The sequence below is a fragment of the Bos javanicus genome, chromosome 13 (genome assembly GCF_032452875.1).
Source record: "Bos javanicus breed banteng chromosome 13, ARS-OSU_banteng_1.0, whole genome shotgun sequence".
In the NCBI taxonomy this organism is placed as follows: domain Eukaryota; kingdom Metazoa; phylum Chordata; class Mammalia; order Artiodactyla; family Bovidae; genus Bos; species Bos javanicus.
In genome coordinates, this window is record NC_083880.1 from 72690067 (window position 1) to 72792816 (window position 102750).

At 47.4% G+C, this 102750-nt stretch overlaps 2 protein-coding genes across 9 annotated transcripts; both read left to right on the forward strand.

Moving 5' to 3' along the window:
• Positions 1 to 16923: 16923 nt before the first annotated feature.
• R3HDML (R3H domain containing like) lies at positions 16924 to 28581 on the forward strand. Of its 5 annotated transcripts, none has more exons than XM_061437666.1 (6): positions 16924 to 17780; positions 18302 to 18611; positions 21683 to 21801; positions 21907 to 22039; positions 24106 to 24221; positions 27347 to 28581. In XM_061437666.1, the coding sequence occupies exons 2-6, from the start codon at positions 18354 to 18356 to the stop codon at positions 27477 to 27479; spliced, it is 759 nt and encodes a 252-aa protein (XP_061293650.1). In that variant the 5' UTR covers positions 16924 to 17780; positions 18302 to 18353; the 3' UTR covers positions 27480 to 28581. The 5 variants fall into 5 exon arrangements, 4 of the variants coding, with proteins under 4 accessions (XP_061293650.1, XP_061293649.1, XP_061293648.1 ...); XM_061437665.1 differs by having other exon boundaries at positions 16927 to 17251; XM_061437664.1 differs by having other exon boundaries at positions 16935 to 17737.
• A 7461-nt stretch (positions 28582 to 36042) lies between these two features.
• On the forward strand, positions 36043 to 102538 carry HNF4A (hepatocyte nuclear factor 4 alpha). Of its 4 annotated transcripts, none has more exons than XM_061437670.1 (10): positions 36043 to 36196; positions 77227 to 77401; positions 78469 to 78563; positions 84791 to 84897; positions 85784 to 85939; positions 89825 to 89912; positions 90795 to 90950; positions 93779 to 94015; positions 98118 to 98270; positions 99337 to 102538. In XM_061437670.1, the coding sequence occupies exons 1-10, from the start codon at positions 36148 to 36150 to the stop codon at positions 99477 to 99479; spliced, it is 1359 nt and encodes a 452-aa protein (XP_061293654.1). In that variant the 5' UTR covers positions 36043 to 36147; the 3' UTR covers positions 99480 to 102538. The 4 variants fall into 4 exon arrangements, with proteins under 4 accessions (XP_061293654.1, XP_061293655.1, XP_061293652.1 ...); XM_061437671.1 differs by having other exon boundaries at positions 98118 to 98240; XM_061437668.1 differs by lacking the exon at positions 36043 to 36196 and adding an exon at positions 72766 to 73033.
• The last annotated feature ends 212 nt before the right edge of the window (positions 102539 to 102750 follow it).

Here is a 102750-nt window from a genome sequence, read left to right on the forward strand (position 1 = left end):
AGCATCATTTAGTCTCTCTCTTGGTAGCTCTTCTTCCATAGAGCCTTAGTTTTCTCACCTGCAAAATAGGAAGAGGACAGATCTACCTCTTTCCTAAGAGTTAGTTATGAACTCGAGGTTCCTTATGGTGGTCCAGATGCAGGGATGTGAGAAAATGAAATAACTGCTTGAAATTGTTATATTTACATTTTAAAATACTTTATTTTCCCTTTTAAAACAACTGCGTATTTGTATTGAGTGAAAATGCTGGACCCTGGGAGTTAATGGCAATCCAATGAACATGTTAATGAGTCAGTCACTCTTTTAACACAGAGTTAAACCGTTTCATGGGCAGAGGAGTCTAGAGGGCCACAGTCCATGGGTCGCAAAAGAGTCAGACACGACTTAGCAACTAAACAACAGCAAAACCCTCTCATCCCCTGTCATGGCTGGGTATCTGATTCAGAGTTTCCCAAACTCAAAGCATTTCTTTGCTACTGTATTAGTTTCCTAGGGCTGCCATAACAAATTACTACAATGTATTGGCTTAAACAAACAGATATTTATTCTCTGACAATTCTAGAGGCCAGAAATCTGCAATCAACCTGCTGACAGGACCACCTCCCAAGCAGAAATATCCATGGAATAATAGATTCTGTGTTCCAGTTATATTTCTTCTATGACAAAAATAATGTTTCTGTTGAAATATTCATTATCTCTATGGGCTTCCCTGTTGGCTCAAATGGTAAAGAATCTGCCTGCAATCCAGGAGATCTGGGTTCCATCCCTGGGTTAGGAAGATCCCCTAGAGAAGGGAATGGCAACCCACTCCAATATTCTTGCCTGGAAAATTCTATGAACAGAGGAGCCTAGCGTGCTGTAGTCCAGGGGGTCACAAAGACTTGGACACAACTCACCGACTGACACTTTTTTCTGTCTGCTTAAAATAATCCTCTCTCCCTAAACCAAGGGTAGCTACTGCACTTTGGGGAACACCTGTCTGATTTATGCCTATAATAGACTGATATTTAAAATCTCTCATGCAGAGAGTCAATAAAATAATAAAAGTATTAATTCCTTAAAATTATCTCAAGATGATCTGCCATCTGTAAACTGCATTGATCTGATAATAGTTTTTATATATCAAGATATCTCCGGGTCTTTAAAAAACTAGATTTAAGAAAGCAAATGTGGGACTTCCTTGGTGGTCCAATGGTTAAGAATCCACCTTCCAATGCAGGGCACATGGGTTCAGTCTCTGGTCTGGGAACTAAGATCCCACATGCCCCGAAGTAACGAAGTCCCATGCCACAACTAGAGAGAAGTCCTCGCGCTGCAATGAAAGATCCCCAAGTGCCATAGCTAAGACCCAACATGGGCCTAAAGTGAATAAATACTTTCGTGAAAAAGCAGATGTTTATATTTCCAGTAGTCATGGATGGATGTGAGAGAAGGTTGAACGTCAAAAAACTGATGCTTTCAAACTGTGGTGCTAGAGAAGACTCTTGAGAGTCCCTTGGACAGCAAGGAGATCAAACCAGTCAATTCTAAAGGAAATCAACCCTGGATTTCAGGATTGAGTCAATATTCATTGGAAAGATGGATGCTGATGCTGAAGCCCCAGTACTTTGGCCACCTGATGCGAAGAGCCGACTCACTGGAAAAGACCCTGATGCTGGGAAAGATTGAGGGCATGAGGAGAAGGGGACGACAGAGGATGAGATGGTTGGACAGCATCACCGACTTGATGGACATGAGTTTGAGCAAACTCTGAGAGATAGTGAAGGACAGGGAAGCCTGGCGTGCTGCAGTTCATGGGGTTGCAAAAAGTTGGAGACGACTTGGCAACAGAACAACAACAGTAGTGATTATACAGTCACTAATTTGGCTTTTCATAATTGGGGATGAAAACCACACAGCCGGAAAGATGTTAATTGTGAAGGCAGCTTGTAAATAGTATCTGAAACTCTCTCTGTCTCCTGCAGATTGTCAGTTGCTCAATTATTGTCACTTTCTAGAGCAAGCTGCATGGTGGTTAGAAACAGAGAGGTACACTGGACATTATAAGCTAAGTGGTCCCTCCTGGTGAAAATCCAGATGTTGATCCCCCATCCCAGGAGAAAGGGAAAGGGTTCTTCTGGATGAGAAAAACTAGACATTACCCAGAGGAACTAGCAAAAAATTTACCTCCTGTAAATGTCAGGATTTGTATTCCTCTAGAAAGGAAATGGGTTTGTTCCAATTGAGACTTTGCAGCTTCATCCCTGAAGATTTTCAAAGACAGGGTTAAACCCAGACCTGAAAAATGGTAGGTCTCTAGAGAATTTTTCTTGTTTCGGTTAAACTTCAACCTACATTGAGAAATACATATTCACGTTGTAAGTCCAGCTGTGTGCCTGTGAGAACAAACTGTTAAATTTTCAGGACTTTTGCAAGTTGATTGTTAAAGCCACCATTAAAAATCACAATGTATATATGAACAATTAAATGCAGAATAAATATTCAGAAGTCATCATTCCCTAATTATTTTACTCTATTTGACTATTATCTATGCCCCTCGGGTTGCTTATATCTCTTGTATGTTACGGTGCAAATTCACCAACTGTGTGTTTGTCAGCATCAATTTTAACTTGAAACCAGCTCTGGTGGGAGTATTTACATTAAGAGAAATGGCAAGTACTGTAAATCAGGGCTTTATTTGGTTTACTGAGTGTTTATTGATTGTCTGCACTGAGATGAAACTCCATTTGTCAAAACATGGTTAAACTGAAACATGAGGTTGGCTGTGGAGACAAGAGACCAGTAAATTAAACATCAATGAAGGCATTCTAGAAGAAGCAATTCACTATATGGGATTCAAAGTGAAGAGTGTTTGCATATTTTATTATTTTAAAACTATGTGCTACATTCTTTATATTAAGAGAAATGTATTATACTTTTATGTATGTACAAACTTCCCCAGTGGCTCAGCAGTAAAGAATCTGCCCACAAGGCAGGTGATGCAGGAGACGCGGGTTTGATCCCTGGGTGGGGAAGATCTCCTGGAAGAGGGCATGGCAACCCACTCCAGTATTCCTGCCTGGAGAATCCCCACGGACAGAGGAGCCTGGTGGGCTGCAGTCCATGGGGGTCACAAAGAATTGGACATGACTGAAGCGATTAAGCTCGACAGCACAACACAGTACTTACACATTTTCCCTTAGAGAGAGAGTTGTTAAACATTTATCAACAAATCACTGGTTGTGATCCAGTACACACATATGTAGCATAAGTGACTATGTTTGTTAATAAGCATATAGACATAGCTGTAAATATAGCTTCATGACAGTTCATGACAGAGTTTGCCTCTACTGTGTGAGGCACTCCGATAGTTTCTATTCAATTATAAATTGAATTTTTAAAACATGCTGGTCATGACCCACTCACTAATAGGTGTGGACCTGTAATTTGAGAAACGTTTCCCTAGAAGATTCTAAGGCATTGGAGGACCATGCCCTACCCTTCCCCAGCAGGAGGGGATAGAAAACCACAAACATCAAGGCTTTGCCCTGCCTGAGACTGAGTGGTATCACCTAATTTGCTGGGTTTCAGTCCTTCATTTATTTATTAAAGAATAAATAAATATTTGTTTGAATTATATGGCCTCTGACCTCAAGCAACTTCACCTAGTGAAGGTGGTCATCATTAATTTATTCAGCAAACCAACACTTATGAACTATTTGCCATGCACCAAGCACTGGGCTGGATGTTAAGATCTCTGATGTTTTGGATGGACGAGTGTCCTTAATAACTATAGATTCATCTCTTTAAAAACAACATTTTTCAAGCCTGAGCCAAGATGAAGCTGGGCCATCTTGTCAAAACCAGAAAGTGAGGAAGCCATAACCTACCAAGGACTGCTAAGGTCATTTCAGGAGGACACAGAAGCCAATTAGAAAAGCTCCCACAGGCCAAAGATGGGACAACTTGAGCCTAAATAAAAGTATTAACTGCAATGGATGGAAACACACACATTTGTTTAGTAGCTTTTTTTCTGGTTGTGCTGTGAGGCATGTGGAATCTTAGTTCCCTGACCAGGGATCGAACCTGGAACCTGCACCCTCTACACTGGAAGCATGAAGTCATAACCACTGAACCTTCAGGGATGTCCCAGAGGTTCATAGTGTACTTTAAAAGTAGTAGCTACCAAAAAAAAAAAAAAAAAAAGTAATGGCTACCTTTGGAGAAATCAGCTCTCATTATTTTGACAGCTATTAAATAAAGGGAAATAATCAAGCATTTTTCCTGCCACTCTTACGGGAATAAAGTCACTGAATAACCAGGGAGACAGTGAATTTCTTGTTAAAGAAATATCTCAGCGAGTAAATGAAGGAACAGCAGAATCAGACATGAATGTTTAAAATGTTCATTTGAAATATTGGTGAGCCAGATTCATTCTTTTTAAAAAGTCAGTTTGCGGATATTCATAAAAAAGTTTAATACATACTTAAAAGCACTTTCAACTAAATCTCTACAAATCCATCTCATAAGGTTTCAAAATTTAAAATCAGATTATTATAATTGTGACTTTTGCTCAGAATTTTATATTTTAGGTTTCTTGCTGTCAGATTTTACAAGCACATGGCTTCATGTTTACTATAGAAATGGAGAACTAGAATCAAAAATATGTCTGCTACCAAAAAAGTAGCTTTTTCTTGCTGAATGCAAAATGCAATTTCGTAAGTAATCTCCACATGTACATCACTTGCTGCAAGAGTTTGGAGATTATAGAATTTATCTTGGCGTCTAAGTCTCCCTTGGACAGTGTGGTCTTTGACTTTTTTGAAAATCACATTTATTTGTCTTTTTATTTTGATGGCAGTTTGTGTTCTTTGAAAAATATAAAGTTACTAAATCTGTGAATGGTTGTGTGGAATCTTCTGAGGCTATGACTAGGCTTTCATGTTCAGCCAGGCTGAACATGAATATATGTACACTAAAGATTAAATAAAAGGAAATGTGGGGACTTCCCTGATGGTCCAGTGGTTAAGAATCTGCCTGCCAGTGCAGGGGACACAGGTTCGATCCCTGGTCCAAGAAGATTCCACATTCAGCGGAGCAACTAAGTCTGTGTACCATGACTACTGAGTCTTCGCTCTAGAGCCGGAGGGTCACCACTACTGAGCCGATGTGCTGCAACTTCTGAAGCCTGAGGTCTGCAATAAGAGAAGCCATCGAAGTGAGAAGCCCAGGCAATCTAGCTAGAGAGTAGCCTGGCTCTCCACAACTAGAGAAAGCCCTCATGCAGCAACGAAGACCCAGCACAACCAAAAAAGAGAAAGTGTGGGACCTTCCTGGTGGTACAGTGGTTAAGACTCCATACTCCCAACGCAGGGGGCCCAGGTTCACTCTCTGGTCAGGGAACTAGATCCCACGTGCCGAAACTAAGCAGAGAAGGCAATGGCACCCTACTCCAGCACTCTTGTCTGGGAAATCCGGTGGATGGAGGAGCCTGGTAGGTTGCAGTCCATGGGGTCGCTACAAGTCAGACATGACTGAGCGACTTCACTTTCACTTTTCACTTTCACACATTGGAGAAGGACATGGCAACCCACTCCAGTGTTCTTGCCTGGAGAATCCCAGGGACGGGGGAGCCTATGGGGTCGCACAGAGTCGGACACGACTGTAGTGATTCAGCAGCAGCAGCAGCAGCCGAAACTAAGAGTTCATGGGCAGCAATGAAAGACCTGCATGCCGTAACCAAGATCTGGCATGGCCAAATAAATAAATAAATGTAAGCTTTGATTGCCTTCCTCTACAGAATTTTTCTTCTTTATAACCATATTACATTATAATGCCACAGACTCATAAAGTTAAATTCTACTGGGGTAGAATAACAACAAAAAGTGAGTGTTTCCACTGGAAAAGAGACTTTATTTTGACAATGATCTTGGTCAGTTTTAAAAGTAAATTGTCCTGTATCACTTGATTTAATGCAAAAAGCAGGAGGTTTTTATGGATTAGGAGCATCATCAAAGAGTCTTTTTAAAATGTACTTTATAAAAAATGTATTTTATAATTTACTTAATTATTTTCTGTCTTTTCTACTTGCTTATCAGCCCTAGAAGGTAGGGAGCATTGCTTATTTTGTTCACTAATGCATCCCAAGCATTAAAACCATATCTGGCACTTACTAAGCACTCAAAAAATTTTATTTTGTTACACAAATTAAAGAATAATTATTAATATGTGGATGTAAAGGAAATTATTTTAAAATTTAAATTGTTTCCTTATAAACAGAAGAGAAACAGCAGAAAGTAATAATTATGAATTTTTAATTTTTTTTTTTTTTTACTAATAAGAGTTCCCAAGTTGATAAATCGCTGTGAGAGAGGTTTCTGGTCCATTAAGGCTTGAAAGATGTAGTGAAAAAATGAGAAGGGGTTAAGTAGAGGATGCTCGGGGGCATGAGGAGAAGACCCTGTAGAGTCAGGGAAGGGTCAGGAAAGAATTCTTAGAAGAGAGGATTTCTGTCCAAGCTGGGGTTGGAAGGACTGGCCAGAGGGTGGCCAGAGGAACAGTGGGAAGCAGTCATTCCAGGAAGAGCAACCAGCAGGTGCTTTTTTGCTGGCTGGTGTGCCCGAAATAATTCATTCCTGGTGTGGCAGGGAGGGCAGTAGACAGCCCAATAATTCTCCCAGCGGGCAGCCCTCTGTCCACAGCTCCTGGCCAGAGGGCAGAAGTATTCCTCCCCAGCAGCCAGCCCTTTCCTTCTCTGCAATGCCTCCCTCATTCTGAACCTCTGGCCACCTCTCTTTCTGGCTGGAGGGGACGGCTAGCTGCTCCCTTGGATGAGGCAGCTGAGCAAAGCCAGCAGCTGCCAGAGGCCAGGCTGCCTGACTGCCAAACCGGGAGGGGGTTGGATCCACTGGCTGCGCCCTCAGCCCACACATGCCCAGCCTCTGGGACTGCTTGGGAACAGGGTCAGGAGAGCTGGCACCACAGGGCAGGGATCTGGCTTTGCTCATCTTCCAGCCACAGCGAGAGAGGCAGGAGGGCTGGCCAGCAGCCCCAGCAGCCTTGAGTATGTGCCTGCTTTCTCTCTGGCCACTGCATCCTGCAGACCCCAGGACCCTCCTCTCTGAAATAGTCACGGGGCTGAGGCTTGGAAAGTGTTAGTCGCTCAGTCATGTCCAACTCTTTGCAACCCCATGGATGGTAGCCCACCAGGCTCCTCTGTCCATGGGATTCTCCAGGCAAGAACACTGGAGTGGTTGCCATTTCCTTCTCCAGGGGATCAACCCAGGGATTGAACCTGAGTCTCCTGCATTGGCAGGAGGGTTCGTTCCTATCTGAACCACCAGGGAATCCCAGGTTTTGGAAGGAGGGGTTTTTGATTGGTTTGATTTAGTTTGGTTTTTTATTTGTTTTTGCCTGAAAGAGCATTGGTAAAAAGAAAGGCAAGGAAATGACTATGTCAGTGTCAGTATAGCAGTTACCTGTAGGACCGAGAGAGGCCACTGTTCCTCTGGCCACCCTCTGGCCAGTCCTTCCAACCCCAGCTTGGACAGAGGGTTTTGGGGGTGTAGACAGAGTTCTGGTTCCTTACCTTGGGAGAGTCACAGAGATATTTGCTTTAAAAATATTCATTTAACTATATGTTTATATTTTTATAAATCTTACATATTTGTTATATTTCACACTTTAAGAAATGGTATTAAAAAAAAAAAAAAAAGGGAACACCACACTGGGAATAAGATGCCTAGGTTCTGAGAAGAATGAGTTTTTTGACATTTTTTTTCCTCCAGTCTTCCCATCCAAAGTACAGCATAGAATTCAGATGTACCTACGTCATATTTTAATGCCTCAATTCTTAAAGTTGAGTTAAACATGAATTAAATTGTCTCCTTTACTAGTTTAAACATTTAGCTAGTTGTTTTATTTTTGTTTTTTATGGAAGTGACATTGATTTATAACATACTGAGCCTTAACCAAGTGCCAGGCACGGTGCTAAGTGCTTTACTGTTCTTAACGCTCTTCCTTCACATGACAGGTAGGTACTGTGATCACTCTAGTCTACAGATGGAAGCACCAAGGCCCAGAGAGGCTAAGTAACTTAGCCAAGGTCACACAGCTAGCAGTGCTGAAGAGCTGGGATTCAAACTAGGGTCAGTGTGCTCAAGGGGCAGAGCTTAACCTCTGGCCCGTACTGCCTCCCAGATCTGACCTTACCTGACTGCTAAAATGACAGCCACATAGTCACTTACAGTTGGTAGAGTTTAGAGGTCATGGTGGTCCAGTGGCTGAGACTCCCTGCTTCCAATACAGGGGACCTGGGTTCGTCCCTGTTCAGAGAACTAGATCCCACCCACCTCAAGGAAGACCAGGTGCAGCCAAATAAAGAAATATATTTTTTTTAAGAATACAGTCAGACAGACATGGGTTCAAATCTAAACTCACATGAAAAATGAGGACGGTATTCAGCCAACTTTGTTGCCAGGACAAGTAAATGAAAACTTATTTGCCAGGTATGAGGTACACAGTAGGCACACAATAAATGATCACCTCTAAAATTAAGATGCTCACCGCGTAGGAAATAGACAAGGCCAAGTGTCGCTGTCCGCATTTATCAGATGGGAGATCCGGCTCAGTTCCGGTACCACCGAGGGGTGAGGAGTCCCAGAGGGTCCACTGGTCCCTTACCGGCCCCGCCCAGTAGAACTCTCCGGGTCTGGCGTCTGATGTGGCCGCCTGGCACCCGCCCCGCTCCGCAGGAATGTGGGGCGCGAGTGCTGGTGGCGAGGAGGGGGCGCTGACGCTGAGGCTTTTCCGCTCCAGCTGCGCGGACGGGCGACACAGCAAATTCCGCGGCCACACCTGGCCGTGCAGCTGTCCAGGCTGGGCCGGGAGGAGGATTCCCCAGTCCTCCGGCCGCAGGCCCCCGAGGGCACGGCCTTGACCCCTGGCGATCATGGGCGGGAGGGGTTGGGGGGCGGGGGGAACGCCGAACACTCCCGCTGGGTTAAACGCGCTGGACCAGCCCCATTCTCCAGCTACTCCTCTTCACCTGGCCTTTATGGAAGGAGGCTAGTCCTCTCTGACACCGGGGAAGATGAGGGGCTCCCCGGTCGAGCCCCTGAAAACACCCTGCTCAGAATGCTGACTCGGAGGAGGAGGATAGAGGACCCCTCAGGGGCACCCCTCTGGTTTCAGGATTCTGGGTTTCCCTGGGAAGTCAGATCCTAAGAGATCATAGTGGGATGACGTGCTCCCATTTCCCCGAAACCTAAGCCATCCTCTCCTCTCCCTGTGTCCCCCCAACCCCTGTCCCCAGTGGGGCACCAGGACTGGGCACAGGGCAAAGCCAAGGTGAAACTGAGGTCCTCAGTTCTGCAGCCGGGGTGGCATTCAAGGCCTCCCAACAGCACAAGTAGTCTCTGTTCACCTCTGCCCCCATCTCTGGGCCACCTCGTACCCTTCTGTCCCCTCTGTGTGCATGCCTGCTAAGTCGCTTCAGTCATGTGCAACTCTTTGCGACCCCATGGACTATAGCCCGCCAGGCTCCTCTGTCCATGGAATTCTCCAGGCAAGAATACTGGAGTGGGTTGCTACGCCCTCCAGAGGATTTTCCCAGCCCAGGGACCGAACCTGTGTCTCTTCTGTCTCCTGCATTAGCAGGCAGGTTCTTTACCACTAGTGCCCCCTCTAATCCTCCCTAACCCGCCTTTTCTCAGTTCCTCAAATGCACCAAACGCCCTGCAGCCTCACAGCCTTTGCCCATGCTCTCCTCCTTGGTGTACCCCTATGTCCCAGGCTCACCCTCGCCTCATTTTTCATTTTTCTATTGTCTGCTCAATCACCACATATTACTAAGATTATGACTAAGGGAGTGTCTTTGAGAATTCCTGGGCCACGGCTCTCCTACACGAAGTTCAGAATCCACTTGCCAATTTCCTCCAATAACTTTGTTGGAATTTCCATTAGGATTGTAGCAAATTTAATCTGGTGAGAACTGACAACACCTATGAGTCTACTATAATGACGTGTTGTGAGTCATCGAGGATACAGAGACAAACCATGCAACTCCTTCCCTCAATAAGCTTTTTTTACTCCTGGTCTTCCTTTCTATTTTATTTCATCTCATGAGAGAAGATCTTACTGGGCCCATTTTGCAGATCAGAAAACTGAGGCTCAGAGAAATTGCATGACCTGCCCTAGGTCCTGCGGGGAGGAAGTGGTGGAGCCAAGACCCCCACCCAGTCTGTCTGACTCACAAATCTGCCCAAGCCAATTTGGTCTATGGGTTTGGTTCGTGTGTGTCTCTGTGTGTATAAAAGTAAGGTGTGTTTTCACACACACCCAAAGTTGAAAACCATCTATTTAAAGATGGATGTGCTGTGAGGTTGAGTGGGAGTGCAGGTATGTCTGCTCTGTTGGGCTGTGACTTCTCTTTGTGTGGATGGTGGGGTCTTTGGCTATGTGTATAAAGTGTTGGGGGTTTTGGTGGGTGTACTGGGAAGGATATGTCTGTGTATTGGGTAGGAAGTGTGTGTTGGGAAGACAAAATTGGGTTACTTCTGTTGGTATGTGTGTGTGTTTTCTTATATTAGATTTTAATTTGATACTTGTTGAAAGAACTCTTTGAAATTAAACAAAGGCTTTTCAAACCGTCTATAACTCAGTTTTTATTTAAGGTGTAACTTGTGTGTATGCTCAGTTGCTCAGTCCTGTCTGACTCTTCACAACCCCATGGACTGTAGCCCACCAGGCTCCTCTGTCCATGGAATTTTCCAGGCAAGAATACTGGAGTGGGTTACCATTTCCTTCTCCAGGGCTTCTTCCCGACCCAGGGATCAAACCTGCGTCTCCTGCATTGGCAGGTGGATTCTTTATGACTGCGCCATCTGGGAAGACTAAGGTATAATTTACGGTATTCAGATCTTAAGTGTACAGCTGGATGAATTTTTATATACACGCCATCAAGCTTCCTGGGGCTGGGGAAAGAGAGTGAGCTGGGGCTGCTCTCTTTCTGCGGTTTCTCTTGCTGCAGAGCAAGACTCTAAAATGTGCAGGCTTCAGTAGCTGCATCTCAGGGTAGAGCACGGGCTGAGTTGCTCTGTGGCAAGTGGGATCTTCCAAGACCAGGGACTGAACCCATGTCCCCCTGCATTGGCAGGCAGATTCTTAACCACTGGACCACCAGGGAAGTCTTCTAGTTTTGCCCATTCTTAAGCATCTTGTCAATGGAGTCACGTGGTGTTTGCTTGGGCAGGTTAATAGCTAACACTGAACAAACTTGCTTTGTGTGTTGACAATTCCTGTATCTCACTGAATTTATCATAATAGCCAAATAATGTAGTGCCTGTTTATTGTTCCCATTATACAGATGAGGAAGCTGAAACTCAGAGACTTGCCTCGGGTCACCCAGACCAAGGTCACTCATCTGTGGTCACAGCTCTGGTCCTTGCAACTCCTAAACCATCCTGCCTCCCTCTGGGTAACTCACCGAAGAGGTGACATGACTTATGAGAGAACAGAAGACCTGGGAGCCCAGAGGTGCTTCTGGGTGTGCTTTATTTCTTTTCCGAGAAGTCAGTGTTTCTGAATCTGTCGTCAGATCTTCCCAACACCCCCTACTGCTGTGTAGGGTACCACCTGCCACTGGCAGCCCAGCCACAGCAGGGCTGCAGAGACACACCAACCACAAGGGTTGAGTTCTGGCTCCCAGAGTTACTTGCTGTATGACTATGAGGAAGCTACCTCCTTTTTTGAACCTCACATCCTCAACTGCTGAAAGAAGGCTAAAATCCTCATGCAGGGTTAGGACAGTAACAGACGGAAGATGTCATTGTATAAATTACCACTGCTGTTATTTTTTTTAAAGATTTTGTACTGAAAAATAAAACATAAGTACAGAAAGTCACATAAAACCAATGTGGGACCCAATAGAGTGAACCTCTTGTAACCCCCAGTCAGATCAAGAAATAGGAGCCTCTTAAATGTCCCACCTCAATTACAGCTTGACTTCTATAATATTTCTTTGTCCGCACTCAAGTTCACATCCCTCAACAGTGGAGTCCATAAAAAATTTGCCCATATAAAATAATGTAGGGACTTCCCTGGTGGTCTGGTTGCTAAGACTCCATGCTCCCAATGCAGGAGGTCCGGGTTTGATCCCTGGTCAGGGAATTAGATCCCATAGGCTGCAACCAAGAGTTCCCATGCCACAAGGAACTTCGAAGATCCCACATGCAGGCAAATAAATCAATAAGAATAAATATTTTAAAAAATGTGTATCTTTTGAGTCTCTATTGATTTCCACCTCCGTCTCTTTCATTTTCTCAGTTGTCTTTTAGAAGAACTTGGAACATTTGACCAAAGAGTTTTGAAGAGTGTGGATCACCATTCCTATTTTTCACATGTGTTTTCCTCCCTCCCAGCTCCCTCTTTCCCTTGTTTGGATTTGGAGTGACACAAATCTGGGTTGAAGTTTTGAGTCTGCCAATTGCTGTGTGTCCTTGGACAAGTCACTCACCCACTCTGAACCTATTTCCTCAACTGGCAAATGAAGGGGTGATCTGGAGGATCTCTAAGGACATTCCAACTTTCTTAGTCTCCTCTCTCAAGCACCAGGCTCCTGTTCCACAGTCTCTTCTTCTTTTTCATCTCTCTTTTAAAATTAAAGTACCGTTGATGTACAATATTATATAAATTCATGGACAATATAGTGATTCACAATTTTTAAAGGTTATACTCCATTTATAGTTTTATATTCCTTGTGTTGTACTACACGGGCTTTTTTCCATTGTGCCCCTGCAATGGGAGTGTGGAGTCTTAACCACTGGACCACCTGGGGAGTCCCTACACAGACTCTTCTTAAAAGCAACTTTATTGTCTGAAAAGAACCCTGGGGTAAGAAACAGAGACCTGGCTCTGGAATCCAGTTTCCACTGGGACTAGCTGTGTGACCTTGGACAAGGTACTTAACCTCTCTGAGTTTCCACTTCTTCGTCTGTTGAATGGAGATTCTGAACCCTAATCCATAAAACTGGAGCAAAACTTGAATGATATCGGACTCTTATAGCACTTAGTGCTTGGCACCTGAAAAAAAAGTGAAAGTGTTAGTCACTCAGTTGTGTCCAACTCTTTGTGACTCCACAGACTGTGGGGCTCCTCTGTCCATAGGATTCTCCAGGCAAAAATATTGGAGTGGGTAGCCATTCCTTTCTCCAGGGGATCTTCCCAACCCAGTGATCGAACCCTGGTCTTCTGCATTGCAGGCAGATTCTTTACCGTCTGAGCCACCAGAGAAGCCCATCTAGTATGTGCTAAATAAATGTTGACTGTTATTGTTGTTGTTATTATTATCATCAGTTATAGCTAACATTTCTTGACTGCTTACTCAGGCCTTGTGTCACGTGTCTCAGTTCATTTAATCCTCACAACAATTCCACAAGGCAGCCTTATTTTATAGGTGAGACATCAAGGCACAAAAGGTTAAGTAACTTGCCCATGGACACACAGCTAGTAAGCCATGAACCCAGGCTGTCTGGATCCAGAGTCAGCAGTGTTAGTCACTGAGATGTACTGCCTCAAATACTACTGCTATCTAGAAGAATCTCCCCTTCACTTGCCCAAGAGAATTCCAGTAGGGGTGAAGATGAAGCAATAGCTGAATCCAGTGTGACAAAATCCAGGGGTGAGTAAAGCTCTTACCCTGAAGTGAGATCCCAGCCCAGGACATTCATCTGGGCCATCTCTGATTATTTCCTGCCTTCACCCCTAACATTTTTATCCACTGGCAACCTGTGTATTCATGTACAGATGGGCAAGTTGGATCATAAAGAAGGCTGAGTGCCAAAGAATCGATGCTTTTGCGTTCTGGTGCTACAGAAGACTCGAAGAGTCCCTTGGACAGAAAGGAGATCAAACCAGTCGATCCTACAGGAAATCAACCCTAAATATTCATCAGAAGGACAGTTGCTGAACAGAAGCTCCAATACTTTGGCCACCTGAAGCAAACAGCCGACTTGTCAGAAAAAAACACCCTGATGCTGAGAAGGATTGAAGGCAAAAGGAGAAAAGGGTGGCAGAGGATGAGATGTTTCAGTGGCGTTACTGACTCATTGAACATGAATTTGAGCAAACTCTGGGAGACGGTGAAGGAAAGAGGAGCCTAGCGTGCTGCAGTCCATGAGGTCACAAAGAGTTAGACATGACTTGGCAATTAAACAACACCAACCTGTCAAAGTGAACCTCGGGACAGGCTTAGTCAACAAGGACAGCAGGCAAGGTCCTACCTGGTGGACTGGCCGCGGGTGTTTTTGTATGTTTGCTACCAGTGTGATTTTCTGGGTTGTTCTGGATGTGTGAACATGTCGGGTAGGAGACAGTGATTTTTTTTTTCTTTTTGCCACACTGCAAGGCACATGGAATCTTAGTTCCCAGACCAGGGATTGAACCTACATCCCCTGCATTGGAAGCACAGTCTTAAGTACTGGACCATCAGGGAAGTCCCAGGAGATGGTGATTTTGTACACATGGTTGGACTTCGAGGCCGTGCCTTCCTCATATGTCTGTCTGTCTGTCTCTCTGGAGAGGCAGTGGGACTAGCCTGGCCCATCCCACCTCTGCCCCCCACCTGCTGTGAGACCCCAGGCCAACGACTCATTTCTGTGTGCCTGTTCCCTCACGTATAGAAAAATGGTTACGATGACAGTAATAATACCAACCTGATAGGGTGGGTCTGAAGATTGGATGGTCTCATCCAGGTCAAGTGCTTGAAATGGCTCTGAGCACTGAGGAAAGAACAAATACCTGCCGCTTCTATGTGTTCACATGATCAAGTGTGTAAAGGGTGGGCTTCTGTGTATTTATGGAAAAGCACCTGAGGGCATCTGACAGCAAGAATTTAAGGGACTGGGGGAACCAGCTGTCTCATATTTTGTGGGAGGAGGGTATCTGTGTGTGTATACATGCATGTGTGTGTGGTGTGTGCACAGTGGATGCGTGTGCATTCTGTAAAATGGGCAAGAATGTTCACTGCCAGAACCCAGTTAGCAAACAAACAGGCCCTAGGACAAGTCACTGAAGCTCTGTGTCCCCATCTGTCTGTGGGCGGGGTTGCTGCCTCAAAGGCAGCTGCAAGGACCAAGTGAGTCATGGATCTAATGCTCTGGACCATTGCAAGTGGCCAGGACATGGGAGAGGTTGGTATTTAGCGCTCAGGGAGAGTGGGGCACACACTCCTGGGTCATCAGTGCCAAAGCTGTTTGTGTTTGCCTCCTCTGCCGCCTGGTATGTCATGGTTCTCAGCTCACTGTAGACAGAAAAGCCCTAAGTCCAGTTGCTCCAATGGCCCGGAGAAGGATAGAGACTTGCCCCAGGACACCCAGCCTACTGGAGGCAGAGAATGGAGCTAGATCGGAGCCAGTGCCTCTTGTCTTTCTGGCGTGATGGGAAAGCCATGTAGAGGTCAGAGTCAGCAGCCCCCAGCCCCCACTGCCTCTGTGTGCCCCGCCTCCCCCAGCATCCAGCAGTCAGCCTGGGCTGGGGGAAGCTGCTCCAGGGGAAAAGGTGTGTGCTTTGGCAACCGGCACTGTCTGGGCCGCCGAGGCTGAGGCTGGGCAGCTGCCTGGGGCGGGAATTCCATGCGTCTCGGGAGGACCGCACTTGGGTAGCCCTGTCCCAATTCCCAGCCCTGCATCGTCACCTGGGCCAGGGCTCAGCTCGGCACCGGAGACTGGGTTCTGCCTGGAACTTCTCAGAAAGGTCTCTGGAAGTGGAGACTGAAGATTACAAGTGCTTCAATTTTGGTTTTTTTAATGGAACACCTTTCTTGTAAATCTGTCCCTTCCCGTTGCAAAGGCATCGCTTTTTATTTGTGAAGAATACAAGGAATCAGAGAAGAGAAAATGAAATTCTTTGTCAACAACAAAGTACAGCAACTCAGAGATCAAAGGAGTTCTGTCAACACACACACACACACACACACATCCTTGAATATTTATGCATTAACACATGCATATGACACAGAAATCATCAGAAGGACGTGCTTGTATGTGTGTGCTTGCACATTCATAACATACAAGCACATGCATACTCATGCAAGTACACACGCAGGTACAGACATCTGCTTGATCATGTACGCATCCATACACCTATATGTGACACACAAGCCCTCACATGTGTGTCTGTGTGTGCTTGTACACCTATAACAAACACACATACTCTCATAAGCACATGCACACACACCTAAAGAGCTCCACTCAGTGCTCCACCAGTTCAATTAGATGTGAATTCATTTAATCCTGGCATCAGTGTTGTAAGGAAAGAACCTTTATTTCTCCCATTTTCCAGATAAAGCACAAATGGTTAAGTAATCTGCCCAAGGACACCAGTTAGTGAGCATAAAAAGGCTTTTTTTTTTTTTTTAAAGAAAGAACAACCAAAAAAAAAAAAAACACCCTCAAACACAAAATAATGGGGATTTGAATCCAGATCCACTGGCTTAATTAATTAGGCTGCATGGTCCTATGTTTGAGGGGCCTCGCAGCAAATATTCTAATATTCTCATCGGGCTTTCCCCCCTATGCATCTATGCTTGGTTTGGTTACAGAAATGACATCCTTGTTACACACTAGCAGGGCCCTCCCTGGGGTCAGACTTGGATGTGAATCCTGGCCCCACAGCAGACAGGCTGGCTTGACTTCGGACTGTTTCTTCACCTCTTTGGAGACTGGTTTTTCATCTAAAATGGGGAGGGATCGTATCTGCTTCTGAGAGCTTGGCTGAGCTTGTATACTCGAGCTCAGCATCCAAGTTCAGCCAGGCTCATTAGATGGGAACCATATGAAAGCTGCCAACTCTGGGGCTGGAGGACTTTGTGGAGAAAAGAGAAAAACACTTTCTGGATGCGAGATGGCCGTAATAGGTGGGGTCTGGAAGGCAGAGAAAAGGCTCGGGATCTGAGGTCTCCTGAGGAGAGGTGGTGTTTCGTCCGGGAATCCCTGCCTTGACCGCACGCCTATCCTGACCGGCAGCTCAGCCCCGGCCCCCTTGCACTTCAGGTGGAACGGCAGAGAGAGGGAGGAGAGAGAAGCCCACGGACTGGCAGGCGGAGCTTCGAGCCTGGCCCGGCTGGAAGGGGAGGGGGCTGGGGGGCTGGGACGTCAGATGCCATCAGCTCTTGGCGGAACGTTTAAGTCGCTGTGCGGCAGGCGGGCTGGGCGTCTGCAGAGGTCCCCTGCCTCCTGGGCCGCCTCCTGCCGCCAGCCTGGGCTACCCATCCTGGGTACGCGCCCCTGGGGAGCCTGCCGCCTTGTCTCCCGGACCCCTCTCTGTGGTTCTCTTCTCAGTATTTCTTTCTTTATCTTGTCTGTTCTTTTCCCCCCTCTTTCTCTCTCTCTGTCTCTCCCATGTTCCTTCTCTTTTTGCCCCAACGTCGTCTCTCTTTCTCTCTGTATCTTTCTACCTTTTTTGTCTCATAGCTCTTTTCTGGATCTTTTTATGTCAGTGATCTTTTTGTCTCCCTCATTTTCTTTTTCTCTGTTTCTCGCTTTTCTTTTTGTCTGCCTCTTTCAGTCTCTTCCTTCTTTCTGTGTCTTGCAAGAGTTTGGGCAAGCTCCGGGAGCTGGTGACGGACAGGGAAGCCTGGCATGCTGCAGTCCGTGGGGTCGCAAAAAGTCGGACACGACTGAGCGACTGAACTGAACTGAACTCCACCCTGAAATTGCAGCAACTTGGGGACGAGAGCGCCCTGGCCGATGCCTCAGGGGAGGTGGGCGCTGCCCCTCTGAGGGCACCGACAGAGCCCGTGTGGAGTGAGATTGGTGCAGAGGGTATCCAGTCTGGGGAGGAGTGGGGTCTGCTTCCTGGGCTGGTGGGATGGAACTCCGGCTTTGAAGTGTTGTCTCACTCCAGGACCTGGTCCGAATTCAGCCACTCTCTGGGCATTTCTTTATTTTTTCTTTCTATCTTTTTAAAAAAATATTTATTTGGCTGCACCAGATCTTAGTTGAGGCACACAGGGTCTTTAGTTGTGGCTTGCAAACTCTTAGTTGTGGCATGTGGGATCTAGTTCCCTGACCAGGGATTGAACCTGGGCCCCCTGCATTGGGATCATGACGTCTTAGCTATTGGACCCCCAGGAAAGTCCCTGTCTGGGCAATTCTTCCCACTGCACCATCCACTCAGTCCATGGGGTGGGAAGGATGGAGTGTTGCTCCCCGCCACCAGAGCTGTGTTGGGAGGTCTGTGTCAAGCTCCCAGCAGTTAGCATCCTCTAGGGTGGGAATGCTGGGGAGCACTCAGGGTTTGGTGCCCTCATGACCGCCCCCTCCAGGCAGCCAGCTCTGACTGCACGAGGCCAGACGTGGGACCCCTTCCAGCCAGCTATGCCCCCGCTGCCCGGCACCGTGGGCCTGGCAGGCCTGCTCTTCTGGGCAGGCCAGACAATGAACGCCTTGATGCCCAACACCACCCTGGCACTGACCCAGACCAAGGGCACAGCTGTGAGGCCCCTGAGTGGCCTGGGGGTGCCTCGGTACCGGCGGAAGCGCCACATCTCTGCCCGGGACATGAGTGCCTTATTGGATTATCACAACCACATCCGGGCCAGCGTGCACCCACCTGCTGCCAACATGGAGTATATGGTGAGTCCTCATGCTCTGCCAGTGCCCTCTCTGGCAAATGCCAGTTGACTCGGTGTTCCCTGGAAGGGCTGAACCACTCACGAGTCTAGCCTTTCTAGCCAGTATTTGGGCCCTGTGAAGTCTGCCCATTTTACAGATGAGAAAACTAAGGCTTTATATAGGTCCTTTCTGCAGGCAGGAGCAGAGGACTGCGATTTATGGCGCATCCTCTGTGCCCCAGGCACTTACACAGAACCCTCTTCCTTCAAGGTGGGATTTATCTGCATTTTCCAAATAAAGAAATCGAGAAGCAGAGAATTAATTCGTTGAAGGTCACCCACTTGGGATTACACCCCAGCTCTGCCAGCTGCTAAAGCTGTTGTCTTAACTAACACAATGCCTTTTCCAAGAATTCTGGCTTCCTGCTGGGGATCCGCAGTGGGTGGGTGGCTGGAGATTTCCCTGCCATTGTCTCTTTGCCCCAGGGGTTTGATGACACTCCCAGTCTGTCCACAAGTCTCTGGGGGTAGAATTGGGAGAGATAGGGATTAGTTTCTGGGGTGGGGGTGGAGGGCACAGGCTGGGGGAGAAACAGCAGCTGACCAGCAAAGGACGCTGGGATGTCTTCCTTCAAAGAGGCAGAATGGGGGATCAGGGGAGAAGGGGGTGTCTCACCCCAGCCCCCTACCAGCCTGACTCCGGAGGGGAGGAGGGAACCTTTTTCATTATCGCAGCCCCTCCCCCAGGACCATTGTCCCAAACTAGCCTGTAGAGATAGGCCTCCAGCTCACCTACAGATTTCTTTAGGGAAAAGGATTGTCAGCCGCCCCCTGTAAGACAGATACCTGCTCCCTTAACTGCCTGCAAACACTTGTACTTTTGCCATGTGTTCATTCACTTATGTAGCATCTCCTGCTTGGAGCTAGGCACCACTGCTAAGCCCTGTGGACACTGCCAAGAACAGGATGGACAAGGTCTTGTCCTTCACAGAGCTTCCATTTCAGTGGGCATGATAAAAAACAAAGATCAACCACAACATTTATGTAGAATACGACATCAGGTACAATAAGGTGTTGGGAGGAGTGGGGATGGGAGCCCAAATGGCAGGCAGCTAAAGGTGGGGGAGCCGTTTATTTGTTCATTAACTGACTCATCCATTGATTAACACAATGGCTGGCACGTAGAAGGCCCTCCAGTTTTCAAACAATGACACATTTACTGAGAACCAGCCCTGTGTGCAAAGCCCTCCCCGCAACAGGTGTTTGATTGTTGCATGTATTGTGGAAGAGAGAGAGCTAGACAGTTCCACCAGGAGGGGCCCTGGGGAGGGTCAGTGAGCGTGGGTTAGAGGTTTGCATGCCCCTACCTCAGCTCACCCCTTTGAAGCATGAAGAAAACATTCCTCTGCTTTCTTTAAGAATGGATGAGTCTCACAACCCCGGGGAGATGTCTGGACCCTTCTTTGGGTGTCCCCATTGCTTCACTAGCTGGCTTCAGCCCACAGGACAGGTATCTGGCTAAATATCCCTTGCTCAAGGATCACTTTCTCTCTATGGCTCCAAAAAAGACCAGGTTCCGTTTCACATTCTCACACCAGCCAACTGTAATGATTGCTTAACGTCTCATTTCCTTGCTAGACTGTGAGTCCTTGTTCAATATTTGCTAAATGACAGATGAAATGAAGGAACAAATAATATCTCAGAATCTCAGGAAGTCAGAGTGGAAGGGAACTAGTATTTTTTTTTTAAGTAAGTGATCCTTTTTTGAGATATAAAACTTGGGGCATTCATAGATGGGAAAATTAAGAAGCCATTACCGAGGAGGAGGAGGGTATTCTCTATGTGCTGATGTAGAATCATCGCTAAGACAAACCTGTCTGGTTAAATGAAAACAGCACGGTGCCAAATAGAATGTCTGGCATCCTGCCATCTGTCAAAAAAATTCACATATATATATATATATATATACACACATACATATGTATATGTTGTTATTCCCTGGTGGCTCAGTTGATAAAAGAGTCTGTCTGCAATTCAGGAGACCCAGGTTCAATCCCTAGGTTGGGAAGATCCCCTGGAGAAGGAAATCGCAACCCACTCCAGTATTCTTGCCTGGAGAATTCCATGGACAGAGGAGCCTGGCGGGCTGCAGTCCATGGGGTCACAAAGAGTCAGACACGACTGAGTGACTAACACTTTAGTTGCTAAGTCATGTCTGACTCTCTTTGCGACCCCATGGGCTGTAGACCACCAGGCTCTGCAGTCCATGGGATTTTCTAGGCAAGAATATTGGAGTGGGTTGCTATTTCCTTCTCCAGGAAGGATTATATGTGTATATATATATAATTATTATCTTTACATAATATATATTTTATTTATATATTAACACAATATGATATGTAATTACATATATTACATACATTATATTATATATAATTACATTTTTTACATATAATCATATATACATTTTATATATATATTATATGCTTATGGGTGTGGAATATTTCTGCAACTGGACACAAGAAACTCACAATGATGGTTACCTCCAGAGTCTGGGTGGCTAGTATAAGATTAGGGACTAGTATAAGACAAAGATGAAAGACTCTCCACTTCTCCTTTCAACAGCTTACATAGTAAATGTGTGCATGTTTTCACTATTAAAAACAAACACATTTTGAATTTTAAAAATTTAATGTTAAACACATTTTCAAATTTTAATAAAAAAAAATCCATTCTCTTCCTATTATCCTGGGCTCAGTCTCTTCTAGGGATAGCTGGGAACTCCCAGGCCAATCCCTGGGACCCCCTCAGAACAGGGAACCCCAAGCTTGAAGTCCAGTGAAGGAAAAAGGGTATCGGGCTAAGAGTCAGAAGGCTAGGTGTGGATCTCAGCTCTCGTGTGGACTTGCTATTGACCTTGAAGTCACAGGCCTTCTCTAAGGCTCAGTTTTCTTATTAATTAAGTGGATTTATTGCAGGGTTCCCAGGAGATGGAGGAGTCATGATACCACTTATATTTGCATTTCTAGATACTACTGAGATGGTGGTGGTTTTCCTCCCACTGGGAACTTCATGACCTTTCTGCTTCCCCAGGTCTGGGACGAGCGGCTGGCCAGGTCGGCTGAGGCCTGGGCCTCCCAGTGCATTTGGGCCCACGGGCCCTCACAGCTGATGAGATACGTAGGCCAGAACCTGTCTGTCCATTCCGGCCGGTGAGTGAGCCCTCCCTTCACCCCGTCACTACACTGCCCTTCTTTCACTCAGCAAGTTCACCGAGCACACGGTCTGAGTTTCTTCCATCGCCTCCACCTTCCCAGGTACCGCTCGGTGGTGGATCTTGTGAAGTCTTGGTCAGAGGAGAAGCGGCATTACTTGTTTCCTGCCCCAAAGGACTGTACCCCGCGCTGCCCCTGGCGCTGCAGTGGCCCTGTCTGCTCTCACTACACCCAGGTACCCTTTGTAGGGATGAAGGGCTGGTGGGAGAAATAGAATGTGGTGGACAGCAGCTCGAAATAAAACACAGGCCTCTACGGACTTGCTCTTACATAATGAGCCTTTTCCTGTATATACCTTGAATTGAACTGAACTGGGTCTTATTTTGAGTGTCTTAGGTCAGTGGACCATATTGTTTGACCCCAAAATGGAGATGTGTGGTCTGACAAGTTCAAGAGTGCCTTTGCTATCAATAGGTCCAAATGTTTCCCAGTATTTTCTAGTTTCCAAGGCTGTGCTGTCTTAAAAAAGAAATGCCAAATAAGATTACCCAAAAATCGTAGTGTATTCAGAGTGCTCATATTGAGATGGTACCACTTATGGTACATAAAAATACAATGCAGTATAGTGTTATAAGAAATAGGACCAATGGTAGGACAAAGGTCTTCTTTTGGAGACCTGCCAATTTCTCTGTGACTCATTTGCAGTAAATGTCAAACACTGAAGAAAATTCTCCTAGGAAATGTGAGGCTTAAGCCAAATGTCCCTCCTGACATCCATGAGATATTATTACCCCCATTTTACCAAAGGAGAAACAAGGCACAGAGCAGTTAAGTGACTTGTCAAAGTCACACAGCTTCTGATATTGAGAAACTGACCCAAGGCTGTTTATCTTCAAAGTTTATGTTCTGGGTTCAGGATGGGAACACGTGTACACCTGTGGCAGATTCATATGGATGTATGGCAAAACCGATACCATATCGTAAAGTAATTAACCTCCAATTAAAATATATAAATTTGTAAAAAAAGAAATAATAAGGTATTTGAATGCTATAGAAATGTGCACTGTAGATAGTAAGCTCTTCTCTCAATTCTATTTCCCAAAGGTAACAGGGTAGTACATTTGCTTCTAGATTTTTTTCCCCATGAATAATATGAAAGGAAAACTGACACTTTCTCCTGGTTTCTTTATGACTAAGCATATCATGGGAGAAGGCAATGGCATCCCACTCCAGTACTCTTGCCTGGAAAATCCTATGGATGGAGGAGCCTGGAAGGCTGCAGTCCATGGGGTCACTGAGGGTCAGACAGGACTGAGCGACTTCACTTTCACTTTTCACTTTCATGCATTGGAGAAGGAAATGGCAACCCACTCCAGTGTTCTTGCCTGCAGAATCCCAGGGACGGAGGAGCCTGGTGGGCTGCCGTCTATGGGATCACACAGAGTCGGACACGACTAGAGGGACTTAGCAGCTGCAGCAAGCATATCATGTACCACAGTTCATGAGAAATAGCAATTTGTATACTGAGATAAACCAGGAACAACAGGTTAGTCTGTTTAGCCTGCATCCTTCCAATATTGAAACCTTGAGTATTTCCCATAAGGCTTTGCAAAAACAATTTCATCTTCGCCTTTTGTGACATGGATACCTAAACACAGGTCCCTTCCTTTGTGGATATGTAATCTTTTGAGAAAGATACTGTTTCGCTTTGTTTTTTTTTTTAATCAGGAACAGATTAATGGAAAACCTGGTAATCTTAGAAATTTTGTATTCATTTCCTTTAAATACTGTGGTTTGTATTTGGCTGGCTGGTCATTTTGAGGCTGGACTTCCTTGTATTTCTTTTCAAGTAAAATTTTTTTCTTTTCTAAAAAAAAAAAGTTTGTGTTCTAATCTCCAACACAACAATGATTTTCAAGCATTGTTCATAAGGGGGGAAAGAAAGAAATCTAATTGAACACTATAGAAAACATTAGCATATATCCTTCTATATGATAAGATTAAATATTAGTTCATAAAACTTTTGTGCAAGAGGAGTAGGTGTGTGTGTGTGTGTGTGTGTGTGTTGGTGCACTGGGTAACAATATAAAACTGTTTTCCCTACTGTTGATTGCAGTAAAAATAAAGTTTGGGAAACATTATATTAATAGTACCGTATGCCTCCATCCTCTCACTTTTGAGACAGTTGCCTCCCCCAGGAAAACCTCAGCTAATGCATCCACCCTGAACTGAGCAAGTGCAGGAACCTTCCAGGCCCAAGTCCTTCTCACAGCCTCCCTTTCCTTTGTCCTCCCTTCTCAGATGGTGTGGGCATCTTCCAATCGGCTGGGCTGTGCCATCCACACCTGTGGCAGCATCCGCGTCTGGGGCAGCACCTGGCGCCAGGCTGTGTACCTGGTCTGCAACTATGCCATTAAGTGAGTGCAGCTTTGAGATCGAGGGGACTCTGGGGCAGGAGGGTGGCTCACAAGGTAGGCAGGATTCTCATAAAAGGAAGACACACAGGACACCTTGTCCTCCTCTGTTCTAAATACACCATACAGTTTGGTACTTTTAGAATTGATCGAGAATCCTTTTTCTTTACCCAAGCTTTACAGTCAATTGGGTGATAGACAGAGGACCAAGGCAGGTGGATAGTAGATAGGCAGTCTCCCTGATGAAGCCAGTAGTGGAGAATGTGTTTTAGCTCTGCCAGCCAAGTGGGCTTGCAAATAGCTCGCTGTTGAATTAAACCTTCACATCCATTAACAAGCAACACTGGACAACCAGAGGCCTCTTCCAAGTATAGTGCTGGCCCCTTTAAGCTTCCCACAAGAAACAGAGCCACCAAGGACATATGCTCCCTGCAGGGAGGCAGATCCCACAGGAAAGAAAGGAAGGATGCAGTGAGCATGCTCAGCTGCTTCTTCCAGACTCCAGTTAGCTAGGTGGGAGAGAGGTCAAGAGAAGTCTTTGAGAGCAGAAAATAGACCTGATTCATTTTTATATCCTTTTACTACAGTGATTTCAAACTGTTGGTTTTTCTTAAAGCAGAACTTTCCCTCAAGTGGTTAAATTAAACAAAAAAGGATGACTTTTATTCCATCATCCCCTGGTGTCTCCACCACCCACATTCCCTGCCCCTAAACTTCCGGGAGCACCTTTTGAAAACTGTGGACTCACAGCATCTGACACAAATCCTGATGCCCACTAGAAGTCTTGGTTGAATGAATGAATGAACGAACCCATACGAAACCAGAAATCCACACTTTTCTAAGCACTTTGGCTGACTTTACTTATTGTTATTCAGCCATCACTTTTGGAGGAAAAAGATTCCATTTCTGCCTACAAAGAGTGTTTGATGTTTGAGACAATAAGGCACTGGAGCTTGAGAGATCACTAACACCACCAGCTAGAGGTGAGATTATTAGGCCGCCACGAGCAAGATCCTGGGGGACTGATTTTAGGCCTTGAGGTGGATGAGGAGGGAGAAAAGAGAACTCTTTGGGTTGGATGGAGAAAAGAGCTGTGGGAAGATCTGGTGTGTAAGCTGGATCTATGTGCCACTAGAGCAGTCTGGAAATTGAAAGTCGCTCAGTCGTGTCCAACTCTTTGCGACCCCATGGACTATGCAGTCCATGGAATTCTCCATACTGGAGTGGGTAGCCTTTCCCTTCTCCAGGGGATCTTCCCAACCCAGGGATCGAACCCAGGTCCCTTGCACTGCAGGCGGATTTTTTTTTTTACCAGCTGAGCTATCAGGGAAGCCAGAGCAGTCTGGAAAGCCTGACCAAAACCGTAGTTGTGATTCATAAGCTAGAAGCCAGCAAACTACAGCCCACAGCCAAAATCCGACCTGCTGCCTATTTCTATAAATAAACTTTTATTGAAACATGACCACGACATTTGTTCACATATCCTCTAGGGCTGCTTTCGTGCAATAAAGACGTTTGGCCCCCAAAGCCTAAAATATTTACTATCTGGCCCTTTACATAAAAAGCTTGCAAACTCCTGCACAGGCAATGGGAAACCACTAAAAGTCCTTGAGCAGGAGAATGATGGGATGAAGGTTTGTTTTGTTTGTTTGGCCACGCCTCGGGGCTTGTGGGATTTTAGTTCCCTGACCAGGAATCAAACACGGCCCCTGGAAATGAAAGCACCAAATCTTAACCACTGGATGGCCAGGGAATCCCTGGTTTGTTCTTTTTTAAAAAACTGCTTAGTTGAGATATAATTCACATACCATACAATTTATCCATTTGAAGTGTACAACTCAATGGGTTTTTGGTGTATCACAGTATTCATTTTTTTCAATCTTGGTAAAAAATATATATATAACATAAATTTGCCATTTTAGCCATTTTTAAGTACTGTGTACTATTTCGTGGCATTAATTGTATTCATAGTGTTGTACAACCATCACCTCTATTTCCAAAATGTTTTCATCATCCCAAAGAGAAAAAACTGTTACCTTTAAGCAATGGCTCCCTATCCGCGCCCCTCCCCAAATCTATTGAGAAGATTAACTTCATAGCAGGTAGGATGGTTTTGGATGACTGTCCATGAAAAATAAATGTACAGCAGAGGCCACAAAGAGGTTTCATGGGCACGTCTCCCATGGTTGAATTACACCCAGTATCTAATTATTATAGTTCTTATTTGCATATCACCTTATAAGTTACAGGGGCTTCCCGCATAGCTCAGTTGGTAAAGAATCTGCCTGCAATGTGGGAGACCTGGGTTCAATTCCTGGATAGGGAAGTTCCCCTGGAGAAGGAAATGGCAAACTACTCCAATATTCTTGCCTGGAGAATCCTATGGACAGAGGAGCCTGGCAGGCTACAGTTCATGGGATCCCAAGAGTCGGATGCAACTTAGTGCTATCTTTCTTTGTAAGTTACAAAGTGTTTTTGCATAATTTTTATGGACACCATTTCATTAACTTATTCAGAGGATAAAATCAAGGCTCAAGAAATGAGGTAGTTTAGGGACTAAACTACCCTGGTGGTCCCTGGGTAAGTGGTTAAGTGGTCCAGTGGTTAAGACTTCATCTTCCAATGCAGTGGGTGTGGGTTTGATCCCTGCTCAGGGTCAAAATACCAAAACATAAAACAGAAGCAATACTGTAATAAGTTCAATAAAGACTTTAAAAATGGCCCACATCAAAAAAAAAAAAAAATCTTTAAAAAAAAAGAAAGAAATGAGATGGTTTATTCTGTCACCAGCTGGCAGAACCAGGATCAGAACTCAGATCTGCTTGTTAGAGAGGGAAGGGAGGGATTTCTTTGGGGAGGTGGCTGGGGTGGGGTGGTTGTGTGGAAGGAATCAAAAAAATTGCACTTCCTGGGGAACTGCTTATCTGCCAAGCCAGGTGCTTGGATATGCTCATTTCTGTGTGGGAAGAATGTCTTCTCTTGGTTTTAGAGATGAAGAAACTGAGGCTTGCAGTTGTGACCTGGTTACAGGGCCAGTCAGCGGCCCTGCTGATATTTGAAAACCCGTGTGAAGGTGGCTCATGTATCTGTTCCCCCCACCCGCCTCCCTGGGCCCTCTTCTCTTCCAGGGGTAACTGGATCGGAGAGGCACCATACAAGACGGGGAGGCCGTGTTCCGCCTGCCCCCCCATCTACCAAGGCAGCTGCAGCAGCAACATGTGCTTCTCGAGACGCAAGTCAAACAAGCTCCTGTGGTTCTGAATTTTCCATGGGCTCTGGCAGGTCTCCGGCTGGGCCTGACGCTCCAAGAGTCCCTTCCCCAAGACAGGGTCAAGGAATACTTTTTTAAGGATGTGAGTTGGGCTCACTTCACCTACCTGAATCTTCCCTCCTGTTTCCATTTCCTAAACGTCCAGCATGTACCCGGAGAAAACAGCCTCCTTGCTTTCCTTCTTACCTGTTACATCTTTTTCTCCTCCGGCCTCCAGGAAAGAGGCCTGCATCCTCAACTGACTCAGTTCTCAGAGAGCCAGGGCCGGAAGAAGCAGTGGCAGCAGCTTTTGGACTCTCAGGCCTCCAACCCGCAAGTGTTTGTGTATCCAATAAACTACCTTCATTCATTCAATAACAGCCAACCAGCTCCTGGGCCGTCTTTGTGGACCAGTGGTCTCCCTCTCTGATTTGGGACCATTTCAGTTGCAAGCTTTTACAAAATAACTGTAGTTAGCTTGTGGACACCCCACCCCCAGTGTACGTTACTGAAGCCATGCAGGGTCCAGGCATCTTTTTCACAGGTGGGCACACTGAGGCTTGGCAAAAGGGCATGACTTACTGAGAGCTGCATGGCTTGTCTGGGAAGGCACCCACGTTGAAGCCCAGGCTCTGAAAGCTCCTTCAGGCTGTTCTAGACACCTCTTTGAATGCTCAGAACTGACAGCCTAAAAGCAAAGCTCAGCTGAGGGAATTCTGTCTTTTAAGGCTTTTTTTTTTTTCCTTTGGCTCTCTCTGTCTCTCTCTCCTTTCTTTATTTCTCCCAGGGAATCTCATTCTCGTTCCCAGAAACCTTTTCCCCTCTCCCCACCCCACCCAGTTATCAAAACACACAAAAGACCTTTTGTCTTTAGAGATAGTAAAATCTCTTCCTCAGACCTTGCCCTCCAGCTGGGGCCCACTCCCTGCCTGGCTGGAGAGAGCTTCATTCAAAGACCCAGATGGAAAACAAGCCCCTTTTCACAGAGTCCCTACATGATCCTGGATGGAATGAGTATTCTTCCCTCTTGGACATTCCCATCTACTCTACAACCTGTACCTGTGTCTCCAATATCGCCTTCCTCCACCCTCAATAAAATTCTTTGAGATCTTGTGCACTGGCTCTTTCTGGTCCCCATCTCAGTCCTCAGGGGGGTCAAATAGGAGAGAAGGAACCGGAGCAGAGGAGATGGGCTGAGGGGAAACCAGCTCAGGAGGAAGGCCGAAAGGGCTTCGTTGATGGTCCAGCGGCTAAGATTCCGAGCTCCCAAGGCAGGGAATCCTGGTTCGATCCCTGGTCAGGGAACTAGATCCTGCATGCTGCAGTGAAGAGCCTGCATACTGCAACCAACACCTGGCACAGCCAAATAAATAAAGAAGACCAGGTGCTAACAGTCCCTCGGCTCCTGCTTTGCACCAAGTACATCAGCGGATCACAGGTGCAGGTGTCTGACTTCTCACTCCACTTTACAACTAAGAAAAATGAGACTTATCAGAAGTGCCCATTTCCAAATGCTAGAGATGCATGAAATAAGAAAAACAAGGACGCGGTTCTGAGTTCATTATTCTCAGATTATATTCTTCCTAATTTTTTTGGAAGGGGGTATATTAAAATGTCCTTTCATGTATCACACAATGGTGATAATGAATGTTAGATTTCCTTAAAAATTATTAATATCCTTATGTGGCAGGTGGGGGAAGGACTTGCCAACCTTTTGTCAAATTCCCAAACTGTTCTGGAACTTTTTTTTTAGATTTAAAAAAGTGTATTTATTTATTTAGCTGCACCAGCTCTTAGCTGTGGCATGTGAGCTCTTTTTTTTTTTTTTCCTTTTTTTGCATGTGAGCTCTTTAGTTGAGTCATGTGGGATCTAGTTCCCTGACCACGAGTCAAACAGAGGCTCCCGGCATTGGAAGTGTAGAATCTTAGCCATTGCACTACCAGGGAAAACCTTGTTTTGGAAATTTAAGTGGCATGTAACCCTCTGGATTCCATGGCATGTATAAGGTCACAGAGCTAGTAAGGAGCAGATATGGGATTTTAATTCAGCTCCCTCCGATCCCATGGCTATGCTCTTCTGAGGTCCCCGATTTGCCTTCCTATGTCCTGAGTTAACAGGATAACCAGGGTAATCACCATTGGCATTTATGAGATGCTGAGGACACTCTTAATCTCATTGAATTATCCTGCTATGTATTGATCTTACTCGCATTTTATAGACATAAAAACTAAGGCCATAGAAGTTGGGTCTGAATATGCTCTGTATGACTCCAACGTCCAGTGTCACTCCCCTGCCTCTCAGCTAAGAAGGGAGAAACCAGGGACTGGACAAAGGTAGAAATGATGAGGGGTTTCCCTGGTGACTCAGTAGGTAAGGAATCCACCTGCAATGCCAGAGACCCAGGTTTGATCCCTAGATCGGGAAGATCCCTCGGAGAAGGAAATGGCTACCCACTCTAGTATTCTTGCCTGGGAAAGCCCACGGATAGAGGAGCCTGGTGGGCTATAGTCCATGTGGTAGCAAAAAGTCAGATATGACTTAGTGACTGAACAATAACAGAGATAATGAAGCATAAAGTCCATTGGGAATTCCAGAAGACCTCCTGGATCCCCCATTTCTGAAACTGTCTCTGAGAAGACCCCAGATCAAAGAAGGAATGAACCCAGTGGGCACGCTTGTGTTTATCAAGCCTTGGCCCCTACAGATGTGGCAGTGAGAACTCCAGTAATGCCCTAGCTTGGCTAAGCCGCTGTTCCAACTGAAGTTGGGAACTTTTTTTTATTGAAGGATAATTGTTTTATAGAATTTTGTTGTTTTCTGTCAAACCTCAACATGAATCAGCCAGAGGTATACATATATCCCTTCCCTTTTAAAACCTCTCTCCCATCTCCCACCCCATCCCACCCCTCTAGATTGATACAGAGCCCCTGTTTGAGTTTCCTGAGCCATACAGCAAATTCCCATTGGCTATCTATTTTACATATGGTAATGTAAGTTTCCGGAGAAGGCAATGGCACCCCACTCCAGTACTCTTGCCTGGAAAATCCATGGGCCGAGGAGCCTGGTAGGCTGCAGTCGGTGGGGTCGCTAAGAGTCAGACACGACCGAACGACTTCACTTTCACTTTTCACTTTCATGCATTGGAGAAGGAAATGGCAACCCACTCCAGTGTCCTTGCCTGGAGAATCCCAGGGACGGAGGAGCCTAGTGGGCTGCCGTCTACGGGGTCGCACAGAGTCTGACACGACTGAAGCGACTTAGCAGCAGCAGCAGCAGCAATGTAAGTTTCCATGTTACTTTTTCCATACATCTCACCCTCTCCTCCCCTCTTGAAGTTGGGAACTTTTGCTGCAAGAAATCTGAAACAGTTCTTAAACCCCCGTAATATTTTATGCTCTTTGAAGATCATTCCCCAGTCTCATCTGATTGCTCATTTGCTCATACATTCACCAGCCAAGAGAGTTAAGAGCCTGGACTCTGAAGCCAGAATGCCTCAGTACAAATTTAACACAAAGTGGCCAAGTGTGCTTGGGTAAGTCAAGATCTTAACGCCTCAGTCTCACCTGTAAATGGGGACATAAATTGTATCTGCCTCATGAGGTCCTTCAAAACATGAAATGAATGAGTACATAGAAAGCATCTGGGAAAGTACCTGGCACTAGTGTAGACAGTTGCTTTAAAAGTTCAATGTCAAGGGACTTCCTTGGTGGTTCAATGCCTAAGATTCCCTGGTCATAATGCAGGGGGCCTCGGTTCGATCCCTGGTCAGGGAACTAGATCCCACATGCCGCAACTAAAGATCAAAGATCCTGCATGCCACAATTAAGACCTGACACAGCCAAATAAATAAATTTATTTAAATAAATAAATATTAAATAAGTAATTTATTTAATAAATAAATAAAATAAATTAATTAATTTAAAAGTTCAATGTCAAAAGGAAGGAGATGTTGTCACTGAGATGGGAAAGTAAACTATGGAGGGAGGTTGTCTTGTTTTTAATAAAAGACATATCATAGCATATTTACAAATTGATAGGATTCTGCCTCTAGAAATTTGACCTACAGATAAATTCCCACATCTGACGCAGGAGACTTGAAGTTTATGAAGACATTCACTGTAGTGACAAAAGCCTGGAGACAACCTAAGTGTCCAGCAATAGAAGACTAGAAAAATCATTTATGGGACATCCACACAGTACATAGCCACTCAAAGAATGAGGTGGGTATGCTGGTGTGGAGACAGCCCTTAGAGACCGAGGAGGTGACAGGAGGGTGTGTTTCACATGTTCCCATGTATTTATGTGCATCTACATGTGTGTATATCCAAATCGGCTTGGGTTGCCATAACAAAATACCATGGACTGGGTGACTCAACCAAGAGAAAAAAGTTTCCCCAGTTCTAGAGGCTGGAAGTGTGAATTCAGGATGCCAGTATAGTTGGATTCCGGTGAGATTTCCCTTCTTGACTTGCAACTACCTTCTCACTGTATCTGCATAGGTAGGAGAAGAGAGGGGCACACTCTCATGTCTCTCCTTTTTTTAAAAAAAAAATTTTTTTGGCCAAGCTGCACAGTGTGTGGGATCTTAGCTCCCCGACCAGGGATCACACCTGCACCCCCTGCTTTGGAAGCACAGAGTCTTAACTACGGGACTGCCAGGGAAGTCCTCTCATGTCTCTTCTTATAAGGACATTAACTCTATTGAATCAGGACCCCACTAGTTTAACCTTAATTACATTCATGAATATTCATTGGAAGGACTGATGCTGAAGCTGAAACTCCAATACTTTGGCCACCTGATGTGAAGAACTGACTCATTGGAAAAGACCCTGATGCTGGGAAAGATTGAAGGTCGGAGGAGAAGGGGCCAACAGAAGATGAGATGGTTGGATCACATCACCTACTCGATGGACATGAGTTTGAGTAAGCTCCGGGAGTTGGTGATGGACAGGGAAGCCTGGCGTGCTGCAGTCCATGGGGTCATAAAGAGTCAGACACAACTGAGCGACTGAACTGAACTCAACTGAACATCCATAAAGGCTTCAAATACAATCACATTGGGGGTTAGATCTTCAACATATGAATTTGGGGGAACACTTTTCTGTGCAGAGCAGTGTCTATGTGTATAATTTCTGGATATATATACAATAATTTGTTTAAAAGTTCAATAGAGGGACTTCCCTGGTAGTCCAGTGGTTATGATTCCACGCTTCCAATGCTGAGGGCCTGGGGTTCAATCCCTGGTCAGGGAACTAGATCCCACATGCCTCACCTAAGACCTAACCCAAACCCAGTGCAGCCAAATACATAATAAAGTGAAGTCGATTAGTTGTGTCTGACTCTTAAAAAAAAAAAAAGTTCAATAGAGTGAGATGTGGGAAGTAAGGTTAGAGAAAAGCTTTTATTTTTCATTATATGCTGTTCATAAAATTTTCATTTTTAACACATGAATGTACTAATGGCTTCACTTATAAAACTAGTGTAAAGCAAACAAAAGGCAAAAGAAAGCTCATATCACCTGCTTAAATTAAAAAAGAGTGACAACAGCTGGGACTTCCCTGGTGGTTCAGTGGTTAAGACTCTGAGCTTCCAGTGCAGGAGCGTGGGTTCAATCCCTGGTCAGGGAACTAAGATCCCACATACCATTTGGGGTGTGGCCAAAATAAATAAATAAATAACCACTGACCGCGACAAATGGTAATAAGGATATGGAGTAAAAAGGGAGCTCACTTACCCTGCTGGTGGTAATGAAAAATGGTATGACCACTATAGACAATAGGTTTGGAATTTCTTATAAATTAAACATATATATATATATATATACATATATATAAAACAACCGGCAATTCTTCTCCTAGAAATTTAACCAAGAGGAATGAAAACATATGTGTAAAAGAAGACTTGTCCATGAATGTACATCACTGCTTAATTCACAGTTGTCTCAAACAGGAGGTAACCCCAAAGCCCATTACTAAGTGACTGGGTGAACAAATTTCAATATGTCTACTCAATGGAATACTACTTAGCAAGAGAAAAGTACCAGGACACAGGTGAAACTCACAAATATACTGAGCAAAAAAGCCAGATACAAGAGTAAATGCCCTTCTGCTGCTGCTGCTAATGTAATGTGACAAAGCAGATCAGCAGTTGCCTGGAGTGGGAGGTGCTGGGGGGATTAATTGCAGAGGAAAAAAAGGGAACTTTAGGGGGTGATGGAAATGTTCTGTGTCTTGATTAAGGTTATAGTTACATAAGAATATACGTTTGTCAAAATCATAAAAGTGTACACCTAAAATTTTATTATATATAGATTATACCTCAATGAAGTTGATTTTTAAAGCCTAAAGAGGGAGAGGTTGAATATAGAAGAGAACTTACATGGTCATGTGGGGCTCCTGGGCAGTGGGAAGCGGGAGGGTGTGGACCCATGTGGATCAGGAGGGAGAGAGGTGAGCAAAGTGCAAATGCAGGTGAATTTTTGCGGGGACTTGAGGCTGGTCTGGGTTGAAGGCTCCTGTTCTCTCTGTGAAGAAGGGAAAGCCTCAGCCTCCTGAGAATGAGATGGACGATTTCCGAGGCGAGAAAAGATCTGAAGTAGAGGTAGAAAATGGAAAAGCCAGGAGAAGAGAAACAGGGTAGAGGTTCCGGGCAGTGTGGAGGGACCCATCGAAGCTTGTGATTATGAATCTCCGGCGGCCCCCAGCTGTCCATCTACGTGATTTTTTATTTTTTCAACAGTGATCAGCGGCTGGTGTGTAAGCATAAAGAAAGCAATATACATGGGCTCATCCAGGGTTGGGTTTTTGTCAGATGGTTAGAAGAAAATGGCCTGAGACAGAAGTAAGAGAGAAACTAAGATGGACTGTGGGCTACAAACTTGACAGGGGGAAATGAAGACGGAAGGTGCCGCAGGGAGGGAGGAAACGGAAGGAAGGAAGGACTGGATACACACCAGTGTCCATCAAGAGGGGATGGGAGGTCCCACTGAGGTGACTGAGTGAGCATACTGGAAAAAAGAGACTGCGGACAGAGAGAAATAGATCAATTAGCTGTTTTATTTATTTATTCAATATTTTCAAAAATTTCTTTATGTATTTATCTACTTGGCTGGGTCAGGTCTTAGTTGTGGCATGCGTGATCATTTTTTACTTGGAGCATGTGACCTCTTAGTTGCTGCATATGGGATCTAGTTCCCTGTCCAGGGATTGAACCCAGGACCCCTGTAATGGGAGAATGGATTTTAGCCACTGGACCTCAATTAGCTATTTTAGAAGTGAAGCAACACGTGAGGTAGGTGTTACTATGGGAAAATGAAATACTGTACCCAAATCCATACAGCAAGATAATGATGATGGAGTTGGGGTTTTCTGATCCTAAGTCCCACGTTTTCCTGCCTCTCATTTGAGAGCCCCCAATATGATGAAGACCTTGAGCTCAGGATCCCAAGTCAAGCTGTGAACCCCAACATTGTAATAAAAGAAATGGGGCTAATCTCTAAAAAGCCAGATGGTAGCCTACTGTGTAGGACAGCTAAGATGTAAGATGGTTCTGCATTCCGAAACCGGAACGCAGATTTGGGCAGGAGATTGCGTTTTGTGAGGCAAAGGAGACCCATGGACCAGTGGAAGGAGCAGGCAGAGTGCCTCTGCCCCACAGGCCTGGAGGCAGACCTATGTTTTCCCGTTCCTCTTAGCATTCACCATCTGTAATAATATCTTTGAATAATATCTTTTAAAAATACATTTATTTAGTTATTATTTATTTGGCTGTGCTGAGTCTTAGTTATGGCATGTGGGCACTGGTTTCCTGATCTGAGACTGAACTCAGACACCTTGCATTGGGAATGTGGCATCTTCACCAATGGACCGCCAGGAAAGTCCCTGAATAGTATATCTTTAACGTTATCTAATTGATGCCCATCTCCTCCGTTAGTCCACAATTCCATGGGCTCAGGGATGATGTCTCTTTGCTCATTTCTATATCACTGGAGTGTAGCGCAGAGCTCAGTATACAGTAGGCACTCAAAAAATATACATTAGATAATGGAGAGATCGTGGGTTGTCATTCTAACTCCTCTTTGTACCAGCTGGGAGACTCCGGGCAAGTAACTTCTTCCTTCGCCTCAATTTCCTCATCCTAAATTTTAATTTAAATGTGGCAATGCCTGTATGTAACTCTCAGCACCCAGTAGGTGCTCAATAAATACACTCCCCCCAGCTTCCTCCTTTTCTCCTCTACCCCTCCCTCCGGCTTCTTGCCACACCCATTGTTTGGAGCCATAAAACCCAACCCAGGTTGGACTCTCACCTCCTCATCCCGTCCTGGTCAGTCCTTTCCCGTAAGTTGGGGGTGAAGGGGCTGGTATCCCCCATATTCTGGCTCCAAGAGCCTCCCAACCCCAAAGGGCAAGACTGGGGCCCTAGTGGACCTCTGGTCTGGCCAGGTTGTCGTTGCCATGGCAACAATGACAGTCCCCAGCCGCAGGTTCCCTAAGTGACTGGTTACTCTTTAACGTATCCACCCACCTTGGGTGATTAGAAGAATCAATAAGATAACCGGGCGGTGGCAGCTGGCTGCACTCACTGCCTTCCTGGTGGACTGGCTCCCGCGGCTGCTGCTGTGTGCCTGGGGCTCCGGCTCCTCCATGCCCCCGGGTCTCCGGCTGGGTGGGCTCCGCCATGGTCAGCGTGAACGCGCCCCTCGGGGCTCCGGTGGAGAGTCCCTATGGTGAGTGGGGTCTGTAGCTGGGGCTTAGGGAAGCCTGGACGTGGTGGGACCACCGTTAAGTTTGGGAGAGCATGGGATGGCCTCCGTGTGTTTCCTAGGGCCCCCAAGACCCTTAAGGGCTTCTCCAGAATGGCAGGAAGCCCCCGGGAGGCGAGTGACCTCTTGACTAAGCTCCTAAACTGAGGCCTGGCGTATCCAAGTGTGGGAAGCGCTCGGAGGGCTCGTGGAAGCCCGGGGAAGGGGATCAGCTCACTTAGCCCGCCCAGAGAGACCGCCTTCCTAGGGATGCATCCCGGAGTAGTTCTGAAATTCCACTAAACGTGGGGCTGAAGCATCGTTCCCACTCTGAATCCCGCAGAGAGGCTTGCGGGGCCTCGGCCTCCGAGCTGGCTTCAGGTCTAGGTGGGATACGACCCAAGGGAAGAGTTGGCTGGACCCGAGGGCCGTCAGCTCTGGATCATTCTGCAAGGGAAAGCCATAGAAAGCGACGCACAGAGCGGGGCACTGGAAAACGAAAACCATCTTTGCTGTAAGTGTGTAACTTAGATGCGGGATAAGGGAAGAGTGTGTCCGCTGACGGTGAAGCGCAGGGGGCTTTGATGTTCGGCATGTAACTCCAAAATTGGAGGTAACCCCAAATGTCGGGCAGTAGCGGATGGGTAAATAAAACATGATGCCTCTTTAGGATGGAATAGTATCTCGTTGTTGAAAAAAAAAAAAAAAAGATTTGTGTACAGATAGGGAAGGACCTTCAAGTGCATTACGTGAAAAAAAAAAAAAAAGTAAGCTGAAGAGCCTATAGCATATGACATTTCTGAGAACAGATATACGCATATGTATGTACCCATACGTGTGTGTTTGCGTAGAAAATTAGCGGAAGGACACAAAGAAACCAAACCGGTAACAGCTTTGTTTCGGAGGAAGGAAGTTCAGGTAAACGTTTGTTTTCACTTTTTTTGCACATTTTGGATTTTCAAAAAGTCGGTGAATTTTATAAGCTGATTCAATCACACTCATGTGCAGAGCTTGGCCTCCGAAAATCCAGTAGATCCTGGCTCTTGTTTCCGTGACTTTACACAAATTGCTCATCATTTCTGGGCCTTGGCTGCCTTCTCTCTGAAGTGGACACAGGGTGTTTTAGGGACAGCCTGCAAGTCTAAAGGAAGGCGAGGGTGTGAACCCTCCCGCTAAGCCCTCAGCTCCTCGCACATCCTAAGGACAGTTAGTGTTACTTGATATCGTCAGGAGCGGAGAGAAGATGGCCTCAAGGAATCAGGGACTGTTCTCTTGACTGGTCCAAGGGAATCTTCGCCCTTTGACCCAGCATCCAGGAGCAGTATAAGATGCAGTGCAAATAGCTGAGGCTGTGGAACCAAAAAAACCGCCTGGAGCCCTATCCTATAGGGCTGTGTGACCTTGGGCAAGTGACTTCCCAATTTTCAATCTATTTCCTCACCTGCAAAATGGAGAGAACAGGACCTATCTCACTGGGGGCTGTGGCTAGAGGAGATTGCATAGCTAAAGGGCTGGGTATGCCTGAGGGGCTTCATCCAAGGTTAAAACACAATTGTGAGATCTGGCTGATCCTGTAGCTGGAGGAAGACTCATCGTCTCCCAATTGGTCAGACAGGGATGGATGGATGGATGGAGGGATGGATGGATGGACGGATGTTCTACTCCTGTTACTGCACTTAATTTTCAAAACATTTGTCTCAGGTAAACAACACTATTATGTCTAAGGATAGAAGAGAAAACTAATGCTTAGGATTGTTTTTAAAAAAATCATCTGACTCTAGACCTGACATCATCCATCTGTACTGACCCCTCTTGGCTCAGCTACAGGTATGGCTGGGCAGAGAAAGGAGGGCTCTCATGTTCATCAACAAGGCAACACTGCTGTCCTGAAAATGACTGGGCATTTGCTGATGTGTGTATTTGTGTGTGTGTGACATTGACCAAAAGACCTTGCTTTTTAGATAAAATAAATCTGGGTTAGATTCTGGATCTGCCTCCCTCCCCCCCTCCTCCCCAAGCTGTGTAACCTACCTTTTTCTGAGTCTCAGACATTTCATTTGTAAAATAAACGAGGGCAGTCTGCTTCCAAGGCTCTGGGAAAGATGCACTTACTGATTTTAAAAACAAAAAAGTACTTTGAATAAAATTCTTTCTTTTGAAATTCTCCATTGGGGATAATAGTCTCTAAAGGTTGCAATCACAAAGGTAAGTTGCTGAGTAAGAAACATTGTTCACGGCAGAGCCTTGGGAGAGGTGATGGAGGGCAAGGTTAGGATCACATGTATGAATGAATATACAAGTGCTTAGAACTGCGCCTGACCCAGAATAAGCATGAAATCTATCCCAAATGCTGTCTCACATTTTTAAACCTTAGTAGGATAAATATAGTCTTTTTTTTTCTTTCTAATTTTATTTATTTATTTTTGGCTATGCTGGGTCTTCTTTGCTGTGTGTGGGCTTTCTCTAGTTGCAGCAAGCAGGGGCTACTCTTCATTGCAATGTGCAATCTTCTCATTGAGGTGGCTTCTTTTGTTGTGGTACACAGGCTTCAGTCATTGCGGCTTAGTTACTCCGAGGTATGTGGAATCTACCTGGACCAAGGGTTGAACCCATGTCCCCGGCATTGGCAAGCGAATTCTTAACCATCGGACCAGCAGGGAAGTCTCAGTAGGAGAGTCTTTAATCGACTGTCTTCGGCGTGGTGGTCCTAAGCAAACTTGACCCTTCCCTGGTCTTGAAACGCATCCATGGCGCACTGGATTCTGTTCTGTAGTTCTCATCACTGATCAAGTAACTGTGCACTGTGGCGTCTTGTCTCCCCAACTAGACTGTAAACTCCATGAGGCCATGGACCTCAGTCCTTTGTTCAGCCTTGCCTGTCTCCCATGGTGACCTGCACAGAATAAGTGCTCAGTAAGTATTCAGTTGGGCTTCCCTGATGGCTCAGCATTTAAGAATCTGCCTGCAATGCAGGAGCCTCAGGAGATATGGGTTCAATCCCTGGGACAGGAAGATCCCTGGAAAAGGGAATGGCAACCCACTCCAGTATTCTTGCCTGGAGAATCCCATGGACAGAGGAGCCTGGAGGCTACAGTCCATGGGGTCACAAAGAGCTGGACAGGACTGAAGCGACTTAGCACTCATGCAGGCACAAGTAATCATTTGTTGGATGAATGAACTAATGGAAATTCCAAGAAATAGCCCTAGGACAATGATCAGCAATGTCAACCAGGTCCATGCTGCTCCCTTCCCTCTTCCCTGCCTTCCTCGCTGTTGGCTTTTGGTTTTTCGTTTGTCCCATTATAGACCTAAGGTGGCTGTCACAGCATCAGAGATCATGTCTGCTTAAGCTGGAAGGGGTCTGTCTGAAGCTGGAAGGGGTTTTTCTCAAAGCCCGATTTTCCCCCAAAGCAAAAATTTCCCGAAAATCTCCCAACAGACTTCCTTAGTTCACAGAAAGCTGGAAAGTGTCTAGTGGAAAGAAATGAGAAAGCCAACACAGGCTTAGACCAACCATGGTCTCTTCTTGGGGTCTGACACAATGCTGCTGCAAACCAAATTGGAGTTCCCTTGTAATGGGTTTCTCAGCTTTGACCCTACTGATATTTTGGCTTGGGTAATTCTTTGTTGTAAAGAGACTGGCTTGTGCACTGTAGGATGTTTAGCAGCTTTCCTGGCTTCAACCCACTAGATGCTAGTAGCATACTGCCCGTCAGTTGTGCCAACCAAAAATGTCTCCTGCCATTTCCAAATGTATCCTGGGCACGTGTAACACCACTGTTACAAGGAAGCAGGAATAGCAGCTGAGTCGGATCTGCCAGAGATGAATGTACTGTGACTCGTGTGCTAGTATTTGTTTTGGGTATCAGCACCTAGCTCAGTGCCAGATTTGGGGCTGCCCTTAGCAACTGTGAGGATAAGATGCCATGTCTCTGTGCTAACCTCGCTCCTGGCTTCATCATTCTCCTACCCTTGTTTTGCTTTCAGCAAGTTTCCTTAATGATTTATTTTGGCCCTTTGGGACTTTGTCATTCTTGAAAGCATCTCAAATCTCCTCGAAGGCCAGGTCTGTATTTGTCTGATCTTCTTGTTATACCCCAGGTTACCACAGGACTGGGGCCCCATGTAGATTATGATAGACATTTACTTAATGAATAAATGAATGAGAAAGTGGATGAATGAATAAATAAATGAATAAATGGATACCTGGATGGGTAGATAGGTAGATGCTTTGATGAACCAATGTGATGGTCTAGTGCATGGACAGATGGATGGATGGGCATGATATGGAGAGACAGATGAATGAATGGGAGAAATGAATACATAACAGGGAATATGGGCAGATGGGCAGGTGGATGGATGGAATAATGAATAGATGTGATGGATGGGTAAATGGGTATGGTGGATGAATGGAAAGAATGGAGAGATATGTGGGTGGATATGGTAAGTAGATGAATAAATAACTAGAAATGTGCATGGATGGATGGATGAAGGAGGTGATGGGTGAGTAGGTAGATGAAAAGATAGACGGGTATATAGATGGACGAGGTGGGCTGTATTGGGATAGCGGTATCTGCAAGTAAAGAGATCGATGGTGACTGTCCACTGGTTCCTTCAGGGCAGTAGTTCCTAGTTCCTTTGACTAATGGCATCAGTCTCAGACTAGATTAGAGGCTGTTGTCAGAGGAGACAACATTTGGTTAAGTGGCTCTCCCACTTAAAGCTGCGTGATGCCAGACACTTCGCCCCCATCTCTGATCATCAATTTCTTCATCAACCAAGTGAATTTTGGTTGTTGTGAAGACTCCATGAGCTCGTGAAGAAGAAAAGGTATCATAAACTATAAAATGCTTTGTCTCCCTGAATGGTTAATGAGCCCAAAGTTGGGTAGAACCCCAGTTGCTGGCTGGCTACAGGACTATATCTGATAACCAGGCATGGCTGTTTCCACCCTTCATTCCCTAAACATAGTCTCCCCTCCCTTCCTGCTTTTTTCCCCATGTTATCTTCCTGTCCCACCTCAATTTGATTTCAGCCCCTCTGATTCAGTGGTTTACAAATCTTCCTGCTTATGGGAAACTTTCTTTTCTTTTTCTTTGCCGTGCATTGCGGCCAGAGGGATCTTAGTTCCCTGACCAGGGATTGAACCCATGCCCCCTGCAGTGGAAGTGTGGAGCCCTAACCACTGGACCACCAGGGAAGCCCCTGGGAAAATTACTTAAGCTGACACCTTGGGGCTCCATTTCAGACCTGGTAAACCAGAATCTCCTGGAAAGAGTTTCAAGAGCCTTTAAATTTTTGTTAAGTCCTTAAGTGATTTTGGGTGTTGGGTCAGCTAGAGTTTGGAAACCATGGCCTTGTTTTGTCCCCTTTTATAAAGAGAAGATATGGATACTCAGAGAGCATTCTGTCTCCATCCAGAAGGCTCTTGCTCACTCGTTCATTCCTTCAACAAACGACTCCTCAGGCTTATGGTATGCAAGGCATTCTGCCCAGCACTGAGGGAATGTAGGAGACTATAAAGTGTGGCTTCAGATCTTGGGGAGTGTCCAGTTTGGGGGTGGTGGTGGTAAACAGATGGACCGGCAGCAATCAAAAACAAAGTGCTGTAACAGGTGTGAATAGGGCACTGTGGGAGCACAAGGGGGCCTAGGAAGAGGGGAAGGGGTCAGAGGCCTCTTGACCCTGGAGGAGGGAGCTGAGATCTGAACTGGAACCTGAAGGTTTAGCGGGAGGAGAGATGCAGGGGGACAGCAGATGTACAGACCCAGAGCCTGGCCATGCACAGCACTGATTTTACCTAACATTTGACTGCAGCTAATTCCACCCTTTCTTCACAGTTATCTTGGGGTTTTTCTGATTGTTTCATGAATTATTATTATTATTATTTTTTTAGTTCTACCAGTTTATTGCTACCAACCCGTCACCCTCCACCTTCATGCACACATGCTCAGTCACGTAACCCCATGGACTGCAGCCAGCCAGGCTCCTCTGTCCATGGGTTTTTCCAGGCAAGAATACTGGAGTGGGTTGCCATTTCCTTCTCCATGAATTATTTTTCTTGTTCCTAAAAAGATTCGGGAATGCATGCTCAGTTATATCCGACTCTTAGTGACTCTGTGGACTGTAGCTCGCCAGGCTCCTCTGTCCATGGAACTCTCTAGGCAAGAATCCTGGAGTGGGTAGCCATTCTCTCCTCCAGGGCATCTTCCCCACCCAGGGATCGAACCCAAGTCTCTCATGTCTCCTGCATTGGCAGGCAGATTCTTTACCACTGTGCCACTTGGGAAGCCCCACATATATAATTCCTAGAGTACAATTCAGTAGTCTTTATTAGACATTACAGATGAGCAGAACAAATCTATTCGTAGTTTAGAGAGAAATGTTCGAGGGGAACACGTGTATACCTGTGGCGGATTCATGTTGATATATGGCAAAACCAATACAATATTGAAAAGTTAAAAAATAAAATAAAAAAGAGGAAAAAAAATAAAAAAAAAAAGAAATGTTCAGACGATTTTTGGAATTTGAATATAAAATATGCCCTTTAAAATCATACAAAACCTTTTTGTTCTGTGATATTAAAAATCCTAAAGTATTTATAAGATGAATTTTATGTATCTAATATTTCATGTTTATTAGAATTATTTCAATATTAAACAGAAAAAAATTAAAAATATATTTTTTTTAATTTTTATAAAAGAAATTACAGACCAGCAGTATCTGTGCTGTTAGGGACACTGAATCTGTTCATACACCCTAGCTGTGCAGGGTACAGTAATTTCAGACCTTTGATGTTCACATAATTAACTGATTTCTTTCATTTTCATTTCTTTTTCTCTGAGTAAACATGTACTATTTAAAAATATGTTTATTGAAGTATATTGTTCACACAGCAAAGAGCATGAATAATAAATCACAAATAGACTAATGAAATTTAACAAGGATGACTACTTTTTTTTAAATGAAGTAAAATAGAACAGAAAACAGCCTAGTGCCTCTCGTGTATAGGAGATTTTGTGTGTGTGAAACTTCTGTTCTTTTCTACATGCTTATGGATATGTGTGTGTGGTTGTGATAATACCAACCATTCATAGATCACATACTAGGGCTTTCCACATATCAACGCCTTATCTTCACAATAACCCTGTGAGGGAGGGGCTTTTACTGTCCTTCCCCTTTTATAGATGAGTAAATGGAGGCACAGAGAGGCTGAGTCACTCGGCGAAAGTGACAGATGCCTTAAGAGGTGACGTTGATTGAGGTTCCAGCCCAGGCAGGCGGACCCCAGAGTCTGTGTTTTGACTACCACCTTTATTGCCACTGTATATAAAGTATGTGATGTAAAATGTGTTACTCAGAGTCATGGTCAAAAGGGTTTAAAGCCACTGGACAGAATGTTCCCAAATGTTCTTTATAGATCTAAAAATAGCATATTTTTTCCTTAAGTGTCCCCACAGGGAACAGGGGCTGATTTTGGGTAGTACATGGACAAACGCTTTTAAATTTTATTAATTTTACCGCATGTTAGAAAAATGTATAACTAACATATTAAAGCACTACTATAAAATATTATTTAAAAGATTAATGTACATCTTCAAAAGAAAGAAAATTATCAAGTAAATAATTATAGATAAACAAAATAGATGTGATGGGCAGATTATAATAAAAATCATAAAAGGAATGAAAATGTTTGGGGCTTTGGGGTGAAATACTGAACTTGGTATCAGAAGGCCTGGATATGGGTCCTGGTCTATTCATTCTCTAGCTCTGGTTTATTTCTTCTCTCTCTTTTTAAAAATTTTTATCTTTTACTGGAGTATAGTTGACTTACAATGTTGTGTTATTTTCAGGTGTAGTACAAAGAAATTCAGTTATATGTGTGTGTATATATATATAAAATAGGATATTATAGAGTATTGAGTAGAATTCCTGTGCTATACAGTAGGGCTTGTTGATTATTTTATCTCACGTATAGTACTTAGGATGGACCAGGCACTGTTTTAAACACTTTATAAAAATTACTTCCTTTAATCCTTACAACCGCCCACTGAGTAGGTACTGTCATCATACCCATTTCTCAGAAGAGGTAACCAAGGCTCAAAGAGGTTAAATAACCTACCCACCCAGACTATCAGAGGCAGAGCTAGGATTCAAATCCGGGCATTACATTAGTAAAGACAACACCAGCTGGTATAATAAACAAAACCAAAATGTCAGATAGAAGAATTTGTCTCTTTCATGCAGGGACCCAGGGTCCTTCCTTGTTTGGAAGATGGATTTTATTTTACCTATCCTACTGTGATAGGTAGAATTTCCTTTGTCATTCTGGCCTCCAGGTCCTCCTCTGAAAAATAAGATTAGTAACGCTGTTTCTGCTTACCTCTCAGGGCAGCTCTGTAATTAGGGGATGGGTCCAAGGGTCTTCTGCAAACTGCAGCCAATTCCAGTGGAATTGTTATTAATGGCCAACATTATTAAGTTGGCCAACACCTACCTTTCAGTGTTATATTATAAAGGTTAACTGAGATATTGCATGTAAAGGCCTTTGTTCATATACGGACTCCATCAGCTGTGGATAGTAGTAATAAGAGGTAGTTGCTCAGTTGCCAAGTCGTGTCCAGCTCTTTGCGACCCTATGGATTGCAGCTTGCCAGGCCTGGCAAATGAAACGATGCGTATTAACTTACCTCCAAACTGGCAAACAGTTTATAGCATCTTTCCTATTAGCAAATTAACCCACAACATCTGGGAGTGAAAAATCAAAAAGTATAGCCACGATATTTAGAAATACAAAGGAAAACACCAGGAGCAGGGAAAACTGAGCTAAAGTTTTTCAGGTTTTTCCATAACATCTTACAGGAAAATCTGAACATTTTGGCCAACCCAATAGTTGCAAGGGGTTGCCCTTGAGCTGTGGGAATCAGGTTCAGGAAAGAGTGGGTGGGTAACTACTGCTATTTATATCAAATACTTTTTTAGAATATTTGATTTTTTTCAATTGTGTACCTATATTGTGTTAATAAATTTTTTGAAATTATTTTAAAATTTAATTTAATTAAAAAAAATTTTTTTTTTGGCTGGACCATGCTGCATGTGAGATCTTTGTTCCCCAACGAGGGTTCAAACTCATGCCACCTGCAGTAGAAGCGTGGAATCTTAACCACTGGACTGCCAGGGAAGTCCCAGAACAATTTTTAAATTAAAGAGGAAAAGGGAATAATTAAACACTATTTCAAACATCCTCAATTGTACTTTAAAATAAGAGTCCTGGGACAGAAAGCCACAGAAGGAAAAGGCAGAGTTAAAGTTAGAAGTTCAAGATCCAATTGCATTTAAAATCTCTGCTGAACACCTTCTAATTGTTTTGTGTCAGGCTGAAAAGAAAAGCTGAGCGCTTTCTCTCACCTAAAGGGCCCCCTAAAAGCCATCTGCCCTGTCGGCCTCTCCTGTCTTCCTCCCTTTTGCTCACTCCACTTCAGCCCCCTTGGGCCCTCCTAGGATCCTTCAATCGTACAAGCACATTCCTGCCCCAGAGCCTTTGTACTTGCTGTTCCTTCTGCCTGGGCTTCCCAGGTGGCTCAGTGGTAAAGAATCCATCTGCCAAACAGGAGTCATGGGTTCGATCCCCAGGTCAGGAAGGTCCCCTGCAGAAGGGAATGGGCAACCCACTCCAGTATTCTTGCCTGAGAAATCCCATGGACAGAGGAGTCTGGTAGGCTCCAGTCCACAGGGTCACAAAGAGTCAGACACGACTTGGTCACTACATGACAACAGCAACAACTGCCAGGAACACCCTTTCTCCAGATCTTCCCCAAATTGATGTCTTCTCCTTGCATTTCTCCCCCTGCCCCCAACCCCGCTGGGCAAGATCTTTGTTGTGACACTTGGACTTTCTCTAGCTACAGCCCATGGGGGCTTCTCTTTTCCTGGCGCACGGGCTTAGTTGCCCTGAGGCATGAGGAATCTTATTTTCCCAACCAAGGATCGAACCCACGTCCCCTATGTTGGAAGGTGGATTCTTAACCACTGGATGGCCAGGGAACTCCCCAAGTTTGGTTTGTAGCTCAATGTCCCCTACTCAGAGTGGCCTTCCTTGACCACCCCCATCTCAGATGGCCCCTCCTCCAGTCATCATTATCAATCTTGTTATCCTCTACAGCCCTGGAATTGTGGATTCACCGCTCTGTTTATCATCTGTCTCCTCCACTACAATGGAAGTTCCATTAAGACAGGGAATCTGGCTGCCTTGCGACGTCCTCAGCATGTAGAACAGCACTTGGCACACAGTAGGCGCTCCATAAATATTTGTGGAATGAGAAGAGTCAGAAGGGGACAGCTGAGTCAGTGTGCTGAGGGGCTGGATGGGCCAGGAAGCTGCAAGCCCCTGCCTGGGCCCGGCCCTGGGTAAACAGTCCCCCGTCCGCCCAGACAGCCGCCTGTTTGACAACTGTCTGCCATCGGGCTGGCCAAGCCAGGGCCGTCACACAGCCAAGGCCCCAGGATTCCCTGGGACAAGTAACAGAGGCAGCCACGCCTCAGGGAGAGCTTGTGTGAAGGAACAGGTCAAAAAGTTACCCAAACAGGCACGAGAAAAGTCAGAGGAGGTGGTGGGACACAGAGCAGTTGGCTCTTCCCTGGGCAGAGCCAGGAGGAGCAGGAGGGAGGCCCTGGCACACCCCGTGGGCAGTTTCCCGGGCAGGGCCTGGCCACCGGAACCCAGTTCTGGTCGTGGCTCTGGTCCTGACTTGCAGAAGGACCTCAGATACTTGCCACCTCTGGGCCTCGGTTTCCTCTCCTGTAAATAAGAGACTGTGGGCTGGTCGGTGGTTTTCAAGCTTCGGAAAAAAAAAAAAAAAGGCAGCGGCATTCTTTCTTTAAGGAAAATCTTACTGGAAGCCAGTTTGCAGGAATCATACACAGGAAGCCTTTGGTTTAAAGTGTGGGGCTGCAGGATGCTGCCTACCTACCCCACGTCCCCTGGCCTTTCAAAGCAGCCCCAGGGTGAAAACCACCAAGTCTCCTTGGTCTCTGAGGTTCACAGCGAGAGTCTTGTCATTAAACCTACCTCCAGGTTCAAGCCTGACATCGGCATCTTAGGTAATCTACTCCACCTTTCTGAGCCTTGGTTTCTTTCTCTAAATCTGGTATCTTAAACAGTACCGCCCTCACAGTATCAATGGTCAGCCCAGAGCCTGGCACCTAGTGAATTCTCAATAGGAAGAGTGAAAAACCAATGTTGATTATTAGCAGAAGTACCAGGAATGACCCAAAGGGCCAGTTCTTTGTCTCTACTGTGTGCTGGGAAAAAATGTAACCCTTCTGAACCTCAGTTTCCTCCTTGTAAAACTTAGCCAAAAGTTAAAAGGAGATAATTTGCATATAATTTGCAATTATAATTTTGTATATACGTAATTACAATTTGTAATTTGTGGTCCACATTCCATTTCTGTTGGACACTGCAGCTCTAGCCCCTCAGTTTCTATTAATACAGCAGCTAACTCATCCTGCCTCTGTTTCCCGCTCTGAATAGACCAGTTCAGGCCAGCTATCCCTGGCTGGGTCTTCTCCCCAGTTCACAGTTTTCCCTGATGTCCTCAACCTCGTTGCTTGCCTGTCGGGGGTGGGGTGGAAGTGGGGGGACCCAGGCTCTAGAACTCAAAACTTGTCTTCTAGAATTCTACACTTGGGAAATCTCATTTCCCAGCCCCCATGGGTATCCATTGTGTTCTCTTTATCAGACTTTCACATAAAACAATAGTCAATTTGAAATTTAATTATACACCCATTCTTCTCTCTCCAGCCTGTGAATTTACCTCCAAATCCTGCGATTTAGTGGGTAGAATTGGGAAGGGGAGAGGATGATTCTTTTCCCCCTCTCCACAGCAATTCATAGTTTTTCTAGAGATAAGGTGGACTGAATACGGGGGAGGGACATGGGGCCTTCTACTGGGAAGGCTCTGCTTTTGTTTTTGGAGGAGATAATATCCTCCCAGGACTCCTCTGAGATGACAGAATTTGAAAGGACTTAGGGGGCCAGGAGGAAAAGGAATCTCACAGTGATGAAGACTCCCTTCCAATGGGGAGGTCTTATTTGTTAGTGGCTGAGAATTTATGCTGCAGACTTAGGAAGACTTGGGTGAGAGCTCTGTAAGCTGTGTGACATTGGACACGTGACTTTACACTCTGACCCTCAATCTCCCCCTCTATAAAATGAGGATAAGAATAGTTCTATTCTAGCACAATGCTTTGGACAAACATTCCATAAATGCTAGCAATCACATACCTTTTGCAAAAGGGCCTATGTTGGTATGTGTAATAGATTTAATTCCTTTTTATTTCACTTCTATGCATTTTTGTAATTCTTCTACCATGAACTTGCTTCAGTTAAATCATAAAAAAGTTAATTGAGCAAAAAGGAATAAAATTGAGTGGAAATGTCATTCTAAGGCTGGGCTCCAATGTGGGGTTTTAGAGCTGGGAACAGGGAAGAGAATCTTAGAGTCTGAACTTCACACACCCTTTACTATTTTAGTAAACTGAGGCCCCAAGACAAAAGGTGATTTGGCAAGTCAGTGGCAGAACAGTGATGCTGAGGATTGGAAGGAAACTGGGAGGTAACTAGGCAGCCTTTCCCAAGGTGAAACCATTCAGACGGGGAGTATTCTATCCTGAGATGTTTGAAAAAGCTCAGAAGCGTTAGTTGCTCAATCATGTCCAACTCTTTGAAACCCACCATGAACTGTAGCCCGCCAGCTTCCTCTGCCCATGGGATTTCCCAAGCAAGAATACTGGCTGCTGCTAAGTCTATTCAGTCGTGTCCAACTCTGTGCGACCCCATAGACGGCAGCCCACCAGGCTCCCCGTCCCTGGGATTCTCCAGGCAAGAACACTGGAGTGGGTTGCCATTTCCTTCTCCAGTGCATGAAAGTGAAAAGTGAAAGTGAAGTCGCTCAGTCGTATCCAACTCTGTGCGACCCCATGGACTGCAGCCTACCAGGCTCCTCTGTCCATGGGATTTTCCAGGCAAGAGTACTGGAGTGGGTTGCCATTGCTTTCTCCGTCTCCTCCCGCTGCTGCTGCTGCTAAGAATACTGGAGTGGGCAACTATTCCCTTCTTCAGGGCATCTCCGAAACCCAGGGATCAAACCTGGGTCTCCTGCATTGCAGGCAGATTCTTTACTGTCTGAAGCACCAGGGCTGGCTCAGAAAGCTGTATAAATTTCAGTATCAGAGAACGTCTCAGAGCCCTTAACACAGGACAGTGAATGCCTTGGGTACTCCAAGAGAAGCCTCCAATGTGTGCATGTTAATTCATCATAGAGCCCCCTTGAAAACATCAACACCCAGAAAGCTCTCTCTGCCTCACCACAGAGACATTTTATAGCTTAATACATTCCTAGATTTAAGAAAAAATATATTGATATTTTAAATATTATGATTTTAACCAGTACATTACTGATTTTTGTTGGTATATAGAAAGACAGTTAATTTTTTTTTTTTTGGCAGTGCCCCATGGCATGTGGGATCTTAGTTCCCCAACCAGGGATTGAACCCAAGCCCCCTATAATGGGAACACAACATCCTGACCACTTGACTGCCAGGGAATTCCCTTGAAATATCGTTAATTTTTTTCACTACCTTTCTCCTTTAAAAAAAATTGTAATATTTCCTAATATTGCAAAAAGGTAGAATAATACTGTGAACATGGATGTACCCATCACTCAGTTTTGTCAAATCCTACATACATGACCATATTTTCATGAGATTCATTTTTTTTGTTGTTTTAATGATATGAACCCCCCTGTCCCCTGCCACCTGTAAGCCTCCTTGAGCCCTTGCTTGTTGAGAGTTGACCCCTGTCAACTTTTGCTGTGCATCATTGCTAGGCATGATTTTTCTTTTTTCTTTTTCTACTTTTGGCCATACTGCTTGGCACACAGGGGATCTTTAGTTCCCTGGCAAGGGATCAAACCCATGCTCCTGTATTGGAAGCATAGCGTCTTCAACCACTGAACTACCAGGGAAGTACCATAGACAAGTTTGAATACTTTTCCTCTACATGGCTACAATACTATATATATATATATATAGCATTATTTTGCCTATCTGGAAAAGTTATTCAAATGCTGTCCATATCCTTCAGCAACTTCCTTTTTTTTCTGGATCTTCCTATCCATCTACAGGCAGCACTGGAGCACTCACTGAAAATGCTGTGAATGAATATCCCAAAGTATATTTATTCCAGTTTTGGATGATGAAGTTTCCAGTTTTTCACTATTTTAAGCAGTGCTACAAAGAGCATCCTTATATGTGTGGGTGAAATTTTCTCTAGGATCATGTGTAGGAGTGAAATTTCTGGATTTCAGGCAATGAGCATCTTTACTTTGATGAGATGTTGATAAACTTGTCAGTCTTGCCCACCAACTACCACTTCGGGTCCGTAGCAGCTAAGAGTTAGTTGCTTTGCATCTTCATCTGCACTTGACTCTGAAAGATGATGGATGGAAAATGAGAATTTGCATTTCCCATATGGCTGGAGAGGGAAAAGTTCCTTTTGCCATTTGAATGTGCCTGTTTCTACCCCTTGCCCATTTTCCTATTGCATTATCTACCTTAACTATTTTAAGGGATTATGAATTCTTGATACAAATGCTTTTTCCAGTTGTATTAGTGGAAACTACCTTTAATCTGTCTGTCGTTCATCTTTTCACACTCTTTAGAGTATCTTTGTTGTACAGAAGTTTACAGTTGTAGTTAATTTTGGCTAAATTATAAATAAAGTCAGTACATTTACTAATCTTTTCCTTTATGCTGTGTGCCTTTTTTTTTTTTTTTGCACTGCCTTGAGATCATTAAGATTTCTGCTATATGTTTTCTATAATTTTTAAATTCATTTCTTATACATAGATCTTTATTCTTTAGATATTGATTTTGTGAGCTATATGAAATAGAGATGCCATTATATTTTTCTTCATATGGATAACCAGTTGGTTCAGACCATTTATTGACCTGGACACCCTTTCTTGACTGCTCTGCAATGGCCACTGCGTTTTAAGCATTAATTTTTTTACATTAAAATTTTTTTTATTTTACAGTGGAGTGTAGCTGATTATCAACGTGCCTTACTTTCAGGTGTACAGCAGAGTGAGTTAGTTATATATCATGTATCTTTTTTAAATTTATTTTTTAATTGGAGAATAATTCCTTTACAAAGTTGTGCTGGTTTCTGCCGTACAATGTATATATCTATTTTTCAAATTCTTTTCCCATTTAGGTTATTGCAGAATACTCAGCAGAGTCACCTGTGCTATGCAGTAGGTCCTTGTTGGTTATACAATGCCATTGTTTTTGTCTTTCATTTTTGAACACACGTAGCTCCTGGCAACCCACTCCAGTGTTCTTGCCTGGAGAATCCCAGGGACTGGGGAGCCTGGTGGGCTGCTGTCTATGGGGTCGCACAGAGTCGGACACGACTGAAGCGACTTAGCAGCAGCAGCAGCTCCATTTCTAGGCTCTCTATACTGCTCCACTTATCTCTAGTAGTCGCTTTCAAACAATGAGAAAAAAGAGATAAGTGAATCTACAATTTTACTAAAACACTTGATTTTTCTTAAAAGTCAAAAAAAGAAATAGTTAAAATTATTTAATAATATTTTATTCACTCCAGTATAGCTAAAATATTATTTCAATTATCTAATCAATAAAACATAATTAATGAGGTATTTTTCTTCTTTGATGTACTAGGTCTTCCAAATACAACCCATATTTTACACGTACAGCATATCTCAATTTGAACTAACCAGATTTCAAATGCTCAGTGGCCGCATGTGGCTAGTGGTTATCATATTGGACAGTGAAGCTCTGGCTTTACGTAGCAGCAGTTCCCAATCTTTTTGGCACTAGCGACCAGTTTCATGGAAGACAATTTTTCCATGGACTTGGGGTGGGGGGATGGTTTCAGGATGATTCAAGCACGTTACAGTTATCGTGAATTTAATTTCTAATCTAGTGCCACTGTTGATCTGACAGGAGGTACTGGTCTTTGGCCTGGAGGTTGTGGACCCCTACACAGAGCATGCTCTCCTCATATTATAATTGTTTTTTAAAAAATGATCTTGTCTATTCTCTTTGCTCATTCATATAAATTTTAAGATGAGACTGAACAGGACAGAACAAAGTTTGGAGACCAATGGCTTATTTGTCTCCACTGGATTTCAATAAAGGCAACTACTATATTTTAAGAGTTTGCAATTGTCCAAGTGCAAGGCTAAAGTTCTTTGTCCTTTTGGCCTTCTAATTGAAATTACATTGAACTTGTTGATTAATTTGGGAAGAATCGACATCTCTGCATAATGAAGCTATTAACCTAAGACAATAAAACTAGTCAGTTATTTTTACCAGCAAAATGGGTTTCTTTGGGAGCAGCAAAGAAGTGCAATTGAGACCTGCAACTATGGCAAACCACGTGGAAGTCTCATAAAACGAAGAAGAAAGTCTTCTATAGAGAAGAAGGGGAACTTGGGATGGGCTGTTATAAACAGTCCATTAGAGGAAAGTGGAAATTGGAAGTATAGTGGCTTTCCATTGGCTGAGTTGTGACAGTTACTCATTGGCTACACTGTTGCGAGGCAAGGAGAAAATCTTTCTTCTCCTGTAGTAAAGTAGTGTCACTTCCTTCCGGAAATGTAAGGTATATCTCTTCCTGTTGGGATCTGTATTATGAGAGTATGTATATGAGAGCTCCCCCTTCTGGCCTTCTGACTTCATTTTAATGAGGTTTCCCTTTACTCATTTTTAAAAATCCTTCTGACCATGATACATTTATACAGGTGTGCTTTTATTTTTTTTAATAAAGTTCAATAATTTTAATGCATAAAGCTCTTTTGTTAGATTAATCCTAGCAATAATTGCTCTTGCTATCATGAATGCTTTTAAAAATTGAAACTTCTCGTTGGTTGATCTTAGTGTATACAAACCAACTGCTTTTGACACACTGAAAATGTATCCAGCAATCGTATTAAATTCTCTTAGTAGATGTTTTAATTTCCTGCTTATTGCATCTCTTGGACTTCTGGTAAAATATCAAACAGAAATAGAGTATTTCAAATAGGGTTTACTTTGTCTATGAGTAGCTGAGCCACAAAATTGCAGTAGTAGAGAATTCCTCAGGTTATGAAAGTCCAGAGGTAGGCAATTTGAGGTTCGTATGGTGGTTCTTCCCCATAGCAGTCCTCAGGAACCCACGTTCCTTTCATCCTTATGAGGTCTTCATCCTCATGGTCCAGAAAGGCTGCCAGAGATCCGACCGCACAGCTATGTTACAGGAAGAAAGATGGAGCAAGAGACAGAGAAGGAAAAGGAGCAAAAGCATGTTTCACGTGTCTCTTTTCCCCATGACTTTACTGGAAGTTCCCACATTACATTTCTGATTATACTTCATCAGCCAGAACATATTCACATAATCTCCCCTAGCTTTAAGGAAAGTTTGAGATAAGTTTTTTTGAGGGGGCACCCCTCTATTCAAATGAAAATTGAAGGTTATGTTACAAAGGAAGACAAGGAGACGGTTTAACACAGGACAGTTAGCTTGCAGCCTCTGCCGCAGTGGACAACCTTATTTTATTCTTGACATTTACAAGGGATACTTTGCCCCTTTGAAGTATATCTGCTTTAGGGTTTTGGTAGGTAAGTTTTACTGTTTTTTTTTAAAGTTTGTTCTAAGTAAGCTAGATGTTTTGCTCGTTTTTTAATCACAATGTTGAATTGTCTTAATTGCTTTTTGGCACCTACTAAGATAATCACTTTTTTTTTTCTCTTTTAGTCTGTTGATTTATTAATATTCTAATGTTAAGCCATTCTTGCATTCCTGGAATTAAACCTAAATTTGTCAGGATGAAATACATATATTTTATACATTGATGAAATTTTTTTAAATTGTGGTAAAATATTTACAACATAAAATTTGCTATTTTGGCCATTTTTCAATGTACAATTCTGAGGCATCAAGTACATTCACATTGTTATACAACCTTTACCACCATCCATCTCTTGAATTTTTCAATCTGTCTCCATTAGAAAATAACTCTCCATACCCCCCTCCCAGTGGGCTTCCTGCATAGCTCGGTTGGTAAAGCATCTGCCTGCAATATGGGAGACCTGGGTTCAATTCTTGGGTTGGGAAGTTCCCCTGGAGAAGGAAATGGCAACCCACTCCAGTATTCTCACCTAGAGAATCCTATGGACAGAGGAGCCTGGCAGATTACAGTTCATGGGACTGCAAGATCCAACCAATCAATCCTAAAGGAAATCAGTCCTGAATATTCATTGGAAGGACTGATGCTGAAGTTGAAGCTCCAGTACTTGGGCCACCTGATATGAAGAACCGACTCACTGGAAAAGACCCTGATGCTGGGAAAGATTAAAGGTGGGAGGAGAAGGGGGACGACAGAGGATGAGATAGTTTGATGGCATCACTGATGCGATGGGCATGAGTTTGAGCAAGCTCCAGGAGTTGGTGATGGACAGGGAAGCCTGGGGTGCTGCAGTCCATGGGGTTGCAAATAGTCAGACACGACTGAGTGACTGAACTGAACTGACCTTCCTCCCCTCAACTCCTAGCAACTGCTATTCTACTCTGTGAATTTGACTACTCAAAGTACCCTTATAAATGGAATTATACAGCATTTGTCTTTTTGTGATTGGCTTACTTCACTTTACAAAGAGTTCTCAGGGTTCATCCATGTTGTAGCATTTATCAGAATTTCCTTCATTTTTAAGGCTGAATAATATTCCATCATACATATAAATTCTGGTTTTCATTGACACTTGTGTGCTTCTGCCTTTGTGTGTGTGTGTGTGTTAGTTTCTCATTCGTGTCCAGCTCTTTGCAACAACCCCATGGACTGTACTTCCCAGGCTCCTCTGTCCATGGAATTCTCCAGGCAAGAATACTGGAGTGGGTTGCCATTGCCTTTCCCAGGAGATCTTCCCAACTCAGGTCTTTTGCATTGCAGCCAGATTATCATTTGAGCCACCAGAGAAGCCTATTGTAAATAGTATTGCTGTGAAATGGTATAAAAATATGTCTTCTAGGCTCTGCTTTCAATTATTTTGGGTATATACCCAGAAGTTGTACTGCTGGATTATATGGTAATTCTATTTTTAATTTTTAAAGGAACTGTTATGGTGATTTCTTTAGTGACTGTGTTATTTTATATTCTCACCAGCAGTGAGTAAGGGTTCCAATTTTTCCACATCCTTAACAATGCTTATTATCTTTTTTTTCCTTATATCCATCGTAATAGGTGTGAAGTGGTATCTTATCTTAGTTTTGATTTGCATTTCACTAATAATTAGAATTCCCAGATGACTCAGCAGGTAAAGAATTCTGCAGTGCACAAGATGCAGGAGATGAGGGCTCAGTCTCTGGATTGGGAAGATCCCCTGGAGGACATAATGGCCACCCACTCTAGTATTCTTGCCTGGATAATCCCATGGACAGAGAAGCGTGGTGGGCTGCAGTCCATGGGGTCACAAAGAGCTGGACACAACTGAGCAAGCAAGCAATGATTAGTGATGTTCAGCATATTTTCATGTGCTTCTTGGTCATTCGTGTATCTTTTTTGGAATAATATCTATTTAAATCCTTTGCCTATTTTAAAATCAAGTTTTGTTGTTGTTGCGCTATAGGAATTCTTTATATATTCTGAATATTAACCTCTTATCAGATTGATTTACAAATATTTTCTCTCATTTCATGGATTGCCTTTTCACTTTCTTAATAATGTCCTTTGGCGCACAAAACTCTTCACTCAATGCAGTCCAGTTTATCTATTTTTTCTTTTGTTACCTGTGCTTTTGGCGTTATCGCCAAGAAATCACTGCTAAATCCAACATCATGACTATTTCTTCCTGTTTTCTTCCAAAAGCACTTAAGTCTTTAACCCATTTTGTGTTAATTCTTTTATATATGTAAACTAAGAATCCAGCTTCATTTTTTTCACATGTGAATATCCAGTTTTTCCAACACGAATTTGGTTTTGATCATAGTTTAAGGCTTTTGCACCTGGGAAATGCTACTTTGATTCAACCTTTGATCCATTGGAAGAATCCTCTCACCATCCTCCCTGACGGTCATTTAGCTTGGGTTCGTCACTTCTAGTGACAGAACACTCACTACTTAATGAAGCAACTTTTCCCCGGGTAGTGCCATTGTATCCAGTAGAAAAATGTTCTTCATTTTAAGCACAAATTTTCCTTCCTGTACGATCCAGCTGTTGGTCCTCACTTGTCCTGTGGAGCTCTAAGAACAGTGAGCATCCTTTTCCAAAGGAAAGTACTTTGTATTCAGTAAATAACACAGTAACGTGGTGGCAACCATGTGCTGGGTTTATGTGGATTATCATATTTATTCCACAAAACCATCTATGAAGAGGTCCTCTTATTGATTCCTTTTTCACAGATGAAACAAATAAGGTTTGAGGAACTTATTTTCACAGCGTAGAACAGTTATGTAAACAGAATCATTAATATTTCAAAAGCGGTAGCCTTGACCACTCTGCTATACTGCCCCTCTCCTCTTCCCCAACAGTCAGCCCAGAACTTTTTTGGTTTTGTTTGTTTTCTTTTTGTTTGGGGGAGTGGGGTTTTGACTGCACCACCCAGCATTCACTCAGGGATCTTAGTTCCCGGGCCAGGGATCCAACCCACTTCCCTGCAGTGGAAGTGCAGAGTCTTAACCACTGAACCACAGGGAAGTCCCAATCCAGAGCTCTTCTGGATAGTCAATTATTGGTTTTCTCACCCTGTCCCATCTTGGGAAAATATTGTGTTTCTATTAAAATTGAAGTCAAACACAACTGTTTGTGTATGGTTGGTGTATACAGAGGGCTTTTTAGCTCATTTCACCAGAGCACTATAGATTCACTAAGGGCATGAGACCAGGTTAGAGGTTTGGGCTGCTGCAGCCAAGCAAAACCACTAGAGCTTTGTCATGTTGCTTGTTGCTAAGAGAGCTCCCTCCCTTCCACACTTTCCAGGTGACAGTTGTGGGGACAAGGTTGACTGTGGTGAAGATGAAAAGATGATAAAAATTTGAGATACTATTGGAGGTGGCAAGAACCGGATTTTCTGATGAGTTGGTAGGAATGGGAGGATTTTGACTTGAATAATTGAGATGGTTCCTCTGCCTTTTCTAAAACCAGCTTGAACATCTGGAAGTTCACGGTTCACATATTGCTGAAGCCTGGCTTGGAGAATTTTGAGCATTTCTTTACTACCGCGTGAGATGAGTGGGATTGTGCAGTAGTTTGAACATTCTTTGGCATTGCCTTTCTTTGGGATTGGAATGAAAACTGACCTTTTCCAGTCCTGTGGCCACTGCTGAGTTTTCCAAATTTGCTGGCATATTGAGTGCAGCACTTTCACAGCATCATCTTTCAGCATTTGAAATAGCTCAACTGGAATTCCATCACCTCCACTAGCTTTGTTCGTAGTGATGCTTCCTAAGGCCCACTTGACTTCACATTCCAGGATGTCTGGCTCTAGGTGAGTGATCACACCATCGTGATTATCTTGGTCGTGAAGATCTTTTTTGTATAGTTCTTCTGTGTATTCTTGCCACCTCTTTTTAATATCTTCTGTTTCTGTTAGGTCCCTACCATTTCTGTCCTTTATAGTGCCCATCTTTTCATGAAATGTTCCCTTAGTATCTCTAATTTTCTTGAAGAGATCTCTAGTCTTTCCCATTCTGTTGTTTTCCTCTATTTCTTTGCATTGATTGCCGAGGAAGGCTTTCTTATCTCTCCTTGCTATTCTTTGGAACTCTGCATTCAAATGCTTAAGATCAAATTGCCAACATCCGCTGGATCATGGAAAAAGCAAGAGAGTTCCAGAAAAACATCTATTTCTGCTTTATTGACTATGCCAAAGCCTTTGACTGTGTGGATCACAAGAAACTGTGGAAAATTCTGAAAGAGACGGGAATACCAGACCACCTGACCTGCCTCTTGAGAAATCTGTATGCAGGTCAGGAAGCAACAGTCAGAACTGGACATGGAACAACAGACTGGTTCCAAATAGCAAAAGGACTACATCAAGGCTGTATATTGTCACCCTGCTTATTTAACTTCTATGCAGAGTACATCATGAGAAACGCTGGGCCAGAAGAAGCACAAGCTGGAATCAAGATTGCAGGGAGAAATATCAACAACCTCAGATATGCAGATGACACCACCCTTATGGGAGAAAGTTGAAGAGGAACTAAAAAGCCTCTTGATGAAAGTGAAAGAAGAGAGTGAAAAAGTTGGCTTAAAGCTCAACATTCAGAAAACGAAGATCATGGCATCTGGTCCCATCACTTCATGAGAAATAGATGGGGAAACAGTGGAAACAGTGTCAGACGTTATTTTGGGGGGCTCTAAAATCACTGCCGATGGTGATTGCAGCCTTGAAATTAAAAGATGCTTACTCCTTGGAAGGAAAATTATGACCAACCTAGATAGCATATTCAAAAGCAGAGACATTACTTTGCCAACAAAGGTCCGTCTAGTCAAGGCTACGGTTTTTCCAGTGGTCATGTATGGATGTGAGAGTTGGACTGTGAAGAAAGCTGAGCACCGAAGAATTGATGCTTTTGAAGTGTGGTGTTGGAGAAGACTCTTGAGAGTCCCTTGGATTGCAAGGAGATCCAACCAGTCCATTCTGAAGGAGATCGGTCCTGGGTGTTCTTTGGAAGGAATGATGCTGAAGCTGAAACTCCAGAACTTTGGCCACCTCATGTGAAGAGTTGACTCATTGGAAAAGACTCTGATGCTGGGAGGAATTGGGGGCAGGAGGAGAAGGGGACGACAGAGGATGAGATGGCTGGATGGCATCACCGACTCGATGGACATGAGTCTGAGTGAACTCCGGGAGTTGGTGATGGACAGAGAGGCCTGGCGTGCTGCAATTCATGGGGTCGCAAAGAGTAGGACACGACTGAGCGACTGAACTGAACTGAACTGAATTGAGTTGGGGAGTGATGGACAATGACAATTAACGAAGGTATTATTATTGTTCTTTTTTAAAGACTGAGGAAGGGGAAGTGAATTGACCTACTTCACAAAGCTAGGAAACATCCAATTCAGGTGTATTTAACTCCAGAGGTCATGCTTTTCCCACTCTCCACATATTAATTTTTATAATGGGGGTAGGATACTTAATGATATATTATCATTAAATATTAAGATAAAGAAATATCCCTGAAAGCAAACATGGGCTTCCACATAGAGCCTGCACAAAGTCTAGGACTTTCATTAAAGGTGCTTGCCTGTTGGGACCGGATGTTGGGAATACAAATTTGGTAGATGGTGTAATGGGAGCGCGAAACCGGCCTTAGGGAACCAGTTTTTAAATACTGCGTTCTGATTGGTGCAGTCACCACGTGCTGGTGTGTGACTGGAGGAAAGTTTGCTTGCCTAGTAAATAGAACCTCAGAGAATTGTGTCCAACTGTCTTTCGCCGAGTTTGGCGAGTCGTAGTCCGTCTGGGCCTGTGATTGGTGGGATTGTAGTACGACCTCGGCTGTGATTGGTGAAGTCCGTGCGTTATTTGAAGTTTCTGTTCGCTAGTTCCTGCGTTGGCCACTAGGAGGAGCCCGGGACACGCAAAGTGCGGCGCTGCGGAGCGTCTGGGCGGCTTCCTCCCGGAGGTCCCCGGCCTCAGCGCCGCGCAGGTTCTACCGTGCGCCCCAAGGGCCACCCTGGGACGGAGGTGGGAGGATGGCGTCAGGGCTCCCCGCTCCGGCCCAGGTGGCCACGCTTCTCTGTACGGCCCGTTGGCCCCGTCCCCTGTCTCTCAGCCCCGCAGAGAACCTTGACTGGCCGAGGGGGTGGGGCTGCGGGTTCGCGAAGGTTTGTGAGGACCCAGATCCAAATTGCAAAATTGAGTCTTGTCAGGTGAGCCCCGGCTACGCTTGTTAGCTCGCCTCAGAGCCCTTCTTCAAGTTTAACAGCCTCCACTTCCTTTATGACCCTCAGAGGGCTTTTCCTAGGTAGCCTCTCACTGGAGCTTAGAATTGTCCCTTGAAGGTCAAGGTCACTAGCTTGGCGATCACCCAGTACACAGATGGCCCCTACCATCCGCAGGCGCTATCCACATTGTGCTGTTTCATTATCTTCACCGCACTTAACTCATGTTTGAAATTCTCTTTTTTATTTACTTCCTCCTGTTTCCACCGCACCTCCCCACCAGGATGTAAGTTCCGTGAAGGAGAAAATAAGGTGGCCAGATTCAGTGTAGAATGCAGTTACGTTTGAAATGGAGGATAAAACAACTGAAGTTTTAAAGTATGAAAAAAAAAAAATATGTATATATATATAAGTATGTCCCCTGTGTTAGTTGGTACATACTTGTACTAAACGAGTTATTCACTGTTCATCTGAAATTCGAATTTAGTTGGGCCTCCTGTGTTTTTATTTGTTAATACAGCAGCCCGGTCGGGGAGGGATCTTAACTGTTCACTGTGTTACCTCTAGCACCACGATAGTGCACACAGAATGCGCTGAATAGATGTCGAATGATTGGATGGGCAAATTTCTTCATTCACTCATCTATTCATCCAACCCATTATATTAACTGCCAGCTGGGTTCTGGGACTCTAAGGGCAAAATGAGACAGAGTCCAATGGAGGAGGCAGACAAATAAACAGTAACCATCGTGTGATTGAACTGTGATGATATAAAGTAATAGGGGCTGTTGGAGCACCAAGGAGAGCCCCAACTTGTCTGAGCCAGCAGGACTGCCTGGAGGAAGATGACCTAGGTGGGACTTGGAGGATGAGGAGGTGAAGAGAGTGGTGTGACAGCTGCTGTGGGTGGAAGGTGTGGTGCATGCAAAGGCCAGAGATAAGTTAGGGGCTATGGGATTCTGAAAGCTGCAATGGCTGAAGTGAGGGAAGAAGTGCAGTGTGGAGGGAGCAGTCAGAAAGAGATGAGAAGGAGACTCAGTCACTGAGCATCAGTACCTACCAGTCAGGTACGACAGTGATTGTACCCATTATATAGATGAGGAAACTGAGGCTAGGAGAGGGGAAATGCCTGGTCTGGGTTTATAGTCTGAGTGGGAAAGGCCTAGCTTCAAGCTCGGGTCTGGCAGATTCTGAAGCCTGATTCTTCTAGAAAAGGCTCAGGGTTAAGGATTATAATTCCAATTGGAGAATGAAGAAACTGAGGCCCAGAAAGGTGACAGGGCTCTCCCTGTGAAGGTGGCTCCATCCAGTTTAATGGGAGAGCGCTGAGACAGTACAGTGAGGGGTATGGAGCAGGACAAGGGAATTCAGGCCGCTGTGTCTCCTGTTTCTGTTTGGGTTGAGTCTCTAGGAATCCTTTACTGAGCCCTTGGCTAATTCCTTGCATGGGTCCTGGGCTGGTCTGCAGTTTCCATGGAGACTGCCTCCATCCATCCCTGAAATCTCATTGTGACCAGTATTAAGAGATTAACTCTGCTCAGCAGCCCTCACAGGGTCTTGGGTGCCAGAGTGGCTGTGGGAGCTCCCTTAAGGATGAAGAGGTTGCCTGCTGTGTGCAACCCCATAACACCAGGAGGAGGATGTCAGACTGGGGCCAGGGCTTCCCCCGGGACCCCTCAGGTATGATCCTGACTTCACATCTACCTGGAGAGGAGGCTGAGATGGTGGGAGAGAGACACAGGGCCAAGGGGAGGAGTATAGATCTTGGAGCACGGTAGAGATGCTGTCGGAGAAGGCAATGGCACCCCACTCCAGTACTCTTGCCTGGAAAATCCATGGACGGAAGAGTCTGGTAGGCTGCAGTCCATGGGGTCACTAAAAGTCAGACACGACTGAATGACTTCACTTTCACTTTTTACTTTCATGTGTTGGAGAAGGAAATGGCAACCCACTCCAGTGTTCTTGTCTGGAGAATCCCAGGGACGGGGGAGCCTGGTGGGCTGCTGTCTATGGGGTCGCACAGAGTTGGACAGGACTGAAGCGTCGTAGCAGCAGCAGCCGAGATGCTATCACCTCAGCCCCCAACCCAGGAAGGCCCAGGGCCTTGACAAGCAGACCCTATTCTGATCAAGGCAAGACCCAAACTCCCTTAACAAGGCAAGGGGAGCCTCACAGAGTCTTTTTTTTTTTTTTTTTCATACCTTGCAGTTTACAGTCATTTTTAATTTTATTTATTTTTCATTTTATTTTTTGGCTGCACCTCGAGGTATGTGGAACCTCTCCAACCAGGGATTGAACTCACAGCCCCTGCAGTGGGGGCCCAGAGCCTTAGCCACTGGACCACTAAAGGAAGTCCACCTCACAGATTCTTTTAGGGATGTTTTAAGGCTATCTGAAGACCAGCTTCCTAATCTGCTTCATTTTGCTTTAGGGAAACTGAGGCACAGAACAGGAAAGTGACTTGTCCAAAGTCAGGCAGTCAGTGAACTAAAGCAGGTCAGGAATCCAGAGGGAGCCCTGAGGTTGCCTAAGCAGAAAACATTTGGTTCAAATGTCATTGCCCCCTCTACCATGAATCCCAGATCCTCCTTCCTGACCTCCAGGCATGATGTCCCCTCAGCCTCCTCTCCCCTGGGCCTGTCCCATCAGCCAGGCTTCCCTTCCCTCCCCACCTCCCCCTGACTCCTGCCCTCCCCTACCACCTGCACAGTCTGAGGCTGCCAGAATGTCCCTGGCAGGCTCCACTCCACTGGAGGGCACGGCCACCAGGCCCTAACTGTCCCATCCAGGGGACATCCCCACACTGGGTCACTATCTGGATGACCTTGGACATTTTTTGTTCCACGCTCCAGCCCCTCTGTGACTTCAGGACCTGGACAAGGTGGGGGGCCGTGAGAACCCGTCCCCATCCCAACTCCTCTTGCCAGGCCTGGGTTGGAGAGATTTAGGCCTGGCTCCAAAGCTGTCTGGGCCAGGCTTCCTGGAAGGCCACACTAGGGCAGGAAAGCAAACACTGACTCTGAAGCCAAGGAGCCATAGGTCAAACGCTCTTGACTCAGCATTGTGAGCCTCAGTTTCCTCACCTGTGAAAGCGGGCAACAACCCTTCCGTCTTCAAAGCTCATTCTCACTTGCTATGGGAGAATCTCCAGGTTATACTAGTAAATGAACAAAGCGAGATGCAGAACAGTTTAAGAGGTGGGAGGTGATATCTTATGATCTTATATGTTAGCTACTGGGAAAGAGAGCGGTGGACTGGTGGACAGGAGGCAGGGCTGGACACAAGTTTCCTCAAGTGCACCGTTAAACAAAATTATGAGTTTATTTATTTATCTGGCTGCACTAAATCTTAGTTGCGGCATGTGGGAGTCTAGTTCTCCCGCTAAGGATCGAACCCGGGTCCTCCACTTTGGGAGCGAGGTGTCTTAGCCACTGGACCACCAGAGAAGTCCCGGCACCTTTTATTTTGTTTTGATTTTTGAGTCATGTGAATGTAGTACCAATTAAAAAAGAAATTTACTTTTTTTTTTGTTAGCAGATTGGGGCAAATATCAAACCGTAAGAACAATCACTCATACTTCAATGACATCTTAGCTAATGTCATATTATTGACAATATGAAGATCCATGATCTAGGACCTGACCCTGAGTCTCTGAATCCGAAAGGCCCTTGAATTTTAAGCCAATTTCATTTTTTCAATAGCAGATTAATAGTCATCAATACCAAGAATCAGGAGCTCCCTACAGGCCCACCACAGTGCCAAAGCACTGTCTGAACAGCATCTTGTTGAATTGGCATTCTGACTTTATGAGGAAGCTATCATGTTCCCATTCGACAGATGGGGAAATGGAGCCTTATTGCAATTGCAACCAGGAGGTTGTAGAACTTGGATACACATCTAGGCTTTTCCAGCTCCAGAATTTTAAGCCCTCCTATGATGGGTGTCAATCTTGGCTGCATATTAGGATCACCTGGAGACTTTAAAAAATACTCAGAGCCAGCACCCACTCACCCCTAGATTCCATCACTGGACATGACAGGACCTGGGCATCAGTATTTTTTAAAGGTTCCAGGTGATTCTAATTCACCATCAGCGTTGAATCTCTGCTTTATGCTAGACAGCTTTTCAAATGGGAAACCAAGGCCCAGGAGGGGAATGACCTTGCCCAAGGTCACATAGTAGCTGCAGACAGAACTACAACAGGGCTTACAATGGATATTTTGTGAAGATAAGTGAGTGGTGCCCCACTCTGGGCAGACAGATCTCCACAGGCAGTTGGCTTGGTAAGTGGAACAAGGTTGGATTTCCACCTCCACTTGCTCCCTTACCCAGAGAACCTTTGTGCAGTGGGCAACCTGTGCAACTGTACACAGCAACTGTGGCCTAAGTCTCAGGGTCCCAAACATTTCAACTCAGCGGCCTCCAGGCAGATCCCCGGAGCCCTTCAGAACAAGGATTTGGGAGACCAGGGGTGGTTCCTGGGATGTGAGTTCATCCCTCACCTGAATACCAGGACCTGCACCCTTCAGACCCAACAAGAGCTGGGCAGGCCCCATCCAACTCCCAAAGTCACTTCTGCAGGTAAAGTCAGGAACATACCGGGGAGGGAGGAACGTACACAGGAGGACAGAAACAGCCGCAGCTCAGAAGTCACAAGCCACCTGGCAGAAGGCAGCCTGTAGGGAGGCCCCTCCCACACAGACCCAAGTCATCCTGCCTTCCTTCCTGACCATTCTCTAGACCACACTCTCTATACTACCTCTTGGGCCTTGCAGACAGCATCTCCCATAATGCCCTGCTTTCCAGCCAGAGTGGCTTCCATGCCCTTTCATCCTCACCCACCATGTTCTCCAATTCTGGAAGTTTCCTCTGCCTAGGAGCCACCTCCTTCAGGAAGCCCTCTCTGACCACTCCAGCCCAGAGATAGGTCTTCTTTCTGCCTCCTTCCAGCCCTCACAATCCATACACACAGCCCACATGTGCCTTGGGATGGAGCTTATTTTATCATCACACTGACCACTTTTAATTGAACATTTATCATCTCCCAGCCCTGGAAGGGCAGGGTGGCTTGGAGATTAGGAGCACAGACTCTGGAGCCAGACTACTTGGGTTGGAATCCCAGCTTCTTAGAAGCTGTGTGAGCTCTGGCACATGATTCAGTCTCTCTGTGCCCTGGGTCTATAAGATGGTGATTAAAGACTTGGCTTTACATTGCAGAGTGGTTGTGAGGATTGATGAGTTATTGTGTGCATGTATGTGTGCTATGGAGAAGGCAATGGCACCCCACTCCAATACTCTTGCCTGGAAAATCCCATGGATGGAGGAGCCTGGTGGGCTGCAGTCCGTGGGGTCGCTAGGAGTCGGACACGACTGAGAGACTTCACTTTCTCTTTTCACTTTCATGCATTGGAGAAGGAAATGGCAACCCACTCCAGTGTTCTTGCCTGGAGAATCCCAGGGACGGGGGAGCCTGGTGTGCTGCCATCTCTGGGGTCACACAGAGTCGGACACGACTGAAGAGACTTAGCATAGCATAGTATAGCATGTGTGCTAAGTTGCTTTGGTCATGTCCAGCTCAGTGTGACCCTATGGACTGCAGCCAGCCATGCTCCTCAGTCCATGGGATTCTCCAGACAAGAATACTGGAGTGGGTTGCCATGCCCTCCTTCAGGGGATCTTTCCAACTCAGGGACTGAACCTGTGTCTCTTCGTCTCCTACATTGGCAGGCAGCTTCTTTACCACTAGAGCCACCTGGGAAGCCTGTTAATATGTGAAAAGCCTGCAAAACAACTTTGTAAACATTGGCCATGGTTATCATTGTGTAGATCCCACTCCATTTCATCCTCACGACAACCTTATGAGTTAGGTACCATTATTCCCAACTTACAGGTGAGAAAACTGAGACTCAAAGAGGTCAAGAGAGTCAGGGCAGGGCTCTGCGTCTTTTTCTATGGCCCGATGCCTTCAGAGAGAGGATGCGGCTGGGGTGGGTTATAACTTTGAACCTCTGGTTTGCAGCTCATGACTGCTTCTCAGAGGGCCCACAGGACTCCTTGCCAGGTGACAACCTCATCCCCACCCTTCCTCCCTGACTCAGAGCTTTCCAGTGGCTCTCAGGCACCACTGTGCTTACAACCAGCCCTGGGAGGGAGGGTAAACAGCAAAGAAGGGCCTTTCAGTGCCATTTTGTTTGCTAACATCCAGGATACATCCCTGAGTACCAGAGAGAGCGCCTGCCTGCCCTAGCCTATCTGGAGACCCTGGATGACTTTCTATTCCTGCACAAGTCACTTCCCCACTCAGCCTCCATCTCCCCATCTGTAAGATGAGGCTGAACCGGTGGTTTTCTGATTCTCATTATTAGCAGCTGGCTGTATTTTGAAATGAAATATTAAGGACCAGTGTCCGTAAGAGGCAGACACGGGGTGAAGTAGGGCCTGGGCATAGACCCCCTTGGCTCCTAGGACATCAGAACCCATCTGAAAGGCCCCAGGCTGCATCCTCTGAAGGGCTCCCCTGGCTCTGACACTGCAGGATTCTAGAATTGCAGCTCAAAGCCGCCACTTCGCATCCCTGTTTGGAAAGCTCTCCCCACGAGCCTGCACTGCCCCGCACCCGACCCACCCCCTCGGCCTCAGCTGCTTTTATCTCTGTTTGGTAACACAGCAAATTTGCTCAGGACCCAGAGCAGGGGAAACAAGCAGACTGTTGACTCTTGAGCAAAAGCTACCCTTTGGAGAGCAAGAGGTGGCTCTGGCTGTGCGTGGGGAGGCTGATGGCCTCTTGCATAACCCAGCAGCCTCCTGCCCACCCAGGCCTTTTGCTTTGCAGGGTTAGGGGTGAGGCAAACCGCAAACTCATGCCCAGTTAATTTTTTAAGGCAAAATCAACAGGCTCAGCAATGATTAGCGAGCAGGTAAGTTGGTCTTAATCATGCTGAGGAGAAGGAGGAAGGAGGCTTCCAGGGGCCCAAGGATGGGGCTTAGTTATCAGTTAACCACATAAATGTTTCCTTCCAAGCCCACTGGCCTTCAGCCCTCAGCTTCCTCCTCTTCCTCTCGGAAATATTGAGTTGACCAAAAAGTTCATTTGGGTTTTTCCATAACATCTGACAGAAAAACCCAAACGAACTTTTCTGCCCACCCGATACTTCATGGCATCCCAGCAAGTGGACATCAGTCCTTAGGTGATCAGACAGCCCACCCTCTGCAGTCCGTAGGAGGCACTGCCAGGGCCCTTGAGGACTGTAGTGAAGCAAAGGGCTCCTCATGGGGCTTGTGGTCTTCTTGTTAAGACTGCGCTCCCCCCACCCCACTGCCTCTGCATGAACTTGAGCATGAGTTCTCCATCCTTAGGGCTCACTGAGGGGTCTTGGGTCTGTGTCCCAGGTTCGACGGCTGTCACTCCCCTGGGGGCCTCAGTTTCTCCATCTGCCAAATGGGTGGATTGGCTGAGACACCCTGTCCAGTCTTGGAGTTCCGTGACTGGCTTAAACCAACATGGCCTGTACTCAGGACAAGGAGAGTGGGATGAGCTGTGGTTTTAGGAGTGTTAGGGGGAGAAAAGAAGCCCGGAACAGGGAGGGGGCCTACCTGGTATCTGCTGTTAGTACCAGCCAGTGACAGATCCCAGCTCCAGGAAGAGGGCTGTCCTCTCAGGTGGGAGGCATGCGTCCCTGTGGGGTGGGCTGGGGCTGCAGGGATGACCTGACAGACCCCAGCTGGTGCCCCAAGACCTCGAGAGCTGCCAAAGGAAGCCGGAAGGCCACACGGGGCCCTGCTGGCTGCCCAGACTGGAGTTTGGTCAGCGTTTGGGGACCTATATTGTGAGAAAGTTAGGACTTTGTCCACAAACTGGAATTTGAAATTTCAAAGGGGCGAAACTGAAGGGCCCTACCCCAGAGTGGAGATGGCTCTTGGCTTCTTTCCCCCACGACTTTTGTTCTCTGTCTTGATAAGTCCCTGGTTCCCTGCACCGCTCCCTGGGTGATGGGTGGGGGAGGAGAGGCTGGAGACGGTGGGGACGTGAGCACCCAGGGGACGTGAAGATGCCTGGTGGCCCTGGGATAGCCGGTGTCTGGAGGATGCCTCTGAACTTGCCTGTTCACCAGGACAGGCTCCTTGGCTTCTCAGACCCCTGAGTGCTCCAGCAGTGACGTGACGACGGAACCACCAGCGCTCAGAAGTCCGAGGTTCTTTCTGGGAGGCAGCAAGGAGTAGGGGAAGCCCTCAAGCTCTGGAGTCAGACTGGGGTTCCAGTTACAGCCCCTCCTCTTACATCAGGTTGGCCTTAAGCAAGAGGCTTCACCTCTTTGAACCTCAGTTGTGTCCACTGCAACGCGGGACAGATCAGCTCAGAAGAGTGGAAGGGTCTTAGCACTGGGCCTAGCGTGGCATCTTCCTGGAAACATAATTGTCATTGAAAAAAAAATGCTGTGGTCCAGAATGGCAGCTCCCTTAACTTCTGTCCACACCATAGGCTTGAGCACTCTGCCCACTGCCCCTCCTCCCCAACCCCTGGCTGCCCAGGGCACTGCTCTCAAAATGCCCCTCTTTCCCCTTCCTGAGGCTCGTGGTTCTCCAACTATGACAAGAAGGAGCAGGACCTCTAAGTGAGCTCTAAGGCCTGTTTTCCCCTGGGATCTGGAACATGTTGAGCTGGGGTCTGACAGCCCCGGGGGGCGGTGCCGAGATAAAGAAGGGCTGCAGAGTTGATGGCAAAGAGGCCAGGGTGAGCTCAGGGCTGGGCCAGCTGTCCCTGGAGTTCTCTTGTGCAGGGGTCCTGATTCCAGCTGACTTTGTAGCCAAGGTCAAGGAGTCAGTCCCAGCAGTCACTGCTATTGCCCTGTATGCCTACACTTGGCCATTTCATGCCCACACCATCCCCCAGGGAAAAGGTACAAGCCGTCTGGTGCCAAAAATAAGGTGGAGAAAGCTGGAACCCGAGGTTGCAGAGTTTGGGAAGTTGGCAGTGCCCGAGTGTTTTGTTTTTGTTTGGCTGTGCCCAGTCTTAGTGGCGGCACGTGAGAGCTTCGATCTTCGGCGTGGCACGGCTGCGGCAGTGCCTGACTTTTGACCCAGCTCTTTCTGATTTCAAGGTCCACGGTTTATCCTTTAGGGATGGGGTGGGGGTGAGGGAAGGACTAAGAACTTTATAGTTATCCCGTCTCATCTTCACAACAAATTTCAAGTTTGGCCCATTTTACAGGAGGAGAAACTGAGGCTTGGAAATAATGACTTGCCCAAGACCACAGGCTTGGTAGATCTTAGAGGTGGCCACTTGTTTATACGAGGGATGTGTATCTAGAAGATATTGTTTGGGATCAGCTAAGGATGGGGTTCCCTGGTAGCTCAGCTGGTAAAGAATCTACCTGCAATGCAGGAGACTCTGGATTGATTTCTGGGTCGAGGAGATCCACTGGAGAAGGGATAGGCTACCCACTCCAGTATTCTTGGGCTTCCCTCGTGGCTCAGCTACTAAAGAATTTGCCTGCAATGCGGGAGACCTGGGTTCAATCCCTGGCTTGGGAAGATCTCCTGGAGAAGGGAATGGCTACCCACTCCAGTATTCTGGCCTGGAGAATTCCATGGGCTGTATAGTCCACGGGGTCACAAAGACTTGGACACGACTGAGTGACTTTCACTTTCACCTTTTCAAGGATGGGGTGAATCGTGTATGTAACAGATTACGCAAATTCCAGTTCATGGGTGCGTGGATTTACTTATGTGGTAGGCCGTGATTGGTGGGACATGGATGGGTGTGACATCGTTCTCTGGAATGTACCTCAGAAGCAGTGGGTCACCTGTGTTGTGTGTTTGGTAAAGCATCCGTGCCCTGTGTGTGAAGTAACTTACAGTGTGCAGGCTGCCCACCTGGGAGTTCTTGCATGTGGCATGGCCGACTCTATTGATTATAGACTTTATTTAATTTAATCTAAGATGCTGCCTATCGAGATCAAAGATTTGTTATTTTTATTACGGATTAAACTTTGACATTCCAGCGATCCCAGCCTACTTTTGGAAATAGTAAACTGCTCCCCTTAGACTGGATGAGACGCCCTGTGTGAAGTTTTTTGAGAGGAGTAGCTGTGTGCGGTCTGTGTCAGAGGTGTCAGACGGGTGACAAGACCCGGAATCAGCCATAGGTAGTCCCTCCCAGGACTGTCCCTCCTTATCCTCCACGTTTATCCCTTAGTTGGGTCTCCTGCCCAAGACTCTTGGAACCAGGCTCAGATGTCCTTGGAGGAACATGGGAGGAGTCCAGCAGAAGCTGAAGTCTTTTCCTTCAGCCCTTTTGGAATCTCTGTCCCTCCTTCCCTCCCTCAAGGTCTTGTACTTATCAACAAACAACTGAGCCGGCATCTTCACCCCACTTTACAGATGGGAAAGTTGAGGCCCTTAGAGAGACATGATCTAAGCAAAGTTATCCGAATAGTGACAGAGCTAGTCCGTAAATCACCAGGCTCTGCCATCAGTGGGATTCTCCAGGCAAGAATACTGGAGTGGGTTGCCATTCCCTTCTCCAGAGGATCTTCCCCACACAGGGATCGAACCCAGGTATCCCACATGGCAGGCAGATTCTTTACCATCTGAGGCACCAGGGAAGCCATAAATCTGGTCTCCTAACGCCAAATCCAGCCTCTCTTCTCCAGAACAATTGCTGCCCCCAACTTCCCACCCTAATTATCTAAGCTCCAGGGGGAAAATGGAGGGAGGAGAACAAGGCTTACACAAGCCCGAAAAAGGGCTTCTAATAGTTGGGAGAATGTGAGGAGGATGCTTCTACACACCCCTCAAACGCAAGCCGCCTCTCCCTCCAATGTGCCCATTCATCGATTCACTCACCTTTCCACTCATTCAGTCCTTTGCTCACTCATCCACCATTTCACTCACTGATTCATTTCAGTCTTTCAGTAATTCACCCGCTCATCAATTCACTCATTCACGTATTAATACCCTGTCTGTAATTCACCCACTCTTTCTTTTTTTTTATATTTATTGATTTAGCTGCATCGCATCTTAGTTGCATCAGCAGGATCTTTTGTGATGGCGCATGGACTCTCTAGTCGTGGCACTCAGGCTCAGTGGTTCAGGCGCAGGCTTAGTTGCTTCGAAGCATGTGGGATTTTAGTGCCCCAAGCGGGGCTTGAGCCTGAGTCTCCTGCTTTGCAAGGTGGATTTTTAACCACTGGACCACCAGGGAAGTCCCTCACCCACTCGTTAATTCACTCCTTCATTAATTCACCCACCCACTCACTCATTAATGCCCTCTTTCACTAATTCACCCACCCTTGCCCTTATTACCAAATCCCTCTGCCCGGCCCTTCCTGCCAACAAAGGAGGACAAGCTCCCAGGCCTCCAGAATCGTAGGTCCTTCTCCCCAGACCTGCACTTTCCCCCTCTCCTCGGGACCTTATCTGCCCAGCTAGATCTGGAGCTCTTGCCCCTGTCTGTGTAGCGGGCAGTGAGGGCTGGAGGGGATGAGAAGAAAAACGTTAGCTGTGAATTGAAGGCCACAAGAAGGGCCCGGTCCCGAACAAAAATGCAGGCCCCTTGTTCAGAATAGCCGAGCACGAAACCAAACACGGGAGCCTGAGAGTGGAGCTCCTTTGCCCGGGTGCCCTGTTCAGGTGGCTTGCCCACGAAGCCCACTCTGGAGGGAGGGGACAGACAAGGCAGATACGAAAGGGAGGCCAAGAGGGTGGGGGTGGAGGGAAATGGACGCTTGCTTGGTGTTTGCCTAACACCAACTCATTTAATACTCGGACCACCCTTTGAAGTTGGTTGTGCATTTTTCTAGAAGAGGAAACTGAGGCTCAGAGAGGAGAATCATTTACCCAGAGTCATGATTAGTAGGTGGTAGGTGCCTGAATGTTAATCCGGGTCTAAGGGGCTATTAAGCCTCCCTTCTTCCCTGAGGGGTGGGGGAGGCACGGGGTGGAGGTGGGGGAGCTGGAGGAGGAGACAAGGGAAGGGGTGATAGAGTGGGTCTGGGCCTGAGCACCTGGGCGCTGCAGGGGCTGGTGGTGCCCAGAGTGGGGTCCTGGGGAGCAGGGGAGGGGACCTAGACAGGAGTCTGGGCCTCTTCCTGCCCCTAGGGAAGGAAGGAAACTGGAAGGGGCCTCCTAGAACGAGGATCTAGAAGACTGGTGTGTGGGGCCTGGGACCATAGCTTCTGACTCATGAGCCATGAGGTGGCGTTATCTCTGCAAGAGCACTGAGGGTCGAGGTCAATGATTTGGGAAGCTCCCGAGTTAGGGCGTCTTGGAGGTGGGCTGTCAGTGTCTGGGGGTGCATGTGAGCGTGTCAGTATCAGCATGACTTGGGGTGACAGTGACTCGTAGGGTGGCTGAGTCAGGGTCCAGTGAGTGCTGAAGAGGCAGCGTGTGTCTGTCGTCTCACAGGGCTGGTGACACGGTATTGGGGTGTTAGGGCCTCCCCCATCTGTTGTAAGAACACCCTGGTGTCAACCAGAAACCAACAGACAGCCAAATCCCTGGGGCCCCGCCCAACCGGTCCACCGAGGGGGGAGCCGATTAACCATTAACCCCCACCCCTCCCCAGCAGAGCCTCCACCCCTGCGCAGAGGCTAGGCCCAGACTCCCGGCAGACCCTCCCAGAGGACGGTTTGAAACGCAGGAAGGCAGAGAGGGCGGCTGGGAGGAGGCGGCGGGAGGGCGGAGGCCGGGGCTCGGCCCAGAGCCTTCGGGGTGGGCATCCTGGGCAGGGCAGGCGGCCGAGGCGGGGAGAGGGAGGATGCGCCTCTCCAAAACCCTCGTCGACATGGACATGGCCGACTACAGTGCCGCGTTGGACCCAGCCTACACCACCCTGGAGTTTGAGAATGTGCAGGTGTTGACGATGGGCAATGGTAGGTGGGGGCAGGTGTGCCCAGGTGTGCTAGGTGGGGGCAGGTGTGCCCAGGTACTGGAGCGAGTCTGCCGCACTGGGTTTGGGGCTGGGGGGAAAGTGGTAGGCGAGCACTGTGGTCCCGTAGGTGAGGGCACAGGTGTTGCCAGGTGAAGTCGATGTGCCCAGGTACAGTGACCAGAAGTCTTCGGGGTGGTGGGGGGGGGGTCTGCCAGGGCCAATCTGCAGCAAAAGTAGGGCCTGGGTGTTCCTACCAGGCCCTTGTGATCCCTGTGACCAAAGCTGTCACTGTGCAGCGTGTCACCAGGAGCGGGGACTTCATGGTGAGTGTCCTCTCGGCGTCCAGCCCCAGTCATTGGGCCCATCATGACCCCTGCTTGAACCCCTTGGGCCGAGGTTCAGAGAGATGGAAAGGTTATGTCCCGTCCCCGGAGACGGTGGATGGAGACATGACTATGTTTCAGGGTGTCTTTGGGACTTTCCTGGGGGAGAAAACGGAGTTCTCAGGGAGGTTTTGCTAATAAGATGGGGATCAGCAGTGTGCATGCGCACGCTCATTGAGTGTGTGTGTGTGTGTATGTGCACACACACACAAGCACATCGGTGCGCACGCACAAGCACACTGGTGTGTGATTGTAACCTCCTGTTGGCATGGGTGCTCGAATTTCCATGTACACACGTGGGCGAGTGGTGGACTTTGTTGCAAATGTATGTCTGCAGGAACCCATGTGCATGTTTGTGTTCACTGGTCTGTGTGTGCACGTGTTCTGCGTCTATTTCTAGTCACATTTCTTCTCTGAGTGGGTCCGTGTTTGTTGTTATCTCTAGGGATATCTGTGTTTATCTTGCTGATGTCCGTAAGTGGCAATGAGTGTGTATACAGTAAGCAGTGCTGAGTGTGTGTCCGTGGACGTTTGCACGTGTGAGCTCTGGACGTGGATTGGTTTGTGTGTCCTGTGTCTCCCGGACGTACGTCCAGTTTGGGCATCCTGTCCCGTGTCCTTGTGTACGTGTGCACATCCCCGTCCTGGGGGGTCAGCTCTCTCCAGCGCTCATGTGATATCCCATTGCCATTCACACACGCGAGTCACCTCAGCAACACGTCCATTTGTCTCAGACCAGATTGCGTTGCCCGTGTGTCTCCCCAGGTTTGTACATCCGCTCCCGTTATCACTGAGAGCACATCTAAAGGGGTGGGGGGAGTTCTCCACAAGGAGGTAGGGGAAGGGAGGAGGCTTGGAAGCCAGGACGCGGGGACCTGACCAGTCGCAGGCCAGCCTCAGAGGAGGGGGGCAGCCCACCTGCCTTCCTTCCACAGCTCTGCAGCTTTAGGCAAGCTCTGTAGCACTTGAGTCAGCTCAGCTCAGCCAGAGAGAGGTATTTGCCCTGCCCATGGTCAGTGGGCATGATCTGTGGTCAGTCTCACCATTTGCTCGCCTCCCCCTGCCATTCACTCACTGTGTGACCTTGGGCATGTCACCTCCCCTCTCCTGGCTCCTTCTGCAAAATGGGCTTAGTCATTCCAGGCCTGCTGGCTTTCAGGAGTGTCCAGGGATCACGTGAGGGAGCTGAGGGGAAAACATGTAGGAAATGGTAAACAAGAAGCTGCTGCCCTCGGCGGTGTGTGTGTGACCCCAGAGAGACAGCGTGTGAGACACCTGACCACCATCTAGCCCTGGACTGCCCCCATCACTCCTTCACAGTGGGCACCTCCAGCTCCCAGGAAGTGTGTGTTCCTGAGGCAGGAGCTAAGCTCCTTACGGGATGTCCTAAAGACAGGACAAATCTAGCTCTGGAGCCAGAAAGATCAGGGCTCAAATTCTGGCGTCCATCCTTCCTACCAGTGTAAACTTGTGAAGCCATTTTCCTCTCTGAGCCTCAGTTGTCTCATCTGTAAAATGGGAATAAATCATAGTGCCTGCCTCCCAGGGCTAACCAGAGGATCCCATGCGATAAGGCACCTGAGGGCTTAGCACTGGTAACTGGTCCTGCGCCCTCTATGAGTCAGGTCAGGAACTCTGAGCATCTTTAAGAAGGGTCTACATTCCCCACTGGAGTTTGAAGTGGGCCAGAAAGTTGGGGCAATGTTTTGCATATGTGCTGGGTTGGTAGCTCGAAGGTTCCAAGCTCCCTACCCACCTCCCATCCCTGATTCAGAGGGAGCAGGGGGTCCTTGTTTATCAGAGGCTCCAGCAGACACCCAACAGGACAGCACTGGCCAGATCAGCACCAGCCTGCATGCCTGGACCATAAATCCGACTCCTCTACTTAGCAGCAGTGTGACGACTCTGGTCAGGTCCTGTCCTTTCTGAACCTTGATGTTCTCACCTGGAGAATGGGCACCATCACCTGACTCTGGGGAGTAGGATGAGCTACTTGGCAGCACCCAGCCTATCCTGCCCAGGATGTGTGAGCCCTTCCCCCAGTCTCCGCCTGAGTTGTGGGGTCAGCTCTCCCGGTGGTTGGAGGAGGCAAGGCTGGAGGAGAAAGGGCACCAATGCAGCTTAACAATTATCCTCATCTCCAGGAATAATTCACCAAGTGGAGGGGGCCGTACTCCTGGGCACCCTCGGAGGCGACGAGATGTTCAGCCAGGACATGACAGAAAGGAGATGTGGCAGTGTGTCCGCTTGTGCACGGAGGCTGGAAATCATCTGCTCCCAGAGTCGTCTTCTGCAGAAAAGTTTTTATTTTACAAACACTGATAAAGTGCTTCTTACCTGCCAAGCACTTCACATATATTGATTCACTGAACCTTCATAACAGCCCTAGAGATTATTATGTGCCCCATTTCACAGGCGGAGAAGGCAATGGCAACCCACTCCCTGGAGAATCCCAGCGACGGGGGAGCCTTGTGGGCTGCCATCTATGGGGTCGCACAGAGTCGGACACGACTGAAGCGACTTAGCAGCAGCAACAGCAGCATTTCACAAGTGAGGAAATGAAGGCGCTGAGAAATACATTAATGTGGCCAAGGTCCATGGCTAAGAAGTGGGCAGGCTCGGATTTAAACTGGGCAGAAGGGCTAGAGAGATTATGCTGTTAACCACAGCACTATAGCCTGTCCAGTGCTTAGCTAGATGTTCCCTAGGAGCCCAAGATCGGATTCAGGGTGAAAACGTGTGTGTGTGTGTGTGTGTGTGTGTGTGTGTGTGTGTGTGTATGACTGTGTGTGGTATGTGTCTGCAAGCATTTTTCTGGGGAGATGGTTCACAGTGTCATCTTCTCTAAGAGGTCTATCCTCGGTGGAAGAGTTGCTTACAAAAACGAGGGTTCAGCTGTGGAAATATAAGATAAAATTGAAAATGACTGAACCAGTCAATCTGCCCTCTTTTGCAATTAGGGAAACTGAAGCCCAGGGGAAACTGAAGCAGGGAAAAGGAACTTGCCCAAGGTCACAGACGACTTAAGAGGCAGCACTAGTCACCGAGACCACAGCCACCTACCTCTTATCCCCCTCCTCACATAGATGCAGCAGTTTTTTTTTTTTTTTTGCCCCACGGTATGTGGGAATCTTACTTCCCTGACCAGGGCTCAAACCCACTCCCCTTGCACTGGAAGTGCATAGTCTTAACCACTGGACCACCAGGGAAGTCCCAATGCAGTAGCTTTTGCTATGGGGTGCCCAGATCCTTGCTGTGATCCTCCCAGGAGGGCAAATGAGCCACTGTCCTTGATGTATGTCTTCCTGTTTCCTTGCAGAATTTGCAAGGCCCCTGAGTAGCAAGCTGAGACTCACCCAGCCTTGGCCACTCTGAGAAATAGGACTTGGTTCTGGAGATGATGGGGGAATATTTGCCCCTCTCATAGCTCCCTCTGCCCAGCTAATCAGGGTCCATAACTGTTGGACGCATCCTAGGAAACAGCCAGTTTCTTCATTCCTTCCCAGAGAAAGCTGAGGCTAGCGATCGCCACCACAGGGAGGAGCAGACCCTTGTTAAACAACTCTACGAAGTCAGTGTCACAACTATCCCTAAGTTACGGATGCGAAATGGGAGTTCCAAAACAGCAAGGAACTTGCCCAAGTTCTTTGAGGGGGGTCAGTAGCACCTGGGTTTAGCTGAGGCTGAAGCCCTGGAAAGATCCCTACAAGGCTCACATCCTTTTCTGAATATAAACCACCAAGAGAGCAGGGCCTCTGAGAGGTGACTTCCTGCCCCTCCTGCGTCCTCACTCTTTGCTTTTCTGGCGCAGACACATCCCCATCAGAGGGTGCCAACCTCAACGCACCCAACAGCCTGGGTGTCAGTGCCCTGTGCGCCATCTGCGGGGACCGGGCCACGGGCAAACACTACGGTGCCTCGAGCTGTGACGGCTGCAAGGGCTTTTTCCGGAGAAGTGTGAGGAAGAACCACATGTACTCCTGCAGGTGAGGAACGTTGATTTCTACATCTGGGAAATGGGTGCCCTTCGGCTGATGTTCCCCTGGGTCTGTCTTCTCCCTGGGTAGGTCTCGGAGCCTTCTGCCCTTCAAGGCCTTCAAGCCTCTAATTTCTTCGCCCTTGCAGATCAGATGGGAGTGTCTATTCTAGACATCCCTTTATTGCACACTTACTATGTGCGGGGAACCATACTAAGTTTTTGCCTGTGTTAACTGCTCCCAGAAGCTCATCGTGATTTTTCCCATTTAGCAAATGGGCACCTCTGAGGCTTAGGATCAAATCTCCTCTGAAACCACAGAGGGTGAGGCCCATCCCCCAACCTGGTGCTTTTTCTGGGGTGGATCGGGGGTTGGCCCCAGGCCTTTCCACCTCTCTCAAGGCCTTGGAGAGTCCTCCTTCAGAAGCATCTCCCCTTCTGGGTAACAACAATAATAAAATAATAGCAGCTGTAGTTACAAGCTCTTACTGTGAACAGACACTGCACTGAGCCCCATTTGGGTAATTATCTCATTTTCACCTGTCAACACCCCTCTGCAGAGGTTACTATTATTATCTCATTTTATAGATGAGGAAGCTGTGGCTTGGAGAGGACTGGGAATTTGCCCAAGGTCACCCAGCTTGAATCAACGGCAAGCCCGGGGTTGCCAGGGCACCACCCAGAACCACGGTGGCGCCTGCCTGCCTCTACTCCATATCCCCCTCCAGAAAGCGGCTTATGTGGACCAAGTACTGAAACTGATTCACAGCCAGTAGCCTGCTCTGGGCTTTTAATAAGATACGTGGGAAATAGCAGTGCCTTCTACTCATAGCTGAGTGATCTGAGGCCACGTGTCCGCTCTCTGAGCCTCAGTTTCCTCATGTTTAGGGGGACAGGGTTGGGCTCTCAGAGAGTCCACAGGGCCTTTCCAGCTCCTGGTTGGTTAGCTGGAGGACTCCTGGGATGAAAGGTTTGAGCAAGGAGCCTGGGGGTCAACCAGATGGCCAGGATCCTAGTTGAGCCCTGGGGGGAGGAGGGCTGTCCTTTCTTCCTCCAACCACCCCAAGCCCTCCCCAGGTTTAGCCGGCAGTGCGTGGTGGACAAAGACAAGAGGAACCAGTGCCGCTACTGCAGGCTCAAGAAGTGCTTCCGGGCTGGCATGAAGAAGGAAGGTGAGCCTCGGGCCCCGCCTTCCGCCCCTGCCCCACCCTCGCCCACAAGCTCCTGACGGCCATTTACAACTGTGGCCACAACTTTATGACTCGGTGACAGGCCCCAGGGTGACTGGCTAATGGCTGAGAGGAGGGAGGGCCTGAAGATCTGACCATAGGGAGGGGCTGGGCTTGGTCTTGAGAAAGATTCCGAGAGATAAGCTCCTACTTTCAGCTACTCGGGTTCCCAGTGCCACCACCCCTGCCTGCCTTCACCACCGCAAGGCAGCCAGTTTGGGTGTTATTTTTTCTTTTTTTAATGTGATTTTATTTTTTCATTTTTTGGCTGCACTCCTCGGCATGTGGAATCTTAGTTCCCTGACCAGGGATTGAACCCACACCCCTTGCAGTGGAGACACAAAGTCTTAACCACTGGACCACCCCGGAAGTCCTTGGGTATTTTTGCTTAATATACTATTTCAAGCATCAGGAAAAACGTAGAGAATGACATGACGAACTTCCATGGCCCCATGACTAGACTCAGCAAATGTGAATGGGTATGGGGCGGGGCTCTATCTCCCATCTTCCTGTTCCAGGGTCAAGTGCCTCAGTTCCTTAGTCTTTGTTCTTGGGTATCAGATGAGGCAGCGTCCTCAGGCTCTAGAGAAAGGGAACAAGGCATCAGACTCGTTCTGGGTGGAGGAGGCTGGGAGTGCTGGGGCACATTTATTAAGGTGTCTCCTGCCACCAGAAGCTGGGCTTTTCCACCTGGCTGGGCTTTCCCACAACTGATAGTTCTTTCATTATCATGACAGCCCTGTGGGGCACTATCATCACCCTAGCTTTTTCATAGACAAGGGAACCGAGGCCCAGAATGGGTCAACAACTTGCCCGAGGCCCCCCCAGTTGGTTGAAGCAAGCTCCGAGGTGTGAACCCCGAGCTTTGGTCTTGAGCTCAATGCAGTTTGGGTGATAACCTCGATGCTGCCTGCTATGCCCTCCGGACTCTAGGAATGTTTGAAAGTTTTCTAGCCCACGCTCAGGAAACAAACATCTTTTAACTGCTTCTCTGAGTAACTTGAGCCCATTTTCAAATCCCTCTGTCTCCTTCTCTGCTCAGTGCACCTTTCCCAGCCCTGAGACTGGCTTCCAGACCTTCACTTCCAGCCCGCAGCTGCGGCACACTAACCAAAACCCTTGGTCTAGTTCTGCACAAACACACACCTGCCCCACCCCACCCCCAGCAGGATCCTGGGACCCAGCCTTCTCCCGGCCAACTGGGAAGAGGGGGAACTTGGCTTTGGCAGTCTACCCTCCCTGACTCTGCCTTTGAGCCCCTGTTTCTCTGCGCGCCTCCTGGGAAATATCCTCTGGGTCTCATCCCTATAGGGCCCTGAGAGTTTATGACCCCTGCTGTGAAACCTGGGCTATGACCCTCAGGAACACACCATGATGGTCACACCACGATTCTCATCTGGACCTCAGTGGTTCTCAAGAGCAAGGAGAACCTTTTTCAAAGGACAGATGCCCCCCATCTCTCCCCCACCCAGTTTTCAATGGGATTGCACCACTCTTACCTTGAACTTGAGCACAACTTTGTCGAATGAGAAATGTTGTGAATGAGGGACTTTCCTGGCTGTCTAGTGATTAAGACTCTGTGCTTCCGCTGCAGGAAGCGAGGGTTCAATCCCTCGTCGGGCAACCACTATCCCGCATTCGACAGGCCCTGGCCACCAAAAAAAGAAAAGAAATAAATAAAAGAAATGTCATGAATGGGAATATGAGGCATGTGTGATCAGCTAGGGGCTTTCCTGGTAGCTCAGCGGTAAAGTATCTGCCTGCAATGCAGAAGATGCAGGAGACCCAGGTTCAATCCCTGGGTTGGGAAGATCCCTTGGAGGAGGGCATGGCAACCTATTCCAGTATGCTTGTTTGGAGAATCCCATGGACAGAGGAGCCTGGCGAGCTTATAGTCCCTGGGATCACAAAGTCGGACATGACTGAGCACACACACGTGAATAGCTAGAGGCAAGGAAAAGATTGAGAGCTACAGTCTAAGAGCCAAACGGTTTAGGGTTCTAAGAGCCAGTGATTCTATCAGCTCGACAGCCTGAAGATTTTATATTTGAGAGAATGAATCTCTTGTGTTAAAATTTCAAGCGTTGTGACAGGCGGGAGGGAGAAAGGTTGGCAGCTCACCTGAGCAGACGGCCACCTTCCTAGGTTGTAGGTAGCCTGTTCCTGCATCTCACTGGTCTTTAGAGATGTCTCTTATTAAACATTCAGAGTCACTTTCATGTGTGTGGCAGATCACACACTTCAGTGAAGTTTCTGCCCCATCTGGGCTTCAGTGTTCACATCTATAAAATCACAGAGGTGGATAATGAACCCTCCTTCCAGCTCTGTGAGTCTTGCTATACGCCCACTGATCTACCTGTGCAAGTACACACTGCCCACCAGGACATGTGTGTTTGTTCCCTGGTCCTCCCACTGGACTGCCACAGAGTCAGCAGGCCCAGGGGAGGGAGAGTCCGCAGCCATTCTACCTTGGCTTAGCCTTGAAAATAGCCAGTAGCTTCTTATCTTGGAGAAGGTGGCATTATGCCAAGAGGAGAGGAGGATCGGCTAATGGCAAGCGTGTGGGGGCTATAGTAAAGGCTGGTAGTTGTTTGCACGCTTGGGTTAACCAGGAGATCCTGACACATGCAGTGGGCTCAGCTGCTTTGAGAACAGGCCAGGGTAGCAAAGTGTCCCACTACCACTGTGGTCAAGTTCTGGGAAGTAAGGGCATGACTAGCTCTTGTTGTTATTGTTCATTTGTTAAGTAATGTCCAACTCCCTGCTACCCCATGGATTGCAACACGCTAGGCTTCCCTGTCCTTCACTATCTCCTGAAGTTTGCTCAAACTCATGTCCATTGAGTTGGTGACGCCGTCCAACCATCTCATCCTCTGTCGTCCCCTTCACCTCCTGCCCTCAGTCTTTCCCAGCATCAGGGTCTCTTCCAATGAATCAGCTCTTCACATCAGGTGGCCAAAGTATTGGAACTTCAGTATCAGTCCTTCCAATGAATATTCAGAGTTGATTTCCTTTAGGATTGACTGGTTTGACTAGCTCTACCTAAGTCTTACAGTCCCAATACCCCTCCTTGGCTTGGCGGGAGGTTCTCAGAGCCAAGAGAGATTCTCGATGGAAGCCCCAGAACTGGGAGAGTTAGGACCAGTTTTTATTTCCCTTCCTCGATGGCCTTAGGAGAATCTAGAAATTAGAACTCCAAAGTTGTCCATGAGGACAAGAAAGCATGGATTGTAAATGTAGCATTCATAGACCAGTCGGTGTATAGGAGGTCATCAAATCTTTCCACTTTACAGATAGGGAAGTTGAGACCAGAGGTGATATGATCGGGTCAAGGGCAGAGGAAGTCAGGACTATACCTCGGGCTCCCCAGAGCTGAGCAGACACCAAATTCCCTGGATGAGAACTAGGACTGATGGCCTTGGGAGGCACCTGGATTTGGTCAAGTCTCTGAAACTTCCTCTCAACCACAGAGAAGGGCTCTGAATCTCAAAGTCTTGTGAGTTTGGCCAGAGGATATTCCATGGTGATCAAGTAGGTTAAAGAACAGAGACTCTGGGAAGAAATCTGGGGGCCAGTGGGCCCAATGGCAGGTCCCAAATTCTTTTCTATAAACCTACACCTACCTGAGCCTGAGCTGTCAGACCCAGGACAAATGTCTGACACCCGGCTTCGAAAATTCAGCCCAGGAATCAGGGCGAGGGATGCAGGAAGTACAAGCTGGCAGTAGGCCAGGGGCCCACGGATGGGCCCTACCTGGGATCCCCGGCCCAGCCCCCCCTCCCCACACCCCCAATCAGGGGTTCTCTCGGAAGACAGGCTCGTCCTCTCCGCCTCTGCCCGGGCCGGTTAATATTCAATAGAAGTTACATTAGGTCCCCGACCCTGCTAATACTGAGCAAACATTTGGAAAACATCATTCCGTGACTGAGCTCGCGCCGGGCACTGATAACGCCGGCCTAACCTTGAGGAGCCCAATCCCCAGCTGCTGACAGCAGCCCTTTTCTTAGGCCCGCCGCCACTTGGCGCCCTGGTGGGTGCGGGCTGGCAGCCGTGGGAGGGGTGTCGCAGGCGGGGTGGGACCTGGGCAGGGGAGCGCTGCTTGGAGTTGGCCCCCCGTCCAGGGTGGTGGGTCTGAGAAGAGGAGTTTCTTACCTTGGGACCTCTGTTACATCCCACTAACTCTGGGTTCCCTTTACACTATCTGTGTTTTTATTTTTTTGGCCATACCACGTGGCTTGTGGGATCTTTAGTTCCCTGACCAGGGATTGAACTTACGCCCCCTGCATTGGAACTGCAGTCTTAGCCACTGGACTTCCAGGAAAGTCCTACACTGGCTGACTTCCCTTCTCTGATTTCAACGTTCCATTGAGAAATGGGGTGTAGATTGCACCCGAGAAGCAAAGCTTGTCTCCTTCTGCACCTTCTTTCGGCCACTCAACGGATATTTATTGAGCACCCACTGCGTGCTAGGCTCTGTTCTAGTTGCTGGGACTATAGCAGTGGATGAAAGGGAAGATATTCTGGCTTTCTGGAGCTTTCTTTCTCTTAGACAGACAGAGAGTGAAGAAAGGACAGAGAACAAGTACCAAGAAGAAAAATAAAACAGGAGAAAGTGACAGAACCTGCAGGAGGGGTATCCCCGTCAGACAGGGTGGTCAGAGAGGGTGTTTCTGAGAGGTGATATTTGTAAGGAGACGCGAGTAAAGGGAGAGGGAGACGCTTAGTTGTGGGGGATGGGGTGTGAGTGGGAGGAGAATTCCAGGCAGTGGGAACAGCAGTGGCGAAAACTTTGATGGAGAGTGGCTGAGTGAGTCCCAGAAATGGCTGGGAGGCAGGTTTGATAGAGAGAGTAAAAGTGAGATGGGGGAGATAGGACCACTGTGAGAAAGGGTGACCTGACTCCAGGTATGATGGGGAGGTCCTGGGTTTCCGCAGTGGAGGGATGTGACCTGAGTCGGGTTTCAGGGGATCCCTTTGTCTTCCGAGAGGTGCACAGACTGCAGGGGTAAGGCTGGAAACAAAGCGGCCAGAGAGGAGGGTCTGAACTCCCCCAGGACCCAGCCCAGAGTGGGAGCTTCAGGTGGGTTTGCACAGATTACTGACAGCATTTGGAGTGTGTGGTGGTGGTGGTGGTGGTGGGGTGGTGAGAGAAAGAGACATATAGCGAGGCCCCCAGGCTGGGAGGAAGAATAAAGCTGCCTGTTCCTGAGATGGGAAAGACCAAGAGGAGCAGGTCTGGGAAAGAAAAGGCTGTAGATGGGGAAAGGCTGTAGATGAGGCCCAGAGAGAGGGTGTGGCCCCCACCAGCACACGGAGACTGAGCGGTGAATCCCACCAGGAACCCAGGTCTCCTGCAGCCTCATCCTCCCTTCTTACAGCTTCAACAAAGGCCTCACAGGTTCCGAGGGCCTGTCAGGGAGGCAGAAGGACCATCCCACATCTTAGGCCAAGGCTGACCCGAGTAGAGATGCAAGGAGGTGTGGGGCCCGGGTGGACAAGAGGCCCCGGATCTCTGAGTTCCTGGGAGGGGAGCCCCGTGGTGGGGCAGGAGGCAGCCAGAGCTTTTGCGAGCTGTCTCTGGGAAGGTCAGCCTAGAGCACATGTGCTTCCTACTGATGACAGACCCCAGGGCAGATGGGGCCTCCAGACCCCCTTGTCCAGGCTTCTGCCTCTGCACTCAGGCATCCCTGGGCCATCTCCATCACTCAGAGCAATTCATTTTGCTTGTCTTATCCACTTGCACCTGGAAAGGAAGGGACCCTTTTCTAAAACACAGCTTGAAAGCCTGTCATCGAGACACATCTCCTGTTCAAAATTCAAGACCCGCCTGAGGCCCTCTGCCAAGTCATCCCAGCCTTGCATGCCTCCCATGACGGGTAGATCACTCCTCAAGCCACCCTGTTGTGTGAGGAGCAGTGCTGGTGCTGGGAAAGTTCTCCCACAAGCTGGGTGAGGAGCCATTGGCCACCATCCCCACACACTGATCTGGGCTCTGTGGCCTGGACACTCTCCCTCCTGTCCCCAGCTCCCACCTCCAAGTGCTTTCCCTTTGTTCCTGGACAGCCCTGCAGGACAGCCCTCCGAGTTCACCTCTCTCCCCTTGTCCTTCAGCCACCCCTCCTGGCATGGGACCCCTCTCCTCCCGCTCACCTCCCTCTGCCTCCTCACAGCTGTACAGAATGAACGGGACCGGATCAGCACTCGCCGGTCCAGCTACGAGGACAGCAGCCTGCCCTCCATCAACGCGCTCCTGCAGGCTGAGGTCCTGTCCCAGCAGGTACCAGGGGAGCCTCCCCCACCCACCTGGGGCCCCCTCCTCCCAAAGAGGAATCTCAGCTCCACCCCTTTCCTTCCCACCCGGGCCTTTAGAGCAGCAGACGGGAGTGCCCTTGAACATCACGAAGGGAAACTGAGTCCAGGGTCACACAGCCCATTTAGTAGCAAAGACTCAGACCCTGGTGGCTCAGACGGTAAAGAATCCGCCTACAGTTCCCTGGGTTCCATCCCTGGGTTGGGAAGATGCCCTGGAGGAGGGGATGGCAACCCACTCCAGTACTCTTGCCTGGAGAATTCCCATGGAGAGAGGAGCCTGGTGGGCTACAGTCCATGGGGTTGCAGACAGTCGAGCACGACTGAGTGACTAAGCGCAGCACAAACCCACTGCTGGCACCTAGCAGCTCTGTGGGGCCCGCATTGTGCAGGCCAAGCAGTCTCTGAGATTGGCTTAGCCCCGAGAGAAAAGAGGAGTGGACACTGTGGCGCACTGGGGCTCAGCCAGCCCCCCTTGCTGTGTGACCTTAGGCGAGTTGACTACCTCTCTGGGCAGTGGTATCTGCACCTTCCGATGAGGATGGGGACTTTTGCCCTGCTTCTCCTCTAGGGCCAATGGGTTTCTTAGGCTTCAGAGGAGCTGGTGGAGGAGGAGGTAGGGGGCAAGCAGCAGATGAAGGCCCAGAGAGAGCCGTCTTCCCCCATAACTGCCTCCTTAGCATCCTCCCTTTCCGGTTTGCCCACAGCTTCCTTCAGAGCTGAGAAGGCACCCACAGTCCAGCTCCTCTTTCCCAGGCAGGGAAGCTCTCTGAGTGGGTGGGGGCTCTGTGCAGGGGACAAAGTATATGGAGGGGAGCCCCAGCCATCCCAGCATTTTCCTTCGTCCCCGCTAGATCACCTCCCCTGTCTCCGGAATCAACGGTGACATTCGGGCGAAGAAGATCGCCAGCATCGCGGATGTGTGTGAGTCCATGAAAGAGCAGCTGCTGGTGCTCGTTGAGTGGGCCAAGTACATCCCAGCCTTCTGTGAGCTCCCCCTGGACGACCAGGTGAGGGAGGACGCGGTCTGCAGGCAGTGCGGGCCCTGGGTAGGTGGGTCCTGCTGCATCCCCCCCACCCCGGATATGGCCTTGGGCTGATTCGATTTATTTCACAAACACGCGTAGAGCTCATGTGTGCATGGAGCTGTTTAAATCACTTTACAAATATTAGCTCATTTAATCCTTCCGACAACCCTAGGTAAGGTAAGTGCTATTATGACCATATCATATAGGTGAGGAAACTGGGGACACAGAGAGGTTAAATAACTTGCTCAAGGTCACACAGCTAGTATCCAACACAGGCAGAACTAGAACAAGCAGGCAGGCTTCAAAGTCCAGGCCCGTAGCCGCTGCACTGCTGTATCCGACAGCTCTCCCAGGTAGGATGTGGGTAGGGGCTCAGGGGCAGGGCCTAAGCCCTGGCTCTAAGAAAGGTTCTCTCTGTGATCTTGGACTAATTACTTCCTCTCCCTAAGCCTCTGTTTGCTCATCTGTAAAGTATGAATTGTAATATCCCCTTCAGAAAGCTGTTGGGAGGATGGAGAACATTACCATTTGAAAAGTGTCAGTGGTGTAATGGGACACCCACACAGTCCTGGCCTCCCTAAATGTCAGTTTCTTCCTTGTATCCCACCAAGATGGATTTTCATTCAGCAATTTTATTTCCCAAACTACCTTCTTTGGAATACCAAAAATGTCTTAGTGGGGCTGAGGGATGGGGTGCTGAGGACAGTCGAGTTCCTGAGTACCTGCTCAGGAGGCCCTGAGGCCTCTGCAGACATTTTTTTGTTTGGGAAAGAGGGGCTGAACTGGGTCATCGACTCAGCTCGGATGGAAGCGGGGCGGCACCAACGGACAGTGTTCCAGATACCGGCTCCTGGTACATTTGCTTCTCTGTTTTGCAATTCTGCACGGAAGATTGGCAACATGTCTCGGTCTCTTAAAGTTTCTCAGAAGTCCTCAGGCAAGGCAGCTGTTGAACCTTGGGAAGCCCAGGGCTTCTCAAAGTTCTCTGGGGCCCAGGCGCTCCTGGAATGCGTTTGCATCCCGTGGTGAAACAGGCTGTGAAAACCCTGGCTTGGCTGGTCCTCACCCTCACACAGAGGCCAGATCGGATGCCCTCTCACACGGATTCCTCACTGCTTCGGGAGGGATGACAAGGCAGGGATCTTGGCCAGGCTGCCCTGGCCTTCTTCCCTGTTCCTCGTGTTCTGGCCTCCGTCCCCTCTGCTGGAGAGGCTCCATTAATGTTTAATCCCTCCTGTTCCTTCCCAGGGGCTCAGCAGGACAACAAAATTCCGCCCCCCCAAGCTAAGCAATTGTTAACCTCCATTTCCCACCCAAAACCTCCGTGGTTGGGGCTCAGAGCATTCTCAGAGAGCAGTGATGGGTGGCCAGTAACATAGCATAATCATTAACATCGCCACCCACCACCTGCCCACCCCCAGAACAGCCATGTTAGGGGGCTGGACCCAGGGCCAAGAGGGTTCCCAGCTCCCCATTCATAGTGTATAAGGAGCTTATCCTGCCTGTGATGGGTGGGGCACAGCGGGGAGAACTGGGGGATGTTGTCTGTCAACATTGCCCCAGGAACCAAGTGTGTTTGCTTCTTGGTTTGTTTGGGGCATTGACCCACTGAAACCTAGAAGGCTGGATAGCATTGGATAAGGGGATGGAGGCTTGAAGGGAAAGAGCGATTTGCCCAAGGTCACAGAGCAAGACAGCCACAGGATTCAACTCTAGGTCTTCTGTCTCTCGATCGCAAAGACACTGGAGTAAGTGACGAAAGTCCTGCATGGTGCCTGGCGTGTAGGAAGTGCTTGATAATCAGCAGGCTTTGGGCTCCTTTGTCCTGCTCATGGAAAGGGAGTTCTTGCCCTCCTCCAAGGCTGCTTGCCATTCCCCCTCTTTTCCTGTCATCCTCACCAGGCTTCACCTTGGGGGTTCACAGACGTGGTAAGGATATGGCTGCAACAGAGGCTCAATCTGGAAGGATGTTAAGTAGAGTGGCTCATCCATTCACCTGTCCCTTCATCTTTCATCCAAACAAATATTTATTGAATGCCTACTATGTGCCAGGTGTCCTCCATACCTTAGAACTACCTCACGTCCTTAGCAAGGCCTTTTATGATTTACCCCGTTGCTCTTCATCACATGAGCCTCCTCTTCCTTTCTTCTTCCCTCCTTCCGTCCATTGGTCTATTTCTTCTTTCTTTCTCCCTCCCTTCCTCTTTCCTTCCTTCCTTCCTTCTCCTCCTCCTCCTCCCTCCCTTCTTTTCCCAAACAAGCATCTGGCACTTGTGGTTTTCATTCAGTCTCTCAGTCGTGTCCCAGTCTGGTGTGAGACCCCGTGGACTTCAGCACACCAGGCTTCCCTGTCCTTTGCTGACTCCTGGAGTTTGCTCAAACTCATGTCCATTGAGTCAGTGATGCCATCCAACCATCTGATCCTCTGTCACCCGCTTCTTTTCCTGCCCTCAATCTTCCCCAGCATCCCCAGCATCAGGGTCTTTTCCAATGAGTTGGTTCTTCTCATCAGGTGGCCAAAGTATTGAAGCTTCAGCTTCAGTGTTAGTCCTTCCAATGAATATTCAGGACTGATCTCCTTTAGGATGGACTGGTTTGATGTCCTTGCTGTCCAAGGGACTCTCAAGAGTCTTCTCCAACACCACAGTTCGAAAGCATCAATTCTTCAGTGCTCAACCTTCTTTATGGTCCAACTCTCACATCCGTACATGACTACTGGAAAAACCATAGCTTTGACCGTACAGATTTTCATTGGCAAGGTGATGTCTGGCACTTAGTAGGCACTAACATCTGATGACTTCAAGAATGAGCAGTCCAATGAATTAATGAATAAAAGCATTTTTGCTTCCTAGTTTAGTCTGCTAAAGGATTTCCAAGCTCCCTAACCCTGCCTTGCAGATAGGATCCTTGAGGCTACTAGCCTATGACCATTTGACCAGCCCCATCCTTGATCCTCATGCAAGCACTGAAGCAGGTGGTTCTGAAAAGGCAGGCAATGCCCTCCTGTGGGCTGGCAGGGCTCCCACCTGCCAGACTTCAGACTCAGACTTCAGTCTTCCAAGGCCTCTCTGTCCTCTCTGCAGGGAAGGGGTCGGTCAAGCGGATCCCTGGCCAAGGACCATTGCTCACACGCTTTGCCTCAGAAACCAGCATCCATGTCCAGATTCTTACAACAGAATCTAGAATCTTCCAGCTTCAAGTGGGTGGATGCTCTAGAGATCTTTTGGAGCAGTGATTTCCCAAAGACAACCATGCATCAAAATCAACTGAGGAGCTTGTTAATCTCAGATCCCTTGGGCCTACCCCAGACAAAGAGAATCAGTGCCTCGGGTAGTAAGGCCCAAGAATCTGTGTTTTACAAAACACCCTTCATCGTGTTACATAGCTGATCCATGAGTAGGAATTCAGAACCCCCAAAAAAACACTAAAAGTTTTATAACTTTTTGGGTTTGTAGACCCTCTTGAGAGTCTGATGAAAGCCTTTAAGTCTCTGCTAACACACACACAGAGTGGTGTTACAGTTTTACCAGGCACACAGACACACAGACGAGGCCCAGAGGGGAGAAGCAGCTTACCCCGAACGCAGCAGTTCAAGGGCAGAGTTGGCATTTGGTGTCCCGGCTCGAGCACAGGTTGTCTCCCCTTTCAGCGGTCAGCTGAAGCTTTTCCCAGTTTCTAGTTTTATCAGTTATGAGAGGAAGGCAGCCATTTTCTGATGCCCATCTTATCATTCAGGCAGGTAAAGGCAAGCAGAACACTAATGCTGACTTGCTCAGGGTCATTGAGTTGGCGGGGAGCAGCCTCCCCACGGGTGTAGATGCCTTCCCAGGCATGTGGACACCGGACGCCGTCCCCTCTCTCTTCCAGGTGGCCCTACTCAGAGCCCATGCCGGCGAGCACCTGCTTCTCGGAGCCACCAAGCGCTCCATGGTGTTCAAGGATGTTCTGCTTCTAGGTGAGGATGCTGTCTGCCCAGCCAGGGCTCTGCAGGAGGCATGCTGAGCGTGGAGCGCACCTGGGCATGGGAGATTTCCCTGGTGGTGTGCAGAGTGAGGGAGGCAGATCAGAATGGTCCTGTCCTCAGTATCCTCAACTGGATACCGGATTCAGATGCAGGGAAATGTGGACTCGAGGAATTAAATTCCCCAGCATTCATGTTACAGCACAGTCAGGCTTAGCCCTGGGGTAACCTGTGCATTCAGATGTACTTTCTGGAGAGGGAGCAAAAGGCAGTCAGGAATGGCACAAACCCCCAGTCTATGTCACCTATGCCGTCATAACATGTTTGTTTATTACTCTAACTTCTTACATAGGGCACACCGTGGGCCCTAGTCTGAGTACTTTACAAATACTAACCCCTCTAGTACGACAACCCAATGAGATAAGCACTATAATTTTATTCCCATTTTACTGATGGAAAACTGAGGCACAGAAAGTAATTTATCCAGATAGATCTGGCTAATCAATGGAAAAAGCAAGATTCAGTCCAGGTGGTCTAATTCCAGAACCTGAGCCCTTATGCTTGGTGCTTTTATGCCTCCCAAGCAGCCCTTGATTGTCATCAGTCTTGTGGTCTGTTGTCGCCACTGAAGAATGGAGCTTGGGTGATATGAAAGGGGTCCTAAGAAGTCAGGCTCTGGGCCCACTCCAATGCCTGCAAGTCACTCATTCCTTTAATCTGGGCCTTGGCTTCCTCATCTGTAAGATGGGTGTGACAGTCCCCACCAGCCCCTCCTTCCGTGAGCAGCTGCTGCATTATAACTGCAAACAGCAAAAGCTAGAGGAGAGAGGTACACCCCGGTGGCTTCCCATCCCCTCTCCTTCCTAACCCGTCCAGGCAATGACTACATCGTCCCTCGGCACTGCCCGGAGCTGGCAGAGATGAGTCGAGTGTCCGTGCGCATCCTTGATGAGTTGGTGCTGCCCTTTCAAGAGCTGCAGATTGACGACAACGAGTATGCCTGCCTCAAAGCCGTCATCTTCTTTGACCCAGGTACAGCCCACGCCTCCCACACTCCCCTGATGCTCCAGACCCTCTGTCGGACTACTCCCACTGGGCTATGAACCCCACGCTTACCACCCCACCTCTCTAGTACAACAATCAGGAGAGGACATCTTTATCAGCTCCATTTAACAGATGAGGAAAATCAAGGCTCAAATGACTGATGTGACGACGGGGCACACTGACTCCAGAGGCTTGGTTTTTTTCTTTCCCGTCTTAACCTTTCTTGGGCTTCCCGGGTGGCTCAGAGATTAAAGCCTCTGCCTGCAATGCAGGAGACCCGGGTTCGATCCCTGGGTCGGGAAGATCCCCTGGAGAAGGAAATGGCAACCCACTCCAGTATACTTGCCTGGGAAATCCCATGGACGGAGGAGCCTGGTGGCCTACAGTCCATGGGGTCGCAAAGAGTCGGACACAACTGAGCGACTTCACTTTTACCTTTCTTTCCCTTCCTCTCTGCTTTCTGTTCCTTACCTCCTCCCATCCTCCTTTTCTTTCCCTCAAAATTTTTTTTATCAAAATAATATCTGCACATACTTAAAATGGAAATAGTCCTCCCCACTCTACTTTTCCTGTCCAAAGCCTACTCTCCAGGAGGAACCATTTCTGATTCTTTGTACTGTTTCTTTTTATTGCCACCTCTCCAGCTCTAAATAAAATGCTAACCCTTCTACTTCTTGATTTATCCATTTTAGAACATATTTTTTCCTCCTATGATAGATGAGAATTGTATTTTTCCCCATCACTCCATTTTTTCTCTCCCATTGTCCTAATACATTTTTCTTACTATTTCAGTGTCTCTACTGATTGCCTCTATAATGTTCTGCGCCTATGCTTATATTTTTTTGTTCCATCACTTGTCGGCAGTATCTCTTAACCTTTCATTAGCAGAATAAAGAGAATGTATTTGCATTCTCCCTCTTCCATCTACTAAGCCTCCAATTCCATTTTCACACAACGTCTTTTTTTTTTTTTTTGAAGGTTTTTTTCAATGTGGACCATTTATAAAGTCTTTATTGAATTCGTTACAATATTGCTTCTGTTCTCTGTTTTGGTATTTTGGCTGGGAGGCATGTGGGATCTTACTCCCAGACCAGAGATCAAACCCACACCCCCTGCCTTGAAAGAGGAAGTCCCCACCACTAGGCCACCAAGGAAGTCCTGTACAACATTTTTGTAGTTGTGATTTTGTGCAAAACCTGTTTTCCTCTCCTGATGTCAAGATGGGCACCTGGGCTCCAAAGCTTCCTTGCTTCCTTCTGTCCTTCCATGTTGGCGAGGTCCTACCTCGTGCCAGGCACTGTCCTTAGTGCCAAGCCCTCTCTGAGTGAAGATTGAGTCTAGTAAGCATAGCGAGGAAGCAGAAATGAACACTGTGTATGGAGCACTCACTAAGGCTCTTATTGATCTCACTTGTTACTTGCCACATGGTATCTATGAGATAGGAATTGCTATTATCTCCATTTTACAGATAAGAAAATTGAGTCATAGGAAAATTGATAGACTTGCCCAGGTCACATAACTAGGAAATGGCAGAGCTTGGATTTGAACTTCAGACTCTTTAGCTCTCAAGCCCATGTTCCTACCTATCACATACTATTCCTGGTTTCTTGAGGGGATAAGATTTCTAGTTCCAGTTTCCTCCAGAGCCTGGACTAGGCTGTGTACCTGTGGTGCTTAGCATGGGCCTGGATGATAGTAACTGCTCAGTAAAATGTGCAGGATTACTGATTCAGAGTCAGGGTCAGCAGCCTGGTCTGGAGGGGCTGGTGACCTAGGTCAGGGCCGGGCATGTGGGTGGTGCTCAATAAATGTTTATTGACTGAATGATAGAATGCACAAATGTGGCCCAGGAGAGAGACAGCCCTGCATTGGAAATGTGGGTGAAATTCTCTTCCAGCTGCTTACTTTATCCATAAAAGACATAAAATAGATGTCTTCCATGAAGGTGGAGATTAACTATTGAATAACCACTTCGATCACTTTCCTGGTTAAGAATCTAAAATGTATCCATTGCTTTTTGTTTTTTTCATTCATTCACCCTTCCATCCATGTACCCATCCCTTCATCTAGTTATCTGTTCAACAAATATTGACAATGCATGGTGCTGGGTGGTGGGTTTAAAAGATGTGTGTATGCCTGTACAGAGATCACAGGCTAGTGGAAGAAACATTCCATCCTGTGTGCCCAGTAGTGACAAAAGAGCCACAGAAGTTTGGGGACACCATGAACACTCAGAGTGCAGAGCTGGTAGGATGGAATGGAGAAGGCTTCACAGAGGAAGTGTGATCTAAGCTGAGACCCCAAGACCACACAGGCCAGGGAGCAGGCAAGTGGGGAGACTGATTGAGGCACCAGAAGAAGCAAGTGCTGAGGCCTGGATTGTGGGGCTTTTTTTTTTTTCTTTTTGGCTGAATTGTGAGACATGTGGAATCTTAATTCCCCGACCAGGGATTGAACCAGCATCCCCTGCATTGGAAGGTGGAGTCTTGACCACTGGACTGCCAGTGGGGCCTTAACCGGGAGTCAGGAGCTCTAATTCCACATCATGGATCTGCCAACAAGTGGTTCTGTGGTCTGGGCCAAGTCCTTTCCTTTTTGTGTGCCTTGGTTTCCCCATCTGTAAGATGAGAAGGTTACAAGGTACCCTCTTGGGAGTGTTCCTGAAGTCTTGCCGCAGCACTGCTAGGATTCCCTAGGTGCCCTCGGGCCACTAGGTCTCCCATCGGAGCCCCTGGAGTAAGGGGACATTGGGTCCCACCTCCCCAGACGCTCCGGGTTGGCCCTCTGCCTCCCTGGCACAATCCCTCCCATTGCAGATGCCAAGGGGCTGAGTGACCCGGGCAAGATCAAGAGGCTGCGTTCCCAGGTGCAGGTGAGCCTGGAAGACTACATCAACGACCGCCAGTACGACTCGCGTGGCCGCTTCGGCGAGCTGCTGCTGCTGCTGCCCACCCTGCAGAGCATCACCTGGCAGATGATCGAGCAGATCCAGTTCATCAAGCTCTTCGGCATGGCCAAGATCGACAACCTGCTGCAGGAGATGCTGCTGGGAGGTTAGTGTCCAGCCTGGGAGGGGCTGAGAGGTGGGCGGGGCTGGAGGCCGCTTCTCCGAGACCAGCCTCACTTATGCAGAGCTGCCTTCACCTCTCAGCTCCATCACTTCCTCACTCTGTGAAAAAGTGAAAGTGTTAGTTGCTCGATTGTGTCAGACTCTTTGTGACCCCATGTACTGTAGCCCACTAGGCTCCTCTGTCCATGGGATTCTCTAGACAAGAATACTGGAGTGGGTTGCCATGCCCTCCTCCAGGTGATCTTCCCAACCCAAGGATTGAACCCAGGTCTCCTATACTGCAGGTGGATTCTTTACCATCTGAGCCAGTGGGCGGGGCTGGGAGAGGTAGCCTCTCTAAGAGACAAGCCTCATGTAGACCTGAGCTCACCGCTCAGCTCCATGACTTCCTTGCTCTGTAGCTTTGGGCAAATCCTTTTATCTACCAGAGTCTCAGTTTACTCATCAGGAAAATGGGGACAATGGCCTGTTAATTCAGGTGCTGAGAAGTTACCATGTTCCAGTCGCCGTTCTAAGTGCTGGAGGTTCAGCAGAGAACAAGAGTCAGTTCTCCCAGAGGTTGTGTATGAGTGTATATATGAGTGTGTGTGTGTGTGCGCGTGCTGGTGTATATTAACACTCGGGGGAACAGATGATAACTGAGTATATAATAAAGAGGGCAACTATAAATTTTGAAATAACCAAGTATAACTGAAAGGGGGCCTCTTTAGATAGGCTGGTCAAGGAAGACCTCTCTAAAGTGGTGGCTCTTATGCCACAGATCTAATGGAAGGAAAGATAACATTTAAAAGCCAAACAAGAAACACTCTAAGCACAAGTAACCTAGTGCAAAAGGCCCCGAAGCAGCAGAGGGTTGTGTGTTGGAGAAAGATAAGATTGTGAGGCGAGAGGAACTGTATGAAACGAAGATAGAGATTGGGAAGAAACCAAATCATAAATATAGTCTTAGAGGCTGTGGTTAGAGGTTTGCATTGTATTCTCATCGCAACTCTTAAAAGAAAAGTGGAAAATCAGACTAATGTTTTCAACAAACTATCCCAATTGTGGATAGAAACTGAACATCAGAGGGAAAATGGAGACTGGAAACCCCTGAGAAATATCACTGTCGTCAATCAGGAGAAGGACAGGGAGGCTTAGACCAAGACATGACTGGAAATTGATCAACACAGATGCACTTGAACATCTATTTGGAGGAAGAACTCACAGAATTTGCTGATTGATCAGACAGGGGCAATAAGGGGAAGGGTAAGAGTCAAGGATGAAACCTGCATGTTTGCTTTGAGGAACAGGAAAGGTGGTGGAGTAATTTATTGAGACGGGGAGGACTGGGGGAAAAAAAAAAACAATTTGAGACTGAGGGTGGGGGTGGGGGGTGAAGATCCACTGTAGAATTTAGTGAAGCCTGAAATGATTATTAAATAGTCATGTTGAGTTATCCAGGAGGCAGATGGATATTTGAGTCCGTTCCCCAAACAAGCCCAAAGTTGGGGATAAGAGGCAGCTTAGTGGTGTCCCAGAAACCAGATGCCAGAGAAGGAGATGGAGGAAGGTCTAGCCAAGAGGATAAGAGAAGAGCCAAGGGAAGTCCCGAAGCCAAGAGCAGAGTGTGTTTTAGTGGGGACAGAGCATTGAATGGTGTTAAATTCCACAGGAGGGGGAAGGAGGCTCTTGGCGATTGTGTTGAAAGCAGTGTCAATGGGAAAGGAAACCAGGGGAGGATGTTGCAGACTGAGTGAGCTGGAAGGTGGAGAAGTAGAGACAGCAAGAGTCAACTGCCTTGGGGAATGTTTTGCTCAGAAGGGAGCTGGGAGAGAGCCAAGGCTGATCGCAGGGGAGTGATTGTGATGCTGTGCCGTGGAATCCTGGCTGGACTAAGAGGGATGAAGACAGGTGACAGGCAGTGAAAAGTGGGGGCCAGTGAAATGACAGCCTCAATGGGGCTGAAGAATTTTTGCAGGGATGGTGCTAGAGGAAGCGAGCCGGAATGATAGGAGGCAGGGTCTAAATAAAGATGCTTGAACGTGAGACTTTGGAGGTGACGTGATCACTGGTGCTGACCAAGGGCAAGCTTTCTCAACCTCAGTGGATTCTTGGGTCTGAATCATTCTTTGCTGAGGGGGCTCTTCTGTATCTTCTTTGGGCACATGACTGGCCTCTACCCGTGGTACGCCAGTAACACTCCTTCAGTGGTGACAGATACTCAGATATTGTCAAAGGTCCCCCGAGGGGCCAAAATCACCCCTAGCTGAGAACCACTGTCACATGGTAACTCACTTTTTTCTCATTTTGACCCTGTGAATGCAGGGTCACCGTGAATCAGGTGTCACTGAGGCTAGGATCAGCAAGGAGCCTGTGTGCTATTGCCAGATAAACTTTGGGTAAAATAATTAAGCTCTTTGGGCCTTGTCATCTCATCTGTAGAATGAGGTTAATAATGATACCCGGCCTTTAGGGCTGTTGTGAAGGTTAAATTATGTCAAACCTGGAAAACGCTGGAAAACGGTACCTGGCACATAGTATGTCGATAGCTATCACTGAAACAGATGTACTTTTAAACTTTTTTCTCTATTTATCTATTTGGCTGCATCAGGTCTTAGTTGCAGTATGCAGGATTTCTGTTGCATCTTGTGGGATCTTTTGTTTTGGCACTTGGGCTCTCTCGTTGTGGTGTATGGACTTATTTGCACTTCCCAGGTGGCTCAGTGGTAAAGAATCCACCTGCCAGTGCAGGAGCCTCAGGAGATGCAGGTTTGATCCCTGAGTTGGGAAGATCCCCAGAGAAGGAAATGGCAACCCACTCAAGTATTCTTGCCTGGAGAATCCCCCAGACAGAGGAGCCTGGCGGGCTACAGTCCATGGCATGGCAAAGAGTCAGACATGAATGAGCACAACAGCAACACAAAGTGGGATCTTAGTTCCCTGACCCGGGATTGAACCCAAGTCCCCTGCATTGCAAGGCAGATTCTTAACCACTAGACCACCAGGGAAGCCCCTGCAACAGTGTATTTTAAAGACCCCTTTCAAGCCCTAAAATTCCATCGTTGTTGTATTAGTGCCATAGCCTATTACTAGACCATATGCTATATATATGGTACTGTCATTCTCTTGACACATTTTCTTGAGGCAGTTGCTGTGTTCCAAACACTTTGCTAGGATCTCAAAGAGAGAAGAAAGCTACACCTGTAATTGTAATGTTCATAGACAGAAGTGATTGTTCCCCAAAGATTGGTTACAGATAAGTGACTATGTGAATTCCAAGGAAGGAGAAGTTACTTTCTACTGAAGTAGGCAGAATCAGGAGAGGCTTTCCAAAGGAGGGAACGTATGAGTTGGAATTTGGACTTGGGGATATTGGTGGGGGTGGAGGAAGTGGGGTAGAAGGCATCTTTAGCGACACAGGAGCAAAACACAGAGCTAGGTCAGTCCAAAGGATGTGGAGATGCTATAAATAGGCAAGTTGGGCTTCAGATGTGGGGGATGAGGCTGAAAGGTGAGTTGGGACCAAAAGGTTAAGGACTCGCATATCAAGGAGTTTTGAGAGACATTGATTGGATCCATTATATTAACATGCAATCAATACACCGCTCGTTGCAATATCTAACTGATCTCACAGCTTCCTCATATACCCTTTGTTCCTTTCAGATTACTTTTGTCCTCTTGGTTTGTGAGTCCTCTTAATACCTTCATGAAGCCTGTGAATAGGAATGGAAACCTCAGTTTGTGTGGGGGCATGTTCCGTCATGTCTGACTCTTAGTAACCCCATAGACTATAGCCCACCAGGCTCCTCTGTCCATGGGATTTCCCAGGCAAGAATACTGGAGTGGGTTTCCTGTCCTACTCCAGGGGATCTTTCCAACCTAGGGATCAAACCTGCATCTCTTGTGTCTCCTGCATTGACAGGCAGATTCTTTACCACTTCGCCACCCAGGAAAGCCCCAGTTTCCTAACCCACAAATAGGAGCCCAATAGGCATCGTGAATATTGGATGAGCAGGTTGACGGCCACCCTTGAGGACGGTGGTGCCTCAAGACCCATGGCCTTTATCCCAGACTCTGCATCCTCACTGAGCACCTTCTGCCTGCAGGGTCCTCCAGTGAAGCACCTCATGCCCACCACCCCCTGCACCCTCACCTGATGCCAGAGCACATGGGCACCAACGTCATTGTTGCCAACACGATGCCTGCTCACCTCAGCAACGGACAGATGTGTGAGTGGCCCCGGCCCAGGGGGCAGGCAGGTGGGCAACTTGGGCTCTCCCCTGGAAGGGGTGAGGTTGGGTCCTGAGAGGGAATGTGGAGAAGGTTGGGTCTAGAAGATGGGAAATTGGGTAAAAGAGCTCTCTGTGCTCCAGGGTAGGGAATGAGGGGTGAGAATGTCTATTTGTTGAGGCTGCTTATTCAGTGAGGTGATTGACAGCTTCCACTGAATGGAGCCGTCCTTAGATGAGGCGATCCACTGGGTAGATTGGTCGAGGATGTCCACTGCAGTGAGGATTTCATTAGGTGATGTTGTCCACTAGGTAAAATTGTTCACTGAAGTTAGACTTCCCAGTTGGGTAAGACTGTGCACTAGACGACTAGGTGAGACTCTTCACTGGGTGAAGGCTTCCACTGGGCTAGACTGTCCTCTGAGGTGAAGTCTCACAAGAGTGAGTTTGTCATCGGGCAGGGTCCTTCAAAGAGGAAGATTATCATTGGGATGAGAGGGTCCGCTAAAATGAGATCGCATTTCATTGAGATTGTTCTTTGGGAAAGTTGGCCTTTGAATAAAGTTGGCCAAGAGGGTCATAGTCAAAATTACGTTCTGAACTTGTCATGGGGGTGGGGCCATCAGTTTCTGCTACTCATCTACCTAACTATCAAAGGGAGAGTATTTTTTGAGCCAGTTAGCCAGCCCCTTGGGTCTCATCTACTGCTCTTCCTTTTCTCCAAGAAAGCTTGATCCTGTCACATGTCCCACGGTCCTTAGGGAGACCTGGACCCCAGTTTGGGAGAAGCATCCAAGTCTGTATCAAAGGGTGGAGGAGATGGGGGTTGTAGGGACGTGGGCAAAAGGTTCTAACTGCAAAACCTCACCCAGCTATAGCCTTCCAGACCTGATGGAACTTAGACTTCGTGATATGGGGCTCAGAAGGTTTGGGCTGTAGCAGTCCTTAGAGATAATCTAGTCTAATTCTCTCATTTTGTAGAAGAGGAAATTAAGTGTCAGAGAGTGGGGAGGACTTCCCTAGTGCTCTTCATCGACCCCCACCCACAAAGGGCTGGAATTCTGAGCAATCCCTGTCTGTCTCTTTGCCCCTCCAGCCACCCCTGAGACTCCACAGCCTTCACCGCCTGGTGGTTCAGGGTCCGAGCCCTACAAGCTTCTGCCCGGAGCTATTGCCACCATCGTCAAGCCCCCCTCTGCCATCCCGCAGCCGACTATCACCAAGCAGGAAGTCATCTAGCAAGTCAATGCGGGGCGGGGGCTCTGCTGATCCCCCAGCCCCCTCCGAGAGCCCCTGATGGTCACTTGGTCACAGTGAAGCAAGCTGTGACCACGGGCCAGTCCCAGAGCAGTGATGGGAAGGGCGAGGACCCTTGAACTCGGGCTGTGGGTTGCATCCCACTGCCCCCCTTCACCATTTGCTCTGGATAACGGGGCTGTGACTTGGGGAGACCCCAGCTGGAAAATCCTCTGCTGCTTGGACAGCTTTTCTCCTGCTGAAACCACTGCCTTCCCCTCATCCTTCGCCTCACTTCTTCACCCCCAAATGGCTGCCACCTGGAGACGACACGAGACCTTGCTGAAGCACGGCTCCCTCCCCGCTCAGATTGGTGTAATGTTGGACACAGAGCCCTTCTGGGCTGGGTCACATAGTGGCTCCTCCCACATCCCTGTTCTGCTGCCGCAGCCACCACTGTCCCCCTTCCTTAGTCATCCTCGTTTCTCCAAAGCCACCTCTCCAGAGGCTGAGGACGACGTGCAAACAACACCCCCAGTCATCCCGGGAGCGTTTGAAAAGCACTGACTGGAGCTCGGTGCAGCGTGGGAGACTCTCGAGCAGGTGGATGCCGTTTTTCCTCTAACCCCTGGCTCTTCCCTTCTTCTGGGACTTGGGAGGGTCCTTCGGGTCAGAGTGATGGTCCCTGTAGGCTGCTGAACATGAAAGAACAATCCAGGGTGGACACTGCAGCCAGGACCGAGGGGGAGGCGGGAGGGGTCAGAGAAGGCAGGAAGGGGCAGACCATCCATTAGGCCTTTAAGGAAGGGCTGGATTCTGGCTGGTGGAACAGGTGAGCCAGAATATTCTAAGAGCAGACAGCCTGGACCAGGCAGGGAGGTCAGAAGGAGGCCATGGAAGGAGGTGATGAAAGATGGGGCTCTCTGGAGGAGAGGGGGTGCACCGGACAGCCTGGGGATCTTGAATGCCAGACGGAGGCATGGCGACTTGGGTCCCCAGGCTGTGAGTAGCTGGAGAGGGATGTGCAGGGAGCCGAGCTTTCAGAAACTGGAAGATCACAGTCCTCCAGAGGTCAGAAGTTTGGGAGAGAGCAGGAAGGTCAGATGGGGCCTGACCGTGTCATTCAGGTGAGGGAGATGAAGCTGGGGATGGAAAAGACAGATGGGTGAACCTCAGGTGAGAGTGGCAGGGAGGAGGAATTATCCCACCAGGCCTGTCTCGAGCGCTTCCTCCCGGTGCTATCTTAAGGCACTTGACCTGCCCCATCTCCTTTAATCCTCTTTATTACCCAGAAATTGTTACTGAAGAAGGAATTGAGATCTCAGTGGTTAAATCATTTTTCTGGAACTCACACAACTCACACAAGTGACCCAGACTTGATCCCAGATCTGCCAGGCTCAGGCACACTTAGCCTCAGTGGTTGAACATCTCTGAAAAGGCCCCTTCTGTCCTTACTGGGATTGAGTTGAGGACCTTCCTGCCTGCTTCAGCAGCCTTGGAAGCCTCATTCTCCCCAGAAGCCCTGCCCACTCCCAGGACTAAGATTGGCCTGAGGCTGCATTAAAGTCCACTTTGGGTCCAGAATCTTGTTTGCTGATAAACATGGAGAAGTCATGGTTCCTGGACTCCTTTTCTGTCTCTTCAGTCCCTAAGTGTGGGGAAGGGGCATTCAGCAGTCCATTGTGAGATGGACCAATGTGACCTGGCATTCCGGAAATGGGATGGTGTGAGTTGGGGTGGGGGAGAGGTAAGAAGAACTGGGTTTGAGACCCACTCTGTGGAGCATCACTCAGGGTACCTTCTGAAACCATTAAACCCCAGAATCGAACAGCCAGTACTCATCCATGCAGAATTTTAGAGGCTTTGTGAAAATTTTGGAAAGTGCCACTGCCTAGTGGGAATTAAAGGGATGTGTCCTGGAACTGGAGCTTAGGGAGGAGAGTGAACAGTCAGACTGACTACCTACCCCCCACGCAGGTTTCTGAGTGGATGCAGGCAGCACCCCAGTGCCCCCCAAATTCTATCATTAGGGACTGCTTTTTGTGAGAGAGGCAGGAAGGGTATTGGGACGGGATGTCCGAGAACAATCACCACATCTGCAGTGCTGTCAGAGCTGGGGTTTCCCCTTCCACCAAGCCAAGTCCTCGGTCCCAGGAAAGGTTCTTCCTTGCTCAGGGCAGCCCAGCCTCCCTCAGCCACCCCTCATTCCTGGGGTGTTCCCCCCAAAACCCCAGCCAGAGTGCTCAGATGGGTTTGGGGCAAGGTGGGGAAGCTGGGATCATTTCTGATCATTGTCATCCCCTCTTTGCCACCCCGACCCCCTCACCCTGCCTCACTATTGCCCAGACTTCTGCCATGGGAACAAAGCTGAGATAAGAAGTTCCCGTAGGGTGGGGTGGGGTAGCTGTGATTTTTAACGGTAGCCAATCTTCTGGGCCAGGGGCCAATTCTTGGCCCCAAATCAACCTCCCTGGAGGAGAAATCCATGCCACTTTAATAATTTTATTGCCACACAGGAAACACAAAGAGAATTTACTTTTCTAAAAGACTTTAAACTGAGGCCACCACGTTGGAAAAATCTTTATTTTCACTACCTGAGTCGTGATCCTAAAACATATGATCTCATGGACTCGAAGAGGGTTGGAGGGCAAGCACAGGCCCTGTAATTCCTCCACTGAGACAACCTCTTCTCTGGGCGGCTCTCAGTAGCTTCCGGAACCCACACGGCTCTCCTGAGGGTGGACAAACGGGAGCAGAGCCTTGGAAGTGGATGCTCCTCGATTTCTTGTGATGACCAAGCCAATTACCTTTGCCAAATTGCTCCGTGATTTGCCTTGATTGTGATGAAGTTAGAAATTCACATTGAGCAGTTCTGAAAGTGGGCTGGCGTCCCGCCAGACTCATCAACATCTTCCCATGGCGGATGTCATCGGGTCCTGTGCTGTCCCCAGAGCCCCTGTCACTGCCCCCCCAACGGGGCAAAGAAGCAAAAAAGATTTCTTACTCTTGTGCGTTTTAACAAAAGTTTATAAAAAGAAATAAATGGCACCTATGTTTTCTAAGTCCTTGGATGAGTGTCTTTTCTTCCCTTCAGGTGTTAGAAATAAGAATGAGAATATTCAGATAGTTCTTTTCTATATGCAGAATGCTTTCATATCTGTTACGGTTTTTTCATCTTCTCAAGGTAAGCAAGGTAGACATGATTACCTCTTGCTTTATCAATGAGGTAAATGAGGCTCAGGGAAAGCAATTTTCCTTGAGAGGTGGGAGTTGA

Coding starts and splice junctions, on each gene's coding strand:
- R3HDML (XM_061437663.1), top strand. CDS start 18,285: ATGACCGCCCCCTCCAGGCAGCCAGCTCTGACTGCACGAGGCCAGACG. Junction 21,802..21,906: donor CTGTCTGTCCATTCCGGCCG/GTGAGTGAGCCC, acceptor CCACCTTCCCAG/GTACCGCTCGGTGGTGGATC. Junction 24,222..27,346: donor GTCTGCAACTATGCCATTAA/GTGAGTGCAGCT, acceptor CTTCTCTTCCAG/GGGTAACTGGATCGGAGAGG.
- HNF4A (XM_061437668.1), top strand. CDS start 72,919: ATGCGCCTCTCCAAAACCCTCGTCGACATGGACATGGCCGACTACAGT. Junction 77,402..78,468: donor AACCACATGTACTCCTGCAG/GTGAGGAACGTT, acceptor AGCCCTCCCCAG/GTTTAGCCGGCAGTGCGTGG. Junction 78,564..84,790: donor GGCTGGCATGAAGAAGGAAG/GTGAGCCTCGGG, acceptor GCCTCCTCACAG/CTGTACAGAATGAACGGGAC.